Source organism: Aquila chrysaetos, chromosome 11 (assembly GCF_900496995.4).
Source record: "Aquila chrysaetos chrysaetos chromosome 11, bAquChr1.4, whole genome shotgun sequence".
Lineage (NCBI taxonomy): Eukaryota > Metazoa > Chordata > Aves > Accipitriformes > Accipitridae > Aquila > Aquila chrysaetos.
Window position 1 is genome coordinate 43,260,115 of NC_044014.1, and position 134,314 is coordinate 43,394,428.

The following is a 134,314-nucleotide window of genomic DNA, read 5'->3' on the forward strand; positions in this document are numbered from 1 at the left end:
ATAGAAACTAGCCTGGAAAGTGCTGTTTTCAGTGACATTTGAAAAGAAATGGTGAATCAATGAGGCAGAAGAGATAGGAGGAGGATTTTAACTGCCCTTCCAGCAACGAAGATGGGGGGGAAGGGAGAGGGGGAGACATAAATGGTGTATATAAAACACATATCACAAAAAAGAGGGGTTTAGGCTGTGCAGTATTCCACATGACTTTACTTTCTAGTTTTATTTGGAAACAAAAAGCCTTGCCCAGCTACATAGAGGCAGGAACCACGTTGCACTGTGTTTTTTTTTCACTCACAGTTTTGTGTCCTGAACAAGATGCTGCAGAAAAGGGTGTGGTGTTACCTGATTACATGTTCGTTTTCCAAAGCTGCTTAGAAGACTTTAAATATAACTTTATCATTGTATGCAGAGCTGGATGCTGCCAGGTTTATGGGATAGCTTGTTTTTTAATTCATGATCCATAACCTATGGTGTGTCTAGCTTAAATGTGGCAATATCCCTCTTCTCAGTTTGAGAAGACCCCCTGCCTTTTTTTTAAATCACAGTATGAAATTGCCTTTGAAGGTTCATTGCTGGTTTCATCAAGCTTTTTTTTTTTTTTTTTTTTTTTTTTTTTGAGAGGAAATCTCCCTGAAATTAGTGTGTGTGGGTCTTTGGGGGGGGGGGGGGGGGGCGCATGTGTTTTGGGTTTTTTTTTTTTTTTTTTTTTTAGGCATGTGAGATTGTTCTAGGCTTAGGGTGTGTTGGGTGGGAGGAAGGAAGAGACACCTAGGAACTATTTTAAAGGGATCAAATGTGGGACAAGTGAGAACACACAACTTGATCAAAGATAGGCCGTATGGTTCCAGGAATGAGAGGTCATGCCTTGCTGACTGGTTGGAATTCCTTAAGCAAGCTGCTGCCAAAAGTAATATGGATTTTGGTGTGTTTTTTGGGGAGGGTAGCACTGGAGATTAATACTGTAGGGACTGATGGACTCTGAAAGTTTATTTTATTGAAGAAAAAAAAAAAAAAACCAAACCCCAAGAAAACCCCAAACCCAACCTGCAGGAAGGGGAAGGACAGAATAAGGGGGAAAGTGAGATTAATAAGGGGAAGCTGGGTATGGTGGGTTTTTCTTTGGTTTTAAACTGCAGTTTGTCATCTCTCTGACCTACTGAGACACAGAAAATGAAGATCAAAGTTTCTGCTAGACTGTAAGTGTAGCCAATGCAAAAGTTAAGCTTTTTGGAGTCAGTTCTGCTTTTCTAAGTCTTGGGCAATAGTGGAATATGATGACTGAGAGTTTATTTTTAATGTGCAAGGGTGACTGGTGTGACACCTGGGGCCCCTGGTCTGCATGATGGTGGTAGATAGTTTAGGAGCCTACCCATACGTTTGCATTGCGCTCCCCCCGCCGAAGGCCAGCAAGGAGACAGCGAGCACCTAGAAGCTTTTATAGGGCGAGTTCTTCTTGGCTTAGGACAGACATTAGTGCAGTTGTGAAGTGAAGCCTGGTATCTCTCTGCAGTGGATTGGCATGTGTGTAGCCAAGGTAACTGAAGATCACACTGATTGTGTAGTAATTACTTCCCGCGGTATTTCTGTGAAAAGCTTTTCTATAAAAAGCACAATGTTTAGCAGCAGAGGTTGGGTTTCACAAGTCCACGCTCCCACACAATATGTGAGTGTAACTTCTGTGAGCAAAAGTGAGAAGAACCTGTGTCTCATCTCATCTGAAAGCCTGGAGTCCAGCTTCAGATGGACTTTCTGGAAGATGCTGCTTTTCTAACTGGTGGTCTTGACGAGTTGTTGTCCTTACACTGTGACTGTTGCAGAGAATACAGCAGGCACGAGAAGGAAGAGGTAAGGAGGGGCTCTGATTTCCCTGCATTTCCCAGCAGGGAGAATAACTGTTCTTTAGTTGTTTGCACCCATTTCCCGACAAATCTCGCCTCAGTCTCTTCTGTAGTGGTGTCAGAGAGCATTCAGCTGACTTCTGCTTGGCTTACATCTGGAAAGGAGCATTTGGTTGAGTTGCATTGACCCTTTTCATGGGAGAACCAGTCTTGCTCTCCCGGTTTTTCTCTGCTCACTGAAAGCAAGGAATACAAACTAGAAAAAATATGCCCAGGATTTCTCAGATTTTTCGAATGTGCCTGTAGATGTCTCTAAAGCTGCAGTGTCCCCATCACACCCTTGATGTCCCGAGGACTGCAGGGGAAGAAAGTCCAAAGGCAGCAGAATATCTTCCTCCTAAGTTTCATAATCATGGGCTCATCTAGATTTCCGTGCCACCAACCAGGAAGTAAAAGGAGCTTGCACGCTGGATTTTGCTTTGGTGTAGTAATTTTTCATAAAATTATTTATTTGGTGCTTCCCGCCTCTGATTTTTAGCACTTACCACCCACTTTTGTCTTGGTAGGAGTAATGCAGCATGGTATCTGGAGGTACCAATGGCTAACTGACCGCTGTGCTGTATGGTGACAGAGAAACAGAAATGCTTTTGGCACTGCTGCTTTTCTCTTCTTGCTGTCTCCATGCCTTGGGGACCTTCACAGAAGTGGTGCTTGCTGTTGTTTTCTCGCTGGCTGTCAGGGAAATTGCACTTTTTATTACAAATAGTCAGAGATCAAAGATGCATCCTTGTATCTTGATGTTTTCTGGTACGGGCTGTTGTGAGTGTAATGCAGCTTTCAGTGCTAGATCAGTTTTCTTTTACCGTTTCCTTAATCTGGCTGTAAGAAGTGACTTAGCTCACAGCCCAAATCAAAGTAAAACCCATCTGTGTTTGGAAACCCTGACAGATCATGGTGAGTCCAGGAGGCACTTCACAAATATGAAGGCCAAAGCCAGCGCATCCCAGACATGTGTCACCACAGTGCTGCATGTGGTCTGAGGCATGGACCGTGTAGTCATCTTCATCTGCTGTAACAGCGCTTGATGTTCCCGAGGCTGTTGCAGCGGTAGCCAAGGGGTACGTAAGCAACTTGAGGTTGAAGCTGCAGGACATGTGCGTGAATAACCACAAGCACAGGTCAGGAACAGTGTGACTTTGCACATGATGGGACGCAGCTCTCCGGAGCCTAGGGAGATCTCCACAAGTGGTGTTTTGAAATGGTGAGAGTATGATTCTCGTTGGAAGTAGCTCACGAGTGCCCTTACTGGCAGGAAAACCTTGGCAGCTGCTGCGGGGATGAGGGTAGCTGTTGTGCGGTGTGCTGTAGCCTTCGTCCGCCGGGAGGCAATGTAAGCCAAGCTTTTCTTTCACCGTGTTCCCTTGTTCTCTGACTTTTTGTGTCCCCTCCTCCCCTGAGAAGGGGGGATGCACAGGCTCCCATCATCCTATTGGCACTTTTTTGATGGTCTCACTGGCACCTCTCAATGCTCCATGGAGGGGCTGTGCCACCCGTGCTGTCACCAGTATGCGAATCTAGGAGTTGGGTGACGTTAGTTGTGGTGGTGGAGCCTGTTTCCCACAACTTCCCGGTTAGTTTTGGGGCCGAGCAAAGCCTCTGACTGATCTGTGAAACCAAGTTCATAGGTTCTGATTTACAGGACACTGACAGCAAGCAATAGTCACAGATGCAAGAGCAAGGTGAGAGTTTCTGCCCATATGAACAGCGTGCAGGTGTAGTGGGCAGGTATCTTCACGCATGTACGTATAACTTACATGTCTTATGGGCAGAGGCATTGACAAATAAGTCTGTTGGCCCAGGTAAACTCTGAACTACAGCTGCAGAGCATGCAAGCTTCTTGCTGGGGAGATTGTCATTTCTGTGTGCTGCTCTCTTCCCTCGCAAAAGCAGGGATCACCGGTCTAGTGGCTCATCTAATCCCACCACAACACAAGCACTTATTTGAGCTGTAGCTCTTGCTATGGAAATGCCTAGAGATAAGGCATAGACTACAGTGGGCGTGTATCTCCCTGTGAGTTTATGCTCTGTGGGCTTCCGGCTCAGTTTATAACTTGTCAGTTGGCATCTGAAGTCCTGGCTTCAGTTTTAAAATGAACTCTTCCCCCTCACCCCCCTTTTTTTGTGCTGACAGGAGAGAATTCACTTGCTAATTATACCCCAGTCCATTTCCAATCGAAGTGCACAGGGCAATTTATCAGAGAGCTGGAGACAGCTCTCCCCGTTCCCTTGGCTGCATCAGCAAGAACTTTTGCAAGACAATTTAATTTCTTGTCATCTTTTAATCCAGCTCCCTTTCCCCCTATAGTCAGCCTGTGAATGAGAAAAGATGGTTTATTAATCATTTTAGCAAAACGCTGAGAAATACAGCGTTTCTTCAGTGGTGCTTGCTCTGTATCTCATCAGTCAGCATTCCCAGAGCCACAGGGTCATAAACATTCAGCCCTGTGACATGGGAAAATTAGTTCCCTCATTGTGAAAACCTGACAAGTGTGAATGCAGGGAGCCAGGTTTTGCTGCCTTTGGGGTCTTAAAAGGTGTTACTCAGAATTGGATTTGGCCCCAGCATTTTATGCGAGAACCTGCTTCAAATAAAGCCTGAAAAAAAACCCTGTATGTGTGTTCTCAATGTCGCAAAGGTGGGGGGGGGGGGGGCACTGTCTTACTGAGTTGAGTGGGAACTTGTAGCTCCTAAAGCCAAGCATGTGCCTAAATCAAGGTCCCGGATCCATGGTGTTATGTTGGAATGAATGGAAGGTGGCTGGATGCTGCAGAACTTTTCCACTACAAAGTGATGTGCTAGAATCTATCTAAAGCTGCAGTTAAATACCACTGTCATTATCGCTTACCGGTGAGCTAGGATAACAAAGGAGGAGGGGTCGGTTGTTCTGAGCCAAGTCACAATCTCAGGACTCGCAGTGTTTATCTGTTTCCTCTGTCACTGTCATTTTCTTCCCTGCCTCACTCCGTCTCTCTTGTCTTCACCCCCACCCTGCTTCTGCTCCGATGCCTTTCCAAATAAGTTGTCCCTTGCTTAGGACACTTCCTGTATTATTCTACAGGAGTTTTAGCTAAGATTTCTTACCTGAAGTAACAAAGGCAGAACATCTAAACATAGAGGTCTGGAACCAGAATAGATCTTGGTTTTCATTATACATGAATGTTAGAGCTCAATTTGAATTACTCATATTTGGAAATTTTAACAAAGAAGCTGCTGTTTGCTGCCAATCCCCTGATGTGGTAGTAATGGTGGAAAGTATTAGCATGAGCAAAAGTGCTGCTTGGCCATGCAGGCATTGTCCCTATAGAACCAAATCCAGAGAGATGCAAAGCCAGGGTTGCTTGAGCACTGAAGCTTCATGATAATTATAAATGGGACTATATACACACCCATACACACAGAGAGACATATGTATACTTAAAACAGTAAAAAGCTGTTCTGTTTCTGGGCATTAATGCTGCTTCTGGTCCAAACACTACCCAATGATTAAAAAAAAAGGTAAACGTGCCAAGATGAGGTCGATTAAGAGTGTTAGTGTGGTTATTGTGTTCCCCCCTGATTTAAAGCTTTAGTCAGTTCAATCAATAAATGCACTGATACTAAGAGAATGGTAATGCTCTGCCTGGAAACAAGATTTCATGATCTGGGTGGAGCTGAGCAGATTTCTGGGAGCTCGGTACTTACATGTTTGTGTTTACTGATACCAGAAGTTTCTTGGAAATTTTCTAATGTAACAAATTTTTGTCTTTTTTTTTATAAATGCAACAATTAACCCCCCCCCCCCAAGGAATATCAGTAAGCTAAGACTTCTGACCACGACTCTGCATTGATTATGATTGTAGCGGTGCCTGGAAATGTCAGTGGGTTTAAGAGGTACGTGGTGTTATGGGGTAGAGAACAAGCTAAATGGGGGAAGAGGAGGACGTTGCCCTGCTTTGTGTTTGGAAAGGGACCCTCGGCCAGGCTTTGCCAGGTCCCCCAAGGGGCCCTGCTGCCTTCCAGAGTCTTCAGGACTCTGCATGTTACCATAACTGCTGCTTTTAGTAAACTTTTTTCACAAGAACATCAATGTGTTTGCTGCAGAGGAACAGAAAAGGTGTTTTAACTTTGTCAGGGCAGAGCTACTTCAGCCAAGCAATTGCCCATACACTGCACTCACTCTGCTGGGAACATCCCCAGAGGGGAAGCTCTGGGTCAGTTTGCAGCACTTTCATCATTCATCATGTTGTCTAGGAGGGAATGTTTTCTTTACAAAGATTTTGCTGAGCAGCTGGAGAAGCTGACGTGCCTGGCTGACACCGAGACCTGGCCACCAGGTGTCCAAGAGAGGGATCGAACCCGGATTTTGTGTTCTGAAGCGGAAGATGAATGTCATACACCTGCTTTGGAGGATGAATGCAACATTTCATATTTGCAGAATTGATACTGTTATTTTAAACAGCACTAAAACTGCAACACTGAATGTTAAATTACTCTTGCCCATGAGGTGAAGATTCAAGCATTGGACTGGTAGCAATCAGGAGCGTGGAAGATGCTTCTACTTGAAAGGCAGCTGTAAAAGGACGTAAATCCTGTAAGCGTGTTACACTGTTGGAAGGTAAAACGCTGAAAGAGGTGAAGAACAATGATTGATGCAGTCAGCTCTGTGCTTGCACAGAAGCATGGAAATACCTCATCTAAATTCAAGTTTTTCTCCTTTTTTAGCTTCGATTTTTAGGCAACCCTAGGTCTAGCTATAGTGCTATAACTTTAAAGTAGCAGCTTAGGAAGATACCAAAACTTGGCATAAAGCTGCCTGGGTGACCCTCTATGAAGAGTAACTTTTTCTGCACTGCTTTGTACCTGCAAACCTTATTCAGCTGCAAATACATGAGATGTACAGCCGCTTTGCTGTTGAAGCCTCTGCACGCTCAGAGCTGTGCATGGTCACCTTAAAGTGTCTTTCCAAGGTGACAAAGCAATGAGTGAATACGACCTGAGCCCGGGTTGAAGCCTGTGCTGCCTGCTGATGGAAGAAGGGAATTATGGTGCTGTTTGGTACTCGTGGTGTTGGTGTTTCAGAAGATCAGTAGCTTAGCGGTGACCGAGCAGAATAAATCCGTTTAGAGGTGACAGGGTTTCCTCAGGTTACTCAAAAACGTGACCAGTATTAGCAACAAAGAAGAAATATATAGTCTAATTCTTCCTTCAGTTGTGTTTCTTACTAATGAAGCTCCACGAGCACTGATCTGAATGATTCTGCTCTCTTTGAGTCTAAAAAGCGGAGCATCGAGACGAAGTGCTGTGTTTGTTCGATGCTTGGCCCGACATCAGGTACCTGCGAAAACGATGGCGGCTGGGCAAAGAACGGAATCCTTGCACCGCATTTAAATGCGTATTAGCACGTTAAGATTGTTTATTGTCAGCCTAGACAAATTAGAGGTCAATTAGGCGAGGAACCCCAGAGCTTATCTGAATACAGTTTTATGAAATGGCCGATTGCCGCGCTGACGTGACGGCGTGAATTTGATCCCGTCAGCTCCTCGGGAACCTGCGCCGGTAAACGGAGCGGACGGGGCCCCTCGGTCGTGCCCGGGAAACCGCGGGACAGCAACCGGGAAGAGGGCGGGAGGCTCTAGGACCCAGCGCGGGGCTATCGGCGGCTCCGCCCCCAGCGTGCGGGGGCGTGGCCTGGCGGGGGCGGGGCACGTCGCGGGGCGCGGGGCGGGGCGGGCCCGGTGGCGGCGGCGGCGGCGGCGGCGGTGGCGGCGGCGGGGGGGGGCTGCGGGCGCTGGGCCCTGTTGTGTGGGAGCCGCTGGGGCCGCGCCGCTGCCCGTCGGCGGCGAACCGGCCCCGCCGCCCCCCGCCATGGAGGATCCGTCGCGGCTGCTGGCGGCGGCGCACGGCGGCGGGGTGACCCTACCCGGCGGAATCCCACCGCCCCCTCCGTCAGCCGCCGGGGATCCGGCCGCCGCGCCCCCACCGGGGCCGCCGCCTCCGCCACCGCCCGCGCATCACGACACGGGCGACGTCCTACAGCAGATCATGGCTATCACCGACCAGAGCCTGGACGAGGCCCAGGCCAGGTACCGGCGGGCCCGGCCGCCGGGCGGGGAGGGGGCTCGGATCGGCTCGGCGCGGCGGAGCGGGCCGGCGGAGCTGCTCGGTACCGGCCGCCTTCCCGCGCAGCCCGGCGCCGTGACTCAGCTCTGCGCGGCGTTTGGTGGGGAGGGAGGTGGGGGGCTGGGGGGGGGGAGACGAGGAACGACACGCTCTGCCCCGCTGCTCCCGTCGTTACCGGGGCTTGTGGCGGGGGGAGGCGGAGGGCAGCGCTCCCGCGGTGCGACGTGGCCGCGGCTGCGGCGGGGGAAGGGGGGCTCGGTGGGGAAATGGCCCTCGGGAGGCGAAAAGTTCCACGGTGGTTCCCCGGTTGCCGGTGTCGCCGTGCCTTCGTCTCCCGTCAGCTTGGGGAGGGCTTCAATACCGGAGGACGCCCCGGTTCCTCGTAATTAATTTTCCGTCCTTCGTTAAGAAATTGCCCGGGTGATGTAAATAAGAGAAACCGCTGGAAACGGGATCGTCCTGCCTGCCGCCACCGGGAACAGGCAAAGGGAGACGGCGGCTGCCGTCGAGGGCCGGAGTTGGCTGGGGAGGGGAAGCGAGGGGAACTGGGGGGCTGTCGGGCCCCTCACGGCGCGAGGGGCTCGGCCGGTTTTTCACCCCCATCAAGAAGTTTCTCTCGAATCGCATTTAAAGGAGAAAAAAAGAACTAACGTTCCTTCTCTCCCCGCCTTGTTGACTTCATTGGGACGTAAATAATTATATGGCGAAACCAGCCTGGAAATCGTCAGAATTCGGCATCTTCTGGTGCGTTCTCCTTGCCCCGGAGCTGCGTCCGGCCCTGATTGGCGCGGTGTAATTACACGTAATTACACGCTTTGCTTCCTCGGCGTGCGTGAGGTGGGCAGCCCCCGCCATGAGGTGGTTTGGGAGAAGGTGGAGACTCCTAGAGCGGGTTTATAAAAATCAGCAAAATGGTTTTCTGGCCTTTTTTTTTTCCCCCACGGTTAACGCGATGCCACTCCTCCAGCTTGCTCCTTGGTTGAGTGTTGCACACCATTGCCTTTCCCTGCCCGCGCCCCGATTTCCCTATCGCGGCGATTGCCACGGTGCCAATAAAACCGTGCCAGTTTTTGGTTTGGGTTTTTTTTTTTTTTATCTGCCTAAAGTTTAGCCGGTTTTGGGTACGCCTGTTGCTATCGTGTGCTGGCAGCAACTGGCGTGCCGACACAGCGGCGTTACCGAGGGTGGGTCCCAGATTCCTGATGGTGGAGTTGATTATATGAGTGTAAGGAGAAACCATGCACTCTAAGAACATCATAACTTGGGTTTAAAGTCGACTCTTTCAGGTAACTTTCAGCTGAAGCTTGCAGGGCGATGAAATCTGTGAGCGGTGCTTGCTGTGGGTCACGTATAGGACCGTTGCTCCTTCCCAGAACTTGGATGTTTTCCTGCCTGGCGCTGTATCTCAGAAATAACCACCCGCAGCTCCTGTATAGATTCTATAGGCATGGATTTGCCTTGTGTGTTGTGTAAGAGCTGCAGTTTTCTCTCACAACCTCCTATGTAAGATAATTTTGAGCAGAATAAACTTGCCAGGAACTTTAGTTTTCAAGTAAGAGTTGAGGAATGGACTTGGCCGTTGTTTAAAGGAAATTACTTTAACATTGCCTCAGAAATGCTGTCGAAGTCCAGCCAAAGCACAGCAGGCTCTGAAGGCCCCCAAATTTTAAAGCACTTTTGGTGTGTTTTCAGGTATATATGCGTAAAAGAAGCTTTTGCGTTCTGGACAAGAAGTTTGTTGGGTTTACTTAGTTCTCCATAAGAGGACTTGCTGCTGAGAAAGTAAAACTCAGGCCTGGTTAAACCCATCACGCAAGTGATATGGGGACCCGGGACTTCTCACACCTCAGTAACTGCTTTATTCTTTGGGGATTGCTTTTATTCTTTTGTATTAAAAATGGCTGTTGATGTGTTTTGCGTGTATTGTTTTAACACCTAGTGAATGTCAGAGGGTTCTTTCAGTGCACGCAATAAGAATTTTTAAAATCCAAGTTGAAGACTTGGGTGAAAGTTTCATTGAAAGGAAATAAATCTGCCCAGGATGAGTTTAACACTGCTGTTAAACATGTTACGTTATGACCTCAGTCGTCTTTGCAAGAGTTAGTGGCCATATTAATTATGCAATTATCTCTGGCTCTGGTATCTCTACTGCCTTGTACCTAAACACTGCTTTTTCGACCTGGGTGGAGAGTACAGTCTGAAGGCTTGGAATTCATTCTCTCTCTCCCTCTCTCCCCCCGTTTTTTCCCTCATCAGGCAAGGACAATAGACTGCACTAGGCTGTCTTCTCAGCTGCCTTTGTTCTCAGGCTGTTTGTCTTGGGGTCGATGTTATCAAACATCTCCGTAGCTGAATGGGTTTTATACTTCTTGTGGCCGTGTCGTGAAGGAAAGCGGCCCATCGACTTCAGCTTCTGCGATTTTTGTTAAAAGCTTGCGTTCTGATATTCGCTGGCCGTTCACAGCAGTAGCTGTAAGTGTCACGGGTTGCGAGGAAGCCGAGCACCTGTATTCACGCCGTCCCCGATAGCTGGAGTACTGACTGGCGTGCCAGAAGGAAGGCCAATTTGTATTTATGTAAAAAAACCACATTGAAACCTAGCTATGAAGGCGATTTAAATATTATTTCTGAATTATGAAAGGGGTCACAAGAAGCAAAAGAGACTTTCTTGGAGGCGTACGTTGCAGCTAGATACTTCTTTCTGCTGACTTCCACTGGAAGTTGGGCACTGAACTGCTGCCTGCCCTTGAAAACTGGCAATGGCTTGGTAAAACACCGCCCACCCTCCGTGGGGAACCTCAGCTCCCGCTTTTATACGGTGTTCACCACACTCCAAATGTGTTTTCAACTCAGCAAAAGATGTAATTCTCTGTTTTGATTAGACATTAGGATGGGTTCTGTGTTAATGGTGTAATTAACATTGTCTCCTCCTGGAGGGAAGGGGGAAAACAAAGCAGCAAACACTGGAAGAGCTTCAAAAAGGCAAAATGAGCACGTGTGGTAAAACTTGTACTAAAATGCTGTTAAATACAATCTGCATTTCACTGGATCAGGTGGCCGCTCGTTGTGTGAGCTGGGTGAGTCAGTGAGTGGCACTTGGATTCTGTGTTGTTCCTACTGTTCAGGATCTATATGCTCTAAACCCCGTTTTTTTTCTACCTTTTGGTTCGATTCCATTATTAGATTTTATAGAAGCATACTAACTCAAGAAGGAACTTTTTTATCCCTGCATATAAAATACGCTTTTGGTAAAACTGAAGGTGTTTACATTTCCTATAAGCAACGCAGAATTTTGAATTTTAAGGCCTGTGTATTTTTACAACAGTTTGCTCCTAGTGATGACCGAGTGCGGCACTTAAATGAAATGTATCACCAGAACTTGCACATTTTTTTCTTAATCTTAGCACTAACCTGCTATTACTGAAGAGCCATCCAGTCCTCTCTAAGTCTTGGCACCTTTCACTGCCTTTCCTGTTGGCATTCACTCATTCTTTCTTCTTCCGTTTCAGAAAACATGCCTTGAACTGCCACAGAATGAAGCCTGCTCTTTTCAGCGTGCTGTGTGAGATCAAGGAGAAAACAGGTGCGTTGGTGTCTTTTCTGGCCTCAGCTTTCCAAAAAAACCCCCCATTCAGTCATCAGCTCGGCTCTCGTTTAACGTGGCCTGTATTTTCCCTGATAGATTCTACAACTTAAGGCTATTTTTTTCTTTTTTTGGCTTAATCATAGAATCATCTAGGTTGGAAAAGACCTCTAACATCATCTTCTGTAAGCTGGAAATGGCTCTGATGTGCTTTTCATAATGCTGTCTGTGTGCAGGTTTGGAGAAAACAACGCTGCTTATTTGAACGAGTCTTTTGGTTGTGTGTACGTAAAGAGTCTGTAGGTTGGGGTTTTTTGATGTCTGCCTAGGTACCTGGAGAACCCTGAATAATCCTGCTGTGTTGTTATGCTCTTTTTTTCCTCGAATGAATTGGTACCAAAATTGTGGTGGTAGTTAAGAGTTCAAAGTTGGTTGATAACCGTATTATGGAGAAAAAGAGACAGTAAGGCAGAATGCTTGGGGATATTGGAAGACACAGAAGTAGCAGGAAATGGGAGTTGGTGATCACGCAGCTTTCTTTGAGGAGCAGAAGCACCGGGGGCAAATGGATTTCGATTTTGAATTACCCAGGATATGCTCATACATGAACACTTAAGCAATGTTGTTTGCGTATCTAATTTCTATCAACTATAGTGAATTTTGATGGGTTTTTTAGAGAATAACTACTTTCATTATATGTAACTAAAATGGTGGTTTGTTTTCTTTTTTTTTTTTAACTTATAGCTGTATTAACATTTTGCACCCTAAACCTACATTTGTATTATTTTTTCTAAAACACCGAAACTTGCAGTGGTCCTCATTGTATTGCCAGATGAGGGACCGTACAGTTCCGTCCTCTGCGGTGCCCTTGTCATGGAAGGGAGCTTTGAGGCAGACATTACACGTTCGTTTCTGGAGAGTTTGGTTGCATATATTGCATTCTCATGATAGCAGTTTGCTTCTGAAGAAAAACATTGTGGTAGTAAGTGTGTGTGTGCTGTCTGGGTGTGCTTTTATGTCTGTCTGTCCTTCGAGGATTGCTGTCCTTAAAGAGGGTCTTTCATCTGTTTTTCCTTTCTGCACTGAAAGCTGCCTTCTGCGTTTTATTGATTGAAACTGTGACTTCTCTGAGCTAAATACACTTGCAGGAACAGGCTCTGATGTCGCGGTTATGCTGGATTTGTTTTGGTCTCATAGGTTTTTGAATGTCTGATGGTCTGTCTATTCCTTATTTAAATTATGGGGAGCAGATGTTATGGCTTCAAGCAAACAAAAGCCTGGACATACTGTAGCACAAGGTTTTGGGCTTTCTTTGTGACCCAGGCACACAAGCTTCTTTTCTAGCTCGGAAATCAGTTTCAAACATGTTCCTCCCCCCCCCATCTTTCTTTCGTTCTTTGTTGGAGCGCTGGTATCATTCACAATGGCTCAGGATAAGCCGTACGCCTTTGCAATGGGCAGCCAGCTGAAAGGTGCCAAAAAATTCTCCCCAATAGTGTTTATTAATAAAAAAGAAATTACAAATGACTCTTTGTAATTTAAATAGATTTGGCCACATTTAATATTTTGTTCTCGGCCCCCAGCCCCCAGTGATTTTAATTTTTAAAATTTTAAACCAGCTATGGGAGGAACAGGTATTTTATTTTCAGGTCTTAAATACCTGCCTGGAACATAGGTAGCTATTTTGAAGAGGGATCTAATCCAGTAAAGCCCACTTAGTTTTTTGGGGAACTCACAGAAGCATTTGGAGCATTTTATCTATGCAGCAGATAGGGTTTTTGCTGATTGGGTTATACTTCAGATATGATTCAAGCTGTATGAATTCAAACATGGCATAATTCTATCTTAAAATCAGAATTAAATATCTGTAGTGTTAAAGATGCATGCTTTTGGTGCTGAATTTTAAATTTCAGAGTTTTTCTTCTCGGCTGACTATACCATGCTAGGAGGATGCTAGTCTGTGATGGGCTTCAGGCCCCTTGGGGCAGGGAAAGTGTATTTCTACCCACTTTTGTGGAACACGCTGCGCAGCGGGACTCCGATTCTGTATTTCTGGTAGGGAACATGTTTGTTGCAGCATCGTAACATGGAGTGCCATTTTTTATTGTTTCTCATCGCTGCTAGCTGCAGCCCTCTGTCCTTCCTTTCATGTGCTGGCACTTGGCTAGGTTAATTCAATGGGTACCTTTTCATTCGGTTATAAAACTTGGCAAGCGGCGTGGCCGAAGAACACGCTTTCTCTTTGTTGCTGAGTTTGTTGACATTCTTACGTAGCCGAGTCTTGTTCCTCAGTGCTCGGAGCCCCGCTGGCTTTTGTCTTCTGTTTCCATTCGCTTTCCTCTCTCCTCGAATGTGCGAGACTGTCTTGGATTTGGAGAAAGCGCTCTTCTGTGACACTGCTTTGAGACCAGCTGAACCAACAGCGATGTTGTTCTCTGTAGTGGGGTGCTTGGGAGGCTGGTATCCCCACGGAGGACTGCTAACTGAAAAATGGGGTGTCTTGTGTGGGTGAAAAAAATCTGCTTGGTACTGCAGGAGGGGTGTGTGTGGTATTTTGGTAGCATTAAGAAGTAGTTCAGAAGGGGTTCATGATTGCTTTAGGTGACCTATGTTAAAAAAATGCCACCCCTGCCTTCTCACCTAACAGTTTTGATTTGTGGACTGGCTAAATGGAGGAAACCCTTCTGTTGGAATAAAACATCAGGAGTCAGCATTTAGCATGAGTTACAGGATAAATATTTGCAAGTGTAACATAGGGGATAGGATCATCTGGGAAAAACTGAGACATGGCTGAGGAGGGGTGCAGGTCCAGCACCCAACTGCCTGCTTCCTTGCACTCTCCATAGGTATTTTATACTTCATACAGTATGGGCTGTTCCTTTCTGGCCCTAATATGGCAGGTTTGGGGTCTAACTTGGTGTATTCTGTACCAAATAGACAAATTTATCATGCTCTTCTGCATTACTTGCTCTCTGAAGGAAAATCTGGAAAGGAAAGCAAGTCTAAGCAAAGTGTGTATCACTTATTTTGGTACCAGTGATCTTGTACAGTTCATTACAGAACTGCAAATCTTTAATTAATGAGATGTAAATATATTGTAATGATTGCATTTGCATACTGAGTGAGGCTTCAGCACCTTAGGTTGTGATGTATTTTAATTAAAGATTAATTAGAAATGATGGGAATTTCATTTTGCTTAGTATAATTATTTTACATATTTGATGAATATCTGGTAGGTGATGCGCCAGAGAATGCACACTATTATATTGGTACAACTGACAGGAGTGACTCCTCAGGCTTTTTGAGCCAGTGTAAGGTTTTTCTTAAACATCCATAAAAGTGATGGATTATGAAGGATTTAAGTGTGAAGGATTTTACCGTTACGCAAGGACTTTCTAAATCATGCTTAAAGCACTGACTATGCTGTAACTGGTTATACCTTAGCTCCAGTCTCTTAGCGTCTTGACTCAAAGCCTTGCATATTAATAGAGTTGTTACATGTTCTTAAACTATTGTGGGAACTTCAAACATTTGATGGCCAAAAGGCTACTGAGAGGGGTAAGCTTTATAGAGAAGTGTTCTCCTCGAAGTATTGTGAGCCAGTAGGTAATAAGCAGCATGTAAGGACAGGCATATGTAACAAGTCAGTGTTGACCGAGATCCTTTTTTTATTGTGGTAACTTTTTTTTCCCCTTTGGAATCCTTTTTGTTTAACAAAATCTAATTCTTCCAGAAGCCACGCAAACTGCAAACTCCTGCTGGCGTAATTTTCAGGATTGCACACAGAAATGGGTGATGCCTGACCCACAGAGCATGCCGAAAGCTCGCAGGGTAGATGCAGCTACCCTGACAAAACTCTTAGGGGTAAGGCACGTACTTCTGGAATTGTTTTTACCAGACTATCAAAAGAGAGTTGCAGAAGCTGGTGAGAGCACAGCGTTCCTGCCCCTGCAATGGTTTTGCTCTCCCGTTGTGCCATCTTTTGAGATTACCAGCTCTGGAAGGTCGGGAGATGAACAGCTGCAGCTCTTGTACTTGGAATCGGAACTGGCTGCTACTTGCAGCAAACACAGTTATGAATTCACTGAATAGGTAGTTTTGAGCGAATCTGATGTAACTTATGATCTGTACAAATATTATCATTAGGTGATGATACTAGGAGTAAAAATAAAGCTCAAGCAAAAGGTATCCATTCCAGGAGATGATGGCTTTAATTTAAAAATAATATCTGTGGCGATGATTTCTGTAGAACTTGTGTTTTAACCGTCACACCTATTAAGATGGAGTTGCCAAAAGTTTAAAATCAACCTGATGGAGCAGATTGGACGGACTGAGCTTCTTGCACTCATCGATTCTTAGGTCTGCTCACCTTTGAGAGAGTTTATTAAGTAAAAGTTTGAACTACTAGGTTGGAAATGCAGTTTACGATACATTAATGATGGTTAACTCCTTTCTAGTTTCTTGTGACTTACTAGAGCCAACCAACCTGAGTCTTCCCTCGAGACTGGGAAGGTGCTTTATACATGCTTTTCAGCAGTCAACTTGAGATGAGCTTATGTGTAATTGATGATAACTAATGTCTAATTGCCATAATTAGACAAGTGACATAAAATTAAGCTGCAGCTGGGAGCTTGACTTCAACATGAGGTACTCTGATATGCATCGTAATGTGCATAAAAAGATGTTTGGCAGAAGCACATTCAAATAAGAAGGTAACACCAAACTATCTGTTCCACTGAATTTGTGCTCGCCGGTCCAAGTAGTTTAATGTGAGTTTTACCAAAAAGACTTAAAAGCAAATGGCTGCTGGTGAACTATTCTGCTGGGTCTCCCGGAAAAAAGGAGAACTGGCGATTTTTAAAAACAAAAAACCAGCAACAAATAAAAAAAACCCTTTTTTTTCTGTGTCTCTTGCATTTCTTGTAACGTTCGCTCAGTGAAGGGTGTTTGCAGTAGGTGGTCTGCAATGTTTTTTAAAAAGGTATTAATTTTAATTCCATAATGAGTTAGAAAAGCCACTAACTTCTAAAATAGTCAACACTTTTCCTCATTGTTGTCTTAGCTTGAGTTCAACAGTTACCCATGTACTACACTATAGCTATTTTTGCCTTGCCTTTTTCCACTTCCAAAAAGACTGGGGATGTTCTGGAGGAGACCTGGATTGCTGTGACAGAGCAAATTTGGGTCTGCAGCCACTCCGAAGTGCTCTCTTCATCAGAATTGTGCGGTCGTTTCTGTATAGCCTGCAAAATATGAAGTTCAGCAATGTGATTACAAGTTTAGGCTGCTTGTATGTTCAGAACTATCATTGGGTTTTTTTAGATCAGCTATTCTTTTGCCTACAAAATGCTGAAAATTGTCGTAAATGTGTCTGTTTAATGTCTGTGTACATATACATTGTTCTCCTGCCTCACGCTAGAATCTTTGCATAACGAGATCTTTTGTATTTATCTTTGGTACGGAACATAATATCCCATTAACCTGCCAATTGCAATTTGGAAAAGGTCATTTGAATTTGGTAGCTTCACAAGGTTAAGACCAACTGTTCGTCAAACTAAAATTGTCTAGCATGTAAAGTCAAACTAAAAGCCAAAAAGCTGTTGGCATTTTTTGTATTGACTCAATATCTCGTGAGACGTTACGGTTTTTAAAAAAGGAAGTTAATAAAAAATTGTCAAAAAATTTGGGAAATTAAGTTTTTAAAATAAATTTGCTTGGAATCAAACTTGAATAATCTGAGCATACAGACTGCTGCCATCTGGGTTTGTTGAATATAAGCTTAAGGAAACGGGCTTCTGGTGCATTTTTTCATGTTGTTTCAGATTTTGATAGATTTTAATAGATTTTAAAATTCAACACTGTTAAGACTTCAATTTGTAGCCTGCTGCTGTGTAGTGTGGTTGTATCCTTGGCATATAAAGGAGATGAGGTCAAACTCATGCCTTGTGTACAGATTTCGACGGGATCTTATGTTAGTGTGGTGCTCGTTTCCGTCCTGGACGTAGAGGCGTAGCAGTTGTCCCAGCAGCTCAGGCCTTGTGTCTGTCCATTGTAGTCCATCTGCATGAGCTTGTGCTGAACGCTGTTGAGGACCGTGCAAGGAGCCAGGCAGCAGGCTGATATGGGGGGCATCTGCTCTGTAAGAATTTCGTTCTAATTTTTATAGACGGCTAAAATACTTTCTAAATGTGGTATAAACTGGTATGACCTCAAGTAGTCTTATTATCTGCGTGCATTTGAAAACTCGCCTTGCGTTTTGGTGTTTCTCAATGGGAACAACGTCCTGTTTGTTTTGACTTGTTGCCTCGTGGCTTCGTTAAACGCTCCCTTTTCTTTCTTGAGCTCAAGACCTGCTAAAACATCTGAAGGGCGTTTAAATGCTTTGCCGGAACTGAAGTGGATGCTCTTTCCTGTTTCAGAAATAATCTTTTGATTCCCTCTTTATATTTATCTAGTGTTAAGTATTCGCGGTATTCAGGAAGAAGATCCCCCAGATGCTCAACTAATGAGACTAGATAACATGTTGCTGGCAGAGGGTGTCTCCGGGCCCGAGAAAAGAGGAAGAGGAGGACCGATGGCTGTAGCAGCAACATCAGGTGGCTGTCCAAATGACAATAGCATTGAACACTCTGACTACAGGGCCAAGCTGTCACAGATCCGACAGATATACCACTCTGAGCTAGAGAAATATGAACAGGTGATCTTTCTGCATGGAAGAGTTTTTATCATCTCAATTAAACATAACCGTTTTTTCCTTTGGTGTTGGTTTTAAGAACAGAACAGGAAGTATAATGAATTCAGGTGAACGCGAGGATATCCAATTCAGTTGAAAACTTATCTCAGTGTTACAGAAGTAAGGTGAAGATAGAGGGACTGGACATCAAACTAAAGATAATAAATGTCTCGTTTATCTTTGTTGCCGTTTTTTAAGAGTAAATAGAGTAAAGCTGAAACATGGAAGCTCCTCTAAAGTTTTTTGGATATATATATTCTTGCTGGGGTAATGAATTCTAGGGTGTATTATTGTTTGTCGATACAAATGTGTGTATTTTCAGGCCTGCAGTGAGTTCACCACCCACGTTATGAACCTGCTTAGGGAACAGAGTAGAACGAGACCAATTTCGCCAAAAGAAATAGAGCGCATGGTGAACATAATCCACGGCAAATTCAGCACCATCCAGATGCAACTGAAGCAGAGCACGTGCGAGGCAGTAATGATCCTGCGTTCACGCTTTCTTGATGCAAGGTACGAGAAAACACAATCTAGCGATAACAGATGTTTAAGCCTGAACTTCTTTTGTTGCTTGATGCCAGTTGACTGCGTAAGAAGTCTCAAGTCTGTCATTCCCAGTGTCAATCTAGTTTCAACATTTAAGAATTTGCCACCCGTTGTGCCTGCTTTGGCATTGACGTCTATTTAATTCCACTCAATTCTTACATTCTCCTTCAAATCAAATACATTTTAGAGTAAAAAAAGCCAACACTCTGCTCTGTCCGGTCTACTCTATAACACCATTTAAACAGGAATAACTAATGTTTTTATAGGCGTAAACGACGTAACTTCAGCAAACAGGCAACGGAAGTACTGAATGAGTATTTCTATTCACATCTGAGTAATCCTTACCCCAGTGAAGAGGCCAAAGAAGAGCTAGCAAAAAAAGGTGGCATCACGGTTTCACAGGTACGAAGTGATTGATCTGGAATAAAGTGACTTTTTTTTCCTTGAACAATGTTTTTTTTCCCCATACTTAGGAACAGGCTTCAGTTACTGGTGCTTTAAATAGGATTTCAGTTATTCTGAAGGGTTTAGTAGTAGGTATTTTCTGTTTGAAACCTAGTTTAAAATGTCTCCTTTGCTGGTAACTTCTGAATATAGTAGAAAATATAATAGTTTGATCAAAAGCTAACAGTGATATATGTCCGCAGGTTTCCAACTGGTTTGGTAACAAAAGAATTCGATACAAAAAAAACATGGGGAAGTTCCAAGAAGAAGCCAATATTTATGCTGCAAAAACAGCAGTGGATGCAACTAATGTCGTGGCTCAAGGCAACCAGGCAAATTCTCCGTCTACACCAAATTCAGGTGAGTGAGAGCACCAGTGAAGAGTCTGTCCACTCGAAAGTCTCTAATTTATTTCTTGTCACAGTTAGTACCACGGAATACCTGTGTTTGAAACAGTTGCAGGATTTCTTTTTCTTTTAAACTTAAATAATGTAAATAAAAGCCATTTTTGGTGGGTTTTATTTCTCATTAAAACATGTTGTGGTTTTTTTTTTTTTCAGCTTCCTCTGGCTCTTTTAAGATGACAAATTCCGGAGATTCGTTTATAAACTTGCAGTCATTGACTTCCTACCAGAGCTCCCCAGTGGGAGCCAATGTGCAGTCGCAGGTCAGTAAGGAAAAAAAAAAAAAAGGTACTTTCAGCAGTGGGATAAATGTTAAAATCCCATTTCTCTGTCCTTTATACGGTATGAACAGGTTGCTCAGGGAGGTTATGGAGTCTCTATCCTTGGAGATATTTAAAACCCAAACTGCTGTAATCGACCCCGCTTCGAACAGCAGGGTTGGATTAGACAATCTCGTTTTATTTTTTTCAAAGTAGATTCTCTTAATACCAGATAGGGATGGATTTTTCTGTCTCTGGCCAGCGCTGGCTAGGATGCAAGAAACGACTAGAGTCAAATTTCTCAAACAAGTTGAGAAACAAACATGCTCAAGTGTATATTTTCTCTTGGAACTGGAATTTGCTCTTACAGAACTAACTGATACCTAAATTAACCTACTGCTGTTGTTCTCTCCCTTTAAGTTTATATTAATGAATCAGTGTTTTCTCCTTTTAGAGTCAGTCTGTCTCCATATAAGTAGAACTGTGCTTAGGATTTTTAGTTAACAGTATTGTCAAACTCATTTTAAGCTTTCTGTTGAATTTCTAAATGTACCTGAACTGCATAAAATCTGTTCCTGTGTTATAAAAACTATAGGTGATAGGCTCTAATTCTGCTTGATTATGAAGTAGCTATGTATAGCTCTGTTAATAGCAAGAAGCTGTGAAGAAAACTTGTCTTCCTGCAAGAAAACCTGCCCCTTATTTAAAGAATTTTTGGCCCAGTAGATATGTACCATGTACTACTGCATTTCTTTCACTTGACTTTTTATCCTTACCATTCTCATTCTGCGGCATCTTGTTCTAGATGGATTCCTTACACCACGTCATACACCAGACAGGAAGATATGACACAATTGTGGGGAATCCTTTGTATACGACGCAGCGCATAGATGTAAGATGTACTGAGGTATTACTTGCTAGAAACAGAAATTGTGCCCAAGATTGGTTAACGATCTGTGAATAAATGTTGACTTTTTATTCCCCTCAATGTATCTGATGTGGGGATAGGAAGAAGCTGGAAAAGGTGTAGTTTAATACAGCAGCCTTTCCCTCCCGGAGACTTGATTTAGAGTTCTGGCTTTGCTCACCAGAAAATTTGTGCACTTTGGTTAATTCTTGCCATAAGGAGATGGCACTAGGAATAAGAAGTAACACCATAAAATCTTGGAGGGGAGGAGGTTTTACGGGTTATTTGTGGACTGTGCTTTGTCAGAGCCGATATGTAATTATTTCCTTCCAAAAGCACTGTCGCTTGTAAGGTGTAAACGTATAAAGGCATACTTTGTTGTCTGCAAGTAGTTTCTTAAAGATTTAATGAAATGATGTATTTATTCTCCCTTCAGGCTAATGGCAGCTGGCAGGATGCTACCACCCCTTCATCAATCACTTCACCTGCTGGAGACCCTGGAAGTGTTAATTCGGATGCGTCTAATTAAGTTTTTAGGACCTATTGATGAGAGGAAAGAGGTCATTAGTGTAATTTGTCAATGTTGCTCTTTTGCCAATACTATTGTTTATACAACTTGACACACAGCTAATTACCTCAGAAAAAACCCTGGAACCAATAGAAGATTGTGATTACAATGATACCTCTCTACCTCTCAGCCTCACGCAGTTGAGTTCTTTTTACTTATGCCCATTGGGATGTGAAATTGTTTTAAAAGAACTTGCTTCATTTTCCTAACCAAATTCATTTTTTAAAATATGGATTTTATGGTAAGAATCTGAAAGTGTCTCTTCTAGAACTTGGCATTTGTCTCAAGTTTTACAGCTTAAGAAAATTGACTTATTTTAATTTCCATAAAGTTTTTTACTATGAAATTTCTGTTCTAGTTGATAGCTACTAACAGTTAAACCCCCTGTATTGTAATTGTATGCGTTCTCTGTATTGTAATTTTGTATAGGAAAATAAGCTTTTCTTAACTAGAATTCATTCTGAGCTAATTAATCAGAACGTTGCTTTACCAAAACTCTCACTGGACTTTGCTCTCGGGTAGGACCTTCCATCCTGTGTCATTCCACGTAATTCTAATTTAATGTCTAGTGAAAAAAAAAAAAAAAAAACAACCCACAACAAACCAACAACCCCCCCCCCCGACTTCCCCATGGATAATAGGTTTTTGTGCATTTCTGCAGCTGTTAACGCAGAGTCCACCCTTTTCAGTTGAGATTTTATCAAAGATAATAAACTTCCAAAGCCTTTTTTTTTTTTTTTTTTTTTTTTCCTTCCCCTCCTTTTCCTCTCAGCTCTGAGGCGGCGGGGGTCCCTGACGGGATGAGGGCGGGAAACTGAGGGGAGGGGGGAGGCGGCCTCTGCGCATGCGCCTGCCAGCGGGCGGCGCCTTCCCGCCATCCCCCGCGCCCAACGGCCGCTGCGGCCGCGGGACGCCGCCATGGCGGAGCAACCGGCGAAGGGCTGCGGGCCGGCTCCCGCTTTACCGCGGCCGTCTGGCGGGACGGAGGAAGAGGAGGTGAGTGGTGTGTGTGGGGGGGTCCCGTCTGGCTGAGGGGGGCCGCGGGGAGGCCTCGCTATCAGCCTCGTAACCGTTTTTCCCCCTCAGCGTTCCCCCGGCGGAGCCCGCCCGGCGGCTGAAGCTGTAGTGTCAGGTAAGGGAGGCGGCGGGCCCGGGAGCGGGAAGGGATGGGTGGTGCTGAGCATCGTTCCCCGCCCAGTGGGGGGCCCTCCCGGGGCTCGGGAGAAGGATCTCGGTGCTGGAAGGGAGAACCGGGGGCACCGGCAGTTTTGGGAGGCTGTGAAGTGGGGATCCAGCCGTCGTACCTCAGCGCTGGTGTTGCACCGAGCTGGAAAACAAAGCGTAAAGAACAGGTTCAGCGCTTCTGAATCCTTGGGAATAGACCCTTTCCTCTCTTTCTACCCTGCTGATGCGTTGATTATGTCTGTTTTTCTCAGATGTTGACCCTGGAGAGAAGAAGGCGGATCCTGAACAATTCCTAAATCTACCTGATGTAACTGCTGTTAACGAGAAGAACGTTAGTCACAGTGAGACAGCGGGATCGAGGAAAGGACCCCAAGGAGGTCCCAGTCTCAGGAAACACCCCCTCGGACCTAGTCCCAAAAGGCTGTCTCCCTGGAGAAGCAGTGCTAGGAAAGACCATACATCGCGTTCTTTTAACTTGTCCCCGAGACTGCTCATCACCACTCCTCAAGCCAAGCGTCGCTCTTGGTGTCGTTCAAGCCTGAAGGGGACAAAACGCCGAAAATCTCTGCCTCCTGTTCACCAAGATGTCACTGGTCCGTGCTCCCCTTCCTCCCTTTATCAAGCACTCTCAAGAAACTTGTAGGGCAGCCTGCAGCAACTTGAGATTTAATTTCATGGCATGACCTTTAGGGTGATTACAGCATAACTGTGTTATTCCAAACTAGTAGCCACTGACAGCTGTGATGGCAGTGGTCTCGGAGGTCCAGGTACTTGAGGTTAAAAGGAGGTGCTGCATTAGCGGCTTCTGTAGACCAGTGATTTGTTGTCTCTGCCTTTTTATTTCCACGGTTGAGCCTTACGCTGACTTTTCCTTGTTAGGAACTCTGTTTCTCCCTCTTTTCCCTGCTCCTTCCATATCCTGCAAACCGCACTCCTGTACAACAACAGCTTTTAGTGTCTTTCAGGAACATTTCAGCTGTTTGTAGCTTGTTGTGAATGTAATTGTTCTTAAATAATTTTGTTCTGTTTTTTTCAGAATTAAGCAAATCAATTAGCCTGGACCTGCCAGAGGTAGACCGGCTTTCTATGCTGCTGTTGTCCAGTTTCCAGGTAAGATCCTCTCTTTTAAAAGTGAATCATTTTTCTCTTGCCTGCCTTCTGCCACTAAACGTACGTTCTGATTTGTATAACTGAGTTGTGAAATACGGGCTGGGGAAGGAGGGACTCCTTTCTCATTCAGTAACAAATCCTCCCGCAAGCTCTGCCATATATATAGAGCTCAGGAATTGGGTGCTAAGACCTTCTTTTCCATTTTCTCTTAGTTTTCTGCACAGAAGCTCAAACATGCCTTGAAGCAGACTGACAGCTTTAGCCCTGAGGCTTTCAAAGCTAACGGTAAGGTGTGATATATGTATCAGCAAGGGTAATCCTGAAGTTAAAAATACTGGCCCTTCCCTAGCATCCTCTCAAAACACAACCAGCTGTCTCCTAGAAGGGGTGGGTGCAGCCAAAAATATGGGAATGCTGTTTTTAAGATGCTGTGCGTGACCACGGTTTCTGGGAGGGAAGACAAATGGACACACTAATGTAAACCGTGGCCACAGAGATGAGTTATTCCTTTAGAAACAGCATAACTAGAATGCCTTCTGATAAGGAGTCAGAGCAGTGTCTGCAGGTTAGGAAACAGCTTCGTTTCTCAGTATTACTAGTTTTCTAGGCAGTGGGTACGAGTATTGTTTTATCTTGTTTTATTTTGCCATCATCTCCAGTGCACTCTGTTTCCGAAGACCTGAAGCGATACATACAGAAATTGAAACAAGACGGAACGCTGCAGAGCTGTGTAGAAGACCCTAAAGGGTAAGGACTCACCAAATTCATCCCTTGTGGAGTGTAAGTAGTGAGTCGTACTGCTTTGGGGGGGAAGAAGGGGGTAGCCTGAACACAAAATGCATCTGTTGCTGCATACAAGGACCTCGCCCTGCCAGCAGAAACCAGTTGTCAAAATGCTTTGGCTTCATTGAAACACTTTAATTAGCTCGCTTCCCTCATCCAGGCAACTATAACAGAACCAGCAGGGAAAGGCTAACGTGCCAGCAGATTTTAGGGGTGTGTGTGAAACTTTTTAATGGGAAACAAACCACTGTTTTCCCTTTGTAGGCGTGCAGGGTCTGGGGAGGGGAGTGGTTCAGAAGTCAAAGACAGACTAAATAAGATTTTGCCTATTAAATGAATAAATAGGTATAAAAATCACAGGTATATGCACATGAATAATAAGGATCATATATTTGGGGGGGTCATACATAGCTAGGGTTATTCAGCCTGAAGAAGAGAAGGCTCTGGGAAGACTTTAGAGCGGCCTTCCAGTACTTTGCGGGCGGAGGGGGGCCAACAGGAAAGCCGGGGAGGGACTCCTTGTCAGGGAGTGTAACGACAGGACGAGGGGTAACGGGTTTAAACTGAAAGCGGGTAGGTTTAGATCAGAAGTTCTTTATGGTGAGGGTGGTGAGGCACTGGAAGAGGTTGCCCAGAGAGGTGGTAGAAGTGTTAGAGGCTGGGTTGGACGGGGCTTTGAGTGACCTGGTCTGGCGGAAGGTGTCCCTGCCTGTGGTGGGGGGGTTGGAACGAGATGATCTTTAAGGTCCCTGCCAACCTAAACCGTTCTGTGATGCTGTTTTTCTGGTTTTGGCCTGCCCAACTGTCAAAATTTGCAAAGAGTAACCCTGCTGCTGGTGGCTACAAGTTTTTTTTGGGGTGCTGGTATACCTGGACAAACCAGTACAGTGACTATTCCGAGGGGCGTTATCTTTTTTGAGATCAAGACTTTTCTCTCTTGTATTCTGCAATTCTAAGCATTTAGCACCCAAACAGTCACCAGAGCCCTCTGTGGAACGTATACATCTCACTATACATATACATCTCGCTATACGGTGCTGATGATCTGTCTGTGCTTTAGGATTTTACTGGACCCGGCTTTGGATGAGTCAGTGGCCCAAGTTAAGGAGTACATCGCCAGGTAAGATCGACCGTCTGCACGGTCCGAGTCTCTCAACACCAGTATGGGTTCGACCACCACTTCCTCGAGGGTATTCTGGGCATATTTGATCCTTTAAATGGTTCTTTTTTTCGTACGAGCCTGCGCTGCGGTTCGTTTTTCCAGCTGTGGGGTACAGACCTGTTCTCTCCTCTCGCTCTGCAGGTTCGCTGCCGAATGTCAGTCCTGGGATGAGCTCTTACTGCGTCACCAGGAAAGTGCTGAAGAAATATCCAGGTGTGATTGTTACTGTCCATCTTAGAGCTGTTCCGTGTTGGAAAAGAAAACGAAACGCCGCCTGAGGGGTAAATGACTTTTGCTGTGCAGGCAGCTGGAGGAACGCAAGAGGAGCCAAGGGCAGGCTGAGCCTTGCAGTTACCTCCAGACATCTCAGGCCCAAGTCCTCTCCACGAAACCCAACTACCAGAAGATCCTGGATGAGCAGGGGGAGGTCTTGAGCTGCATGGAGCTTGTGGTGAGTTGGGGGGAAAAAATTCTCTTTAATTTTTTTTTTTTTTTAGCTTTTTTTTTTGCCTTTTAACGCTTTGGTTTTGCAGCTCGACGAACTACAGCAAGCGGTGAAGCTGCTGCAGGCCTTCACCGAAGACAGCCGGCAATACCTCCGGCACCTCTCGGAGCAGCTCGGTAAGCGGGAATCCCTCGGTGGCGGGGTGTGGAAGCCTCGGTGGGGCTCGTTAACGGGGGTTAACGAGCATTTCCCCCACCTGTTTCAGCCTCAAGGACTTTCCAGCAGCTGGTGAACTCCCCCGTGCGCAAGCTGATCGCCGCCCCGCCGCTGAGGAAGATGCCGCCGCCGGAGGGCTGAGCCGGGGGTTGGCGGGGGGGCTACGGGCCGCGGTGTCGGTGCTGCTGTCAATAAAGGCGGGGGGAGCCCGGTTCCTTCCCGGTTCCCCCGCGCTTCCGCCTTCGAAGGCGCCCCGAGAGGTCGGTCGTCGCTTAGTGGCTAACTCATTCGTCGCTCAGATGGCGCCAGCCAATCGCCGTAGCCGTAACCTTGCGCCGTCCAATGGTTGTTGAGGAGCTGGGGGAGGGCGGAGCTCCGCCACTCCCGGGGAGGAAGCGGCGGTTATGATGGCGGCGGCGGAGACCCCGCTCACCGGCGTGGCCTGGGCCGCTGCCCCCGAGGCGGCCCCCGCCGGCTGGACCGCGGTAGGGGCGGGCGGAGGCGGGGGGGGACGGGACGACAACGCCGCCGCCCGGTTCCACCGCGGCCTGACGCTCCCTGTACCCGCAGATCACCGTTACCGTGGAGGGCGCGGCGGCCAACCTGGGCAAAGGCTTCGGGCACAAGGGCGGCGGGTACCTCTGCGTCTGCACCGGCGGAGCCCAGGTGCGGGGTGGGGGGGGAGAAACCGGGACCGGGGCGGGGGGTGGTGGAGGCCGGAACCGGGGCCGGTACCGAGGTCCCGTCCCGTCCAGGCGGCTCCCGGGCCCGTAGTGACCGATCTGCAGGTACTGAGCGACCGGAGCCCTCAGCCCCCCGGCTACACCCGGATCCCCGAGTTCCCGGAGCCCCGTAAGTAACCCCTACTCCCTGGCGGGGGGGGGGGGGGGGGGGGGGGGGGGGGGAGGGTGTGTGTCTGGGACAGCGGGGCCCGGTCCCCGGTTCCCACCCTCCCGGTCCTGCCGCCTGCTTTCCTCCCCCTTTTCCACAGGGACCGGCATCTCCCGCAAAAAGCGGGTCTACGTGAAGCTGCTGCCGCTGGACGCTGCTGAAACGGCCGTTTTCGACCTCAAGCTGAGCTCCAAGAGCAAAGCCCTCCCGCACTACATGAAAATAGGGTAGGGGGGCCCTGCCCACCCTGCCACTGCTCATGGCAAAGGGCCCGGTGGTTATTTATTTTTTTTTTTTTTTCCCCACTAGGGAAATAGGTAATTTTGCCATCTGGTGTAAAAAAGGGCCGGTTTTGAAATCCAAGGCGCAGCCCCTCAGCGCAGGTCTGAAGCAGCTCTCGCTCCAATCCCCCGACTCAGACCACAAGTACGTACGCACTCATTTATTCCCCCCCGCCACCCCAAGTCTTACCTGAACCAGTTCAGGACTGGGAATAAATCCTGCAACTGCTGGCGTCACCTCACTGTTTCCGTTCCCCTGGTCTGGGGCTCGTTACCTGCTGCGCGCTGCTAATGCTCCGACTGTTAATTATTCCAATCTGCTACAGGTCACCCGCGGCTCGATGCAGCATCAAACGCGCTTCTCAGCACGAATCTCTGTACGACACCTCCAACATCTACGGCCTCTCGGGTAAACTGGTTCTTCATCTGGAATCAAACGAGGAAGCTGCATAAAGCAAGGATATCCCTGTTTAAAGAGTACTTTAAAATGAAAACATAGGCCGATAGCTGGTTTGCACACAGTTGTTCCCTTTAAAGACTGGAACTGAGCTCAATTTTTAGAAGGTTTTCTTAAAGACTTTTCCCTTCCTGAAAGTTCGTCCTGGCTTGAATTAAAAGATGTCACCGACATCTTGCTCAAACTCTTCTCTGGGTGCTAAGGTGTCCCCTTCCACTCATCGGCTTTATGCGGCAATTAAGTAATTGTATATTTTCAGAGCAGCTCCTGGGATGTTCCTAAAGCATCTCTCACTTATCTTCCCAGCTATGGACGGAGTGCCTTTCACACTACACCCCAAATTCGAAAGCAAGCTGAGTTCTGGCAGTAACGTGAGTCTTCATTTAAGCTGCTGTTCTTAGTCCTACCTCATAACTACTCTTAATTAGAAATATTTTATGTCTTTTTTTTTTTTTTTAGGCTATCCTTGCAGACCTGAATGTTAAGTCACTTGCCGATATCGAGAAAGAGGTAAGCAGGCTGCTTTGGTCATGCACCTCTTTTGAGGTGGATAGCAGTCATATTTGGCATTTCTCAAATACCAGTGTCTTGTCCTGACCACTTGTTGTTTTGTTTTCAGTACAATTACGCTTTTGTAGTTGAAAGGACGGCTGCTGCTAGGCTCCCACCCAGCGTCTGTTAGCACCGGAGTCTACCTCGAGGATGTAAACTGCAGCCAAACATCCCGCTGAGCTGAGCTCCTCCCTCTCTCAGATTAAATTTCAGGATAGCTGAAGAAATGCAATCAATATCTGATTACAGGAATTGCTTAGGGAGGAAAATAAAACATGTTTCTCTTCTCACCTGCCAAAATATTTTTGTAATGGTTTTGAAATACAGGGCTTCAGGGTTGGCATGTACAGCAGCATAATGTATAGAAGTTCTTGGCACTGTTTGTTCTCCTACGCTTTGTCAATGCTACACCTCTTTATTCTGAACATTACCTCTTGCAAGGGTGGTTGTAGTGTTTGTTGTGTAAGAACTCCTACCCCTCAGCCTCACCTCTAGTTTGTTGCCGTTCTTATTCCTGCACTTGATCTCACCGTCTATTAAAAACACCACAAAACTTTCAGCCCCACAAAGGAAGTTCCAAACATGTTTCAAAATACATCGATTCTGATTTTAGTTACCAAATTCTGTAAATGTTTCCTTAAACGTTAGGGCAGTACAAAACTCCCGACAGTTGGTAGTACGTCCTGCAAACATTAAAAAGTCAGGTCTTGTTTCACAGAGGTGGCGTCCACATGATTTGGAAGAAAGCCTCCCCACGCCTGTTTCTGAACAGGATCAGAGTTATTGTCAAAAGAATTACAGATGATTCTTCTCGTGATGGCAAAACACATGGCCCTGGGTGCTGTCCTTCGTATAGCACTGCTGGGGGCGAGGGAGCTCGGAATCTGTTTCAGGAAGGCACTTTAAGTTTTGCGCTCCCCAGCAGAAACTGCAGAATTCGGTCCACTAGCAAGGCGAGGAAGAAATCAGCCAGCAACACTTCTGTGATCACAATCTTGAACTAGGAAAACAAAAACAACCCATTAGTCCCTCTTCAGCTGCCCTGCCCCACAGCCCAGAGCCCCTGCAGCAACTGCTGAACTAGAGCCTGAACTTCTGGCTTTCACAGCACGCTGTAAGTAAGTCACTAAATTGTAAAAAAGCGACAGCATGCTGGAAAAAAATCCCCACTGCTTCAGCAGGATTGCTACCGCATCCTCTCACTTAGAACTATATGGGCAGTTAGTGCGCCTGTGAGCCATTATCTGCTAAAAACCTTAAGATTCCTCCAGAGTTCCTGAAGACAGGCTCAGACCTCTTCTCCCACTGGAAACCGTGCCTAAAATTCAGTAGGCGCAGAGAAACGCTGCCTGCTCACCTCAGTAGGGATTTCTACCAAGCCAAACTGTTCATTGAATTCTGGCGAAGAGCCCGTGAGAAGGCCCACGATGGCAAGCCCTGAAAGGACGATGCTCCACAGTAAAGGCTTGTTCTCCTGTAAACTCTCCATAAAAGGATGGCCCTGAAACACAGCAGGGAGAAACGGTGAGCAGAGGTAAGGCTGTACTCATGCACACTAGGGGATGCGGAGCAATTTGTGACACAGTTTAGGACAGTTGGCTCATTCCAACTTGGTGCAAAAAGAGGGAGTTTTTCCCTGCAGAGCACTGACAAAATGAGAAGAACGTTGTTTTGTATTATTGCACCTGAATTACAAAATCATTTCTCTGGTGCTGCTGGAGATGTAACTTAAACATGGCTTGCCTTGTAGTTGATAGCAAACGTGGCCATCTGCATTGCCATCGACATGATGTAGACAGTGCTGTTCACAAGGCTGGGCTCAAACTCCTTGTACAGATCCACAAACTCCTCCTGTCTAAAAGGGAACAAAGCTGGAGATCAGTAGACCAGACTCAGAATCACCAGTTTATTTAAACTATGGTTTATTTAAACTACGTGCAAGTTTTGTTGGGCAACAACAGTTTGTTTGCAAACTTTGGTGGCTCCCATTAGCAGCAGTCCCACCTCCGACACAAGCATGCTTGCACGGGTGAGAGCAGAGCTGCAGATGCTGCAAGCACAGGTAATCATTGGGTTCTCTTCCACAAAATAAAAATCAAGTGGAAAAAAAATTAGGGGGTGCATGTGTTTTTCTTTCTAAGCTTTCCAGTAATACACTCACTGGTGTATTTCTATTTCCCTTTCCCCGTCCATGTGGGAACAGTAGACATAGGAACTGCAACGTATCACAGACCATATTTACACCAGTTCCATTGCATCCATGCCACGGTGAGCTGCCTGCTGATGCACAACTCAGAAACGCTTTTTCTGGATGCGTCTAACACATGAAACTTGCAGTGCTTGATAAAGCATTCGCAGGAAGAGCACTGTGGTGGGGAAGGCCTCTATCCACCCTCCTGCTTAAGAGTAACTGGAGAAAAAATTCCAGTGTCAGAGGAAGAGACACTTACTTGGAATCGCTGCGTGCCTGGGCACCACGGTACAGGTAAACGAGGCTGAGGAAATGCACAAGGAACTGCAGCAGCACTGTCAGGACCGTGTAAAGGTTAAAGATGTTTGGCAGTGGGCGCTCCTTGGAAAGTGTCTTCAAAGGCTGCGAAAGAAAAGCAAGCAAGGTTGACTGGAACAGTTTTGACCATCTCTAGGCAGTTTTCCAGCAGAATCCAACTAATGATTGTGTTTCTTGGGAAACGCCTGTGAGAATTTCACTTCACACATACACAAGACCCACAGCTTAGTCGGTGCAAGTAACAGCCTCAACTGAACCATTTATCTGCATTACCCTTCCCACCTCTTCCACGAACCTGAACAAAGCTGCCTGCCGGCAATCACAAGATGCTCCCTTAAGCAAGCGCTGGCCTCAGGAGCCTCCCAAACCCAGGGGAGCAAAAAAACCCTATGCCCTCCAGCATTGTGGACTGTTAACTTACTAAAATAAACTGCTTTTTTTGGAGAGAGGCACTCCTTCAGTAATCCTGATATAACTGACATTGGCCCGCCACTGTCCCAAAGCACTTTCCTCCCCTTACCTTCGACCTGGAGATGAAAAGGAAGCAGCCAGCCAACAGCAGACCCTGCAGAGTTGCCTGAAAATCACTGAACTTCACCCCTTCCAAGTAGAGGACACTCTGGCTGTAAGCAAGGATCAGGGCGTTCAGGGCAAGGATCTTGAACATTTGGAGTGTTGTCACTAGCGTGCAACGACCTTGCTTGATCACGTGGCAGACTAAGGAGCAAGAGGAAGCAAGCATTTGGAAACAAAACAAAACAGGTTCTGTGGCTTTGTCCCTCAGTCCTCTCCTTTTCTGAAGCAGTACAGAGGGAAGCTAACCCCTCACTGCTCCCGTCCCCATCCAAGAAACCCCCACAGGGTTGCTCCACACAAAAAGGCGGCAAAGCCATGGGTTTGGGGGCATGTCTCACCACCCCACGCCCTCTGTCTTGGCTTCTTTCAAATCTAGACTTACTCCCCTTGGGGAAATGGGACACACGGAGACGGCCACCAACCGTTCAGCTCCCACTACGCACTTACTGCACTGAATGGAAGAGAGCTTGGAGGTAAAGGGGGCTGCAATGCTGGCATCACCCAACTTCACGACTGGTACACGCTCCTCTTCCAAATCCTTCAGGACCTGACTGATCCGCTCCTGCAGGCGAATAGGAGAAAGACACAAAGGCACACCTCATTATCACAACCCGGATCAAAGATGATCTCGTACTATCCTCTCCCACACCCCTGTTCCAAGGGGAGGAGGCTGAGAAGCCTTCACGCTTGCAGCTTTAGCTTGATGGCTGGCTGGAAAAGCAGCACCTTCTCTGCTCAAATCCATTTTACTATTTCAGGATAAGAAGCAAAAAAGCTGGTCTTTTCCCCAGTACGTCCTGCCATTTCCGGTTCTCATGAATTAGCAGTAAACCAGAGGAGGAACAAAGAACAAGGATAAGTTAACAGGGCTTTTAAACATCTTGTTACCAACCCTCTGAATTGCCAGCTGTTCCTCTCTTTGGGACATGACTCTGTGCTTGGCACCACGGGAGGTGGGCTTCACAGTCCCACTCCCCATCGACGGCAGGGCAGGCCTCCCATCACTGGGTCCATCTCGGGTTCTCTTCTTCCGTTCGGGCAGTCTCTCAGGAGCATTTGCCAGCAGTGCCACTCCTGTAGGAGTGTAAAAACATTAGCTGCAGGGAAAAAGGCCTGTAATCCCTTTCCTGGCAGAGCATTTTCACCAAGTAGGGATCCCAACTGCAATCCACACCTAGAGTCGGGGGGCAGGCTAGTTACACAGGGACTTCAGACACGTTACACTTGCTGAAGTAAAGCTTAGTGGAAAAAAAAAAACCCAAACACATTAGGAAGAATCTTTCTTCCAGGAAAACCTCTTGGCAGCTAATTCATGCTGCCTGCTGGCGCACACACAGTGAGTATTCCACCAGCACAGAGATCCTTCTTCTTTATGTTAGTTTATGCCACCAAATGATGTTGGTCAGATCAATCCCAGCCCTCAAAACACCAGAGAAACACTGGTTCTGTGTTTAGGAACACTAGCCAAACTCAGACAGGGGCACACATGAGAGTCCTGCATGTGGACTCACCCACATCTGCATGTTTCAGAGCTCCGACATCATTGGTCCCATCCCCACACATCAGCGTGACATAGCCCAGGCTTTTCAGAGTAGTGATTACAAACTCCTGCAAAAAGAAAGGCGTAGTGAGAATGGGCAGCCTGTGTGTTCTGATATGCTGCTGTCTGCGCTGGGTTATGCATCTTGGTCAAGTGCTTCTGTTCTGCAGGAACTCGGTGGCCTCACAGCCAGAGTCCAAAAGCTTCACCTTCAGGATCTGTTTCAGGAATGCAGAGCTAGAATGGGCTAACAGGCTCAGGACTCTTCAGGATAACAATGTGGCACATCCTGAGCTCTGGTCCTTGCTGCCTGCTGGCTTGGGTATCAGGAGAGGTTACGCTCGTTTGCTGTAAACATCTTTAGCGTTAATCATGTGCTAGTATCTACGTGGCTCCGAGGCACCACATGAGCCCTGCTGGGAACCCTGCTAAAACTGGGTTTTACCAGCAGCTGAAATCTCTCACCTTCTGCTTTGGCACCACTCTGGCAAACACCTGGATGTGTGGTATGAGTTTCAGCAGCTGCTGTCTGTTCACAGACTGTAGGTGAGAGAGACCTTCCCCAGTTATGCACAGGTCATACCGCTGTGTCAGCTCTCGCAAGGAGTTTGGCAAGACTGGGAGCATGACAGCACCATCGATGGACTGCCACTGCCAGCTGGAGCCTGGAAAGAGAAGCACGAGCTTGACATGAACATGCCTGAGGTGCCTGGCTGTGAGAAATGCTCCCAGCCACTCTACAGATGCTGACCCTCGCATTATGGACGCAAGGACCTCCACTTCTTAGGACAGTGACATGCCCACCTCCCACCTAGCTATGGTCTTTATGTGGACTCCCCTTCCCTGCAGTGACATGGCTCTCAGCTTCCCTGGATGGCCTCTGAACCTGCAGCAAGGAGGCCTTCAAGCTGCCGTTATTTTTGTTATTTTGGTGCTCAGATGGCTTAGTTTTGGAGCTGGCAGAGGAAGGTATGTAGCTTGCATAGTACTCCAAGCCAGAAAAGAGAGGGGCAATGGACAGAGGGTTATCTAGGCTTCTGGAAAGTGAGTCATTTCCATTATCAGCATCAAGCAGCAGTGCTAACAGCACGTGGCTAACTTTGATACAGTGCCCCAGCAGGGCTTTGGCTGTTGTCCTCCAAAACACAGAAGAGTTTCCTGCAAGGGATCGGTTACCTTTGCTCACAGGAGGCTGCAGAATGAGGGTGTGCTCCCTCTGGAGGAAGTGTAGCTCCCGGGCCACATGGCAGGCAGTGAGAGGATTGTCTCCTGTTATCATCACTACCTGAGGGGAAAGCAAGAGAGGTCAAAAATCAGTTCTGGGTAGGCAAGCAGCACTTCACAGGAAGTCTCCTTTACACTTAAGGGTTCTACCTAGCTTGGACCCTTGTGACATTCCCTATGAGGTGTTGCTCTCTGCAGCACCCCGCAGAAATGCTTTCTCTCTGGGCCAGGGCAAATCCCACCGCAAAAGTAACATCATATCCACAAGGTCTCCCTGCCTTCACCATGGGAAAGCCTTTGCCCTCGTTCCACAAAGCCTTCTGGTACTGAAATTCCACATCCCAAACACCATGGCTACTGGTAAGTCTAGGATGCTGCTGACGCTTACGTGGTGTGATGCATTCTGGATCTCCCTGATGACAGATTTGGAGTCCGCTTTGAGAGGACAGGAAACCACAATGAATCCAACAAACCTAAGATCACACTCCAAAGCTTCACGTTTCATCTCTCGCACCTGCCAAAGCAAATCAGCAAGCTGAGTGTTACCTGCTGCTTTGTAGCAGGAATCTTGTTTTCCAACGGGTGCTTCCTTGCAATCTGAGCATCACTAGAAACACAACTGGTGCTCTGAGATGCACAGAGCAACCCTGGACCGTCCCCAGCTGCTCTAGAAGAAAGGCTTCTTTGGCACAAAGCTCCACAGAGACAGCCCTGAAAACAGTTACACGTGCCCATCCCCACATAAAACCAGGTTCACAGCTAAGAAGTTCAGTGCTGAGCCTCCTCAGTTGTTACAAGGAAAGAATTTACCCTGCTTTACGAACAGGGAAACAGAAGTATTGATCAATAATGCACAGGAATTCAATGCTGGGAGCACAACGCAGAGGTTGCAATCTTCCCAGAAGATCCAGATCATAAAAGCAACACGGTTACAGCAGCTCTGGGCAACCACATCCCAAAAGAGACACCCTCTTCCCCAGCCCTGCTCACACCATCTCTGTTTCCTTTGACAGGAGCTCAATTTCAAGGCTTAAACAGACAGATATACCTGCTGGTGAGTGAGGTGCCCCAGTTCTTTGTAGCCAAGGGCCAGCACTCTTGCCCCCTCATGTGAAATTTCCGTGTGGACAGCATGGTAGTTGCTTGGGCACTGAGACAACTAGAGAAGGCATGGGGAAAAGCATCATATGAACACAGTTCCAAACACAATTCTGTAGCCCATTCCAGCACTTCACATTAAATATGCAGACAGGGGAAAAGAGGCACCTTTGGCAGGGTCCCTCACCATCACGGGCAAAAGAGAAGATCCCCCAGATTTAGCCCTCTGCTGTCAGCAAAAACAACAGGGCCAGGAACACATATGGCAAGATACTCAGATCTCACTGGGATTAGACTGAAACTCCCCAGCGGAGTTTATTTTCAGGCACTGGCTCGCTGTGCTCTTTTGCAGGATGAAATCCCTATGTCATTCAGGTTCCCGACTGGGCAGGGACAAGCAGAGATGTACGGGGACGAGCACAGGTGCTAGAGAAGGCCCTTCCTCTCCTAGAGAGATGCGCTCACCATTTTGTGTAGCGTCTCTGGGGCCCCTTTCACAGCTGCAATGTAACAGAGATCAGTCGAGCCGATCTTCTCGTACGACGCCAAGACAGACATTCTTTTCAGGGCACTGGCAAAATGAAAGCGCTGGTGAATTTTCAGTCCCTGAGTTTTAATACTTCTGGGGAAAACTTTCTCATCTGGAAACAAACAGATCAGGAAATCCTGAAAGGTTTCTCGGTATCAAAAGCAACATCCCTCCCTTTGGGTCCCAAAGGAACCCATAGGTCACCGAGATAATATGAATTTCCTCTCTTTAGATGCAAGCATACAGAGCTGGAAATTATCATGCCAACAATTAAGGGATATAACTGATCAGAACGCCTGTGTGCATTAGTACGAACAGCTACACAGCAGGTTGAATGTAATTTGTAGCAGGTAAAAAAACAGAAGCAAAAAAAACCACAACAGCATGGGTTTCAGTGGGATAGGTATATAGTATTTCTGGAAGATTTCTACTTTAGTTACCTGTTTGTGAAAGACAGGAAAGCAGAGTAGAAAGCCTCCAAAGAGACTACCAGCAGACCATGCTAAAACCCACACTGTCATGTTTTCACTACTGCAATCTGCGCTAGTCATACCCTGATTTTAGTGAGTCTGCACAATCAGAACCAAAAGACACCAACCTGAGCATGCCAGCTGCAGAATGCAGTATCTGCAGTCCTGAGAACAGACTCCTACTATTTGTTGTCCCTCAGACACGCAGTGCAAGGATTTCCACTGCCCCAAACCAGTTCCTGGGATCATACCACATGGAATTCACTCTGTGCAGAAAGCTGGCATGAGGCATAGGAAACCTCTATAGACTAGATAATGTCAAGCTCAAAACTGACAAAGTGTTATCATCGTCACCTCCTCCAAAAAACCCCACCCCACAACCCACAGCATATATAAACATGGCTCAGGTATCAACCAGGGAGGAGTTGGAATCAGGTTTTACCTTTGGTCAGGGTCCAGTCCACAGCCATCAACATTGCCTTCTCTAATGGATCTCCCACCAGCGTCCCATCATCCAACTGTACAAGTGAGTGGCAAGTAGCAATCGCTCGGTGGGTTTCTACAGGAATGTCAGATACTGGTGTCACTTCCTTCCCATCCCTGCAGCATAAAAAAGACTGCCCATGTTAACAGACCCATTCACATTATCTCAGACAAATTCTGGAATTTTTCCCAGCCAAAAATTCCTACTCTAATACAGTAAACAGTGGAGCTTCTCATGGCGAGATCAAAGCCATAGAAAATCTGGCGCTGTCTCAACTGCAAACAGTGCCAAAGCCCATAATTTTTGCCAGTCCTCCAAAGCAAACTTGATTCAAGCAGAACACTCAAAGTAGAGGCCTGAACTAACACATTTAAATAACTGCAGATCAAAGAGCCGAGATGTCTCTCTGCTGTGGCATCTAGCCTTCAAGCACAGTTCATTACGACAGTGACATGAGAAGGCAGGATGCTACTGCACAGAGAAGCAGCAAAGATCTCAGTTAAATAAAAACCCTGTGCAAGAAGTCCCCCAAGACGATTAAATTCACAAGTCCTGAGCCCATAAGTGTTGTTGCCAGAGACCAACAACCCTCTCTCCTTCCCGTTCAATCCACTTCTTTCACTCTCTGAATCCCTCTTCTATCTTCTCTTCCTCACTGGAATGTGATCACACAGTGCCCAAAGCCCAGACCACAGCAAATCATATAATGAAAATCACCCAGGACCTACCTGAGCCCAGCTACTCCTCTCACTACGAGGTGATCACTGGTTAATGTGCCGGTTTTGTCAAAACAGCAAACTTGAACTTTGCCTGCAAATGGGATGCGGAAGGGCTCTGTACAGTACACGTCTAGAAGAGAGGAGAGGAAATTCTGTGAGAGATCAGCTACAACAAAGCCAGGACAGGACACTCAGTGGCTTTAATCACAAGACAGGAGCTATCAACACGGTGCTGATAGAGTTAATGAACCCAAAACTCCCCATTCTGAATTTATGTGGCATTTGAAACCAGAACAGACCCCAAGTTGTAGCAATGATGTAGTCCAACACAGAAGTCATTGGCCTCCCTATTCCATATATAGGAGCCTGCTCAGTGCAGAACTGCAGGACTGTTGAGCAAGCGGTTCCCTCCTACACTTGATTTAGGACCCACTTCAAAGCACACAACTCCTAAGTTCTTTGGGGTTTAAACCCCCTCATATACACCAGCTCCAAAACCCATACTGTCACTGGGTAGAAACTGAGGACACTACAGTCATTTCACACTCATTTCCTCACCAACATCCCCACAGTTCCAGACACAAGAAAGCAGTCCTATTTTTGTTTCTGTGTTTAGGCTTGGTACTTACAGAGCTTGGCCAAGGCAATGAGGGAGGTGTTGACAGCCAGAGAGAGCTCAATGGGAAGTTCAGGGGGAACGACCGAAGTCAGTATTAAAGTACACTCCAGGAAGAGCTTGTAACGGTTCCTGCTAGGATCCTTGGTGCCTACGGAATGAGACGGAAGACCTGTATACCTCCTCATCCTCAGGCTGTGTGCCCCACAGAACTAAGATGAGTACCACAAAGAAGCTCACCTACCTAGGAAGGGCTGTGGGAGGGCAAGAAAAGCATCCAGAATGCAGTGTGGGCCCCTACACTGAAACACTGGCGCAGCCCAACCCAGCTATTGTAACTCTCAGAAATTACGTCAACTGTCCTTCCCACAAGCTTTGGTACAAGTCCTGTGTAGAGACCTGGAAAGAGGCAAGAAGAAATCTCACCTTCAATCCAGACGTAAGCTGCAGCAGCAATGGCAAAGACCAGCAGGAACAGGATGAAAATGAAGGTCTCTAAGTTATTGGCTGTCACTCTCTTCACCCCAAAGAGGATTGTACGTAGCAATTTCCCCTGAGAAGAATAGCCTTCAGTGCAAGAAGCTATCTCTGCAGCATGCAGTAGTTTGTTAAAAATATGTATGACTCCCAATTTTAAAATTACATTCTGGTGTTTTGGTGCCAGAGCCTGAAACTTATTCCCATTCCTGTAATTAATCTGTTAAAAACCCTAAACCTGTTCCTACGTCACTTAAGTTGATGATTTCTTTGAAGCAGTCTTCAATTTTCAATTGAAAAAGCTCACGTTCACACCTCCAGTCTCTACAAACACACTCAAATGCACTTTCCTAACAATTATCATTACAGAAACAGGGATAACCAGGAGCTGTAGTATACACATAGTGTGGCCAGTCACAACGGGAACCCTGAATCCTGACTCCCAGGCTTCTGCACCAAACATCAGACTACTTATTTGACACACAGAGAAGAGACCAACCTTATTTATTCCTCTTCCAAACAAAAAAGTAATTTTAATGCCCTGATTTATATTTTCCCACTGCGGTACTTCATAAGGATTTCCTGACAGCAAAGCACTGAACGACACAACCAACGTCATCGACAAGACAGAGGTGAGAAGGCATGTTCACATCTTACCTGAGATGTGTTGAAGCCGGTCCTCAGAGCATACGCCACACACCCATTATCGACAGCTGGAACAGGAGCAGGAATGAAAACAGTAAGCTTATGGAAGTCCTTTATAGGCTTATCACAGGCAGAATACACTCGAAGCTACACCCTCCTCTCACTTACAAGGGGACATAGTCAACTTCAACAGAATATCACAGCCGTCCAATAATCACAGTAAACTGTTAGTGACAGAGCCAAGGAGAATGACTCAATGCCATCCTCCAAAAGTTGCATCAAGCCTTTTAAAACAAATCTGTGAGCGCATGATGTGCCCTCTCCAAGGGAATTTGTGCAGGTACATACGTTTCAGTCCTGTGCTGGCTTTCTGGGGCGGGATGTGCTGCACCACTTTTGTTCCGCCAAATATGATGTGTAACCGGGAATCTGTCTGCATGTCCAAGACGTGCTCTGGACTGAGATCCTCCACAGGCTCCTGCAGAACAACATTCAGGTCTCAGATTCACAGCTATCAACAAGTAAACTTCAAGTGTTCCTTTCTGTCCTTATCCCACAAGATGTTCTTAGCTTCACGTCAGCTGAAGGTGGCCTGAACTGAATCTAGACCTTAACACGCCACTCGACTCCTGATCAGTCTGGGTTTAGAGCCTGCCACCTGCGGAAATTCTGGTTTTGGGGGACTAGTTCACCCTTGGTACACTGAATTCAGCAAGGGAGGCTCTGCAAGCATTACTTTAGCATTTTTAAGTCACCCACTGGCACAAAAAGAAGGAAGATTCAGGGTTTTGAAGTGCTTTACACTTGTTCCTCCTCCCACCTCTACCCAGCCAAAGGAATCCAGACCGGGGAATGTGTAGGAGGGCGATGCCATGCCCACACGACAGAGTTCAGACCCAAAGGCTGGAGACACTGCCAGACAAAACAGACATTTCTGTTTCTCATTTACCAGAGACCATCAATCACTGATAGGGAGCTGACAACAAACAGACCAGGTTGCCTGGGCCAGCATTCACACAAAGAGATTAATTTGCACTCGCAAATGCTGCAGTGGCTTGAGTATTTTTACTCTTCCAGGTTGCAATAAAGGGACAGCACAGGGGACACTTCACACAGACCTTCATCTGTGGCACAGACTCTCCCGTCAGCATAGCTTCATCTACAATACACCTTCCACGTAACAGCAGCACATCGCACGGCACTAGATTTTCATGAGGAGATCGGCCTGCAATTAATACGTTAAAACTGAGAAGAAGCTCAAAGGCAGAAGTGACTATTGTTTGACTATTTGTCCGGCAGGGCACAGCTCTCCTCCAGTTTAGCTGAGATACAGGAGATTCCTAAAGCTTCAAACCTCCCATGGGCTGCCAGGTCTAGCACAGCACGCACCCACTCAGCACTGCTGAGAACCGAAAGGGTTTGAAGGTTATTAAGTCTCTATTGAGACCAGGAAAGTTTAAAATCAAGTCACTTGGTTCTCATTGCCATTCAGGCTTCAAAGACTGGCACCACATCCTGGGGTAATACAACCTTAAAAAGGAGAGCAGAGCTAAGAGAGAGATCTGCCCTTCCCCTTTCCATTCTAGGAAGATATTGTCAGGAGGAAGGGAACTCTTCATCTTCACAATCCTAAGATGAAAAATCTGAGGACGATTTATCTAGGTATTTACCTTTCTTCAAGACAGCTAGCAGGTCCAAGAGATCCAGCCCAAGGATTAATCTCTTGGACCCTTGAATTGTGACACCTATGAATCAAAGTCCTCAAAAGCACCCAACCAAGACTGTTAAGATTTTTATGCCTAATTCAATTCACTGCACAACTTAACAGACCAGAAGAAATCAAAAGCTTATTCAAAATCAGATTACAACCATTGTGCAAGTCATTACCAATGGAAACGATGTCCCCTGGAATAATCTCATCACTGGAAATGGGGCGCCACTTGCGGTTTCTGTAAACCTGTAGAAAAAAACAAACCACTTTGAGAAGCCCTGCACGCGTCAGAAGAGGTTCAGAGGAAAAGGATGGGAAAAAGGAACAGCAAGTCAGCTAAAAGACAGCTACATCAAAAATTTAATGCATAATCCTCTCTGGTTCCAATTACCTGGATCATGTACGGCTTGTTGCCCATTTTTCGAATCTCCGACATGTTCCTCATTTGCTGCTGGACCAGAGAAGCTTCAAACGCAACCAACATGGAGAGGGTGAAAACACTGTAATACCAGTATTCATCCAGGCACCACAAACCCACACAGAACACCTGTGGGGAGGACACGGAAGTTATTCTAATCTCACTCAGAAAACAAAAGCCTTCAAGTTCTAGGAATTTATTTTTTTTTTAAGCTAACTTGGTATAACACTTAATAGTAGCAAGCCAGAAAACCAGAAAGTCACAGTAAGGCATTAGGGAGAAACAGGGTCACTCCCAGCAGTAAAACCAGTATTACAGTGCAAGAACAGCATCTACTCCTGGTTTTAGAAAGCTGCCAGCTGGTTTATGGCTCTCAAGCCAGGATTGTAAGGAATCCTCTCATTTTTTAGCAGGGAGAAGTACTTACAGCTCTTTTTGTTTGTTCATTTTACCTGAAAGACGAAGAATGGAGCTGTAGCTCTTTCTTTAAAGAGTTCCAAGAACTCCGGCACCACCATCTCAGCCCTGGGAAAGAATTGAATCCTTATTAACCTAAACATTCAAGACTCTCAGCAAAAGCCCAACCCAAAAGCCATCTGCAGCCTCTGGCATCAGAGCAGGTTCTACTCCAGAATGTCCACAATCTCCCTGTTTTCAATGACTTTGATTCAGTTAATTTATTATATGCAGTTAATCTGCACCTATAGACCATGCTGGAGAAAACCCCTTGGTCCGATACTGTTCTCTATCCTTAAAGGAATTTAAAGCAAGTGCCGTGAGTAACTGAAATGTAAAAAACAGGACCAGAACTGTGGTTCAAAAACGTTGTTCCTGACACGCTGGGATGCTTTAGCAAAGAGAGGTCTGCGCCTGGAAAACTTACTTGTTTGTACCGTATTTCTTCTCAGCTGCTCGAATATCTTTGTCCTCCTGATAGCCTCGGGCATTCTGGTAGTAACAAAGGGGATGTTCCACAGGGAAAGCTACAGGAAGAAACTGTTTCTTGCCATCTATCTCATACGAGTATTTGATTTTCTGAAATTCAAAGGAAAGAGCCTCCTGCCCATCCTCACCCTGCAGAAAGGGGGAAAAAAACCAACCAGTTGAACACACGCCAAAGGCTTCACTCCCCACATAATCTGGCCTGAAGAAGGAAAGAAACCCCAGTCCCTTACATCTCTAGTTATTGTACGACTCTGCTTGTGGTACACGCACCAGGAAACACCATGCAATCTTTAACATCCCCACTTGTGACCGACCGCAGCTGATTTTTCCCTAATTACTTAAGTTAAAAGCTAACAAACTGCAGGCTGAAGTAGCACGAGGCAGCAGCTCCCTGGCACGTGACAGATGTCAGTTCTGCTCCCGACAGCCGGATCCTTACCTGGTCTCGGTGGAGTGGCACTAGTTCTACTGATCCATTATTTGGGGTTGGCACAACTTTAGCCAATGTGGCTTTCTTAGGACAAGGTTCCTGAAACGCAAACAAGACACGCTTCGTAAAGCGGATCACAGACCCTGAGTTTTAACAAGTCGGGAGGAATCCTTACCAGATTGCATTAAGACACGTGGAGAAAAGAGCTCTTTGCAGCTGGGTGCTTTTGCGGAGCCGTTGCGAGAATCAGGGAAGTTCCCATTATCACAAGCCATTCCCCAAATTGTACCTTACCACCAAAGGAAGGATATTCAGTACCCCACTTGCAGTTAAGACATATACAGCTGCCAGCAAGACGCGGTTACAACAGCAACTGCAAAAATGGGAACCAGCGCGTCCACCATCCAAAGACGGAACAATCGACACTAGCAAAGGCAGTCGGCCCCTGCCCTGAACACTCAACTCCCCCCAGGCTGCCTGTGCACAGATACACTGCTGGACTCCCCGACACCGTGCCAGGGCCTGCCAAAGGCACGAATCTCTCCTTCCCCCCCGCCAGCACACAGCCACCCTGCCCAAGCCCAGCTCAAGGGAGACGCATTTCTGTGCAAAGCGTCTCCTCAAGCCCCTCACCCTCTCTCTCATCGCGCCTGCAAAGCTTCCTTCCTCTGCCACATCACAAGAAACATAGTCTGCACCCCCCCCCAAGAAACTGAACGCCTCCGCGCTCTCAGCCGCCCCCACACGACAGAAGAGCCCGCGGGGAAGGGCAGGAGCCTCCCCGCGCTGCTCGGGAGCAGTCCCGGCGGGTTCTCCAGCACCGGCAGCCCCGGGACTCACCCGGACGCAGGTGAGGGCGCAGTGAGCGTGCACCGACCACAGCCCCGAGAGAGCCGTCAGCAGATGGACGACACCGATGGCGGCGAGCGCCAGCAATGCGGCTTCGGGGGGCGCGGGGCCCGGTCCCGGTTTCGGGCCCTCCTCCTCCACCGCCGCGGCGGCCGTCGCCTCCCCCCATGCCGCCCATACGCGCGGTCCCCACAGCCACAACCAGGCCGGGTAGAGCCCCGCCACGAAGGGCAACACGGTGCCGTGAAGAAGCCTCGGCCGCCGGCGGTAAAGCGTCACCGACGAGACCAGCTCGTCCACGGGACCGGGAGCCGGACCGGCCGCCGCCATCTTCCGAGAAACCGCAAACGACCTACTTCCGCTTCCGGCGGGGGCGCGCACGCGGCATCCGGCGCCTGCGCAGTGGTCAGTTTGAGCTCCGCACCGCCCCCCCCCCCCGCCGCCGCCGCAGCTGCGCAGGCGTCGAGCCGGCCGCCCGCCCCTCCGCGGCTCGACGCATGCGCAGCGGCGGTAGAGCGGTGGCCGCGCATGCGCACAGCCGTAGAACGGTGGCCGCGCATGCGCACAGCGGTAGGAGCGCCCGGTGCTCGGCGGCATGTGAGTAGCGGGCGGCGGTGGGGACCGGGCCGGTCTAGGCCGCGTTGCCACTACCGTATTAATTTTACCGTTTCCCCGCAGGCAGGCGGCTTTGGAGATTACGGCACGTTACTGCCGTAACGAGATGGAGCAGTACGGGCGGTGCGTGGCCGCTAGCCCGGCCTCTTGGCAACGTGACTGTCACCGTCTCCGCCTCAGTATGTCCCGCTGTGCCGCCGCTCAGTGAGTGCGGGAGGGGTGGGATGGGGTCAGGGATGGGGCTGAGACCGGGTTAGGCCTCTCGGGTTGGATCTCAGAGCGGGAGCTGAGGGTCCGGTGTTGTTTTCGCAGCCCCATCGTGCAGCAGATTCGCCAGGACTGCGCGGAGCCGTTCGCTGCCTTCGAGCAGTGCCTGAAGGAAAACCAAGCCTCCGTCATGAACTGCAGTGACCACGTCAATGCCTTCCTGCTCTGCGCTGACCAGGTGAAGCTCTCCACGTGAGGTAAGCGTCAGGCTGCGGAGCAGGGTTGCTTTCCCTCTAGACCTGTGGTCCAGAGCCCTCCTGCTGACAGCTACTCGCCACATCTGCTTGGGAGCTGCTCATTTAAGCAGCTGGAGCGGAATAGTACAGCCCAGCGTACACGTAGACCCGCTTTTTTTCTCTCACCCACCTTCCCTTCCTGTCTCAGAAAAATATAGAGCACAGCCAGGAAGTTTACCTAGGCTAGAAGTGTGGTAATTCATCGGTGGGGATTGCCAGGGGCTGTAAGTGATGTGTGTGTGGCCATTATGGGCATGAATGCAACGGTGTATTTCTCCAAATGGGTTGGTCATTCTCAGTGTCGGACTAAGCCGATACCCTGTGGGAGGAAAGCAATCTTGCTGAGGTGAAGTCATGATTTTCATCCACATCTGGTCATCGGTTTTGTACAGTAATACATACAGAATGGTGGTGTTGGGGTAGGTCAGCTTGCAGTGCTCTGCAAAAGATCTTGTAAACTTCTATGGAGCGATGTTAAAGTAAATAAGATGTTGTTAAGCATGTAGAAATCACCTGAATGTGACATACTCCCATGACCTGACGTGGTAGCCTGCTGTACCTCATAACTAGGGTGCTGCGTACGCACGGAACCTACCTGATGCTTTTATTTGTGCTGTTTTTTCATAGGGGAGCCTTGGAATTAAAATTCCTCTTCAGGAGCGAATGACAAGTCTTCCTGTACTCTGGAGTATCGTTCCAATGCTTCGTTGGGTTGGTTTTTCCCCTCTGAAAAACGAAGCGCAGCCCTGCGATGTGGTTTTCTTGGTTCTGGTCATGCTATGCTTGTCTCCAGCAGAGCGCTGGACTCTGACTGGGATGTCAGAGCGTTCCTGATCCATCGGCACTCGTGTGCTGATAATGCTGGGTTTTGTCTGCTGAGTTGCCTCTAAAAACTTTATAAGTAAATTACAGAACTGTGTTGAAGCGACACCAAAGGATCAGCAGCGGCCTCCAGATGTGCTTGAACAGGAACCGAAAACTAAAATCAGCCCTTACCTCTTTTTCTGCGGTCTGTATTCTTCAACAGTTCCTTTGATAATTAAGCACAATATTTTCCTTCGTCCCAATAAAAAACCCCACTTTTCAAGATCCAAAGCCATTTCTGGCTTTTCCCACTGATGATGGAAGCTGTTCTCTGAGCTGGACTGACTACAGGAACATTTCTGTGACCGTAAATGTTCCAGCGTGACCCACTTGAAAACATCCTATGTGGCTCCCAGTTTTGGGGGTGGTATGAGGGGTTGTAGCCCCAGGCCTTCTGCTGGTTTAGAACAGCAGAGGGAGTCTTCCCGCCGGCGGAGACGGCAGAAAAACTGCAGATTTCAGAGCACTGACTGCTCTATCGACAGCGCAGCAGAGATCTTCCAGTGCAGGGGGGGGGGGGGGGCTCCTCCGTAGTTCTTATACGGGGGAACAAAGAGCCCAGCTCTAAGGAGAGGTGGTTTCTGGGCTGTCACTAGTGGAAAAAAAAATTTTTAAACAATAAAAGAAACAGTAGATGGTCTAACGAGGAGTGGATTAAGACCCAGGGCTTAAGACCTGCGATCGCATCTGCGGAGGGAGAGTTTTGGGGTGCTACGAGCTTGGGCCGTTGGGTGTACTCCAGTGTGCCATGCCTGAGTCTGTTTAATGTGCTGTCTGTTAAGTGGGACTGCGAATCTCTCCCAGCAAAAGTTTAAACCTTGGGAAGTCTTCTGGGGTACTCGAGACCAGGTTCAAGGAAGGAGAAATGAGCTTCTACGACCTAGTTATACAAATGCAGCCTCGGAGGAACAGCTTTGCAGCTGTACGGAGTAGGAACTTGGTCTTCTGGAAGAGTTACCGGGAACCATAAACCAAAATTTTCCAGAAGTGTGCAGGGAGCAGATGACACACAGAAACTATTGTGTACAGCACCAGCAGAGTCTTTGTTTGAAAGCGCAACACAGCTTTGCTGTGTTTGTGTGAGGTTTTTTTGTACCTCTAAGAGAGGGTGAGGCATGGACCGGGAAACTTGGCTTTGACCTGGTTCCCAGGGGTTCATACCCCCTTCCTGGGACACATAAATCCTTCATGTTTCAGCCAGGCGTAAGTCCAAGCGTTTGCCTTTGAGCCTGTGGTGGTTGGCAAACATCGCTTGGCATTTTCCAGTTGGGCGGAATTTAACTCCTTTGGTGAGAGGGATGGCAGATTTAAGTTGATCTGTTCCAGCCTCTAGCAGAGACGAATCACAAAGCTGGCTGTTGGCGTTGCTGTTGTCTGTCTCGCAGAGGTGGCTGCATTTCAGCAGTGATGGGAACTTATGAAGATGCTGGGGTCATGTCTAAAAACATGTGCACGCTTGCAGAAAACTTTTTGTTTCCCTTTATCAAGTGCCATGCATTTGAAACGTAAAGAGCCGTTTTGTCTTCTGGCAGAAAAGTTGGGAGAAAAACGTGACGGTAGCTTTGCTTCAAGATGAATTTAGAGAGGGGGCAAGTGCTACCAGAAAAGTATTTTTAGTGAGTCTTTTGAGTTTTATTTATACCAGGCAGCACCCCATTAGTCATAAATGTCTGTGGTGTGAATAACTTTATTAAGGATGCCGTTATACAGGAGCAAAGGTGCTTTACATGTTGTTGACATTGTATTGAAATGTCAGCCTGTCAGCAGAAAAGCCATTTTTCATTATGTTTAAGGTGCACGGGGCCCCCTCTTAAGCCCAGTTATGCCTCCTCCTTCTCAGGAGCCTGAGCCACTCTATTATTACTTGCTCTAACACATTAACCACTGAGCTGCCAGGCACTTGCTGTTGTCATCGATGAGCCAAACTCTCACAGGGTTCAGTTCACTTGTTACTACGGAGAGGGGGAAGAGGAAGATGCTGCTCCATCCTGTTTCTGTGTGCAATCGAGGAGAGAAATGCTTTCTGAGAAAATACTAGTGAAGGAATACTGCAAGTTTTATTCTGAATAAAGAATGCACATCTTGCACTACACATGTAATGTAAATGTAAAATAACTTCATGTAGCAGAGAATCACAGAACCTTCCCGTGGAGGGAAGTATTGTGGTGGTGGTTGCTACCTGTAGTTGTTGCCTTCCTCAGTTTACCAGCTCCCTTGGAAAAGTTTCTAGGTTAAATCAACTTGTAGCCCTGGCAAATTTGGCAAATTCCTTTGTGAAAAGTGAAAGGAATACCAGTGATTTTCTTTCCTTCAACTGGATGTGCTAGAAGAAACCAGGGAGTATTCTCTTGCTTTCCTCTTAGCCTTGAAGGAATCTGTAGCTATATGTGCAGTACTGCATGATTAATCAGTTTAATTCTCACTTAGGCAGAGGAGCCTAAGAGCTCTTTAAGTGAAGCATGGAGCAGGAGTTTTGCAGTTTTCGAACTGCATGGGCTACCTGCTCTTGCTGGTTGCTGGAATAAAATTGGAATGGCAATTACAGCTATTTATGGCATTGACAAACATAAGGGAAGGGCTGCTGTGGATTGGACTTGCTTGGATGCGTGATAGCAGCTGGAAATAAGGCAAAGCATATACACGGGGCGAGCAGGCATCCCTGTGAGTGTCAGGAAAAGCTGTTACTTCCAAATCCAGTTGTTGTTTTTTTTGGTCCTGTCACTGGAAACATATTTAGCAATTAAAGCTAAAAGGAGCCTCAGTTGCTCCAGTATCTTTCACAAGGTGTAAACTGGCAAGGGAGACGTCTGAAAACCTGAAAATGAAACGAGGATTGGGAACCCAGGAAGCCGCCTCTTAATTTCTTGTACCACAGGATTACGATACCGTCTCATACCTCTTAGTTTGATTAGGGCAGGCTTACGGAAGGAAGTGCAGGAAGCCATTAGAAGTAGGACAGTTACTGGCATAAAGCTGAACAGGGGGAAGAAGTCCTCAGGCAGTCAATCAAACTGGTAGGTTCAGCTTTATCTCCAAAGGCTGCAAAGAGATTCAGCTAAATTAATGCCAAGTGGCTGAAATCAATAAGTGAATAAGCCTGTATTTCCCAGAGTGGGAGACTCGGGGCAGGGGGAAAAAAAAAAAAAAAAAGATTTAGAGCAGGATTCGGATAGATTGGTCCTCTCACATCCTCCCAAACACAAAGCAGACCCAAAATAAACACTAAAGCCCTGCAGTACCAAGGAAAAAGAACCCAAAGGAGCAAGTTCTGAGGTGGTCGAGAACTGTTAAGAAAGCAGTGTCAGACTTGTGGAGGCGTTCTCGCTTGGGGGTTACTTCTTGTAAAGGATCCTTCATTCACACAAGTCTTCTTGTGTCACTGTAGTCCTGTTTCTAGTCTTCTGGCATGGGCTTTGCCATTCTCTGCTTGGTTTCCATCTCCTGGTTCTGTGTTTTCTCCACTTTTAATTTTTCTTGATTTCAGGTAGATGTGCATTTTGGCTGGTAGTTAAGCAAACTGGATGTCAGTTTTTTTCTGTTTTAACTTACCCCCTGTCTTCCTGTGTGGCCTCAGAAGCTAGTCGTGACATGTTCTGTGTCTCTGTTTGTTTACTCACCTCTGAAATAAATAACACCTACTGGGCTGGGGAGTAATGAGGGATAATTAATTAATGCATGCAAGGAGTTCTGAGGTCCTTAACTAAGAGAAAGCTAAGGATCATTAGGTTAGTTAATTCTCTGCTTTGTTTTTCCTCCATTTCTTCTTGGTTTAGATCTCTCAGAATGTGAAATTAAGTGTGTCAGGACTTTTTTCAGCCTGTTGCTTTAACTCCTGTTGATGTCACTTTTCCTTTCAAGTGGAACTTTAAAACCAGTAAGGTAAATTACACATGATCCTAGAATGAGGAACTAACAAACCCATCTCTTTAATTTTTCATCCAGAAAATATTCTCGTTTTACACTCTGCTTCTCTTACTTAAAGGAACCATAAATCAGTGTGTTCCTTTGGTGTTTGCAGTCACAGGGAGAGATTTAGTGCTGCTGGCAGGCCCGGGTCTGAAATGGGCAACTGTCGAGGGCAGAGAGCTGTACAGAGCCACATTCCATTCACACACACATTTGCTTTACTTGGCTGTTGTCCAGATGATTTTTTGAGTCACTTGTGAGCACGAGGGAAATTGTGTGGGCAGAGGGGAGCGTTTTTCATCTCGTGGTCAGTCTGTCACCTCGACTCGCTTTTATTCACCTTTATTCTCCTGTCTGCAAAGATGGAGAAACACATCTGGGCATTTCAAAGAGCAGTGGGCATTCCCAAACCCTCCTTCTCAGCAGATACGCTGGCGTGTCACAGCCAAGGACCTGCACCTCCCTGCTTGACGAAAGCAATTGTTTTGTCTCTTGGCCATGCAGAGCAAAAAGCCAAAAAGCATGGGTGTTGCCCAAGGTGTGTGTGATTCTATTCTTCACTGCTGCAGAGTAAGCTTAGCCTCTTTCTGCTCTTTCCTTTCAAGTACACATTCCTCAAGTCCTATGGTAGCCGTGAGACTGAATTCAGTGATGTCCATAGGTGCTTTGGGATGCACGTCGATACCCCGCGGTTGCCAAAGGGTCAGATCCCTTCCGCGTATGTACACGAAGCTACTTCTGCCTCTTCCCAGTTCATGCTTACTGTCGCTGTTTCCCCAAGTCTCCTGTCACTACAAGAAGACTTCCAGCTGCAAGATACAATTGGGAGTAGCTTCACCTGCAGTCACTGAACTCTGATACCTGGCTGTTGATGCTAAAAGCAGCTCTGTCCTTTAGTGAGAGCAGCAGCAGGACTTGCTTGGCAAGTCTGATAGCTTTTGGGCTCTGCCAGCTGTGATGCTGGTGTCCACCTTTCTGATTTCTGCTTGTTCCAGGCAGAATCTGGACTCAAAAATTGGAGACCACCTGCAACCTAACAGGTGGGCGTTTCTTTCCTTAGCTATAGGGTACGAATTTCATCGCTGGCTCTTGTACTTGAACTCTCTTGTCACCATCAGACTCCTTTGCATCAGTAGCTCCAGGTCTAGCATAGCTCTTTGCCATATTTATTTATTCACGTAGGGATTCTGGTTCCTCTTGCAACTAACTGGCTCCTGCTATCGAGTTTGCTGACTCTATTAAGGTATGAACAGCCGCCAACACAAGTTGCTCCTTTGCTCCAGGATACCTAGATCCTGGGAAAGGTAACGGATGGGCCGTGCTCCCGAGGAGCCCAGCCCAGCCTTTGAGGGACTGCAGGGAGCCAGCTGACTGCTTGTGCATGCAGTTTGGCTGACTGTGCTGAGGCAAGCTCCAGATTTCCACTTACAGTTTGCTTTTTTTTTTTTTTATTTTCAAATGTACATGCAAAAAAAAACATTGGCACATCACAGCACTAGATCACAAGAAAGGGGTGGGTTTCAGTGGGTGAAGGTGGCTCTGGTATTTGGGAGAAACATCAATTTGCACATAGTTCACTGTAACATTCTCTTAAAACTTCATCTAAACTGAGACTGTCCCTAGTGCAAGAGCCTCTAAAAGTAATATACAGCTTTAGGAGTTTTTCCGTTTTTGTTTCTTAGGGGTGGGTGACCACACAACAAAGGTGGAACTCACCCAGATGCAGCAGCTTGGTCTAGAACTTGCCTGTCTGGGCAAACATGCATCATAAATAGCTGTTTCTGCAAAAGGCTCCCCCTTCCCTCATAAAAAGAAATGTCAAAGTGTCTGTAAACTATGTACACGACTGCCTTCTGGGGAGAGACATTGTCTGATACTGAGAGCAAAGGCAAGTCCCACTACAGAACCTGGCACTGTAAACACAACGGGAAGTGACTGCACATCAGCACGTGTCACGTTCACACAGCTTTATTAAAGGTGAAGCAACGGTGGAGTGATCTTTGTAAGGGCTGTGGTTCTGCTACACGTCATTCTTTCTGTCAGTTCTCTGTAAGTAGTTGAGAAGGTGAAAAATTCCTGATAAAAAGCAGAATGCGCCAGGAGTGCATCTCCTTTCATCCCCAAATCCAGGATTTTTTAGTTCCTGGGAATCTTCCTCCATAACTGCAGACAACAAAAATTAGCCATTTCTTTGGGTTTTTTTTCCTTTTTCTTTTTTTTTTTTCTCCCCTCATTTGAGAGGCTACACACCTTTAAAATCAGACTGACAAGCCTGTGGAGGCTTAGAAGTAAAACACCACATACAGAAACATCAGTCAGCCAGGTTCTCGGGTTGCACTGCTAGACTCACAACTCTGGAGATGCAAGATTTAAAAATAAGTCATTATTTCCTTTTGGAGTTGTCTGCCAGTTGTTCAGTTCAAATAGGCAAGGGAAGGTTAGTTCTGGAGGACCGTATTCCTTCAGCTGGCATGCTGTAAGCAGGCTCATGGGAAAACCTGACCTTTCCAGGAATACCGGCTATCCTTCACGTATATAAAGAACAAAATCCCAGACTTGGGTCCTAGGCAGGAGAATAAAGAATTTCCCTTTGGTAATAATTCAGACTTCCATTCTCTGCTCTCTCTTTCTTGCCCTTTTTGTGGGTACACACATTGGTGCCCACCTGCTTCTCCTAACTCGCCTGCCTCGTGGCACGATGATGGATGGAGAAAATGGATTATTCCCCTGTATCCACAGCGGAGACATGCTTTTCTTTTGGCCGAGTCCTGATGTCACCCCTGGGTTGCCCTCGAAGTGAAAACCAAACGTAGCCTCTGGAAGTTAAGTGACTTGGCAGGGGAACATGCCAGAGGATCAATATTCTGTTCTTTCTTGAAGCAGATAGAGAGCATAGCCGTTTCAATCAGGGGCCAAACTGCTGTGTGTTTCTGAAATGTCAAACGTTAAAAAACTGGGCCAACTGATCGACAACCACACAGAAAATCTCTGAAGCAGCAGTGGCATCCTTTAGAGATGCCTCAGGACGTTGGCTTTTACTGTTGAAAATTAATCTTGTCCCATGAAGTCTGCATCCGGATTGGGAAATGAGGCAAAACAGCACAGCGAGCAGCTGAGCTGCAACCAAGACTTAAATAAACTGAGTTCTTGTGGGAAGGGCATCTCCTACTTCTAGGGACAGCTCTGGTTAGCTCGGCCAGTCTTTGTTTGCAGGACATAATGCTCAAAAGCTTAAACACTGGACAAACTGCTAAAGTTACAGCTAAACAACATCATACCATCGATCTACTCGTGGCTAGAAAAAAGGAGAGAGGCGATCGAAAGTCCTTCAGGCTGTGAAAGGTCTCCATGAATTAGTGCTTATATGTGTGGCGGACCGAGTTGCCTCCTCCGTTGTGCAGTGCTCAAGGAATGTCTCTGAAGGTCTCAGTCTTGTTTCTTCTCCCTCACCCCTGTTCTGAATTTGAAGCAGCATCCATCCGAGATACTCGTGAAGAATTGGGAGCTTTTCTATGGTCAGGACGTGAAGTAGGAGCTCTGCATGGAGTAGAGTCGGTCAATGGGGTTGCCCACGCGGGCTTGGAGGAGGTTGGCTTCGGCCGTTGACAGCAGGCAGTCTCCCAGGTGGCTGATGCTGTCACTGTCCATATCGTGAAAAACTCCTTCTGAGTCTAGAAGAGGAAGGAAAAGGGAATGAGTGTGAATGTGGCATGAGTGTGTCTCGTGGGGAGCTGCATGCAGCACAGAGAAAGGGTGACAGCAGGACCACGTTACACCTGGAGCAATGGTCAGCAGGGCTGGTAGGAGGTGAGCCCCCCCCCACCCCCAGGACCAGCTTTAGGGGTAACTCTTTCCTCCCTCACCCAAATATTTCACACTGGATGGAGGGAAGACCCCCAGCCTCGCTCCCTGGCCCCTAGCAGAGCTCAGCCTGAGGCTCTGCCCTCACCAAACTTCTGAGAAAGGCTCAGCACGAAGCCCAAGCCCTGTGGAGCACTCGCTGCCGCTGGCTTCTTCAGCAGTCGCGGCGGAGTTGGCTTTTCGTGACTCGGACTGCTACGTGCAGCTCTGATGCGGAGACGGGACAATCTCCACGCCATTCTCCTACCGTAGGGGTGCAGATGGTCTCCTGGCAGCTGGGGCGGCGTCAGCCCTTGTCTGTACAAATCTGTGCTGTAGCCGTTCTGGTCCAAGGGCAGCAGCTGCTGCTGGGGGATCCTGGGGTAGGGGACCATGAGCCCATCCAGGCCGTGAACACTCGCGCCGTCTAAAGACACAACCAGCGGGATGGGTTGAAGCCAAGGGTGCGCAGCACGCGGTGGGGCAGAGCACCGTCGCAATAACGTTATTTACGTTGCCGCGGCGGTATTTGGTGGCCTGACTCTGGACCCGCCACCGCACGGTACTCGGCTCTGTGCGTACGTGCGCAGAAAAAAACCCGTCGTCTTCTCAAAAAAGAGGAGATACGTGCTGTGTCACGGGTACCCGCGAGTCTTGCTGAACATCACCTAGTTATTCCAGCTTGTACACAGCAATTCAGTTAACAATCTGCGTGCTTTCTGCTAATCTCTTCCTGTGCGCGTTCTCTCTCAAATACATCCAAGTCAATCCCCTCCATCCCAGCCTGCAGCCCCCAGAGCTGTCACCGTGCGCAGCGGCTCCTCACCTTCGCTGTCGTCGTTGCTCTGCCTGCTGTTGCGACCGGTCCCTCTCCCGGTCCCTAAGCGAGGGTTGCCCAACTGGTCTTGCTCCTGCTGTTGCTGCTGCTGTTGTTGTTGCCTGCGAGCAATCTTCTTCATCTGCAAGGAGGCAAGAGACCCCGGATTTGAGGTTCTGACTGAGAGAGGAGGGGAGTGGGTTGCGTTTAACACGGCAGTGGACAACTGCTGCCTGCCTTTCACAGAGAGCGAGCGCTGCCATGATACAACCCTGCTCGGACTCCTGTGGGTGACTCCTCTGCAGTCAATGTTCTCTGCAGTCGTCCCTGTGTGAGAAACGGGGCTGACAGAAAAGGCTGTATTATCTTTGTGGGAGATGCCATTTGCAGTTTAAAAACCAAAAGGGCTTTGTTTTACTATAAAGTGAGGTTTTCAAAGCCATGTATTTTCTGTTTTCACTCTTTAAATTCTGAAAAATTAGAAATGCTTCCACTTCTAGAAGAAAGAAGTGGGAAATCCTTCTAGTCTTTCTATAGTGAGGGGTAAAAAGCAAGTGGAAAAAGAGTAATCAAAAATACCCCCAACGTGAAAAATGCTAAGCCCTGCAAACACCTATAATTAATCGATGTTTGTATTTCTCTTCAAGCTTTTGCTACTATCAGATACATGTTGTAGGACTAGCTGGACCTGTGGTTTGGTCCTGCGTAGCTGTTCTTCTGTCCTTCTAACCGTTTTTTCTTTTTCTAGGCTATTCTTCGTTTCCTTTTAATTGAACGAGCGTGTGTGATATCCCACCGGTATGCAGAACCCAGCTGTGGCACGGGAACCGCCACTCACCTTGGCTCTTTGGTTCTGGAACCAGACCTGTACCACCCGCACAGTCAAGCCCGTCTCAGCTGCCAGGGTCTCTCTCACCTGTCCACAAAACCCAGAGAGCTGAATCAGAACTTAAGTTGCACTTAAAAGGATCCCAGCCAGCAGTAGTACTGAGTGGCCTCCTTATACCTTTCTGCAAGGCTTTGAGGAAACCTCAAACGAAGCCTTGAACGCCCGTCGCTGCTGCGTGGTAAGGATGGTGCGCGGGCGCTTGGAGCGCTTGTGGTCTTTGCTCTCCTCGCTGCCTTTGCTGTGCGAGTGGCTGCCGTCTTCGTCCTCGCTTTTCACTGCAACGCAAGATCAGTAACGGTGATTCAGCAGAGAGTGGCCTTTCCGGACCATCTCCCAGGGGAAGGATTCAGAGAAACTTGTCAGAGTTTTGCCCCTTTCAAGGTGCGATTTAGAGCAGAAGCACAGGGTGAAGCCAGGAAAGCTCATGGACTGAGCTGTGGCTCAGGGAAACACTGTCAATTCAGAGACGGTGCTGATGGGCCAGCCTGGCCCCGTATCGTCCATTCCGTAATGTCTCAGATCAGCCCACCCAAACCTCTCCAGATCAGCCGAGTAGATCTCGACAGCCTGGTACACCCTTGGCTGCCTATCACCAAGGGGAAAAGATGCTGCAACCTCCTCCTACCTACATCTCCTCTCTCTGAAGCTTTCCCCACAGTTAATTAGGGACTAAGCGGTACCTGCCCTCTACAAGGTTCACCCTGGTTCCCCACCCTCAGCACGGTTCCAGCCCCGGCCCCTCACCGGACTCGGTGGGTGCCGGGCTGATAGCGCTCAGCATCTCCTTCTCCTTCTCATAGTCACTGCGGCACAGCAGCTGTCCTTCTTTGAGCACAAACTCGTCTCCCCGCTGCAGGCGCCGCTCGCACTCGCAGCAGTAGAAGCAGTGAACGTGGTAGACGTTCTCCAGCACCCGCATGATGAGCTCGGAGGGGGCGATCGCCTTCAAGCAGCTGCTGCACTTGGTCTGGAACAGCCTGCAAAGAAGGTCCCAGTGGTTAGACACTTGGGCAGGGAAGGTCAGCCCTGGGTTGAGGCTCAGGAAGCCAAGGGAAGAAGGGGGATGGATGTTTGGAGCTGTGCTAGCACATCCCAGCAAGAAGCGTACATCCCAGCTGGGTTTTGGGACTTTCTGACCTTCCGTAGCCCCAGGGAGGAACACGAACTTGCCTGGCCCAACAGGACAGAGCTCTGTGTCCCCTCTTCCTCTCTAGGGCTGTTCACTGCCTGGCTTTGTTAGGTTGCTCCTAACGAGAGGACTTTATGGACCCCTCCAGGACTGTCCCCAGGCCCTGGAGGAGCCTTACGAGAGGGGGTCCCACGGGGGAGGCTGTTTGTGCCCCACACCATGTCCAGAGAGAGAAATAAACAACTGCTGAGCACCCCACGTACAGAGCAGATGGTTCTGATGAAGTAATTTGGGATCTAAACAAATGTGAGCGGCGGTGGCTGCCGGCTGACAGCTTCTATTTAGCCACTTGACAAGAGAAAGTAATAAAATAGGGATTAATTAGGCTGTTGTTTAAACACACAGGATCTTCCCCACCAGCAGGGAACTCATAAACTGGGATTGAGAACAAGACTGGGTTAATCCTCCTGGCAAACTCTGTGGAGCAGGATGAAGAGGCTTACAGGGGTGGGCTCATCCCTTCCAAATACCACCATGGATTTGTGCTGTGCGGTGGCTTTCGGCTGAAGTGTCTGGGACATTCCAACTGGAATGGTGTGGGATTTCTCTCTCCTTTGTGTGAGTGTGTTTGCATGCATGTTCCTCTCTCCCTCCCTGTCTCTCTTTCTCTCCCCTCTTCCTCTTTGTCTTTCTGTAATTCACACTTGAAAAATAATAATCGAATTTTAGTTGAAAAAGCTGGGAGTGAAGAGTAGCCTTTTAACCACAACCTCTCACTGTCTTAACAAAGGAGCAAACTGGGAGCGTGTTCCAGGCACAATCCCAGTCCGAATCTGGGCTGAGTCCAAATCTGTCCCTTTCTAACACCAACATCCTTCTGTTACAGCAGAAGTGAAATAGTAAAAGAATAAAAAACAACCAACAGTAGACCCAGTCCAAGATCACGGCGATCTGCAATCAGTCGGAACGTATGACGTATTACTAAACATTAAGTTATTAATGTTCCTGGACTTTCAGCCCAGCCGGAAGATAATGGTGATGTAGTCTGACCCCATGTTCATTGCAACGCAGAGAATCTTGCCCAGGGATTCCCACCTCAAGCCTGTTTGCTGGTGCTGGATGTACAGTGAAGGCCAGCCAGTCGCAGCCTGGAGGCTCCAGGTGAAGGAGGATCTGTCCGCATCCATTCGGAAGAGGTTCCAGAGGCTAACTAGCTCCTCATTCCTTTTTTCCAATTTGAATCTTACTTTATTCCATGCTCAGCAACTAAACTTTGTCATGTCTTTATCTTCTTGAGAACCAGTTAGGAGTAGTTACGCCAATTCAGGTAGTCAAACTATTCTTTCCAGGTTTCTGTCCCTTATCATTTAAGCAACTCGTTTAAAAGTGAGTACCGACTTTTTTTTGCACCTTGGCTGGGAGAATTACTGTCCCCAAAGAAAGATCTGCCTGGCTTCGCTATATGCTGTCGTGTAGCTGAATCTAGTGACACAAATATAATTTGACTGGGAGACAAGCTAGTCCCAAGCTCCCATCTGGTCTTGCCGTTTCTTTCAGAGACTGGTTTTCTCCTGTAACACACCCCGGCCAAGCTGGTTCCACCCCTGAGCCCCAAATCCAGGGGCAGACACATTGAGAACATAGACCTGTCAAACAGAAGCTTTACTTCAATATCCCGACCTGACTCCAATTATGGAACAGGATAGTTTAGGAAAACCCTGATGGAAAACTCCCTATCTTGTTTCACACTTGTGTTTTCGTAATTATTTTTATCCATATAGATACTGGAGCATTCCCTGGGTCCTTTTACATTTCTAACCTCAGTGATATCACTGGTTGCTTGAGGAAAACATCCAGAATATTGCTTAGCCAAGGCAGGTAGAGGAAAGCTTTGAGCGTGATGTGCTTCTAACTGCGGGCAGGCTGATAGCGAGAGGGATGGAGCAGAAAAAGGAAACGTGGAAACAGATGTCAGAGCTGGGAAAGGAGACCTATTCACCTGCAAGGCACCGAGCCGATTCCTCCCGCTGCTGTTGGGACGAGGCAGTTAGCAAGCCTTATTTAAAGATGCTGTCATGTGCCAGATTTCCATGAAAAGGGCTTTTTTGCAGCTATCAGGTGAGGGAAGCGCTGTTGCTGCAGCGTAACTCAATAACGCTTTTGGCATCGCAAGGCCCGCACCCTCCCATCTCCCCGCTAAGCCCCGAAAACAAATCCGCTCTGCTTTGTACTAATTGAAGAAAACATTCAGCAAGCAGCTCATAAACACGGTGTCAGCTCGCATTACACAAAATTAAAATTCTCAGCCCCTCCAACACCAGGAATTCCTAAAGAGGCTGGTTTTAATATTGCCTGAATCCGTTTAAGTCAAGGTAATATTGTTTGGGTTGCCATAGGAACAAAATACATCTCCGTTGCTGGCAGTGGGTTACAAGGAGGCTTGGGAGCCTGAGCTGCGGACGCGGCTACACCATGTCTGGAAGTGGCTGCCTGCAGAAACTACGCTGAGGGACAGTCTGAAAAATAAGCGGGTTCCCAGGTTCATAATGAAAAGTACATTTAGAAACCGCAGTGACACGAGCGAGATCTCTGCGTGCTCCTGGAGAAGAGAAGAGCCTTGGCGGCAGCATCAGGACCATTTCTAAGTGCCTGTAACTCACGACGACTATATCCCACATCTTTTGGAAAGACCCTTATGCTGCCTAAGCCTCCTAGTCCACGTGCCTCCACTTGTATTTTGACCAAGTCTCTCCATGTCCTTACCCAACGCCCTTGTCTCCCCAGAATCCCAGCTGAGTTTGATTTCTGTTTAAGATTTCCCTACGCGAGGTGTGTTAAGGCTATCAACTTTTATTCCCGGGAAAGTTCAGAAACCATCCAGCAAGCAGAGGCAGGTGCATTCACACAGGTACATATCCCACGTCCTTCCTACCAGCTTGCCTCAAATTAATTGCCTTTGCAAATGATGGAATTTGATTTGCCTGCCAGGGGAGGGCTCACCTTGGTGGAGAAAGCGTCAGTAGCAGGAGGGCAGATGGGCTTATAAGTGGGAACGTCTTTGGGAATTGCAAAGAAGGCAGCTCTGGAGCAAGCGGAACGGTTACTCACAAGTCAGCATGGTGAGAGGGGCTTGGGGCTACAGGGACGGTTTTTGGCAGCCAGTTCTTCATCCTGACGGACACTCAAGGCGAGAGAAGCGGCGTTGCGGGCAGAAGAACTGATAGAGGGCAAGCGCATCTGTACCATTTGCCAACTCGGAGACAGCACGCGTCACCCGAGCGAGGATGAAGATACGCGGTATCTTAAGAGAGCTTTGATGCTGGGCTGGAGGCCAAATTCTCCGGCTGCCCACACTCTTCCTGCCGGGAGGTATTTGAGGCCAGCTCTGGGGCCGCACCGCTGGCACATCTGCAGAAAAGGCTGAGCTATAGAAAGGAGCACGGGCAGCAATGCCCCGAAAGTCCCAACGCTATTTCTCTATTTCTCTTTTATGCCTGGAAACTAGGGTAATGCCCAACATCTTCTTGATGCTTGCTGAAATCTTGGTCCCTGTAGCAAGGAGTTACATCCTCGGTGAAAAACAATTCCTTTATTTGATACCCTCACCCTACTTACAGCTCGACTGTCTCTTTTTTACCATTAACAATTTGCTTTTCTTTTAATAAAAAGAAATATTTTTATTTTAATAATATTTATTTTAATAATAAAACAGTCAGGGAGGGCCCAGCATGTGATTAATTTCCACCCAAGAAGTTCAGTAAAGTTTCAAAGTGTGGAGCAGCGGGAAGAGGCATCACAGCCAAGCGACCACGTGCATCTGCCCGGCTTTTGCACACAACTGAGGAGCTCTGAGATCTTTCTACATCTTTTCAGGCATTTTGTGGACTTCATTTGTCAGACTTTAGTCCTGGTAAAACACCCCGACGCCTAACTCTCTGTCAATCCTTGCAGAGCACCCCTTGTCACTGCCGATGGCTCTGGAGGAGAAGCGGCAGCCCAGCTCCCGGCTCTTCGGATGGGGATGAACTGAGCAGCAAGTTATTTGAGAACCTCTCTGACCCATCATGGCACAGAGAAGATGCTGACCCAGGCCTGGGAAGGGTAATTTGGGGGGCATACGATTGTCTCGATGGGATTAAAAGGTGTTAATGAAGCAAGGAATAAGCTGGGAGGCCTGTGCTTCATGGAACGAGCTTATTTAGTTAGGGTTTAGTCAAAATGAAGCAGTCCAGGCTTAAGCAAGGTCTGTTTACTTAACATTGAGCTGCAAAATCCATTGTAGCCGTCTGAAATATTGAAGTGGAACTTGCAAAGCCTCTTTCCAGATTTCGGGCTGGGGGCTAAGGGCGTGATGGGGAAGGGGACGCACAAGGGAAACGAGGAGGCAGCGCCAGCACAATATGCTCTTTCATTCCCTACCGCAACAGCCATTTCCCCCAATTCAGCGATACAGAGTGGCACCAGGGGATTAAGGGGAAAAAAATTTCCTTCTGCTTAGTTTCTGACTTCTTCTAGCACCGTTTGGGTCAGAGAGAGGAGGAGTAATTCGGGGGCAACAGTTACCTTTGCTCTCCATTCCCTGCAAAGCCCTTTGTGGCTTACATGAATAGATTTACCCCCAGAAAGGAACTTTGTAATTGTGTAATTATGTAATTGTGCCTCTTGTCAGAAATGGCCAAGACTCAAACATACTCAAACCTCCTCTAATGTGAGCGTGTACACCAGAAAATAAGTCTTCCGAAATCAAAGCTTTCCAAAGCCAAACTGCATGCAAAGTTCACCCCCGAGGAGCGGAAAAAACAAATTTAAAATAACAGGTCTTAGTCATCTCACTTAAATGTTTCATTAAAAGGCAGAAGGATGGGGTAGGAGTCGAAGAGCCACCGTGGCACTATTGCTGTTGCATCTTCACAGTTGCACAGAGGGAATGACCCGACCTTCTCTATCCATCGCTGGAAATACAAGGGTGAGGGCAGCACCACGGTTGTGTAGAACAGATGGATTTTGGGACAGAGCATGCAGCAAAGAGATCTCCCCAGAGTTTTGCATCTAGCACCAGGAGCAGCATTTAATGTAATTGCGCTCGGTTATAAAAAGTAACCAAAAAACCTGCATCTCCTAAGTGTGGTCCTGCTTGGCTGGACCCTGTAAATGCCCTTGGCATCCACCCAGAAGGTAAGAGGTGTTACAAGCTCTGCTCCCCGGGCTTGATTCTGCTCATGTCAGCGATGAAAACTGATGCTGAAAAAAAAAAAACAAACAACAAAACCCAACCACTACCGCTGCCGAAAACCTAAACCACAAGCAAAACAGAAAAGCAAAACAACACCAAAGAGGTTCCCAAAGCCAGAGAGATTCATAAATATTAAAGTGACACGAGTGAAATGCTACTGAAAGATTTAATACAGTACTGCTGCTCTGTCCCTCAAGGGGTTAAACCCCCCACTGCGAGGATATTACTGCCAGCACGGTGGCACTGAGCCATCACCATATAATCTGATGAACTCTTTTATTAAATTTCACAGGCCTGTCTTCTTTATTAAAATCTCCCAGAATTCATAGGGTGCCTGTCATATCACTGCTGAATGCTAACAAAAAATGTGGGTTGTGTTTTTTTTTTTTTTGCCCCCCCCCCCTTGCCTCCTTTTTCCTGACTATTGCCAGGGAGGGATTGTGTCTCTGTCAGGTGAAGGAGAGGTGGGAGGGACGGTGCTACTGGCTAAAGCACAGTGGGAAAAGGGGGGCCGTTTGCTTTTGCAAGCACGTCTCCCCCTTTCCCAAAACCGTCCCCCTCTGCACCCCACAGCCGTTCCCTGCAGACAGAGCTCAGCGGCTGGGAAAACGGGTCCCAAAAATTGGTTTTACCAGTCTCTGTATTGCAGGTGCTTTCTTTTCTGGAGGGGCAGCTCGCAGCGTGCAGCCCTTCCCAAACCTGGGCAGGGGACTTCTGCGGTGATGGAAAGAGCATGGCAGGACCACGCTTGTCAGGTATCGTGACTCTCGACGGGAGCCAGCATGAACCGCTGCTTCCGAGGAGGAAAATGAGCAGGCTCCTTCCAAACACACCCAGAACAGAGGGATGACAGCAGTACGTGTACCTTGAGCGGTTCCCTCCTGCCCTTCACTTCGAGCTGCTAACACCCCATTTAACATCCGAGCTGCCTCGCGCTCGCAGCCCTGCAAGGGCTCACCTACGCCGAAAATACTCTCTGTCGCTGGGGCAGTGCGGCGGAGGGGGATTCAGCTTCTGCAATCACCCTCACCTCTGCAAAGCAGAGGCAAAAATGTGCCTGCTCCGCTTTAATCCCACATTAGGCTGTCTCTGAGCTGTAGGAAGGTGGGATTCAGCTGTTGAATCTCTACAGACCTGCCCTGGACTGGAACTAGTTTGGTTTTACGCTCTTTAGAGTATACTCTAAATGCTTTTTTGAATATTTCCAACAGGAGACGGTGGGAATCCTACCCTGAGCTGAGCGGGGACGGGCCCAGCAGACCGCGGGACGCGCAGAGCTGCAGTGAGCAGGTGCAGCATTTATTTCTCTGGATCCCATGCGAAGTTCCCGCTGTAATTCGGAAGCACTTGTGGGGTCCTGCACTTGGTGCTTTTTAAAGGATATCCTGCAAACTGTCAGGAACAACAGAGCAAAGCCTCTTGCTAGGGACGGAGGAGGTGGGTCCTGCCCCAAGCCAGCCACCTCTGCCCACCTGCCCAGAGAACGGCATTGCCCTCGTCTTTTTGAAACGATTTTCTCTTCCAAGTGCAGAGAGCTGCTGGGGTGCTTTGGCGAGCTGCCCCACTTTCGGAATCCAGCTGGCTCTTACTCCACGCCGAGCTCTTAGGAAGCTCCAGTCCCTGGTTCAAAAAAAATGGGAACCGCATCTCTATGGGGATTCCTCCTCTTTGGGAAGGAATAAAGTTTCTGGTCCCTGTATCACCGCGACAGCACCTTCCCGCTGTCCCCTGAGAAGGGAACCCTCAGCTCCTTTCTCTCTCCTCTTGCTTTCCCCCCTCTCCACTCAACAACCCAAAAACTCGCTCCGGGTCCGCGGGTTTAAAGTTGGGAGTTATCAATTCATATTGATTTTGTCCTGCCTTATTGCATGGCTCCGGGAAGCCTCCGCATCTCCATTAGTATGCCTGGCAGGAGAAGGGTTCCTTCGCTTAGTAGCTAGGGGTGATATTACCGATCCAGATAGTATCCAAACTCAATATCCTGTTTCTCCTTTTCTCATTTCCTGTTTGCAGGTCTGAATGCTGGCGTTGTCACAGCGAGAGGGGGGAAGGCAGGGAAAAAGAGAGACAGCAGGACAGTGTGTGCACGGGAGAGGGAGGGCTGGCGGTGGGGGTATTAATGGGGGAAGTGAGGGGGAGGGAGGTAGAAGGGCTGCAGACACTTTTATTACAGATTTAATAATGACAAAAGAACATCATTAAACATTCATTAGAATTATTTAATTAAATTTTACTTTGGAGGGGGGGGGAAGAGATTAGATATGATGTAAAAAGCAATATTGATTGAGAAAAGAACAAGCTTGGGAGATGTGATTTAAATTAAACTCTGCGCTCTCTCCCTCTTCTCTCTGTTTTAAATGAGGAAGGGGGCGTGCGGTGGCACGGGGGACGGTTCGGTAGCACGCAGCGGTAATGGGGCACCGTGGCTGGGCAGGGCTGCTGCCTGCACCAGGAGTGACACTTAGCTCCATCCCATCCTAACGTGGCGACTGGAGCCAACTTTCCCGGCAAAATGCCTCCGGTACCTTCCGAAGGGTTGCAGAGCTCCGCGCCCTGGGGCTGAATTGGGCAGGTGACAAGCTGGAGAAAGGCACTTGGCAATTAGAAACTGTAGTCCCTGTCCGTGCCCTGCTAGACTTTTTGGATAGCTCTGGGCATATCCTTTCTGTGCCGTGGTTCCCAGTGTGGCTTACGAATAACAGAGCATCCTCACTGCAAGGGTTGAGAATAAGTCCTCCTTTAGAGTCCTTTCAAGCAGGAATCATTTTAGAAAGAATTAAAATGCTCCCACAAAACAGCCGTGGCCCAAGAGGTGGCCAGGACAATATTTCAGCAAAAAACTAAGCCTGCGTTAAGGATTCAGAAGAGAAAAGGTACCCTTCTGCTAACAGCGACCTTAGGGAAAAAAACCTGAATGTAAAGTTGCTTTCATGAGTGATCTACTACAGAGAGCACGCCACGCTAACGCAGTCAGCTTCTGAATCCCTCTGTGTGGATGCTCTTAAGGCAGATACCAGTTAAACATAATCCAGATTTTAAAAATCTAAAGAGAGTTTTTAAACGGTGAAAGCTGTTAAGCTGTCGCTTAATAGGAGCCCACCTGTTTAACTCAAGAAACTGGCTGACTTAACAGTGAGGGAGATGTCTATGTACAGACCAGCCTGACTTGTGATGGAGGCGGTAGGAATAAAGAGAAGGGAAGTTAAAATTTGTGAGAAGAAAGAAAAGAAGAGCCAAAAAAAGCAAGCCAAAGCCTCAAGGACCAGGTCACAAACTGCAGCGTAGACTCTCCTAGTCCACAAAGCCACTAGAAAGTTGTACGTGAGCGGACTGTGATCCAAAGGTAGCGTGGTAGCTTTACTGCACTTCCAAGACTAACTGGGATTATTGGTTTAAACCCAAGTCTAGATTAATGAGGTAGCTTCCATTTTGGCAGTAGCCTAGCAAAGGCTGCGTCGTCACGCCGAAGCTCATGAAACGGGTGCAGTGCTGCGTGGCTGCTCATTTCTCTGCTTAAACTGTGGCCCTAAATTTACCATAGCACTGAAAGTGAATTACACTGCTTTTGGGGATTAATGTAACCAGTTTAAAAGCACATTGTTAATTAAACTTGTGCATCTTTTTTTTTTTACAGGCCAAGCTTCTTTCTAGTTTCACCTTTCTCCTGGCACCAGCAAAACCACATCCAGGAATCAGGAACGGGATTTGGGATGCTGCTTCTCCGTGCAAGGCTGACCAGCTCCAATATTACAGCGGCTGTATCAGCAAGACCCCAATAATGGGAAAAAACTGTGCGAGCAGTCAAAGATGTGTGAAGCTGCCACCAAGATACTTAGGATAAACTGTAATTAACCATATTTAAGCTTAATTGCATTAAGGGGGAGAGGGAAATGAAAGCTGGAAGCAGATTATGGATCTGGCTTATAATTCAATTTGTGCAACAGCTAGGAAAGAAGGGGCCACATTCTCCAGCAGCGTGTTAGCAACGCAGGAGGCATGGAGCTACTGGGACTCTAGAGACGATCGGTGAGCAGAAACAGCAGAGGGAAAGAGAAGGAGGATTGGGAAGCAGAAGGTAGGAAAATACCTTGGGAGAAACAAGAGAGAAAGAGCAACTTAACCCCTCCCACATGACTGGGAGGACAGGTCGGAGGATCTCATTTTCAGGGTAGTGTGTGACACCAACAAGACTCGTTCAACATTGCCAGCTGTCACCCTTGTTTCTTTAGCGTCTGGTTTCACACAGACTTCTGAAAGAAGGAAATAGAGAATGAAGAAACTGGGTGATAGACTGTAAGTGCTGCACTTGCAGTGTTAGCCAAGTTCAGAAATAAAAGAAACGTGATAATACAGGGACAGTAGCACCTTTGTTTCATAAATATTTCACTTTCCCTTAAATCCTTGCGATCACTCACACCAGCCATAGGCTCTACATGTTAGTGCAGAGACCGAGTGCCTGTAAATACCTTCTGGCGGATCCTCTCTAAACCACCCCTGTTTATAAGAGAGAAGAACAGGGTCTGCGCTCCCCTTGCCACGCTCCAGGAATCTCCTAGCCCGGGAGAAAACTGGTTTCTTAAAGAATTAACAGTTCAGGGCTCCCCTTTACTTGTCAGGATGCTTGTGCTGCATGGGAACAGCTCCTGCCCGCCTGCCTGCCTGCCTGCCTGCCTCTTCCCAGCATTGCAGCCCCTGGCACTGCTGGAAACTGGCTCTCAGGAGTTTATTTCTGGCACCTTTGCCTTCGCGGCTGCCCTCTTGTGGTCCCTGGTCCTGGACTGAGAGAGATGCTGCGTCCAGAAGCAGGAGCATGGTACAGTCTCCAACCCTTCAGCGCCTTCCAAACCGTAAGTCTCTGTCCCAGAACCCTTCCCGGTGTTCTGCTTTAGGAGGTGGCACTGGGAAAGTGGACGGAGCGGAGCGTCGGCTTTCCTGCTGCAGTGCTCAGTGCGTGCAGGTAACATCCAGACCCCGCTGCTGCAAAGGGCAAGCGGTCCTCCGGGCACTGAGAGGGAAACAGAGGTGCCGGGATGAGAACAGCATCAGCACCCAGAGCTCTAACCCTGCTCCTTGCCTGCCAGCCCAGCCTTGCCGCAATCGCCGCTCACGCGCCCAGACACCAGTTCTTTCAGGGTGGGAACCCCCAAGCCCAGCTGGAGTTGTGCTGCGTCTAAACTTGAATTAATCCTGGGGAAATACTGACAGCCACACTGTCAGAACAGAGCCTGGTGCTGTCTCCAGCGCAAACCCTCGCCCTTCCAGCCACCGCTGACCTGAGCGAAACTTGCCTCCTCCTTCCCCAGCCCAGCAACCCACCGCCAACCCTAGACCTGGCTTGGGGAGCTCTGCGAGCGATTCTGCAAGGCTGTGAGCACGGGGAAGTAGAGCTGTAGCACGTCTATCAGCGCCACGTTAATAAGCTCAGCCCTGAAGGGCAGGCTGTCGAACCCTCTGCTGCTCTGAGACGGCTTGCCCGCTGGACCATGTCCACCTCCCCAACCCCAGGTACCAGCATCCTCGATATCCGCTTCGTGCCCGTAAAGTCACCTGCAGCCTGAAAGGGATGAGAAACGTCTTTCACTGCAAGTGCCGAGGATCCAAAACATTTACAACTGCTCGATTGTTAAGGTACATCTGTGTCCTCTGCTTGGGGGGAGATGTTACCTTGAATTATGGTTGTTTACTTTGATATCTAAGTCTTTGGGGGTTCATATTTTCCTTTTCCTGATCAGAAGAGAAAGCAAATTCTTTTTACAGGCAGGCACAGCTGATATTAGACTATGGTCACAGGGCTCCAGGAGCTGGGTGCTTAAGAAAACTCTGGCCAGTAATAGCGTGAAAGTTGGTGACATGGGGTCCAGGAGAGGTTCAAAGCCATGGGATGCAAAACATGGAAGCAAAAAAACAGCCCAAAAGAGAAAGAGTATCTATCAAAGTAAATTACATTTAATTAAACTAGGAAAATAATGTGCCGCCCACGAAAAAAAGTTCTTCCTCCCCCATGTATTCCCCCCGTTAGAAAAACAATCCAACAGCGATGGGGAACAGACAGCACGTGGTGGCTGGTTTCTTAATCACGCTCAAGGCGCATCTGCATATTTCTTTCATTTTGCAGCGATTATAGAGTTAGTGTTTAATTTCCTGGGCCCTGTGAACAAACCAATGCAAGGGAACAGTGAGAACTGGGGTAGGAATAGCTTTGTGTAATTAACGTCATTAATCATCAGACGGGCTTCGCTCTCAGTGGGAGACAGGGCTCAACCACCCACCCAACGAGGAAGGAGGAAATATTTGGGATGGGGAAAAAAGCACGAGCTTTTGCGAATGGGTTGTTCACCGAAGCTTTGGGGGACCCGTCCTGCTCCCCGGCAGCGGTCACGCCGTGTCCAACAGAGATATAAAGCCGCAAACCCACCGGGGCTGTCCTAAAAACAGGACATCAGGGTCTTTCCCAGGTTCAAGCTGCCCAATTTCTGCACTACTGAGGTGTCCCACTGGTCCTCACCAGTGGAGCAGGGATGGCTGCAGTGACCTCCCCAGCTTGGAGGAGCAAAGGATCTCAGGATAAGAGCTGTGGATGCTCCTCGGAGGACCAGCAATGGGTGCTATCAAAGGGTGTCCGGACTCGGTCCCATCACCCAGCCCAGAGGAGCTGGAAGGAGTTGCAGTTCCTTCCCACCTCCTTCGTCCCCTCGTCTCCCATTGTGCTACTCGTGGAGGGACCCGCAGGGTCGGTTAGCCGGGCACGCGGGCTCCATTCATCACTGCCTTGTCAAGGGTGCTCATTATCTCATTTATTTGCTCACTTTTCAGAGCACCGTCACTTTTCATTACCTCCCGACAGCCTGACGGAGAGGGAGGGCCAGGAGAAGACTTGGGGGGGGGACGGACCCCGTTGCTCAGCAGAGGGACAAGCTGCCCGTGGCCGAGCGGGGCGGGAGGACGGGTCCCTGCCCGCTGCCTTCAGAGCAAGAGGATTGGGATGCCCAGCACAGCCAGGAGCGGCCACGCTTGGTAAAGCAGGGCTGGGCGGGCTTTAAGAGTAGTAGCTATCACCAGCTCTTGCAAACCGTCATGTTTTGGCGCTGTTTTGTCCTCGAGTGCCTGTTTTTTGGGTTATAAATACATCTAAAGCACCGTTTTTTGATGTCCTCATGCCTAGGAAGCGCTCTGATAATTTCTGAGCTGACTATGAATGTCCCAAGTGCAGCAAGGGGGAAGGAGAAGCTTTTGTACTTAAAAGCCAAAAAAAACACCCCACCACAAGAAAAAAAACCAAAGCAAATCCTTCCGGTTCCAACACCAATTTCATCATTTTTAGGGCCTGACTCCTGCTCCTGGAATGCAATAGGGTTTGCACACAGTGCCTGGGCTCACTCTTGTCCAACTCTTGTCCCGGCTTCTCCTACCCAGGAGATCTTTCCTCGCAGGGGAGCCCTCCCACATGGTTTTAAACATTAACCAGCTTGCTCAGAACAGTTGCCAAGGTGCTCGGTCTGGGTCAGGCCCCGATATTCAGGCAGGGAGGGTCACTGCCTCGCTCCCTGCCTCTTCCCCAGGGAGGAGCAGGGCTGCTGGCTACTCCTTGGCTGCACCGCGCTGCTTCTCTGGACGCACAACAGACTTTCGGAACCTTCTACCCTTCCTCCGCATCCCAGCCGTCACCTGAGCCCGCATCTTTAACCTGCTTACTCCACCCGATGAAAAAAGTCAGCCCCTATTTCCCATTTCTCAGGCAACTCCATTTGTATCACAGCACTCGCCTCTCTCCTGGGCTTTTCCTAATCTGCACAGCCCAGAAAATTGGCCAAAGTGGTTAAAGGTCCCAAAAGAACGATGCTGGATGTCACTCCAAGGTACCAAAATACCAATTTGGCAGCCATGCGCTCAACACCCTGGGCTCGGAGCCCAAGTTTCCTCTCTCTGCTCTCTGAACATCCCTGCTTGACACGCAGGGGTAGCTGAAGTTATCCGTGGTGGGTTTCAAAAGGCAAATGAGCTGCTCTTGGTTCAGAAGGATCTCCCTAAACCTCAGCCACCCTTTCGTGGGCTTTCAAAACCATGATGGCTAGGAATATTATCTCGGCTTTAAGTGCAGCGCTAGGTTCTGCACATCTCACCCAGCAAGGATGAGAATAGCTCCGAGAGGACCCCAAAATGGATGCAGGCAGAGCCGATGGCTGGGATGTGCTGGTCAAGCCCTCCTCAACCCTCTCGCTTCTACAACCAGGTGGAGAAACCATGGTGATTCGGGCAAAGACCGGGGACCGTGAGGGCACTCGGAGGACTCGGTCTGTGCTCAGCTGTGCCGGTCACGTGCCGGCAGCCGCTCGGCAATGGAGAAGCTGCAAGTCAGGTTCGAGCCGAGTTCACCCCGTATCTCTACAGAGGACGAGCAAATCATCTCCACATGGGCAAAAGGAGAGTGTGGAGGAGAGGGGGAAGGCTGCCAGCGCAAGGCTGCGGTTCAGATCCCTCTTGACAGCTCCCCGGCAGCCCCCACATCGCCTGTCATTCCGCAAAACAAACTTCAAAGTAAACAAGGCGCCCAGGACCCGGCCGTTGCAGCCACTCTATCATCGTTCAGGAGTATTTTTCCTTCCTCCCCCTGCTTCTCCTGAGCCATTGCATTTACACGAGCTGCCCGGAGCTGGATTTACAGGGCAGGTGCCTGAGCAAAGCACAGGAGAGCTGGCTGGGCCCCAGGCAAAAGGGGAAGAGGAGAGTTTCACAAAAGCCTTCAGATTGTGGTTTTATATGATAGGGACTGCAGAACAACATCCATCTTCAGGCTTAACATTTCATCTCTAGATCAACAGTCCGTTCCTTCCCCCACGTTCAGCTGCAGCTGCTGGCTTATCTCTCCATTAAAGCATTTTCCTCTTATTGCGCAGTTTCACATGAGAAGGAATAAATGCCAGATGGGTCTCCCCTCCAGGTCACCACGCTGCAAGCCTCGGTCTACGCCGCAGCCCAGGGCGACACTGGATTCTGCAGTCTGGGATTCATCGCTGGCCAAAACCACGAACTTTGGAAAGTCAAGGCCAAGAATGAATACTCTGGGGGACAAGATTTCCAAACAGGAGGACTGAGAGTTTGCCTCCCTGGAAATTCCCATGCTGGAAGCACAAAGGTGCTGAGCGGAGATGCCTTCAAAAGTGCCTGAAGCACCAACTTTCGAAAGCATTTAAGGAGCTGGAGGCCCTAAGGGGTGTTTTTGAAGCTGGCCGAGATACTTTGGAGCACAGAAGCGGGATGGAGCAGACCGTGCCAGGGGTCTGCAGCCCTGCAGCTGCAGCTGCCTGCAGCACGGCGCTAGGAAAAACAGCGTGGCCATGCTACCCTGCCCAAAATTCAATAGCAAAAAAGCAATGTTGGAGGCTGAGGTCTTTCCACGTGGAAATGCCGTCATTGGCCTCGGGGTCAGGCACCCGATTGCCTGGAGGAGGAGATGGTGCTCCTTACAGACTAGTTTTGCAAACGCGTTTTTATCTGGTTACTCTTAACCACAGTGGTCAAACCCACTCCAGCACCTGGCTCCTGTCTACCTGCACAGCAGCCGAAGCCAAGACCTTACGGCCGTCCACCTCCATTGCTTCAAAGCGTCCCGGGACCCTCGCCCTTTGCCGGGACGGTGTGGGTGCCGCCTTGCTCATGAAGCCTGTCCTGCCCTTCCACGTCAAGCTGTGGCTGCGCCTGCCCAGCTCCTTGTCCCTGCCTCTCCCAGCCTCCATGGGGAAGTGGGCAAGCCCTGGTATTTTTATTACCATTCCCATCACTGCCAAGCGCTTGCGTCAGTGGCCGGGAGGAGGCTGCGCTCTGCTTTATGAAGCGCAGGGAAGATAAGATTGGACCGTTAAGTCTTTAGAGGATGCTGCCAAACTTCAGGGAATTGATGGAGCATCTTCCCGGCATCCTTGGATGTCTGCGTGTCACCAGCTCTTCCCAGCGGCACCAGCCTCGGGAAGTCACAGCCAGACACGGGCTTTCTGGGCAGCAGCACTGTTTCCCCCCTAATATTTCAGTGGAATTCTTGGCACGGGAGGGATGAGCTGGGAGGGAGCGTGTGGAAGCAGTTTGTGTTGTGCCCACAGGAGATGCTTATTCGGCAGAAGAGGAGAACTGACAAAGCATCACTGTCGGCATGAGCCACCGACTGAGCCCAGACCGTCTTCTCGGTGCCTGGTGCCATGGCATTAATGGCATTGCCAGCAGCTGCAGTGACCAGCAGCGATGGCAGGGAGCTGCTGAGCTCTGAGGAGCTCCCTATCCCAGGGAGGGAGAAGCTCACGGCGTTTTCCGATGTATCTGAAGTTTGCTGGAGTGTCTCTGTGGTTATTTAGCTCTCTTGCCAGAGGCAAAAGGAAAAGCAGCAGCCTTTGAGCCATCCCCTGCCTTCGAGCCATCCCCTGCCCTGCTGCAAGGTGGACGGAGCCAGCAACCAGCGTGGAAGCAGCTCCATTTTTTTACAGCCATGATCAAAGCGCTCCGTGCTGAGAGATAACCTCCGGCAGGATCGACCCTGCCCCGGCTCTATGGAGCGATGCCACTTGCTCAGTGCATCCAGACAGGAGGCAACGGTGCTGGTTCATCATTTGCGGTCCTGCTCGGAGGGGCAGATCCTGCACTCCCTTCAGGCTCTTGAAGCTTATCTCTTGTTCCTGAGATGCTGAAGGAAAGGGGGTGGCCAGCAGACGGGCTCTTGCCGGTCCGGCTCAGAGCTGTCAGGGTCAGGGATCAGCCTTAGGGGATACGAGTGGCTTCTTGTGCCACATCACCCCCCTAAAAAATGCCACGTGGGGCTCACGGTGTCTGCCAGGGGAAGGCAGAATTGGGAACGCAAGGCTGTAATTAAAGGGCGGCCCCTTTCCCTGTCCTCCCAGACTCGTTTCCAGTGGCTGCTCTGCTTCAAAACACTTCCAGACTGCAAAAAATGGGGACGCACAGGCTCCCTGGGCTTCCCGATGCCCCTTCGAAAAGGACATCACCAGCGTTTGAAGGAAAGCAAAGGGTGAAGGCTCCAGTTTTCAATTGGAGAGGGTCAGAGTGAAGGGGAAAGGATTTGCCTGTGGCCACAGAGCCAAGCAGTGGCAGAGAGAGATTTTCCATCCCATGTTCACCTCCCAATGCTAACAGAAGCACGTGAGCGGCTTTGTTAATAAAAGTGCATTTATGACCACTAAAGGCAAAAAAACCCTTCACTGCTTTAGTGCTGGGGCAAGGTGCGACCACGCCGCCAGCTCGGGCTCTGCCAAGATTCAGGGAGGTATCTCCAGTGCTGTGGGAGATGCTGCTCTTTGAGTTTTGCAGACAAGGTTGTTTGGGATAACCCTAAAAACCTGATTTTTCCGAGGATTTCACACACACCAATGGCTATATTTTATCAAATCACGCAGCCCAGAGTGATACGCAGGGCAGCTGCTCCCCAGCTGTCCTACAGCCCCTCCAGGTACCTGCCACGCTTTCATTTTAGGGATGTCTCCTTCCATATCGCACCACCGCAAGCCAGCTTTCCACTTACAAAATGCCTTCAGCCCCTCCAGCTCCATGGGCCGCTTCCCTCTCTTCAGCTCTGTCTGGATTCACTAACGCTCAAAACACCTCATCTGATACGCAATTAAACTTACACAACAAGCAGAGGAGCGCGACAGCCCCGTCTTCTCCTGGAAGCCCTAGCGAGGTGTTCAAAAGCAAATGAAGTGGAACTAGATGATCATTGTAGGTCCCTTCCAGCTGAAATATTCTATTCTATTCTATTCTATTCTATTCTATTCTATTCTATTCTATTCTATCTATTCTGTTCCTGTTCTTGTTCCATTCTATTCCTATTCCATTCCATTCCATTCCATTCTATTCTAAATATTTGGTGGTGCTGACCCTCCTGAAGGCACAGGATTGCCACCCTGAGCAGAGCAGAGCCCAGCACCCTGCCCGTGGCAAAGACAGGCTCAGCCACGCGGCGTAACCACAGCCATGGGCTCCCTCGCACCAAAGAGCACTTGCTAGCAGCTCCCAGCATCATGGTTAGGGGACAGCGTGCCCGCTCCTGTCCTCGTCTGATCTGTTCTTCACCCCATGAGTCGGACCTTCGGTGCAAAGCAAAGCTCCTCAGGTTAAATCTGCTGGCCCGCACATCCCAGAAGGACAAGGCATGGAGCTGGGGGTTGTCATCTCCTGGGCGATTCTCATTTCTTGAAAAAGCATCCCAACAGCCAACAGCTCATCCTTTCTGCCTCTTCAACCAACAGCTCATCCCTTCTTCCTCTTCATCCCTGCCACGTCGCCACATTAAATCAAAGCTAAACACTTCTGTCCCTCTATTTGGACAGCATCGCTTTGCAGGACACCTCTGTGGTCCTTATCATCTCACCTAGTCCTCTCCAGCCTACACGACACCGACACCACGGTGCCCTTTCCCAACCCACCCTTCCAGAAGCCCACCTCCTGATTGAACCCACCCTGCCTCCGACACAATCAAAACAGAGCCGAGAGGGAAGGAAAAATCAGAGAAAATAACCGGAGGGCACTTACTTCTCGTAGTCGTGTTTGCAGTAGAGCTGCCGGTTGCGACAGTAGCAGGTCCCAGAGAGCGGCTGCAGGCAGACGGCGCATTTCACGCAGCCTTCGTGCCAGGAACGCTCGTTGACTCGCAAGAGGAACCGGTCAGAGATGGGGGTGTCGCAGCCGGCGCACACCTCCCGCATTTTGGAGTCTGAACCTGGGTAACAGGGAAAAGATGGTGTGAGAAGGAGTTTTCCCTTGCGGGGGGGGGAGGATCATGTACTGCAGTAATAGTGTCTGCTTTTTTTTGGGGGGATGCTTAGCCTCGCATAACTCCTTACAATCATCTACCATTGTTTTTTGCTTTTTGTTCTTTAAAGCCACATGGTGTTACTGTAGGAGAGGGAGAAGGGAGGCTCGGCATGGAGGTTTTTGTGACAACCTTGAAAATAAATGTCAAAGTTGGGTCTGCGAAAGCAGCAGGTTCTGGGTTTCGCTGCAGGTGGTAAATTCCTGGTGAACCCCAAGCCCGCAGCTCTGGCACTGTATAAATCACAGAGGACGTGGAGAACACACATTTAGGAACCAGAGAGCAAATGTATGTGTGTCTTGACAGGAGGCTGTGGGTGCTGAGCTTGTTGGAAACCTTGGTCCAGGTCAGAGACAGACCTGCGTCTGAATTTCGTCCAGTTTCACGCCAGATTTGGTGCTATGAGCTGCTTAAAAAGGCTCCAGAGCTTTTCAGTTTTTTTCCTCCTGAGTGTTATCAACATGTAAATCTATGGCCGCTCTTCAAACGCTTTGTCATGATAACTTCAAGGTAAAGGAGTCAGTAATAAATACATTATCTGGTGCGCTGGGTCTGGGTTGCAGGCTGAGCCAGGCAGCGGCACCCTCTCCAGTGTCCACAACCTCCACCCCACCAAGCTCTTTGGGTTTTACGAGCACTTATCTCTGTCCTCTCCAGCTTCTCAATGCTTTTATCTTCCTGTAAGCCTGTAGGTCCTGGGGTAACATGCCCAAGCCCCGTCAAAGGCTCAGAGGGATGATAGCATCCCATGGATGAAGCTTACGGCTCTTTTAAAAGGCAGCGAGCTGCCGAGGGCAACCAAGGTCTTCTGCTGCACCTTGGAGGAACGGGGGTTTGAGGGGAAACACTAAGTCCAGCCCTATTTTGGGCACCATCCCAGGGCAAGGAGTCCAAGCCAACAAGTAGCCATGGCAAACGGCAGGAGACACATTCCGGTGGAGACCCGTGTGCCTCTGCGCAAGGCTGGGAGACGCAGAGGAGCCCTGACCCAGCAGCATCTCCAGCAAAAGGGGATTTTCTGCTTCTCCAGGAACATGCAGAGACTTTCCCAGCCCTGCAGATCTTATTTCGCAGGCTCTGGGAAGCAGCCCTTACACCTGACCACGGTCCTCCACTGATCATCCTGGCCAGGACCCTGAATCAGCCCGTCAGCAACTTGATTTCTGGCTCCTTGGACTCAGCAGGCTCAAATTGGTGGTAGGGAGATGGAGGAATGGAGCATGGAGCAGGCTGGACCGCCATGGTGGAGGCAAAATGCGGGCAGTCAGAAAGTATCCACCAGCAGGAACACTTTTTCTGTCCAATTTTAGCTACAGGTGCTTTCCCAAAGTCCTGAAACCATTTGAAACCATGGCAAACGCTCTCTGCCTTGAAGGGTGCTGCTGTCATTACACCAACACAGGAGGGACTGTTTGCGGGGAGTAAATTTGGATAATTTGGGCTTTCTGTGCAGCCGAAAATGGAGGTGTCTCGTGTGAAAGCAGCTTCTGCCCCACTTCATTGCGATGCTTGGCTTTGGGTCCTGCATCTCCAGCATCCCAGTCGGCATCGCAGCCAGCTGAGCCTGCAGCCACGTGCCTGGGCAATGCTGGATGTTGCGGCAAGCCGAGTCCCGGCACAGCTCATTAATTAAATGCTGGGACCTGGAAATCGCGTGGCAGCATCAGCTGGAGGTGACCAGACCCTGAGAGCCCTCCTGCAGATTGGGATCCAGCAGATCAGAGTGGAAATGAGGATTTTTAGCCCAAGAAGAGGAAAAATGAATGTCTGCCATGCTGCTGGTGGTGTCGGAGCAGCAGCACAGGAGCTATAATGGTGCAGCTCTGTAATGCCAGGAGGGCAGCGTGGGTGGCCAAGGCAATAAACAACCACATCCCAGGGGCTGCGGGCACGTGCTGAGGTTCTCCGTGGATATTTATCCCACGTTGAGCCTCCACGTCTCACTTTTTCCTTCGTTATTAACTTCTGGAGTCAAATATTTTCACCCTTCTTGACTTTGACCCCATGGGCTGCATGTCACCGTGGGACCAGCCAAACCTCCAGTGGGTTAGAGGCATCTGGGACTGAAAAACTCCAACTCCTCTTTAACTGGGGGGAAAAAAACAGGGAATAACCTAATAGGAAATTAGTCTGAGAGCAGATAGTTAAATCGCCAGGGAGCTCCAGGAATGTGGGATCAGTCTAGAAGGGAGAGACACAAAACTTCAGCCCCAGGGATGTTTGTCCCTCCGTCTCACTCAGCGAGCAGGCAGGAGGATGCCAGGGATTCGGGGTGGTGGGAAGCAGCAGAATCCTGCCTGCTGCCTGCCCGTGTCGTGGTGCGGGATGTACGGGCAGGGCCCGGAGCAGAGGTTACTGCCCGGCAATAAGTTAGAGCTGGATCTTGCTCGGCACAAGGCCACGAACATGGTGATGCCATAACACTATGGGAGAAGAGCGAGTGATCCCGAGCTCCAGGGGGAAGAGGGGATGAGAAAAATCTAGGGAAAACTCAGCTTGCGTGAATCCCCCCGCAGCCAGTCTGGGAGAAAGGGGCAAAACTGAAAGTAAAGGAGATTTCTGCCTTACGCTGCCCTAAAGACAATCAGACTGATAAAAATGCAACAGTTTGGACCCGCAAATATGTTAACGAAGGAGAATCCCAACCCACCGTGTTGTGGCTCTCTGAGACGGGGAAAAGGGACACCGAGGGGGACACGACCGGGCGAGCCCAGCATCCATGCAGAGAGGAGGCAGCTTGGGTGCCTCATCTCGGTATTATCCCAAATTAACCCCCCCGCATCCAGGCCCTCCCAAGGCACGTGAACCCCCCACCGGGTCTCGGGGGCAGATATCCTCACTGTAATTGAAAATTCGGGTCAGCGAAGCCAGCTATCGCGCGTGGCTGGGATGATTGAGGGCCACGCGATCGCAGCCTGGCCCTGCACGGGATGCTCCCTAAAATCAGCAAAGGACCGGGATAAACCGAGGCTCCGAAGGGGCTTATCCAGGAGGTCGGGGCAGACAAGGGATGGATGCTTGTCGTGTTCCTGTCCCTTCTGGGCTCCGTGCCTTGTGCCTTGCTACACGCCGGTGCCGTCTGCCGTTACGGACAACCTCAGCCCACGGAGCCGCAGCTGCTTTGGGGTTGCAAGATGGCATTTAGCGGCTTGCCAACATCTTGCCGTGGTTTTTGCTGCCTCCAAATTGGCAAACCACAAAGCCAGGCTGAGCGAGGGGGGGGGGGGGGGGGGGGGGGTGCTCCCTCTCCCCTGGTCACCCCGACAATCCGGAGGAGGAAGGATTCTCCTTCCCGAGCGGGGAATAAACACTGCAGAGAAGCTGGGAATGCCGCTGATGCCAGATGGGATCATACGGTTGGGGGAAAACGGGCAGCGCGGGCAGGGCCGGCTGGTCCCGCTGCAACTTGGGGACACACCGAGACCCCCGGAACAGCCCAGGGAGGATGAGGATGGAACAGCCAGCCACGGATGCTGCCTGAGCAGCCCGGGCTGGGGGGGCTGAGGGTCTCCCCGGTCCCCACTCCCCGGTGCGTGGTACCCGTTCCCGGTCTCTCCGGCACTCACCGAAGCCCAGGACCGGCGTTGCCTGCTGCAGGCAGGACGGAGCCTCTTCGGTCTTCATGCCGGCGGCCAGCGTGGGGGCTGCGGGTGGGGAGGAGTGATAAGGACCGGGACCGGTGTGTCCCCCCACCCCCCCCCCCCCCCCGCTTCCCCGGTGGTTCGGAGCTTCCCGGTGCCTCCCGGTCGTTTTCTGCGCCCCGGAGCTCCGGTTAACGAACGGCAACGAAATCACGGCGGTGGCGGCGTCCACCCTCCCCGCTCCCCCCGGTCCCGTTGGGGTTAAGCCCGACCTTACCCCCGGCATCCCCGGAGCCCACACCGGAGCCCACACCGGGGGCTGCGGCCCCGGTGCTTCCCCCCCCCCCCAAAACCCCGTCCCGTCCTGTCGGGACAAGGCAGCCCGACGGGTCCCTGCGCTGCCGGTACCGGTGCCGGTGTCTCCGTTCACATCCATGAGTGTCCGTCCGTCCACCCCCCCGTTACAAGTCACCCCCACACACACCGCTCAGTTACCGGCACCTCATCCCCGCCCGCCCCGTCCATTCACGGACACTTACCGGGACAACGATACCGGTAACGATACCGGTAACGATACCGGCAGGGAGGGGAAGGGAGAGGAGCGGAACGGGACGCGATCGTGCGCGGGGCAGAGCTCGCAGCCCCCGCCCGTGTCCGCGCCCCCGCCCGTGAGCGCCGCCGCCCCCCCCCCCGCCTCCCCCGGGAGCGCGCCTGAGCCGGGAGCGCGTCGGGGGCCCCATCAAGGCGGGGGGGGGGGGACCCCCCCACACCCACCCACCCACCCACCCCCCCAGTCCCGACCCCCCACCCAACCACCCACCCCAGTCCGGACCCCCCACCCACCCCCAGACTCCGGTGCGGACCCTCCCCACCCCGGTCCGGACCCCCCCTCCCTCTCGTTTCCCCCCGCCGGTAGAGCCCGGTGCGCCCAAAAGGCGATACCGACGGCTCCCCCGGCAAAAGGGTGTCGCGACAGAGGCAGCTCTTGTCACGACAGGGGCTGTCGCAGGCACGGCGGGGGCCCCACCGTCGCGGAGGGGCTGGGGGAGGCTCCGAGCCGCCGGTCTCGTTAATGCTTCGCCGCTCACCGAAGGGCTGCCGGGCTCCGTCGCGACAGCTGTGTCGCCGACAGAGCGGGCGGAGGCTCGTCCTCCCGCCGTCGGGGCAGCCGTGGTCCGGGGTGGGGGGGTGAAGGGGGGGTCGGGGCTCCTGCCGGGTCGGTGACCGCGACCCTCCCGCGATCCACCGCGGGCATCGTCCGGGGAACCGGGGGGGGACCGGGGGGGGAACCGGGGGGGGGGGAACCGGGGAGGACCGGGGGAGACCGGGGGGAGCCGGGCCGGGGGCTGCCCGCTGCCGAGAGGGACCGAGCGACGGGGCCGGAGCTGCGGACCGGCCCCGGGCACCGGGCACCGGGCGGGACCTCGGGGCTGCAGCCGGTAGGTGGCCCGGAGGGGGGGGCGGCGGGGGCTCTGGGTGCTGCCACCCCCCTCCGGGTCCCGGTCGCGAGCTGCCCTCGGGCAGTCCCGGTACCGGGTGGCTGAGAGCGGCTCCCACTCGTTCCCTGCAGCGCACACACGCACCTTGTAGTGCGCACACGCACCTTGCAGTGTGCACACACGTGTGTGCGCACACACACACCCTGCAGTGCGCACACGCACCTTGCAGTGCGCACACACGTGTGTGCGCACACACACACCCTGCAGTGCGCACACGCACCTTGCAGTGCGCACACACGTGTGTGCGCACACGCACACCCTGCAGTGCGCACACGCACCTTGCAGTGTGCACACACGTGTGCGCACACACGCACACCCACCTTGCAGTCCACGCACACACCTTGCAGCGTGCACACACACACACACACCTTGCAGCGCGCGCACACTCACGCGCATCGCACGCACACCTTGCAGCGTGCACGCACGCCCGCGTGCACACCCATGCCCTGCAGTGCGCGCACACGCCTGGTCGTGCACCCACACGCGTGTGCACACCCGCTCCCCGCAACGCTCGCGCACGCGCGTGCACACCCACCCGCTGACACCGTGCAAGAAGAGGGTGCCATCAGCGCCTCGTCGCACCGGGGGTGAGCGGTGGGAGCAGCCTCCTGCCTGCAACCGGGGTGGGAGCTCGAAGTTTCCCAATCTGGCCCCAAATGAGCTTTTTTTTGATGGAAAATATGGGAGGGAGCCCGATCCCTGCCGAGTCCCAGGGCCCAAGGACCCCGTCGGTGACCGAAGTGACGCAGAGCTGAACCATGATCGAGTTTCGTGTTATAACAAACAAGTACCAGGCAATTTTATCATGTGGAATCCAAATTGAAACAGCAAGAAAAAAAAAAAAAAGGAAAAGTTATGAAAATGATGGGTTTTTCCCTCAGTAGGAAAACCAAACCTCATTTCCACCTCTGAAACCGTGTTTACTGGTGTTCCAGGGTTGCTTGACCCAGATCCTCTGCTCGGTGGCCGGGACCCGAGCCGGGGGGAGTGGGTACAGGCAGCCCCGACTGCAGGCAGGTGCCAGCAGGCAGCGGGGCTGCTCTTAGAGATGCCGACCCATCGGTAGCACCAAACCCTTTTAGGAGCAGGAAGGCTCACGGCCGAGGCACCAAATCCTTTCGGACGCGGCTCAGCTCTGCTCTAGTCCATCCAAACCTCGCCTCCCTGATGCTACTGTGGGAGATGCCCCCGTCCCACTCCTGGGATGCTGAGTTGGGTCGCAAATCCCATATTCTGTCCCATTTATCGCCAGCCTGCTCCCAGCATTGCTGCTGACCTGCACGCCGTCCATCTGCAGCCCCAGCTCACCCCCCACCCCTTCACATGCACGCCTAGAAAGAGAGAAGCTTCGTTAACCAGAGCAATAATTGTCCTTTATTAGGCTGAGCTCCCCACGGAGAACCCAGATTCCTGCGCATATTGCTTAGGACCATCAAAATGCATCCCCGCTCTTCCTCGGGACAGCCCGGTGGAGAGGAAGAGCGGGGAGCAGGCACTCGGATAGTATAAGTTAAGAAGAAAAAGGAACATTCGTGGTGCCAGAGCATCAGCCGTTGCCTCCACACGTGGTTTTGCTCAGTTGGGCAGAGGCTTTTCGCAGATGTAGTAGCACTCATAGGTGCAGTAGACATCGTTCCACTTCCCAGAGATCCAGACGTGGGCACAGTCTTCGTTGTTGTTGCTGTTGTTGGGCTCGCCCTCCTTCCAAAATCTGGGCAGAGAAGGATCAAACTGAGAGAGGGCAGCAGGGGCAGGCAGCTGAGCGGAGCAGCTTTCCCTGGGGCTGGGAGAAGGGCAGGGACTAGCTAAATCTGTCCAGTTTCAGATGGTTTTAGATGCTAATTCTTGCCTCTGCTGCTGTGTTAGACCTCATGTGAGCGCCCATCCCAGGGCAGGGTGAAGAAAAACCGGTCTGCTGGCTGAAACAGGGGTGTGCGGGCAGGGAAGCTGCCTGCTGTTTTGGGGTGCCGGGCACAAAACCGCAGGGCAGGCCAGCACTCACGTGAACGTGGTTTTATAGTCGGTCCCGTCGATCCATTCCCATTCCCCTTCCGAATTCTCGTCCGTGAGCCCGATCCAGAAACGTTCATTCCTTGTCCTGAACATGACAAAATTCTGCAGCGGGGAGAGGGATCAGGAGGGAAAAGCACCAGGAAACGGTTCCTCGAGCCGGCAAGCTCGGAGCAACCTCAGCTCCGCGTTTGCACCGTGGAGGAGCCGGAGAGGTACGACTCTGCGCTTGGCTATTGATTTACAAGGTGGAGGTGCAGGATAGGTGCCGGTGCTGCGTCTAAGCATCCCGTACATATAGAAGGGAAGCGCTGGATGCAGGCAGCGGGCAGGCAGAGCAGGTTCTGCCTGCTCTCTGCTGGTTGATGCAAAGGATAACAGCACCAGCTCTCAGCTGCCCAGCGAGGTTGGGGCGTGCAGGATGGCAGCAGGGAACCAGGGAGGTACTGGGGGGGCGGGAGGGGTCTGCAGAAACCTGGGACTATGGGCAGGATTTGGGCAAGCCTGGGCTTTCCTGCCTCAAGCGGAGGTCTTTACCTGCTTGGCGTAGCTGTTAATGATAACCAACTGCGAGTGCATCTCTTCGCACTGAGCCTTTGCCTTGTACCAGCTCATTCTGGTTAGGGAGAAGTAGTAACATTTTCCATTAAAGTATTCCCATTCCCTGGAGCCGGGTCCGCAGGGAAACACTGGTGAAAGAAGGATGGCGGGGGGGAAGTCAGGCAGTTGAGCCGGTCTTCGCCGGGCTCGTCCCAGCAAGGGGGTTTTCCCAGCAGCACCCCAGTGCCAAACTGGTACGGGCACAACGGCACGGCCCCGAAGCTTGCTGTATATTGGATTGCCGCGAAGGTGGCAACTAGCACCCAAAAAGGCCTTTATTACAGGGGAAAAATTGTTCTTTCTAAAATATAAAAGTGTTTGCTGCTGGCAGAGCAGCAAACCCAGAAGGGGACGGATGCCCTGCACTGCCTTAGCGAAGCGATCCAGAGCAGGAACACTTTGGGGACAATTTAGGGAAACTTCAGAGGGGGAGAAAAGCTGGTGGGTTTGGGCAGCAGCCAGGACTTACGGAGAAAATCCCTGTCAGAAAAATTCTGTTTCCGTTCCGGCTGCACCTCGTTGAGTTTAGAAGAAATGGCTGAAACTATTAGAGAGAGAGACGGAGAGATGGTGGGTTATCAGTTGTGTTGCTATCCAGGAGCTGACTGCCTGCAAGGCTAAAGACATGTTTTAATTTTCCAGCAGCCTACGGGGCAAAGAAATCCCAGGAAATTTAAAATATTGGCTTATAGCTTGGATTAGCCAGAGACGGTGGCGTGGACATCAGGGGTCACTACGTGGGACAGTCCGGGAGCTCCTCTGGTCACTCTGTCCTGTGAAATTAGGAACTACAGACTCTAAGCGCATGAGTGTGCACTTAGACCTCAGGTATCTCTCGGTCCTACCTGCCTAATTAATTAGTTCAAAGATGTCCCAGTACCTCTAGAGAGCGACACAGCAAACAGGGTGATGATCAGCACAAAGAAGAGGCCCAGTAGCAAGTATACCGTGAAAAAAGATCTCAGCCTCAGCTGGAAGAAGTTTCTGTCTTTAAAACAAAACAAAAGAGATGTAAAAATATTCCCCTCGGATCACCGGGACTTTTTCATAGCTTTTCTGGTTCCATTTATAGAAGGGTTAATAAATAGCCCGGAATAGTTAACTATTTGCTACAGAAGCCAAAATTTTGGTGATAATTCCTGTTCCGACCCACCTGGGGGGCTGAAAGGACCCCAAAAGTGATGGCTGTCACACAGTGCATTGTGTTAGCACTGGAGTGGCCTTGCTAAAGGTCAGGGCAGGTGATCTCAGGTACCACATAAGCAAAATAAAAAGAAATTACAAGCTTACACCATGTATTTTGGGCTGCGACATGTTTCTAGACCCTCCTGGCTGTCTAGTAACCCTTTTCCAAAGGGCAACTGTTCCCCAAGTGACAGTCCGTGGTCTGGGGGGGCTCTTTGCTGTCCCTAGTTGGCATCGGGTGGCCTTTTCGGAGGAGTTCAACCTTAGAAACGCCCTTGGGTTCCAAGATTCAACTTTGGGAGGTTTGCAAGGGTGCTGGGCCACTCAGTTTGGGGAGCTCGACTTAGGAAAGCTCCAGGAAAAGCCAAATTTTGCACTGGTCCAGGACGCTTCCAAGGCTGAACCCTCTCAGGTGTTGTTGGTTGGGCACCACCACCTTCACACCACCAAGAGATCTTCATCTCAGGGACGGCCCACACCTGCAGCAATGTCCCTTTCCCTCATCTTCCTCCCGAACCGCCATCCCAGGGACAAGCTCGTCAGGGTGGGGGTCCCCATCCCAACCAATCAACCCCGTTAGAGCTGATGAGCCAAGTTGCCTAAGCAGAGGAGGAAGGAGGGCACGGAGCTTCCTCTCCCTCCAAACCCACGCACGTTGGTGAAGAAAGACCACGCTACGAGATATGGTCTCGTTACCCTCTTTGCTCGCACCCAGCTCCTCGAGGTGGTGGGTTGAAGGGCTGGCGTAGCTGAATTTTACCTTTAAAAACGCGCAGATCATCGTGAAGGTGTTCCTCGTCCATCCTGGTAAGCTGTGGCTGGGAGGGGAGGGGGGGAATGAAGCTCGGGACCAAGGAAGCAGAAGCTTTTTCACCAGGCTTTCTGGAGTAGAGAACCTGCAATACTTCCAGGGATGTTCAGTCCAATGGTTGTAATTTAACCTTCCAGGCTGCGTCCGATCTGTTTGTCCTCTCAAAATAGCAGCTTGGATTGTGTCCACTTCCAATAATTCAGCTGTCTGGAGGTTTTTCCTCCAGCCAAGCTGGGTGCCCTTTTTATTTGTAACTCTCTGCATCCCTTTGGAGTTAAAAAAAGGGGAAATTCTCAAGTTTCTGAAGGCGTTTCCTCCAAGCGTAAGTGAATGAACAGACTGCTTTGGAAACAAGCGGGTCTGGAAAATAGAAAATGGTCTTTGGTTTAGAAACTAAAGCTGAAGGCACAAGCAATGCCCCAACAGATGCCCTCGCCTGAGAAAATAAAACTGATTTGGGTCTGATAAAGCAGCTGGATGAATGTGCCGTATAAATCTATGTGTGATGGGAGCAGCTTGCTCCTCGCAGCCCTGAGAGGACACGGAGAGCTGTTTCATGCGCTGGCTTCGCCGAGGATTTAGCTGACTCTCTGTTAAGTCTTTTATTCTGTATTTTTAAAACAGTTGGGCATTGTGCATAAAGACAGCTGTTAAGGTGGGGTTGGGGGAAGAACTGTTCAAGTTAAAGGTTGGCGAAAGATGAAATGGAGATAAACAGTAGAAACCCCCTGAATTTGGAAATTAGAAGCAGTAAGGGTCTAGAACAGCCCTCCAAGAGCTTCAGTACATGTGCAAGGAGGCCGAGCTGCTCTTCTACTGGGGCAGAAACAGAACTGATGATTCAAAAAGACCCTTTCAGTCCTTTATTCCTATAATTTGCCTGTGGTCATCTGATATTTACAGCTCCCCTCCCGCTTCCAAACCTGAAAAGCCCGCTTTGCGCCACATAAACTTGTAATTGCTGTTCCGTGCTATTCCATGTTTAGCAATTATGCGCTCTGCGGAGATGATGGAAAACTGGCAAGTTGGGACCATCGGATATTAAATTACGTTGTTCAGAGCGCTGTGCCGTCAGGCTTGCAAACATCCCACTGCAAACATTGAGAGAACATTTAGGTTCTCGCCGCATCAAGCTGTGCCTTGAGTGACTGACGGATTTTTTACTGGTTTTAATTTTCCCTTTTGCTGTTTTACCTTCGTGCTCCAAGCCCAGAGAGGGCTGGGACAGAGAGTGCTTGAAGTTTTAATAACGCTAATTGCTCCAGCGTCAATCTCTGGGCCTGCGATAAACATGTAGCAGTAGTTATTAAGCCAGCAGCCTTGGGATGCTTTCCAAAGCAGAGCTGGGGCATTTAGCTGTTGTTTATTTGCCCCAAAGCTACACTGAGATTGTGTATAGAAACAAAAAGCAGGCCAGGGCACAAAGACTGGTTGTTAACGAGACACACAGCAACGAGGATTTCATCACGGGGAGCAGGGGGGGTCACTGCCATGCAGGTCTGTCTGAAAGCGAACTGCTTATTGCGTAAACTGAACGGAGGGCAGGTGTTGTGTGGGGTGAAGAGAGCTGTATCTCGAGGCAGAGCCCAGAAAAGGCTCCGCTGAGACACTAATCCTCCTACTGTGCTTCCTAGGGGAATTCTCTTGTCCTACGGGAGGTAAAAAAACCCTCAATAAGCAACTGTGGGGAAACATCAGTTCACATCCCGGTCAGTCTGGCTCAGGGAGGATGTGAACAACGTAGGAGAATCTCTTGGGAAGGGGATTGGGGTGTTAAGAGGATCCAGGACTCGGGTGTTGGTTTGAGCTCTTTGTAATTCCACGTGTTTCCCTGCCATAAGGGGAAAAAAAAAGCTTTGCTAGGACTGAAGGGCTGACTAAGTCAGGAGACAAATCGGTGGGTCTCCCTGAGGGACTCCTGTGCCAAGCTCTGGGTGGCCGCAGCCTGGCTAATGTCCTGACTTGATGACCCCGGCTTGTACCTTCGTCCCAGGACAGCAGCTCTTCAGCTGTTAACGCCCAAGGACACCGCTCAGTGTCAAAAGTACCCGACTTCTTTATTTTAACAAAGACATTAAAACACTGTAGCATGAGAAAACATAATACAAAAGCATTTTTATTTAATAAATACGGTATTTGATTTAAAAACATCCTTGGCTGACTCAACAACCTAAGAATAGCAACGTCACAAGGCTCGGTGTCAGTTATCTGGAGTTACGACATCGCGGGGAGGAGGAGAACGCGGATAATAAAAGGGGATGAGGAAACGTGGCTGCTCCCAGCAAAACCCAGAGGTAACGGCAGCCCCTGGCGATGCCCAAGAGGACGTGCCAGCCCGATCGCTGCGCAAATGGGACGTGTGGCTCTTGGGACCAGGCATTCAGGAAGCCCCGCAACCAAGGAGGAGTAACTCGAACTGAATTTGAAGAAAAGTAGAAGCAAGACGATATCGTGGGCTGAAAACACTCGCCGTCTGGGCAGATGGCCTGAGCTCTTCTAAGAAAGCTCCAGCAGCTCTGGCACACATCGCTGAGGTATTTCTTCCCCCGGCAGAGTTTGGAGTGCATGTGCAGGGCGGTTAAGCAATCCGGAGTTAGATATTAACTGGAAGTCTGGGGTTTGGGCTGCCAGCTTGTTTTTCAGTGGCAGGAGGGCGCCTCACTTTGCTCCTTGAATTCTGTGCTCGTTAAGCTGCTGCCTGATGTTTAGCAGTGGGGGAAGAGGAGCAGACAGAGGTTAAACTTGTAACCTCAGTCAGTCTTTGGTCAGCTCATCAGTCGGGTTCCCAAAAGCTGGGTGCTCCCCAGCTTTCCTATTCCCCCGATTCACGGAAAAGTGTGGGATCCTACCAAAACCAAATTCCTGACAAACCATTTTACACGACACACTTTCCGTTTTGGCCCCAGTGTAAATTCTGTCCCAAAAATACATCCAGCAGCTCCCAGGCAAACAGGCTTTTCCCAAAAAGGAGCACTTCGGGCATAGTGACAAATGGCAAAAACCCTGCTGCTTCAGGCCGTGCATCAAGGAGTAAGTGAGAAGCTACAGTGGGGCAAACTCGCCTGAATTTTATCAATTACTTCATCTTCAAAGCGAGCCCCGCCTAATTTGAGGTTCCTCAGCTGGGGCAGTGCTTGGCACAAAGCAATAACAGCACCCGGGGAAATCTTATCGCAGACGTCAAGGCAGAGCGTCTCCAGGCGCTGCAGGCTTGCTAAACAAGCCAGACCCGTGTTCGTCAGGGAGTAAGCATCGCTGATCTCCAGAAACCGGAGATGTTTCATGTGGCGCCCGATGAAGCCCACGGCGGAGTCGCCGATGACGCAGTGACGCAGCACGAGGCGTTCCAGCTCCTCCAGGTGCGGAGCCGCTCTCTGAATCCCCGTATCTGTTACGCGGTAGGTGCCACAAAGGCTCAGAGCCTTCAGGCTGCTCTGGGAGGAGACATTCAGCAGATGACGATCGGAAAAGGCAGGGACATTGTGGATAATGAGATGCTGCAGCTGGGGCAGGGCCCTCGCGGCGGAGCCGCAGAACCAGGCAGCAGGGATTTCGCAGTGACTCAGCTCCAGCGCCGTAAGGGAAGGGGGGACGTTCTCGTAGGGGATGGGGCGGAGGTCCGTCTCTGTCAGACACAGCCGGTAGAGCTGGGGACACCGCTTCCCGAGGGCGGCCAGCAGTGCCGGGGAGAGGATCCGCCTCTTGCTGCCGGAGTGGAGCGCGCCCCGTACCCGCAGCGTCCGCAGGCTGTCGCGGAGACGCTGCCGGACCAGGTGCCACAGGGTCTGGGAGCTGATCTAGGGGCGAGAACGAAAAGGGCCTGTTCCCAGGGGGTGGGGGGACCCCTGCCTGTAGTGAGGCGGTTTCCCCCCCAGTCTCAGCCCCCTGCCCACAGCGGGGGGATTCCTCCCCCGTTATTTCAGCCCCCTGCCTGCCCGCAGTGGGGCGATTCCTGCTCCCCCCCAGCCCCTGCCCATAGTGGGGTTATTCCCCGCCCCCCAATCTCAGTCCCCTGCCCACAGTGGGGGGATTCCTCCCCCGTTATTTCAGCCCCCTGCCTGCAATGGGGCAATTCCTGCTCCCCACCAGCCCCTGCCTGTAGTGGGGTGATTCCCCCCCCAATCTCAGTCCCCTGCCCACAGTGGGATAATCCCTTCCCCCCCATTTCAGCCCCCTGCCTGGAGTGGGGCGATTCCTAAGCCCTCCCAGCCCCCTGCCCGTAGCGGGGTGATCCCCCCCGCCGCCGCCCGGTGCGGGAAGGCGGCCAGGCGTTCCGTACCCGGTGCGGACTCAAATCCACATGTCTCCAGACCGTCCGGTCCAGCGCCAGCCTCTGCCACCGCCGGCAGACCCTGAGGAGAGGCGGGAAGCGATCGAAACCGGGAACCGGGAGGGTCCCGGTACCGCTCCGGTTGAGGGGGGTGTTGGGGGGGGGGGGCGTCCCTACCTGGCTGCCTGCAGCCTCTCCCGTAACGGCAGCAACGCCAGAACCTGCAGTAACACCGAATCGGGTAACACCGGCAATTCCGGATTAGCCGCCGCCGCCGCCATCTTGACCGCTTCCCGACACTTAAGGCGGGTGTTGAGGGCGTCACTTCCGCTTCCGGATTTAAGCTTCCGGATCCGGAGCGGTAAAGACTGTGGCGGAGTGACGCAGAGCTCGGTGGGTACCGGGGGGGGGGGGCTCGGGGGGCTCCGGTGGGGTTAGAACCTCCCTGTTTAATCCTTTTCTTTACCGACAACTCCTTCCCGGTACCTCTCCGCTCCTCCCCGTTAACCCCCGGTTTGTTTTCTGTTTTGTGTGTCCCCCCCCGCCGTTAACCCCCTTTCATCCCTCAGGCAGCCATGATCGAAGTCGTCTGCAACGACCGTCTGGGCAAGAAAGTACGAGTAAAATGCAAGTATCCTCGGGAACCGGGATGAAGGGGGGGGGGGGGGGTTGGGGATGGGGACGGGCTTTTCCCGGTTTCCCTCCGCTTTTTCCTTAACGGTTCCGCCAGCACCGAGGATTCCATCCGCGACCTGAAGAAGCTGATCGCGGCACAGACCGGGACTCGCTGGGACAAAATTGTGCTGAAGAAATGGTGAGTAGAACCGGCGGGGGGGTAGAAGAAGCCCCTGAACCGGGATGGGGGGGGCCCGAGTCCGTCCGGTCCCCCCCCATCCCGGGCCGGTGGAGACGGTACCGGCCGCCTGATATCTGTGTTTTCCGTCCCCGCAGGTACACCATCTTTAAGGATCACGTCACGCTGGGCGACTGTATCCTTCTCTGGGCAGGTGTTTTATGTGGGCGGGGTGGGAAACTTGAGGCTGGATGCCCCCTCTCTCCTTTTTTTCTTCCTTAACTCCATCCTCCAGATGAGATCCACGATGGCATGAACCTGGAGCTCTACTACCAGTAACAGCTGCCGTTCCTTCCTGCTTCCTCCCGGTGTTTTCTGTGGGATTCCCCCCGTCCCCCATCTCTGCCCCGGTATGGCTGAGCTGGAGCCCTGTTTTGAGACTTTAAACGTGCTGTAGCTGCCCTGGAGTGTTTAAGTGGTTTATAATAAATGTGTTTCTCTGAGTTTTTGGTTGTTGTGTGGTTACGGCGCGGGGGTACCGGAGACCGGTACCGGAGACCGGCACCGGAGACCGGCACCGGCCCGTGGGTTGCTGTACGCGTTCGTGCTTCTTTTGTCCGCCCGCGGCCACCGTCCGGCTCCCGCGTCACGTGGCCGGGAGCGCTTCCGCCTTCAATGCGGCCTCCCGCCCGCAGCCAACGAAAGCTAGAAGGGCGGGTTTTCTTTTTTTTTCCACCAATGGCAGCGCGGAGAGATTGGGCGCTGCCTTCCTTCGGACCAATGGGAACAGGGGGAAAAAAAAAGTGGGTTCGCCCCGCCTCTCCCCGCGCCAATGAGGCCGGGCCGGGTGCGGGAGGCGTAGCCGAGGGAAGATGGCGGAGGAGGAGAAGCTGCCTGCGGGCTGGGAGAAGCGCATGAGCCGCAGCTCCGGTACGGGCCAGCGAGTACCGGGAGCGACAAGGGGTCTGGGTGGTGCCTGCTCCCGGGGAGACCCGGTGGGCTTCTCGGGGCGTCGAAGGGCCCGGCTTTTAGGCCCAGGCTGGGGTACGGCCCGGTGGGCCCGAGCTGGGCCTCGGTGGGGTCTGAAGGGGGCCGTCAGCGGTGCCCGGGGCTTGGGGGAGGTTGGATGTGGAGAATTGGGCTTGGGGTAGGCCTGAGAGCCAGGGTGGGGGTCTACGGGGTGCCTGGCTCCGGGGCTGCCGTGCCCGAGGAGTGTCGTGCCCCCCCTTTTATTTTTTTTTTTTTGGGGGGTGGGCGAAGCGGTCTCTGGGATCGTGGTCTGCCAGGGGAGGGATGCCTGGGTCGTGCGGATATATTGGGGAGAGGGGTTTGTCTCTGTTTCGGGTAACCAGTGGAGAGAAGCGGGGCAGGGTGGCAGAGCCGAGGGAATTTTCTTTATAAAAGGCCGGGTTAGAGCGTGGCAGGACGCTTTGTCCTCGGTGGGGCTGCGGTGGGTCGGGGAGGGGAAGTTGTGGGTCAGGACGACGCTTTCTGCAGGGTTTCGTCCTTCGTGGCGCGAGCTTTCCGCGCTTAGCGGGTCAAAAGCAGTTCCTAGGAGGTTGTGTTCTTCAGCTCGGCTGCTTGTTTGAGGTGGAGGCGATGAGGCTGAGAGAAAAGAGGGGCCCATGTGAGCTTTTCCTTGCCAGAACTACCGCTGTTGAAGCATCCTGGAGGGAAGGAGCTTCGTGGCTGTCTGGAGTTAGCAGGTCTAGGCTGTTGGTTGGGATTGCAACCGGGAAGTTGGGCCCTTTGCTACCAGGTCGTAGCTTCCCGCCGCACAGCTCTGCTGTTGCAATCCCTCACCTTGGTTTGCTTGGCTTTTTTTCTTGGGTCTAGTCTGCTGTTAGCTTCAGTGGAGAGCTTTGGGAGGAATGGTTCGCTAGAAGAAAACAGAAATCATCTCGATCGATGGTGTGAGTTATCGCAGGTAAACACACGCGTGGCTCTGAGCGCTGGAAGGCCTTTAGCAGCAGAATTACCTGACTAATGCTGAATGTGTCAAGAGACGACTTCACAGGAGCTTTGTTTTTTGTTACCTGGGGAAACCATGGATATCTTGTGCAGGAAGGTCTTATTTTCTGGTAGAAAAAAGGTGATTTTCGGCAGGAAAAGTCTGTTCAATGCAAAGATGTGGTCTTTGGTGACGGTAACTCACCACGTTTGCTGCAGGGTGTGCTTAACGGAGAGACTTTACGCTGCTTCACCCTTGTAAACAGGGCTAGAGTGAAACACAGTCTTATCCCCAGGCCAGAAACCTGGCAGTGTCTGCCTTCCTGGCAGTGGCAGGGTGTTGCCTGGGGGTGTTTGTGGTTCTGACTGTGTCAGTGGGTGTTTTGTCACTGATCTGTGGGAGCGACGTGAATTGGAAAGGCAGCTGGAGCCTGCTTCTGCGTGGGGCTGTTGCTTTGACTGAAGGCTCTTCCCGACGGAAACACTTGCGTAGGAAATGATGTGGAGTTGTAAAGTCTTGTTTTCTACCTCGTGGGGCTGACCTGATCGCATGGACGTGGCCGAGCACTCGCAGAAATCCAGTCTTCTGTGCCTACAGGGTCAAGAAGCTGATTCCTGGGGTCAGAAACTGATTCCTGGGGTCAAGAAGCTGATTCTTGGGGTCTGCCAGGAGCTTTTTTTAACCCCAGCCCCCTCTCTCTGTCCACAGGCCGTGTGTATTACTTCAATCACATCACAAATGCCAGCCAGTGGGAGCGGCCCAGCGGCAGCGGGAAGAACGGCCAAGGGGAGCCTAGCAAAGTGCGATGTTCACATCTCTTGGTGAAACACAACCAGTCCAGAAGACCCTCGTCATGGAGGCAGGAAAAGATCACGCGGACCAAAGATGAGGCACTGGAGCTTATAAATGGCAAGTAAATGCAGGAGGGAGAGAGAGAATATGATACTGTCGAAGGGGAAAAGTAATTTTAAGGCTAGAATTGGACCCCAAGATGAGTGGTTCAGTGTGTCGTGAACTTGCTAAAGCAAAGTTTTTTAAGCCAAGTGTTTTGAACATGGACTTTTCGTGTGGCCCAGCCACTCGGAGAAACAGTTTTGCTGTACGATTAAATGATGTAAAGATAGGTCCCAGCCCATGTGTCTTCCCCTTTGTGGTTTTTTTTTGTTATGTTATTTCAGAGGTTTGTTTGTATTTTCTTTGTAAATGTGTATTTTTATATTAAAAATAAAATTATTTAAAGCTAAAACAAATGTTCTTTAAACATTTCTTTTTATTTAATGTCACTTGACTCCTTGCCCTAATAGCAACTTAGAGTAAGTTCTCATTAACCTCTGCTTGAAATCAAGTTGCTTGTAGGAGGCAGTCGACCTTACATGAGGCTGTATGGATGATCTGCTTGGGTTTTTCCCCAAAATGTTCTGGCTTGTGATCAGGTCTAGAAGCGAGGGCGCTGCGTGTCTTCGCGATAGGTGGTGTTGATCTTTGCAGCCTAGATTTTTCCTTGCAGCTTTGGCAGTGGAATTGAATTGAAGTCATGTTTCTTCAGCATCGAGGTTTTTGATCTTATGGAAGCAAGTTCAAAGTCCAGCTGTTACTACTGGCTTTTATTTCTCAGGATAAAGAATTTGAGGGCTTGGGGTGAGGCTTAAATCAGTCCCACTGATTAATTGATGAAACCGAGACCGTGCTCTTTAGTGGGCAGCTTTGTCTTTTCTGGCAGTGAGGTTGCAAAGGCTAGCTGACGCACTGTGAGCTGTGAGCGCGCAGATATGTACCGCAGTACTGAGCCTGTGTTATCTTTTATGGCTTCAGCAACGAGGGAGGGAAGATAGGGAGGGTGTTTTGACTATTGCCTCGGTCCTAACCAGCAATAAATCTAAGGACTTTCTTGTTTGGAAGGCCTGGGAGGGGAGATTTCTTTGCTAAATAACTTGAAGCACTGAGGCGGTGACCAGCAGGTGGTATCCGCTCACCACCTTTTGGAAGGGGAGGTTAAATTAACTGGCACAGATGGGAATTTTTTTAGGGAATTGTCTCCTTCAGGTTAGGGTGGCTGAGAAAGCGTGATTGGAGGTGATAAAGTGGGATGCATGCCGAGTGTGGAGATCTGTGCCAAGGGAGTTGAGACTGTTGCAGAGATAGATTGAAATATTTCAGCCAAGCTGCAAATTCTCTCTCTGTCTCTCTCCTCTTCTTTTTCTTTTTTTTTTCTTTTTAAAAACAATAAAACTATTCTAGAGCCATCTCTTGGAGTGATGTTCATCAAAAGGCCAGCGTAGAGCTTTCTGCAGATCAGAGGTTAAATGACGCATGATGCTGGCGTGTTTTAAGCAGGCATTGATGAACTTGGATCTTTGTAAGGGGGAATCGCTTACATTTTAGAAGGGAAAGTTGTCTCATTATCTCTAAAGAGGTATTTCAGGAGCTTGTGACCAGGTAGACTTTTTGATACATAGATGTTCTGTAAACTGGTTGTCTTTAGAAGCTGGAATAACGTTATTTGGACTCAACAATTGTCATCATTCATTGTTTGGGTGCTTTTCTTTGAGATACCGCAGTTCTTTGCTACCTGGTAAGGTGAGGGAAAGAAACAGCTTAAACTTTCCTTGGCTTGAAAGAATGAGATTAAGCTTGACAGCTTCAGAGTCTTCTTGCTGTCAGATAACTCTTTCGTTTCATAATCTCTCTGTGGTGTCTGAAGAGGAAAGAGTCGTGATTAAAACTTGACTTCATGTAAATACCCTGCTTGTGTTCTTGGTAAAGGCTATTAGGGAATTAATTCCTGTCGTGAAAATACCATTGTCAAAAAAAAAAACCCAACCCAACCACCTTTCTGTCCACATTTGTCCCCGATAAACACTATTTCTGGGAAGATCATAGGGAACATCAGTTTAGGATTAATTATTTTGTGGTGGCTTCTTGAAAATGACTGTAAGTTGGTTTTCTAGAACAGCTGAAACTTACTGGGAGGATGCACAGCTTAGCTCCGCTACGGCTCCTGACAACCAGGCATCAATGAACTTCCCTGAACAGATGTACTGTACCTGCTGAATGTAATTATAGCGTAGAATTGTCTAAGTAGGTCTCTAGGGAGGAATTTGTTTGACAGGCACAGTACCACACATTTTCATGTTTTGTTTGGAGATCGGTTATGTCTGAGAGATCTCCCTCCAAACCTAGCTCTGGTGTTAATGCTTTATGCAATAAAAATCCGAGAAAGAAATTTGATTTGGGAGTTCTTTGTTCCCACAGGAGAGGGGACGATACTAAAGATAAATGTTTTTGGTAGGTGAACTTGACTGATGTCAAATATTCCATTTGATGGCTTTTCTCTGATAATAAGGGAGGAGAGTGGAGAGAGCTGGAGGGGTGCGTCGTCTGTGGATGATTTTTAATCCATTAAGAAAGTTGCAGTGGAGGATTAAATGTAGGTTAGCTCTCCCGTTGTGTGACAGCAGGAGTTGGAGGACTTGGCTCACCAGGTGCTTTTCTGATAGGTGATAACATCACAGGGAATGTGGGACGAGAAAGAAACTTCAAATTTGAGCCTGACCCTGGTATTAAAGGTAGTGAAACCTCTTAGTCCCCTCTGCAAGCTTTACCAAGCACTGTTTAAGGAGCAGTTAGGGTTCTGGCTGAATTTGAAGGTTATTCCAGACCATCTCTGCTCTGATGTGTAGAAACCCGGTTTCCAGCTAAATACTGCTTATGATCAGTTTCTGTCCGGTGTTTCTTGCAGTGGTGTTGCTTAATTACTTAATTAAATTTAATTTCTTCCTGATGTTGACCTCTCAGTGGATTTAGAGAGCCCTGCTCTTTACCAGCCTGTTTTCGCACGCTGAGCCAACCGGGCTTTTAGTTTCTGGTAATGTAGGTCATCCCTTCTGCTGTTTCTACTCTTAGCCCTCCTTTGCACTTCAGTTTCGATTAATCTTTCTTGAGCATGGGTTCATCGTGGTATGCAATATTCTAGATTAGCTGTTGGCTGTGCCTTCTACTGTGGCATTTACTACTGCCCTTCTCCCTGCTGAGGATACCATGACTTCAGTGCTGTGTTCGTCACTTTTAAAGTCATATTGCCTGTTTTGCAGTTGCTTGTAATTCCGCATTTATGCCCTCCTCTTTCTGACCAAGCTCTCTGCGTATAGCAGATGATTTTTTGTTGTTGCGTTTGTAAATGCGTGTGTGAGTTTGCTTGGTGGTGTTGGATCTTGCTTGGTCATTCAGGTCACGTTTAATATTCTGATCCTCCTTTCTGCTGACAGTGCTTACCCACCCTCCAGCTTGTTATTTGCATGTTTCGTTAGCTTACCCCTGTTCCTTGTTGCAGAATCAGCTAGGATTCATCCCAAAGTTCATACCCCGAAAGCTTCTCTTCCCCAATAACTCCCCATTTCAGCACAATCCATTGCCATTCTTCATCCTGCTCTTTTGGCACTAATCTCCCATTATTCAATTTCACTTATGCCTGGAGATTTTTAGGGGTAGTTTATTAAAACCTGGACAGTACCTAATCTGCATAATTTGCTCTAAATGGCTGAGATCATTTGGGGAAAAGGCTCATTAATCCCACTTCACAGAGCCAAAGTTTAGACACGAGGTGCAGGTGTCTGGTTCTGGTAGAGGTGGCTTGAAACGGCTACCTTAGCTTTAAAAAAGCCTTACGCTTTACCCAGGACAACCCTCATCTAGTTGACAGGCAGATTTTGCTCTCAGGCTGGTCACTGGCATAAAATTAGGAGGTTTTAATAAGTAAATTCTGTTTCTGCATGTAGTTGACTGGTTTGCTCTGCACGCTTATGAAACTCTTTAGCACTAGCAACCTGGTGATGTGACCAGGGCAGACAGCTTGAGGATCAGAGTGTTTACATTTATATCCTAATTTGGATGCTTTATTCCTTTAACATCACCATATATCTTAAAGCTGTAATTCCTGACATTTCTGGTTGTGGTGTGTGATGGGTACTTGCTGGGGATTGGCAGCTATATGCAATTAGATATGTATTTATGGTAGTGCAGACATGGATTTTTAGGATAAACTCTGTTTTGTCAGCAAGTAGACTGTTTACGCTCAAGCAGAGTAGTTTAACAGGATGAACAAGTATCAGTTTCTTTCCTAAAACGTATGAATGCTGTGAACTGTCTTCCACCCAGATAAATAATCCTTTTTCTCTTTTTAATGGAGGATAAGTAGCTGCTGTCTTAAGTTTTGTAGAGTTTCAGACTTTCATGTTAGAATTTCTCTACCTGTATGTGTGCACTCTAAGCAGCGGATAGGATAAATGTGTATAATCGCACTTAAGTAACAAGTGCTGGTGTTTTCTGTTAAAGCAGTTTATGTGCTTTAGGAATAAAAGATAACTTTCTATGGCTTTTGAATTATAATCAGGACACCTGTTAAAAAAAAAAATAAAAAAATTCCAGAACAAGAGGTAATCAATTTCCTATTCCCTTTTTTTTTTGGTAGCTTTTCTTCCTGGCCTGTCCAGCTGGAAAAGCAAACCTAGCTCTCTTGAACACCTTGCTGAATTCCAAAGATTAGACTGGTGGCAGTTGATTTAAAGAGATGACTGATTTGGGGAGGAGAAATGGGCCGTAGGGTAGAAGACTAATCTGAAGACTTACAATCCCTTCGTTTTGGTCTTGCTGGCATTAAACTGCAATAAAAGTATTCATTCAAAAATTGATAACCTGCTTTTTCAGTTGCTGCTGGATATGTCATGGGCTGTAGGGTAGAAGAGTAATCTGAAGACTTAAAATCCCTTCATTTTGGTCTTGCTGGCATTAAACTGCAATAAAAGTATTCATTCAAAAATTGATAACCTGCTTTTTCAGTTGCTGCTGGATATGTCATCTCCTAAGAGGCCATTCTCCATTCTCTCATTAAGGAATATTTTCTTACCTGCCCCCAGCCCTCACAGATATTTCCTCAGGTGTATGAAAGTATATAGGATTAAAGCGAGCTGGAAAATACTTATTTCCTCATCCTTTTGCATCATAAACCGCCCTCTTACTTTTGTGAGAGCATCCTTCCAAATAATAAAGCCTAGCTCTTGAATTACGTGTATGACACTTTTTCAGGTAGGGATCTTGCACTGCTTGCGGCTGGAATAAACTATGCTCAGCCCAATTTATTTTTTTTTTTTAGAGGTTTATCTAGCGAAGTGCAGACTCCTTATACATGCAGGCTACAGGGCTTAAATGGGAGTGACCTGAAATAGGAAGTTTGGTTATCGAAACCAGGAGACTTAATAGCTTTGAGGGGAAACAACATTTCTTTTCTCTTGTTTTTTCTGTTAAAGAAAATCAGTTGCTTCTTCGTATTTCTTTTTGAAGGTGGAAGACTGCTTAGGTCTAAAATGGAAGACAGTCAGGCTTTGCCGATTCTTTCGAAAGCTGACAGGAGGTTTCTGGAAAGAGGGATTTAAAAATTAAACAAATCTCTAGCGAGAAATAAGTTTAGCTGGATTTCACCTGGTATGGAGAGTTGCTTCGGGTTGGAAGCCGCAGCACCAGTTTAGGGGGCTGTTCCTCTGTGCTCTGGGGCACGCGTAGTTGAATTCCTCTGGGAGATGCTCCGTTGCTTGAAATACATGGATGAATGACTTTTGCAGTGTAATTTAGTCTTAATTTATCACTTGTGGTCCAAAGTGCAGAAGGCAAGCCCCTCTGGCAGGAGCAGGCTGCTTTGGGAAGGTGGAGGGTTAACTGGCAGCCAGACCTACAGCAGATACAGCTGCTGGTTGCAGGCTTTGAGTCCAGCTTACACGGCTGTCCTCGTCCAAAAACATTTCTTCCAACTGGTACTAAATTGCATTTTGGTAGGGGGGTGGCTGCAGGTCAGACCGGTGATGGCTTGGGGTTTTAATTAGTGGTTACGCTCCTTTTAATGAAAGAGCTGAAGCTGGTTGAATTGCATGAAGCTGCGTAGGATTTTCTCCTCGTCTTGAGAATCCATGAAAAGCTGCCTCACGCGGTGTTAAGGGATGTGTCAGTGGCACTTGTGCTTTGCTCATCTCCGAGAGCAGTCAGTATCTGTAATTAGGGGCTCCACAGTTGTGTTATCAAGCTGTTGACTGGAAAATATGATCTATCTCCTAGGTTTTCTTGTTATGAGCTAGCAGGGGGGGTTCCGCTGGGCCAGAAAGATTCAGAACAGTGAGGCAGAGCTCTCGGGTAAGGCTACGAATATTTCTTAACTGACCTTTTAAAAAGCTGTCTTGACAAATAATTCACTCCTCAGGGATTCTTCATGCTTGGTCTTCTACCGAGGTGAGCCCTGCTGAAATCAAAAGCTCATCTATTTTCAAGCCCAATAATAAATTCCCGTGCTTCAGGGGTAGTAGGAGGTGGAATCAACTTTTTTATTTAATAGAAGCTTAAATAGAAATGGACCACAGTGCAAAGATGGAAACGTGCTTGGAAAAAAACAACCCTGAGATGAGTGCTTTTGGGGTGTAACGAAAGTTTAGTTCTGGCTCTGTCTTCATTCAGGAGGTTTGAAAGCCTCACTTGGTGCGCGTGGTGTGTGTATGTGGCTGTTTGTGCCCTTCTTGCTGAGGATGTAAAGCTTAAGGTCAGGTTTGGGTTGGGTTTTTTTTTCCCCATTTTTCCTTCCCCTGACTGAATTATTCCCTGTACTTACAGGCTACATCCAGAAGATAAAATCGGGAGAAGAGGATTTTGAATCTCTCGCTTCCCAGTTTAGCGACTGCAGCTCGGCAAAAGCGGGAGGCGATCTGGGTGCGTTTGGAAGAGGTAAGTTGAGCTCAGCCTGGCAACATGAATGCCAGATCAAGATGACAGGGTTGATGCTGATCTTCTTGGCAGGGGGTTGGGTTTAATAATGCACCCTGCTGCTGGGGGAATGAACGTGAAAATGGATTTATATGCTAGGCGGCCTGCTGTGCAGGAAATGTAGTTTGATGCCTAGAAGTTAAACCAATTAGGAATGCAACCGTAATATTATTCTAGGCAGAGAGGAGATGATGTACAAACGCCCTTCATGAAATTGGCTTTTCCCTCTGGAAAAGGATTTTCCAGCTACACTGAATGGAAATCCAGTTGCACAGCGTAATGAGCCATGAATGAGGAAGAAGTGGATAAGTCTTACTAACGGCACACCAGATAAATGATTTGGCATTCTAATCTTCAATGAGAAAGCTATTAACAAATTGTGGAAATAAGAGCAATTCACAGCCCACTGAAATAATGTTGCTGGTGAGAGATTTTTGTTACAGGATTATTGATCAGTGCAGTGAGGGAGCGACAACAAAAAGCTCGTGGCTGCTTCCTCATTAATGAGATTTGCTGGTGTGGGAGGAAGAATCTTTGGGATGGGAAAGTGTAACATTGAAACCTCTTTTGCTTTATCTTACGAATGCTTTTTGCAGTAATTTCCACTAGGAGGAAAATATAAAGCAATGATGTCATGAGTACAGCTACAACATTCAAAGAACAAACCAAAATCTTTTTATAGTGAGGGTGTCCATGCATATTTTATTTGAAGAAGGTCAAAAAAGGTTCTTGCCAGGGAGAGAGAATGCTATATTTACTGTTATAATCCGTGCTCCAAAGTCATAGGGACTTGCAGCAATCCCTGAGGAAGATCTGTAGTAAGAGCTGCCCATGTCTGAAATGGCGAGCAGCAGTCCGGCGTGTCATTTTAATGGAAGTGTTTTTCCTAAGCTCACGCTCGGGGTTCGTGGACTGAAGCATTCAGAAGCTCGTCTCGGGCTTGTGCCCTGCAGCAAGTATACAGATTTTGCAGGAGGTTTTGCACAGCTGCCTCGCCATGCCAGGCTGTTACCCCACTTAGGATGTCCCAGGAATATTTAAAATGCCAGTGGGCTCGCTGCTGCTGCAGATGCAACCATGGAAGGGGCCCCTGAGTCACTCTTTCAGCCCCTGCTAGCTGAAGGCCACCTGGCTTTGGCAGGTGAAACTGTGTTCAGGAATGTAGTTTGGTTGTTTGGGTTTTTTTCCCTGCCACTAAAATACTGGTTTTAATCACTGTTCCTTTTTAGGGTGCAGTGTTGCTACAGTTCAGCAACAGTTGCTTCCTCAAACAGATCCTTTGAGACAGGACTGAACAGTGATACTTTATGGATTCGTATATAATGAAGCATTAATCCTAGGGTGCTGTGTCTGCTCGTTTGGGTTCAGTGGGAACCCAGCTCATTGTGCTCTTTGGAGATGTACGGAAAGAGATTTTTTTTCTTTCTGGCTGCACCAAAATATAAAGAAATGTTGCAAGAGCCAGTTTCCACTAGATGGCATTGGAACCATGCATGGTGGCCAAACCCCTGAGCTGTCACTCCACCCCCCTCTCTGCCTTTTTTTTTTTTTTTTTTTTTTTTTTTTTTTACTGGGCTGAAAATGTAATTTGCTAGAACTTGGAGCACTGGTTACTTCGGAGGTGAAGTTATTAAAACATTTCAATTTGTATTCCTGAAACCCTTCAAGTAAGTCATGTTTCTGCTCAAGGAAGACCACTGTGGTGTAGCAAGGAGGCTGTTACCTCATCTGAAGTAAAGATTTCAGGTCCTAGTGGAAAATAACCAAAAAATTCAGGTGACAAGGCAGGTTTGCCTGACAGTGAATGACACTGGCTTTGTAACTGGAGCTTGTGAGCTAGGCAAGCTGCTTGCCTCTCCTAGCAATTAATCTAAATGTGGAAATGAGAGAAGCGAAACTCTGGAAAGCTATATGCATCAGGTCACTTCAGTAATAAAACATGTTTTTTGGAAGGGGAAAATACCAAGCTGAAGCTATTACTAACCCTGAAAGGGAGGAATTGAGCATCTTGTGTAGCATCTAACTGCCTTGCTAGAGAAAGGGGGGTATGGATAGATGGAGGTCCTGAAATGAAACATAAATTCTGAAGATTCTGCTGGGCTAGATGCGATGCATCTGCAATGTGTGGTCTTTCAAGGGGTTGGGAAGGTTTAGTTTGCAAAGAGATTAGTATATCGCTGCAATGTGTGCTGATGATCCAGCTGTCAGGCTGCCTAGAAGCTTTCTGCAGCCCTCTGCTAATGTGCTGCGGAGTGCAAAGCTACAGCACTGCCTTGAAGCTTGGAGACAAGGGTCATAAACTTACAGGAGATTTATGTTGCATTTTTGGCAAGATGCTGGTCGGTACATCTCCTCAGGCATATCGAGGCAAGCTTTGCAAGCGTGGTCAGTGCAAAGAGCAGAGAGTAAGGGTTTCCTCTGTGCCTGGGGGACTGTCACCTCCTGGTCTTCCCTCGCAGGCATCTTGTCCTTCCACTGAAGCTTTTGCTGAGAGTCCCCCGGTGAGACTTTGACCTGTTGGTAACAGTAAAACCTCATTATTTCAGCTGGGGTGGGCAGTTTCTCTGCTCTGACTTCTGTCACGGGAAACGGGGCAAAAATACTGTCCCCCTTGAACCCCCCTGCAGCAGGCTGGTGTCTCTCCTCTTGGCTTGAATTACTCTGGCTGAGCCCTTGTGCTGCTTTTTCCTTTTCCGCCCCTGCAGAGCTGCAGTAGTTGCACTCCTGAATCCCTGTGCGGGGTCCTTCCTCTGGGCACCTCTGCCTTTCCTGAGCCTGGATCACTAAACCGCCTGAAACTCAGCGACTTGGAGACCAGAGCCTTAAGAGCAGTTCTTATCTAGGTCATGACATTATCCACGTGTGCCTTGTAAATTATTTAGTGCAGCTTGTAATACACACCGCATGCATTCCCCCTGCGTACCTGGAGGGCACATGAGACTGGAAGACGAACATCCACTTGTGCCAGTGAGTCTGCAGAACAGATTTCCTCTGCCTTTTGGGTCCGCAGCTCTCTGAGTTTCTTTCCTTGCTGCAGTCATGTCTGTAGGATCTGAACAAACCCCCTGTTTAAAAAAGAAAATGTCTGTGTACGTGCATGTGTGAATGAGTTGTTTTGAATCATCTTCTGGGAGCAGATGAAAACAAACACCCCCTGCAAGTTATTAATTGGTGACTTTGTTGTTTGCCTGGAAGCTGCCTTCATTTGAGGCTTGCTTGCTCAGAAAGATCTTCCATTCATTGCTGAGCTTAATTGAACTTTCTGGTGTCTGCTCTCTGCAGGTCAGATGCAGAAACCTTTTGAAGATGCCTCATTTGCGCTGAGAGCTGGTGAGATGAGCGGACCAGTTTTCACAGAATCAGGGATCCACATCATCCTACGCACAGAGTGAAGTGCCTTGGTGACATGTAGAAAGGAAAGGGCGAGGGGAAGAAAGGAAAAAAAACAAAACCTACTCCAACCCTGCACTCTCCCAAATGAACTTCATATCCAGTTTAAAAAAAAAAAAAAGCTCATTTCATATCTCAATATCTTCTGTGGCACCTGACACAATGTTTTTCACCTGCAGAGATGCATGGTTAGCCAAGGGTGAGAACACAATCAAAATAAGACAGTAGCATCTTTCATAAGCAGAGAGAATGTTAAAAACAACATTTCTGGCATGCCACAGCTGCTTGAGTTATATTGACATGTCTCCTAAGCTGAGGAACTGTCAATGCTAAAGGTCACACTTCAGTGCTTCCCACATCCACCCTGTTAGAGACACAGAGTATTTAATGCAGCGCAGCACTGCTGATGGCGAAGCTGACTTGTGAACTCTGGTGCTATGACGGAATGAACTCCCCAACCCTCTGCATGTTCGTTTAAACACATTTTAACCTGAATGAACGGTATTTGCTCTGCAGTCCAGTCTGTTGGTTTGTAGAACTGATTTACTAAAGCCATTCATAAATTGACCGTAAGATACCAAACGATGAGCCGGCTTAGCATGGGGCACCCCTCCCTCGGTGTCCGTCCGTAGCTTCCCTTAATGCAGCTGTCTCGGCGAGGATCGTCCCTCTGTCCCGTCACGCAGTGGCACCGGGAGCTCTCTCCGCTCCTGCCATTGCTTTGACTCTAAAACTTGAAGATGCCTTTTGGTTCTGATTACAAACGAGAGAGGCTAACGGCCAGTAGTTCCCACTGCAGGAAGATCAGTAGCCAGCCTGAGCTGTGTAGCGGTACGTAGGATGCTGTGTGCTTCCCATTCCAGCCTGGAGTCACTCCATTATTTAGACACGACAGTGCCATTCTGTAGGGCGGACTGTATTGTGGATTTTCAGTTTTAGCTAGAAGGCTGTTTTTTTTCTCAAGCTCCTCTCGATCCACTTGTGGTTTAAACACTGTAAGTCATTGTTTTCCAGTTACACTGCATTGCTTATGTTTAGCGAAATAAAAACGAAAAAAAAAAAATAAATCCCAGCTTTGGTCCAATGCAAACCAGCTGTATAGTTCCAGTTCTCTTAAGCAGAAAATAAAGCCCTCTCCAATTAAACATTTCAAGAGCTCTGGTATTGATTATTTCTCTTCCTTTGCCTGTAGAGATCTTGTTGCTTCTATTAGAACAAACAAAAACCTCTGCAGTATGTGCTGAGTTGGCTCTTGCTGTTGGTTGTTTTTTTTTAAATCCTGAAATGGAAATGTGGCTTGCGTGGTATTAAGAAAAACTTCTCCAAATTTGTCTTAAGCTATAAGCTAATATTCTTTATTTTCTTCTGTCGTTGGGTTCTCCTGCTTTGCGTTGAGTCACAATTTCATAAGAATTGTTTAAATCCTGGTATGAGGTGTTACTTCAGATAAGGTGAAACCGGTACTTCTAGTGCAATTTAATAACTAATTCCTACCTCTTCTCAGTTCTGCAAATGTAGATGTTGGTGTTCCATTTGTGGTATGAAATCAGCCATTACAGAGAGTGGCTCCTTGGTGTGTTGTGTGGGGTTTTTTTTCCTAAAAACTCCCATCTTAGAGCTGGGGAAAGGCAACATCTCCTATGTACTCTCTCCAGTTGCTGTGACCACCAAAACCAAACATCTGAATATCACTTGCGGTTCTGCTTTTTGCTGGTTATGCTGGGGAGATGGAAGGCTCTTGCGCATCGGATAAAAGTTGGTTTCCATAGCTACACATTGATTTCAAAAAGAAAAAAAAAGAAGAAAAATACCCAGCTCAGGGTGACAAGCAGGTGAGAGCTTCAAAAAGAAAAATTACCTCAAATAACTGCGTGGTATCATGAAAGCAGGATCAAAGGTAAATAAAGGCAAGCAGAGATGTCATCTCTGTCTGGAAATGCGGTAATATAATAAAAGCAGCAGCAGCCAAGTGTCTTTCTGTGCCTGCAGTGGTTTTGCTTTCCAGCCGTCATTCCTGCTGCAGCGAGATGATCCCCGTACCGGGTTCAGATCTTCATCAGAAGGTGGGAAGCACGGTGGGGATCGCCTCTGACCACAAGTAAAAGGTTGATGAGGTAGCCGTGAGAGAAAAAGAAGGTGGAGAATTTTGGGATGGGGGTTAAGATGCTACCAGGGGTTTTCTGGTATTGTCATAGGCAGCGGGTTTGTAATGGGTGAAGACCTCACAGCAGCAAGCTGTGGGGCTGCGTGAAAAGGTGCTGGTTTCTAAAAACTGCTTGCTGACAGTTGGGGTTGATGTTTAGGATATTTACTACAGCTGAAAGCATCCTAAAGCATGACATTTCTGGAGCTCTGTGCTGTATGGTGGGGTCCGAGCAGCCACCCAGGGAAGAATAAATGCCCTTGGGACATCCTGCTGGTGTTGCTCAAGGACACGATTTCAAAACAAAATAAACTTCCACCAAAGTAAACTGGGGAGAGTTAGTTCTGTAACAGGGAGGATCTGTTGATCTGATGTTTTAAGACTCAGTTGCGTGTTTTAAAAACAAACATTTTTCTACTATTTTTTATAGAGGAATGTTGTTATGAGCAGATAAAGTCCCAGCCTCAAAGGCCGGTTAACCAACTACAGCTATCTTTAATTTTAAAACCATGTAGTAAGTAGGCTTAATGGCCCTCGGGTCTCAGCGTTGTTGTGAATCGGCCATATCCAGCCCTGCGCTGTGCCGAGGAGGGCTATTCCGTGGTGCTGGGCAGCGGCACATCGTTAGCAGCGATGCTCTTGTGGCTTAGCCCATATGTTTCCCGGCAGCGAGACCTTGCCGAAACACTCAGCAGAGCAAGCGCGGGGAGGATGGGAGCTTCTCCCGAGGCTTCCACTCGCAGCTTTAGTGTCGGTCGCCCCGGGATTTGGGTTCGGCTCCGCTCAGAAACCAGCGCGCAGGGGTGCTGGGTCCTGTTTCTCTCTTTGCCGAGGTCGTAAACTATGGGCTGCTTTGGTCTCCTGCCGTTTCCCTGGGGAAGAGGCGCTTGTTGCTGCGCTCAGCGAGCATCTGTGATATAGTAACCCGATTTGGCATGCCGTTACGGCCTGGATTCAGGTCCCTTCCTGGTACCATTCCTGGGTGAGATACGGAGCGGCACGGCTCCATCCAGCCCCATTCCTGCAGGGAACCTTGGCTCGGCGCTCCGAGCGAGTGTCAGTCTTTGGACTCCGTCGCCGGAGCAGCGACACTAACGGTAACCGCTTCTGACTGTATCGTGTTTGAAGCCTTCACTTCTCCAGAAGGATCATTTAAGGGATTTCTTCTGGTTTCTCTCCAGGGCCTGAGGAAGAGGCTGTCACATCCCAGGAGATCAGGAGCCGGGTTGGAGGCAGGTCTGGGGCTGTCGCAAGAGAGGGATGCTTTTCTCCAGCTCGCTCAGCCCGGAGTTGTGCTCTCTCAGCCCGGAGAGGCAGGCAGGCAGGGAAGGGGTAGCCCCCCTGCCCGTGCTCCTACCCCAAGACCAGGCTCAAGACTTATTTTTCTGCCTGCCAAATCTGCGGTACATTATGCACGCCCCGCGGAGAGGGCAGCCTGTGCTGGCTGGCTATCGTCGTGCTGCAGGAGATTGCATCCATCTCTGTCAAGCGCCGTTATTAAGGCAGGGCTGCGAGACTCCGGACTCCTGTCCTGAGGCTGGTGACGCAGCAGCTTCCCACTTCCAGCCCTGGAAAGGAGCCTGGGGAGGGAATTGGAGCCATGTCAGGGTCCCGTTTAAAAATGCATCTCTCTCACCTATGGGGAGGTATATATATGCTGGTGTGTATGGACAGGGAAGCTCGTATGCACAGCCTGCTCTTTAGGGGCTGTGGCGAAGGTGCTGGGGCCCCATGTGGAAAAATGAGCAGTTCTTGTGCTCAGGACACACAGAATGCTCACGGTTGGCATTTCTGCCCCAAAAGAAATCACAAGATTTTTTTTTGGGGGGGGGGGGGGGGAAGCTTCCTGGGTGCACTGTGGAGCGGGGAGCGATATTTTGGTTAACAGACCGAAGTCCTGATGAGGTTAAATTGAACGGTGGAGTTGGGACGAGGTTCTGGTGGTGTTCGTGTGAGGGGAGAGGAGGTTGAAGTGGTGTTTGTTGGGAGTGTTCCCGAGTGGTTCAATCCCGGCATGTTAGTTTTACAAAGGCTTTGCAGAAATTGTGTTTTCTGGAAAATACAACAGAAATTGTCCACGGTCTGCCCAAGGAAGTGTCTTTGTGAGACCCAGAGTAGAGTAGATGGAGAAGCAGCAGTTGCATGGCTGAGGGTCCGTCCCTGCTCCTGGAAAGAGTGGGGTCTCCGTGAACCAAAGCAGCAGCACCCAAGTCAGGACCCTTGGGTCCCATCCGTGCCTTGGGGGCTTTGCAGTGGTCTCTTTCCCTTCGGTCCGGGTGAATCGCTGCCAGTCCCTTGCCCATGGATGTGCTCTGGGGATTGCTTTGGTGGCTCCGTGCCAAACAGCAGCCAGCCAGCACCATCCTGGCAGCATCTGTGAGTTTTCTTTTCCACAGCCAGGCTATGCTGCTGTTTGCTTGCAGGTGTAGCCTCTCTGCCTTCCATGGGATACGTGAGAGTTCTCCTCCAGGCATTAGGAACTGGGATCCAGAAGGGCACACGGACACACCAGAGTGGGTTTATTTAACGCTCCCATTTCTACCTGTCAAAAAGCAAAGGAGCGCTTGGTGGCTCTGCTGGGGAATGCAATTATTTTTTGGGGCTCCATCTAATCCCTGTTACTAAATTTCTTGATCCTTCAGATCCTTCTCTGCAGGGAACTCACAACTGCAGCAAAATCCCATTTGCGCAGCCCTATCTTTGCATCGGTGGAAGCCCGCTCCGCCCCTCTGTCACGCCACCCCGATGTCACTTTGCATTCAATTAACATTCAAGCTAAGTTTCCTAACTAATCCCTTATTTTAAGATTGCTGCTTACTCTCTCCTGGCATCAAACGCTTTTATCGCTTACCCTGACAGAGGTGATGGCACAGAAGGACTTTTGGGGGAGGCAAAGGTTGGCTCGGAGAGCCCAGCCAAGGCTGGAGCCTGCATCTCCGGGACTTGCTCGTACTTGCGCCAGGACAATTGCTGGTGGGACAGACGCCTGCGTAAAAACGTGTATCTACGCTGTTAGGTGAGCCGTAGCTGTCACAGATGAAGGAACATGTTGCTCAGATTGCAAATATTCCAGGAAGGAGCAATATCCCTCGTGAAGACGTTTGCTGTTGTGGGTTTGGAGGGTGCCTGGACCTCTAGATGTAGCTCTTGAGCTGTTGTACAAAGATGAAACTAGACGCATCTCCCCATCCCGCCCCCCCACGCTCCCTGCAGGGCCATTTTGTGCGAGCTGCCTCTCAGCGTGGCATCTGCCCAGGGACTGTCTTTTGCGTCCAATAGTTCTGCAAACATAACCTTAATTGGATCATCAACTGGATCTAATTTGCCGAGTTTTCCCCTCTCCCCACCCCCTGCTTCATTACGGGTCTGGGCAAGCGAGCGGCGTGCACGGCACTGCCAGCTGCGGGAGAGCTGCTGGCAGCTTCCAAGGACGGCGCTGGAGCATTTAGCTCTGCTGTAATGAACTTTCCTGCTAATTATTTTTAGGCACTCCCAGCTTAAGTAAGAGCCATCGTTCCCTGCCGTGGCCTGGCTGGAAGGGGCTGGGCTGCTGCGTCTCTGCGGTGCAGGACCGAGCTTGCCTCGGTGCAGCCGGGAGGGTTTGGGGAAGGAAACGATGGTTTGTGTGAGGTTCTTCCTCAGGAGAGAACAGGGATGGATTATTTCTTTTTTTTTTTTTTTTTTTTTCCCCTGTATTTTAGCACAAAGTCCGTTTACTGAGCCTGGATGGGCTTGGAGGGTGCTAACGTGTTTGCAAACTCCCGCTGCAGGGTCAGGAGCCGTGCTTGCAAGGGAAGGGTGCTGCTGGAAAGCCCCGTGCACAGCAAAGAGGCATTAGGGTGCCGGGTTTGCCTTGAACCAGGCTCTTTGTGGGTGCTGCACCCATGAGGGCACGAGCCCAGCAGCACCTTGCAGTTCCTCTTTGCTGCAGCACCCAGCAGCGTGGCAAGCTCGGGAGGCTTTCCAGCCACAGGGCAAGCGCAGGCGGAATTGGGCCAGTTTACTTTCCTGAGATAGCTCTGAAATGCAGATGGACCTCGTGGTCGGGGTCCCAGGACACGGAGGGTCCCTTCCCAGCTGGGCTTGTGACTTTGCTTCTCTTTTTTCCCCAGTTCTCCGCTGCTTTCAGCAGGATACCTATACCTTAGGGAGCTGCCCCGTGTGTCGGGGATGTTTTTCTTCAGGATGTTTGTCTCGATGCTGCAGCTTTACCCCCATAAGAAAATATCCACGGTGAGGATGGGCTGTGCCGGGTGCTTTCCATTCTTCTGCGATGGTGAATTATTAGAGAGCAAGCCGGTTGTAGGAGCTCCCGTGTGCTTGGAGACCAAAGCAGGGAAGAGAAATTTTGGCTTGGCAGTACAGCTGAGGCTGAATTCCTCCGGGCATCTGCCACCTCTGATCTTTGCCCACGGGAGCAGCGGGGACGGCACCTGAGCGGGGACCCTGGGGTGCTGTGTGCCTCCCAGCTGCTCTATAATAGATGGGGGAGCATGATTTATTCATGTTCACCAGCACTGGCTAGTATTTAGGTCGTTATTTCCATGAAAGGTCTCAAAGAACATTTAAATGTGACAAAGACTCCGATGGCCTTCGCTTCAGCTGAGCGAGGTCTCCTTGTCCCCCCGTCGCTGCTCCTGCCTTTCCCTCTTCATCTGGAAACTCGGGCATGTCTGGCTCGTGGGTTGGCAGTCCTTGTCCTGACAACAGCCCCCATGGGTGATTATAAAGTGCCTTTTGTTCTTGCTAGGTCACAAAACTTGCCAACTTTGCTTTTAAATGTTGGTTTATTATTAGTATTAGTATTATTTTAAAGCAGCTGCCTTTCTGTATGTAGTTCTGCTTCCAATGGGACATGAGCGGGGAAATACTGATGAGTGATCATTACCCTAATTCTTCTGATCCAACCCCTGGTTGCTTTAGTGGTGGAAAAAGGAAGGGCAGCAGGCGTACACCCCTCACGGGCTCTGTGCTGCCTTCAGCCAGGCTTGAATCTCACCTGCTGGGGATGGCTTCCATCTCCAGCCCTTTTCCTGCCATCAAGCCCCAACTCCACACTGGTGGAGGCTGTTACCGAATGGGAGAGGTGCTGGGACAGGCCTGTCTGGCTATGGTGCTGGTAAATCCCGTGGCAGTGCCGAGGTAAAGCCTGCTGCTGCCAGGCAGCTCTGGCTGCCCATCCGAGGGAATTTCCTTTCCTGGTGTTGGAAACTTGGCTCCCAGGTACGGCAGGACCCAGTGCTTGTGCTGGGAGGTAGGGGCAAGGAACTGGGATGGAGGAGGAAGGCACTGGGATGGAGGAGGAAGGTACTGGGATGGAGGGGGAAGGTGCTGGGATGGAGGGGAAAGGCACTGGAATGGAGAGGGAAGGCGCTGGGATGGAGAGGGAAGGCGCTGGGATGGAGGAGGAAGGCACTGGGATGGAGTGGGAAGGCAGCACTGGAATGGAGGGGGAAGGCGCTGGGATGGAGGAGGAAGGCACTGGGATGGAGTGGGAAGGCAGCACTGGAATGGAGGGGGAAGGCACTGGGATGGAGTGGGAAGGCACTGGGATGGAGGAGGAAGGTGCTGGGATGGAGGAGAAAGGCACTGGGATGGAGTGGGAAGGTGCTGGGATGGAGGAGAAAGGCACTGGGATGGAGTGGGAAGGCACTGGGATGGAGGAGGAAGGTGCTGAGATGGAGAGGGAAGGTGCTGGGATGGAGGAGAAAGGCACTGGGATGGAGGAGGAAGGCGCTGGGATGGAGGGGAGGCCAGGGAAGAAGGGCATGTGGTGCCTGGCTCCCGTGCTGGGTTCTTGCGGAGCAGAGCCGGCGCGCCAGGCTGCTCGTGCCGGAGCGAAGGAAGGGCTCGGCTGCCTGAATTAAACCTCCTTCTTACGAAAGGTGGATGCTGTCCTGAAGGTCTGGCTTCCGTACGGTTCGGGCACAGGCACCAGCTGGGCTCTGCTGGTCCCTGTCCCCGTGTCCTATCCCTGACGGGAGCTGCTCCGAGTTCCCTCCTGGAAGCGAGCCAGCTGCGGCAGGCGAAGCATCAGCAGGGAAACAGCTCTGGGATGCGGGACCAGCTTGGAGGTGTCCAGGAAAGGAGCTGCCTGCTGCTCTTCCCCTCTGCAGCGCGGAACAACACGGTCCTCTTCGTGACGGATAAGTTATAAATTTTTCCAGCTTCCAGCAGATTTTTCCTGGTGGGTTGTTTGCTTATTTTTCCTTACACTTAAAGCACCGGCTGTAGTGATTAATCACCGCTTGCTCTGCACATTACACTTCCTCATCGGCCCCAGCGACTTGACAAGAGTGATGGGAGCTGCAGAACGTCCAGAGTCGGAGCTCAGCCTGTTTCGCTTTTCACTGAGCCAATTAGTGCCTGGTTTTATGGTTTTCAGTTGGCCCATTAAACCTGCTACCTTCAAACAAATATTTCAAAATCTACAGCAATGAAAAAACACACTGAGAAGGAACTTTCTCTTTTTTGGGGGGGTTGGAGACTCCTCCTGCCTCTCTGCCTGGTGTGAAATCCTTCTGTGAGGAGTCCCCACGTCTCTTGAGTCCAGTAGAGAAAAGCCAGGGTGAGAAGGAAGGACTGGAAGCTTAAGCAAGAGAAATGCGATGTAGAGATGGTTTGCATGGGGTGCTGGACCAGTTAATAAGGGATGTGCCCCCCAGTCTGATGTTAGACAAACTGAGACCAGAAGTAAGGGGTGAATATTTTTTAATTTTTAATTATTTTTTTAGATCATAGGAGTAATGAACCATAGAAATAGCTGACCAAAGGGCAAGGTGGGTCTTCCATGCCTTAGCAGCTGCGTGTTTCCTTCTCAAATATCCATCCTAGCTCAGCCGGTGGCTGTTGATGAGACTGGCTGGGTAATTGCGCTGGGTCTGTGCTGGAGCAGGGACATGTGACGGTATCCGCTGGCTTTGAAGTCCGTGAAACCGCCTGGAGGTTTGCACCTTGCTGGCCTTTGGGGAGATAAATAAGGAGCCGTTTAAACCCTCTGCTTCTCATCTTTCAGAGATGAGCAGCGGGAACTTTCCCTCAGCTGCTTTTGCTCCAGCAAACCCGGTGTGGCAGGGCTGGCTTTTTCCTTGCTTGGATTAATAGCGGCTGGGTGATGAACGGGGCTGTTGGAGCAGGGCTTTCTGCCTAGATGTGCTTCGTGGCTCTCGGATGCAGGCATCATCCGGGGTTGTTCGCATCCACTGCTGCTTCTCTGGTTGGCAATCCACTTCTCCTCTGTTTCCGTCCCCAAAATGAATCGCAAGTGATGCTTTAGCTAGCTCAGGCTTGCATCAATGCTGTTGGGATGGGTTGATACACTAGCTGTATCTGACACGTGGGGGATGCTCAGCTGCTCGAGATCTTTGGGTCGTGTTGCCGGTCCCAGCCCCACGCCACCCCATGTCTCCGTGGGTGTTCAGCCCTCCCGTTGCTCTCTTCTGCTCTCCTTCCCTTCTGTCCTGACAGCAGAGCTGCCTTGCCATAATGTACTTATGTGCTTTAGTCACCGAGACCTTGTTTGCCTCCACTCAGCCAGTAGAGCTTGAAAATCCTATTACTTCTTTCTGCGTGCGTGTGTCCCCGTGTCCCCCCCCCAATGCCTTGCTGTGGGTTTCTGCCCTATGGGTCCCCCCACCCTCGGGGCTCGTAACCCGGTCTGGCACCGTCAGCATTTTTACGGCGACCTGGCACAGCTTCCCAGGGATGCGGAGGTGTTATTAAGACGCAAATCCCACAAAATTAGCGCAGGGCGTTTCAGCCCCCTTAACAAGCGAGGAGTAAATAAACCCCCGGGGCGGGGGTGAGGGTGGGCGAGGAGGGGAATGGTTTTCCCCCAACTGGCTGGGAGCAAAGGTGCCAGGGTCCCTCTTGAGCAGAGGGACGCAGCCCTCCGAACCCCCTTACCACCCAGCCCAGCCTGGCAGGGAGCTGCCTACACCTGCCTGCACCATCCCGCCCCGGTTGTAACCCTTGCTGATGCTCAGCTGCATCCCAAGACTCTGAGGTTTCCATGGCAACTCCCCGAGCATCCATGCTGCTGCTGATGCTGCGGAGAGCTGGGGGGCCCTGCGCAGCCGTTGCCTCCTCTGCCTGCCCTGCCTGTGCTCAGGGAGGGCTCAGCAGCTTGCCAACATGCTCAAACGTTTGGGCACTATTTCTCTATTTTTTATTTATTATGTATATTTATCTATATTTACATACATAAATATATACTTGTATATATTATACATATTTTATATATATTATTTATCTATTCTGTGCAATACAGGAAGGTGATGGGGATTTTGGTTGCAACGCTTGGGTATCACGAGGATGCGATGCTCAAGGATATCCAAAGGTCCACAGCCGGAGGATCCAGGGCTTCGACATGGCGGGGTGCCGTGCCTTTTGCATGAGTTGGCCCGGGTACTTCTGCGTGTTCAGGCGTGTGAGGATGGGTGCGCGGCTCCGGCAAACCGCGTGTGGGGTGATTTTGTGCACGTCTCGTTCCTCTCTGCCACTCGGATCTCTAAACCCACCAGTCCCGTTAGGATGCTGGGCCCATCTCTGCTTCCTACCAGCTCTTCTGCCCCTTGTTGGAGATGATAAATAAGAAAGAGCTCGCAGCGAGCCTGCGGCGAGGCACCCGAGCCCTTTATTTGGAGCTGCGTGTGCGAACAGGACTCTGTTTGGCGCAAAAACTTGAAACCAGCCACCTGGCTTCGCAGGCAGAGCCGAGGCCCTCTCCTGCTGAATGGCACTCAAAGGCAGATGATGACCATTATCCCAATCCATAGCAGCAAATGATGCATTTCCAGCCCTCCAAGTGCAGCCGCAATTAATCAGAGTCTATTTATGGCAGGCTATTCATCAAAAGGGAAGAAATCATCAACATTGTAATGGGAGGCTTTAATGTCCACACATTCAGAAGCAAATCTCGGCAAGCTGCTTCCAATCTGCGCAAACATCTCGCTGCCGTGGAGCAGGAATACATTTCCATATTAATGACCTGAGGGGCTTTTATTACTTCCAGGGAATGTGCTGCTAATGCAGAATGAGTGCGCTCGCTCCGTCAGGATGAGGCCCTGGCTGGGCAAAAGCAGCGTGGCTTTGAATTTAGGCAGGTGTCTTGGTGTCTTTGCCTGTCCCCTGCTGTTGTGTGAATTTAATGACTTTTCAGGAATGCCAGAGGCGTGTTTTCAACTTGGGCCATTGGTCTGGTTCACGATCTGATGACATTGACAACAACAAATGCGTAGATGGGGTTAAAAAAGTCATGATCTTCCTTCTCCATTAATCCAGCAGCTCCCTCAGTTGAGTTGGTAGATGGATTTACCCGTTGGCTGGATCTGGGCAGGAGTAACGTTGCTTATGAGGCTTCTGCTTCCTCACATCTCCTCTTGGGAGGGAGAGCTGTTGTGCAAGGGGATGGTTTATCTTAGAATCATAGAAGAGTTTGGGTTGGAAGGGACCTTTAAAGGTCATCTAGTCCAACCCCCCTGCAATAAGCAGGGACGTCTTCAACTAGATCAAGTTGCTTTTGGTGCTTTGGTTGTAGATCCTGATGTTCGAGGCAGGGGTGGAGAACCATGTTGCTTTCAGAGAAGACGCCGGTAGGATTTGTAATCCCCAGGCTGTTTTGGGAGTAATAGTCCATTCCTCCCTACCCAGCTTCTCTAGTGGGTTATTTGGTAGGGAATCCCCTTCCCTCCTTGCTTTGTGCTGTTCAGTGGAGGCATCTGAGTCTCAGTAGTTTTCGACTCAATGAAGGGGGTAAAAATTCTTTCCTTCTTTCTGCTTATTTATTATGCAGAGTGCTGAAAGAGCCAGAGCAGAAGGAAGGGGCCCCTCGTGCATGGATAACAAAATTACCCAGACATCAAGGCTTCCCACCAAGAGCACTTGCTGGCAAAAAAGGATCTTTTTTTTATCCTTCTCCAGCAGTTCTAAATTTGCAAAGCAGAAGCCAGGTTGTGGCCCTTGGCGAAATCTTAATTTGAACAAAGCAGCTCTGATGATTTCTGGGGATGGACAGGGAAACCTGGGAATTACTTGAAAGCTTCAGGGCCAGGTGGGGTTTACATCTTCTGTGACACACAAGGCTAAGAACTGAACGTGCAGTGGAGAAATGGGGGGGGGGTCAGGCAGTGTCGTGATCGTTGGGATGAAATAGTTCGCTCCTCTTCCTCTCCAACTTCCTCTCTTCTGGAGCATCCTTGCTGCTGGGACGTCTTTCCTAGGACCGTGTCTGTCTGCTCTTGCTACCTTTTATCTTCACGGAAGCTTCTGCTCCTCTTTGCCAGGAGCTTGTGGCGAAGGAGAACACTTTCAGGCCAAGCAGACACATCTGCCACCGATCGGGTCCCGCTCAAGGATGCGGCTTTGCATATTGGTTGTTTGGGGGCTGCTCGCCGGATGAGCGTTATCCAGAGACACCAGAGACCATCCGAGGAGCAGACGGAGACACTCTTCCAGCCGGGGTTTGTCTCACTGTGCTGCGTTGGAGCTGCCTGCGCATCAGTGGAGAGAAACCGGCACTTCCAGACGATCCGCCGAGCTTATGTGAGTGTCCTCAAGAGGACCTGGGACCTTACTCCTTCCTTAAACAAGCCTGTGGTCTCCTTTTGGACGGGCTACGCCTCGAGCAGGTCCTTGCGCAGTCCTGGTTTAACAGGACTTGATGTAGAAGCTAGCAGATGATTTACAGTCCTCACTGTCAATGATCCTATCCGGCCTCCGCAGAGATCTTGTGTGGTGCTGGCTTCAAACTTTTTAATCAAGAGGCCAAGGTTTGGTGTGCGGTGAAGGGGGTCCCCACGGATGTGAAGGACGCTGAGGGTGAGACCGATGGCGTCTGCAGGGCTGAGGGGTTCAGGCAAAGCGAGGGATAAACCCGATGGAGGTTTGCAGCCAGAGAAACGTCCTTCCCCTCTGCTGCCAGCTTTGTCCTCCTCGTATTGCCCGGCCGGGCAGCAGGACAGCTTGAGCTGTCCTCCAGGTCCTCCTCCACGGTGCTACGGGTGGGTGCAGAGCGGAGGGATGGACGGACAAAGCCGGATCTCAGGGCAGCTCAACGCAAGCCTAGCCTCTTCTCATTCCTCCTCCCTGACTCCTTCCCATGCTGTCCCCATCTACCCTTCTCCGCGGTCATCGTTCTCAACTGTCCTTGCTTCCAACCTGCTTCCCACTGCTCGTTTCCACTCTTTTCTGCTGGGATTGCTCCGTGGCCCCATCCCAGGCTCAATGATATCGCGAAGGCTTTGGCACTCTCTGAATCCTCCTTAATCGGCTGCGGTTCGCTGCCTGGGATTGCAGATTGAAAGAGCAATTCTTTAATTTTATTTTTTTTTGGCTGCTGTTGCGCCGAACAGCAGGAACGCAATTAGCAGCAGCGTTAACGGAGCAATATGGAGCTGGTCCCCCTCTGCTACGCCCTCCTGTGCTGCAGCTTACTTTCTCACCTCTCTCTCATTTCTCACTTTTAGCAGCAAAATAACCAGTGAGTTGAGAGGGTGCATCCCCCCCCCTCACCCCCAAATCACATCTAAAGCCTTTATTTTGAAAGGCAGCCTGCTGTTAGTCATTAATAAACCAGCCAGAGATGATGCTGGATTCCTAGAAGGCTTTTATTCATAACGAGCGTCGATTAGGAAACTTCATCTGATGAACGGATTGCACCGACAGCTCTTGGACACCATCTCTCTGCCGATCAGCGGAGCTCGACGTAGGCACCGAGATGCTTTTGGAGGAGCTGATATCTTCAGCTGGGTCTCTCGTCTGCTCCGGCCACTGTTAGTCCCGCTCCTCCCTGGAGCCGAGGGATGATGCTGGGAGTGCGCGTGGGTCCTGCTGGCTCCTGGGCACCCAGCTCCGTTCATCCCGGCACTGTCCGTCCAGATAATTAAGCTCTGTTTTAAAAATAACCTATGATGTGGCCGGCATTAGTGCTTTATTTCCATGATCTCTTTAAATATGTATCTTACCTCTGCCCGGTGAGAGACAGGAGAGCTCATTAGCTGCAAATCTGGTGCTAATTGCCTGATAGGGAAGGTGAGTCATTCCCAAGCTGTTCCTTACTCATTCGACCAGGGAACCAGCACCAGCCAAAACAAAATCCTGCCTTTTCAGTGCTGCAGGGATGCGGTTGCAGGGTGGGCAAGCCTGGGTGGGTGGGTAGGGGGGTCCTGGGGATATGTGGGTGCACGCAAGTGCCTGTGCTTGCTCCGAGACCCTCAGGGTTTAAAGGCAAGTCCCTTTCCAGCAATGGTGCTCACCTGGCTGGACTCTCCTGGGGGGGATGCTCTGGGGCATGGTGATCCCAGACCCGCCTGGTCCTGGTGCAGGCTCAGGCAGAGCAGCCCATCTGGAGTCAGAGCCTCCGAGTACCTGTTCTGCTATAAAAATATTCCCTCTTGTGGGTTATAAATAGTGTGAGATGTGACTGCAAGTGAAATCACTTTTAATATCAAGTAATGAGAAGAGGAGGAATGCAGGCACTGCTGCTGGGTCAACCTGGATTTAGCTCTGAAATTAAACAGCCTTGGGGGATCCCACGATAAATAACGGGTGAACAAATGGCTCTGAAGAGGAGAAAACATCAAGGCTGGGCTCATAGACCAAGGCAAAGGGGCTCTGCTGGTCTGGCTGCCGTTTATGGAAATAGTTGGACCCTTTGAAGGGCAGCAGCTGGGTACCTGCCCCTAAACGGCTTAAAAATACGCCTTTATTAGCTGTGTCATGCTGCAAGGTGGCACGTGGGCTTGACCTGCGTGCCTTCCTCAGCATCGCTGGCCGGCGGGCTGATGCTCGTAGCACCCGACTGGGCTCAGTGAGGGCAAAGCGTGGGCTGTCTCCTGCCTGGGGATGCTGGGGGTAAAGTCCTGCTGCCTGCATCGCCTGGGCTTGGGCTCCGTTGACGTCCAAGAACTCCTGAACTTGCAAGCTCAGGAAGCACCTTGAGCAAGCCAACGTCTTGTTTGCCATTTGGGGCTATTTTAATGCACCGACCAGGACTGCCCAAACCCCAACTCTAGCAACAAGGTGCAGAAAAACCATTGCAATGGCAGGGGAAGGTTTTGAGGGAGATGGATAGCATAAGAGCACCTCACGAAGGACCTGACACCAGGAAGGAAAGAGTTGAAACCGTTTAGGTACCTTCTTCATCATCACATAGGATCCAAGTGATAGTCGTGAAGCCTGCAGGTGCAGGAGAAGCAAAACCAGAACAAAATAAAAGCCGGACACTTCATGTGACAAGCCACAAAATTTCGTCTGGGGACAAAAAGCAGCCAGAGGAAGTGAGGGCTTAATCACCTCAATCTGGAGATGACTTCATTATTATGGCTTTCATGGAAAACATCTATTCAAGGGCTAGACAAAAGGAACTGAGTATAATCAGGAGCCAGTGTGTTGAGCAGTGTTTCCCACACAAACAGCATCTTCAGAAATGAAAGAACAATTTAAAAAACAAAGGCATGGCAATTCTTCCAACTGATAAAGAGTCCAACAATAGCTATTTACCCACTAATGAACACACAAAACGGCTGTGAAGGGAATCTTAATGAGGAGCGAGGAGGTGAAATCCTGTCCAGCAGTGCACGTCAGGAAATCTCAGTGCTCTGCAGCATCTGGAAAGAAGACGACTTCTGCGCCTGCTTCCGCACGTTGGCTGGTCCCCTTTGGTGCCTCTAGAGAGTAAAGGAGCAACATTGCACAGTGTGTTAAAGAAACGGGGGAGGAAAGTGCTCAGAATTACAGCTGTCTCCTTTACACCCAAATATTGCAAGCCCCTGCTGAGAAAATTAGTTGCTGTATAATTAACTCAGAATTATATTGGCAATAAATATGTAATTATATTTGTACTAGTATAGGCTGCTTGCGATTACAAATGGCATTTAGCAAAATAAATGAACCAGCAAAAAGTCCATCGGCATCCCGTAAAATGCCGGCTGGCATTTATTTTATTTTTAACTGATTTAGAGGAAGAAATGAAACACGTGAAGACCATCCTTCGGCATCCCCGCATCTGGATGGGGGGGAGAGAGATGCTCCCAGTCTGTCAAGCCCAGGGAATGTGTGGTTCTGCGGCACGTTCTGTTCATCGAGCAGTAATTCAGCATCTGGGCATGATCTTCATGTTGGCTGGGCAGCAGCAGAGCCCTGGTTACTGGTGTCACAGAGCACCGTGCTGGTACCTGGACCAAGCTGCAAGGAGTTTATGATCCAGGGGACAAGGCAGGACTGGTCTTGCTTTGCAAAAGTGGGATCCTGAGGATGATAGACCCAAGTTCTCCAGCAATCTGCACTGATGTGCCCTGCCTGGCTGCAGGATGCAGCAGCAAAGGCTCCTGCCAGCATCCCCACACCCCCCCCAATCCACGGGGCAGCTCGGCTGCTGTCTCTCACTGTCCCTAAAAATACATTTTTCCTGGGAAAACCTGCCCAGGGGAGAAGGGCTTTGAGGGCACCTTCCCCCAGCCGCTTCTGCAGGGGGATTTGGGGTGGGGAAAAAGCCAAGTCTCACATTCCCTAAGCTAGCTTCATCCCTCCCAGGAGCCTGGTGCATTTTTACTTTTGCCCGGCTTTGCTGAAGATTCCAAGTCTTCAGAATTGGTTCAGCAACGACGCTGGAAGGCAGCAGGACCCTTTGCGGGCTTCGGCAAAGCTCGGCAAAAGCCCAGCTGCCTTCCAGAGCACCTCAGGGCTTTCACCGGGCTTTGCCGATGCCCACATGGGTCCTTGGCCCCTCTGTTCTGGGCTGGGTGATGGGAAACCCTCCAGCTTCGTGCTTGAGTGCAGCCTTCCCCATCGGCTTCACCTTCATGGAGGAAACTCTGATGTCTGCAAGGAAACAGCTTTTTGGGCTTCCCCTCCTTCCCTGTGATGAGGGGAAGTGGGAAAAGGGCAGGAAAGCGGATTGGGAGAAAAGGTGAGGAAAAAAAAAAAAAGGTGAGAAAAGCTCTTTACCACCAGAGATCAGGGCTTTCCTGGGCTGCACTTCCCCCTTTTTAACCCCTCTCTGCTCCAGACCCCTTTGTTTCACAGGTTATTTCTCACTGCCAGCTAATGAAGGAGTTGAACCTCCTCTGAACCCATAAGGTGCCACATCTTACACCTCTGGGAGCCTTCAGCATTAATTCAACCTGTAATTGAGATATTTTTTTTTTTCCGGCAGGACAAGCCACTCCATCCTTCTCCAGGTTGCACGCGTCTGGTGCAGAGGTGATGCTCTGAGCCGTGAAAGCTTTCAGGGGGAGCATGGCTGCAAGCCTAGTCAGGCTCTCCTTGCTTTCAGCCCCCTCCTTTTGAATGCAGAAGCTTTCTGGGAAGCAATTCTCCAGTGCTAGTGAAAAATACGCTTTCATCTAACAAATACCAGCCCCATCCATCCTGCTCTGACATGAGCTTTGGCCAGGAGAGGATGGATTGAGGGAGGTCTCCCCCAGCCCCCTCCGTACAACGCATGTTGCTTCTCTGTTTTGCTTGTAGCCTGAGGGCTTCCAGGCAGTTTTCAGGTATCCGAGGGATGCTCATGGAAAAATAATGTATGCACACATGCATGCATAAAGGCAATTCAGCATGGAAGGGGATTGAACATCCAGGCTGCTCAGAGCCAGCTCTATGGACTGCAGGGACCCTAATAAATAATATACACACATAAAACAGAGTCCTTGCCCCACAGAGCTCACGGTTTTAATTACAGGATGCCTAGAGGTAGTACGAGCGTGGAGGCTGCGTGTGTGTGTGTGCAAACACTGTGAGGCGTGCCAGCCCCTTCCCTATTCAACAGGGAGAGAGATGAGTTTAGGTATAAGCGGATCAGCTGCAAACTGACAAGTTAAATATACGTTTGTTAAAAAAAACCCACAACCCCAAGCAGGAAGGTGTCTGTTCGGGGAAATGAGCGCTGCCTCCAAACATCTGCCTGGGAAGCTCCAGCAGTTGCAGAGGTAAACGCTGTGGTTGGGATAAGACGGGGAAAAAAGCTGGAGGTGATGGAGCCCGGGTGAAGGGGATGGGGCAAGCAGCAGCACTCTCCCCCCTCCATGGGCACAGACATCCCCTGCAGCACAGTAAATACTTTTTTTGAGCTCCTTTCCTTGGGGAAATCAGGCCTGCGGATCCTCTACGCTCTGTCCCAGCCCTGCTCTGCTCTTTGCTTTAAGGGTTGCAGCTTCGTGCCAGGCAGCTACGAGTATTTCCAGCTGCTCCCCGTGCTCCTGCCTGGTCCAGGCAGGGACAGCTCTGCCTGGTTTTTCCCCTGCCAGCAGCCCAAAGCCACATCAGCCACCACAAGCCCCCCCAAAATGCCAAGCCAGGCTCCTCCATCGCTACGGCTCACCCCTTACCTCCAGCTACCGACTGGCACGGAGCTGTCATCCCCCCCCCCCCCAAAAAATACCTCTGGCACCCCAGCTTAGCCTTGAGCCAGCCTGAAGCCTCAGGAAGAAACCTGCTGCTGCACAGTTTGGGGGTGCAGCCAGTCGGGGTGGGGGGCACAGTATAGACCCCCGCTCCCCAGTTTCATCCCAGTACAGGAGAGGGACTCATCCCAACTCCCCCCCCCCCAGCAGCGCATCAAGGACCCAGCTCCTGCTGTCGTGGCAGCTAATTTTAGAGCTTATTTATTAACATTTTAACATGAAACGTGCATGAAATATTCACCCAGTGTGACAATGCATTTTATGGCAAGGGAAGCCTTAAATATTTAAGAGGTGTTTTGCAGTATCAGTGGCAGGAAGCATTTATGTCTGACTCACAGCACAGCACTACAATTTGAGCTCAGCTAATCCCTGCTGCGGGTTTTAGCTACGTGCCCCGTCCTTAGGGTGCTGGTTTGAGGTGGAGGGGATCAAACCCCCCCTTATTCCGCAGAGGGGAGCGAGATGGGGAGCTGCTTTTCTGCAGGAGGGTCTCTCCCAGGCTGCTTTTGCAATGGGGGGAGCAAAGTCCTTTCCCCTCTTCGCTCTCGCTCCCCCAGCTCAGCTACTGGCAGCCCAGCAAAGCCAGGGACAAAGCCCCGAGTTTAAGGCTGGCTTCACAGCCGAGGGACGAGCTGCAGTTTGGATGACCAGAAGCACCAGTCCAATTTTCTTTATTCCACATCTCAAGAGCACAGACGCTCGAGCGGCAGCTAGAATGGACACGCAGCTTAACAAAAACCTGCACAAACCGTGAAACTCCCCATACCCGATCCTATTAGGAGAGGCATTTAGAAGGAGCCTAAGTTTTCTGAACAGGGATGACAGGTTGTAAAGCCCTTCAGAAGAGCCAGTTAGAAAAATAACCTTCCTGTGGATCAGAGTAAACCAGCACCATCTTCTGCTGTGGCAGGAGAATCATTTGTATTTAAAGCCACAAGATTAAGGAGGCATCGAGTGGAGTTTTTAAGACCATTACAAGGCTGAGCCTGTCAAACTGCAGCCAGAGAGAAGGCAAGGTTTGGTCCAGCCACAATTTGGGGCTCCCCACCGATTTTAAGCCAAGTTTGGAGAGATACATCCCCGATCTCACCAGCGTTGGGAGCCCCGAGACGAGCAGCCACGAGGACACGGTGGTGGCAGGTGGTTTGGGGTCAAGCAGCCGCTGGCTTGCCGGAGGAAGAGCTGCCGAACATCTCCTGCGAGGCGTAGGTCAGGTAGAGAAAGCCATCCTCATCCTTGTTGTCCCGGTACAGCTCCTGCATGGTGACGGCCATGTTCGGCAACCCTTTGTTGTTCACCAGCAGGTAGAAGGTCTGGGAGGAGGTCAGGCAGAGCCGCGTCCTGCCGAGAGGAAGACGAAGGCAGCGTGCAAGCAACGTGGCATTCGGGGAGGCTCCGTTTGTGGGAACACTGTGCTGGCTCAGATATTTAGTGGTTCCTCCTAAAGGGTCCAAGCTTCACCATCACCTCCCCTGGGTGCCAGCCACCCACCAGCACCCACAGGTACAAAGGTGGGGGCTAGGGCACGGCCAGCTGCTCCCCAAAACATCTGTAAGGGCTGAACCCCAGCCACAAGCTCTCACCTCCATCCATCCTGAACTGTGCTGCCAGGAGATGTTGGTCCTCGGGAGGGATTTTGAGCAGAGCCCAGAGCACAAAGGTTTCAAATCAGCTGCAACAGTGCTGCTTGTTTGCAGGGCTGCTAATCACCTACCCCCAATTAGTGACTCACCTGTGCTGCAGGTCCCCAGGAAAAGAGCTAATTGTCACCTTTTATCCCAGCAAGGGTGGAGGAATCCTGCCGTGAGGCACCCCATGCATTGGCAATCAAATCCTCTTTGCTAATTACAAAGGCTAATTGTGTTAGGCTAAATCTAAACAGTTGCCCAGTTGAGCAGCCAAAAAGCTGTTTCCCAGGACTAGCTGCATCTAGACTGGGCTTTTGCCCTGGTCTGGGGCTGCAGACCCCCCCACCGCTTGCCCCAAGCAAGCCTGGGGACCCTCTGTATCATTAGCCACTTACCGCAGGGTGACAGCAAACTGGGACAGGGGCAGGTCCTGGGACACCAGAAACTTGGTCCTGTTCAAGGGGGGCAAGGTCTTCTCCTTCTGGTAGCGTTCCACAACCACCTGCAGCGGGGAGAAGACGCTGGAGCAGGGAGGCAGGGACTGGGAGGCTTTGGGACCGCTCTGGCAGGGGTACCCAGAAAAGCAAAAAATGGAGCCGTAAAGCCTTTAGCAAAGACTCTCACAGCTCGCCTTTCAGCATCAGTGGCCACAAAGAAAGCGGGGTGCAGCCCTTACCGGGATCTTGTTGGGATATTTTATCCGTATCTCTGTCACTTCGTGCATCCTGGTAGCTGCGGAAGAGAAAAGAAAGAGCAACAAGCGCAGTGCAGCCCATCACCGCGTCCCTGCTCCGCTGCTCCCCTTATCCCCAGTAACGTACCGAGGCTTTTCCTCTGCTTGAACGGGCGAGAGCTGCTGTCGCCTGGCTGCATCTTCTGGAAGGAGGAGATGGATTGAGGCACGGGCAGGAATCGTTTGCCCCTGAGCCCTACCACGGGCAGCTGCTGCTGGCAGAGCTCCTAATATAGGCTCATCCTGCCCCACCTGGGCTGGGGTGCTCAGCAGGGTGCTGGGCTCTGCTGGGATGGATGGATGGATGGATGGATGGATGGATGGATGGAGCGAGTGGAGCTGGGGATTTGCTCCCCACGGATATTTTAGGGAGCAGCTGGCCATGCCCTAGCACCCAACCTCACGCCTGCGGGTGCCGTTGGGTGACCAGCACCGGAGGGCGGTGATGCTGAAGCCTGGTCCCATCAGAAGGGACGAATGATTTAAAGTCCTTAATTTCCCCCCAGGACCCGTGCTTTGATTAACGAACGGGATTTGTCTTCCCTGGGAGAGGACTCGGCATGAAGCACGGCAGAACCGGTGCCAGCCCAGCATCCCCTCCGCGTGCCCCGGCAGGCTGCAGACGCGCTTTTATTTTCTCCGTGAGCTGGGAATTATCACTTCCCCCGCTTCATCCGAAGGGCCCCGGACCCTGGGGGCCCTCCCTACACCCCCATGGGACCCCCAAGAACCCCTATGTCCCCCACATGTCCCAGGGGCAGAAGCCGGGCGAACGAAGGATTAGATAATGTGGATTAGGTAATAAGTGATGGTCCGAGGCGGTTATCGCAGCCAGCAGTAATTCTCCGCTCAGCAAGCGGCTGCGGATGGAGTTGCTGATGGAAAAGGGAGTCTGGGGGCATTTACCCCCCCGCCCCGTCCCTCTCTGCCCCGGGAGGGTGGGAGGTGAGGGATAACACCCTGCCCCAGCACATCAATCCCACCCGGAGCAGGACCCGGTTGCGGGCGCTGCCGCTACCCGGCAAATATCGGCATGCGTTATCCTGACAGTTTAATTCTTGCGCTATCTCTGTTTTGATTTAACGAGGGGCTTGTGTCAGGTGGGATCCATAAAGCTGCCGAGAAGCCGGCTCATTCGCATGCTGCAGGTATTTTTCATGCAATGCCAATTCCCTGGGTCAGGAGAGAGGCGGCTTTTGAAAACAAATTAGACCCCATTATGCCAATTAGACCCCATTTGTCTTTTTATATTTTTTTTTTTTTTCCCCCTTCATTTTTCTTCCAGAGCCGCTCATGCGTGCTCCACAGGCTCCCACCCCCCCGGAGGAGGCAAAAGCAGCCCAGCTCATTTAGACACACCAGAGCCTTCAATTACCCTCGTTTAAATAAGCTCTTTGGCATAACGGGTCCTTTTGGGCTGCAGCTGCTGGAGGAGGGAGGTGGCTTAGGAAGGAGGTGCTGCCTTTGGGAGCAGATGCACCTTGCTGAGCATCCCAGGCACATCCCGGTCTCCGGCCGCTGGCGTTATCCTCCGAACAAGGTGAAATCCCGGTTGGGTTTGTCCCCACCTTGCACCGAGCACCTCAGCCACTGCCCCGGGGTGTAACAGAGCACGGGCCGATCATCACCCTATTTTTTTTTTCCTGACGTTTCATATACATATTTAATATATTTTGCCATTGTGCGATGTACTAGTCTGTATTACTTTGCCATTAAAAAAAAAAATAAATCTCTCAGACGCACTCATCACTGGTTTGGAAAATTACATTAGCAATATATATTCCATCTGTGTAGCGAGTTAAGCCATTATAAATTTATAGCCCTAATAAATTTAATTCTGGAAAGTTTGCGTGGGATTTGAAGTGGAGTTTTGCGGGGGGGGGGGGCATTTTCCTCCCAGGTGATTTCTTAACAATAAACTGATAAATATTAAAGTGCCTCTCAATTTGCTAATAAAAGGAATCGATTACTGTTCACTGACTTAATTCTGCTTCCAGGCAAGTGCTAATAGCTTTGCTGTGAGCAGAAAAAGTTGTGAATTAAAAAAAAAAAAAAAAATTAAAATCCCCATTTTAAATTAGTTCATTAATGGTGAGCATCTATTATTTATCGGTTTAATTTCCAACTATTGCTGCGGTACTGGGCTGGGCTCTGGAATCCCAGGTCGTCATGGAAATGTGATGCTTTCATTAGCATGAACTAATTAATTAAAGATGAAGGGAAATTGGTTTTCCTGATTTGGGGAGGGCGGGAGTTTTTTACATCCATGCTTTGTCCCTGGCATCATCCCCTCTGCTGAAATGGGGTTTGTATTTGCCAAATCGGAGCCGGGAGCCTCACATGGAGCGTGAGCATCTGCGAGGAGCCCCCGAAGATTAATTTCCTTGGAGAGTAAATATCGCCGGAATAATCCAAATAAGATAAAATAAATTTAAAAAAAAAAGAAATGCAGGCACAGACCTGGGATATGGGAGGTAAAATTTATACCTCCAGCTTCCCCAGCTGCCGGCTTCGCCTGCGGGAAGCGGGATCTCATCTGTATTCCTGCCTGCCTGCTCCGGGCCCTCGCGGAGCAAATTTCAGCTGAAACTCATAAATAAATCCTCTTCTGCACAAGTTAAGTTTTATTCATAGCTCATTTTGTGATACACTGGAATAAAATAAAATTAAAAAAAAAAAAAATCCCCCTAGATTTATCTTTAATCTCACATTAAATATTAAAGTGGGAATCTCAGCCCCAGCCCGGGGCCAGGCTGCCCCAGGGCTGTGGGTAGAGGAGCCCCAGCTGGCGGGGGGGGGGGCTGACAGGAGATTTTGGGGGGGGTCTCTCACCCCCCCCAGATTCTCAGAGGTCCCTGTTATCTTTGCTACGCAGCTGGGGGGGTGTTCAGCCATACCCCCAGCACCCCTCAAACCTGCCCTGGGGTTTCAGCGTTTCACTGGGTATGTATAGCTGTAAGATATATAATGTATCTCTCTATATTACAGGAATCTATATATATTATAGCTAATATGTATATATTATGGCTAAGATTTCTCTATATTATAGCTAATATGTATATATTATAGCTAAGATTTCTCTATATTATAGCTAATATGTATATATTATAGCTAAGATTTCTATATTTTATAGCTAGTATGTATATATTATAGCTAGGATTTCTCTATCTTACAGTTAATATGTATATATTATAGCTAAGATTTCTATATTTTATAGCTAACATATATATTATAGCTAAGATTTCTCTATACGTTATAGATACCTAAATATATTATAGAGCAGATATCTCTAAGGAGGGTTGTGCCCTGCTGCCTGCTGCTGGTCCTCACCCGGCGAGGAACAGAGGATGCTACGAGCAAGCTAATAGACAGGTTCTTCCAACAGCAGCAATTTGGCCCCGGGGAAGACCCCCAACCCATCAATTATCTCTGGCGAGGGGCCGACAAACGCGTCCAGCACAGCATCGCCGGTTGCCGGTGGATAATAAAGCCTGGGGAGCAGGCGGAGGGTCCCGGGGGCAGCGGGACGAGGGATTGAAGCCCAGCTTTTCGCTTTTCCGCGGCCTATTTTAGCAACGACAGCTCTACGCTCCCGCTGCTAACCGCTTCCCTTCCATAAATAAGCCTCAATTATTGAGCGCCCGCTGGTTTTTTCGTTAGGGGGAAAGTCCCTGGCGGGCCGTGACGGGCGCAGCGGCTGCAAACACAACACTACGGCTCTGCAGTAAACATGATTAGTGCCGTATCCCCGGCTCGGGCAGGCGCGGGGGTGGATTTGCTGATGCTTTAATGACGAAGCGAGTTATTAACGGGAGGGCTGGTGCTTGGCGAGCCGGCAGACGGTTACCCAGGCTCGGACGAGGGGTCCCACTGGGGTCCCACCGAGCCCACGCCGCTGGGGACACGGCACCGGGGTCTGTCGTAGCCCCTTTGGGGGGTTTCTCAGGAACCTGGGCACCCCGGGCGTTGGGAACATCCGAAATATTTTGGAAACCCTTTTTTTAACACCATCCAGAGGAACCGCAGCCACCAGCACCCTCCGGCTTGGGCGCTGCGTCCCCCCCCCCCCCCCCCCCCAGCTCCATCCCCAGCCGGGATCAGAGCTGAATAACCAATTCACCTCCTGTTAGGGCTGAGCCTTCGCAAGAATTACAATAAGCTGGAAAAACCCAGCCTGCAGGATGAGTGATTTTGGGCAGGGAGACAGGCTGTTTTCCAGAAGAGTTTCTACATGTGTAAGGTTATTAAGTGCCCTGGGTTATTTTTTTTTTTCCCACCTCCCCCCTTCCTTTTGTAGCCTAATAAATAGCAGCACAAAGGAAAAACACGTTGGTTTGTGTGGTTTTTTTTTTTCCCCCCCAGCTGTAGGCACCAACCTAACGTTCCTTGAACAGCAGCTGCACTGCAGCACTCGCTGCATCGCCTCGGCGGGGACGGGGCTCCGGTCCCATCCCCGTCCCCACGCAGGGTCCCCCTCTAAGGACACCCGAGGTTGAGGGGTGCAGGGAAGGTGACCAAGGTCCCTGCGTGGCAGTCAGTGGCATTGCCCTCGTCCCGATGTTCCCCTCCCCGGTGAGCCTTTCCCCAAAGCTTTATCTCATCCCCATCAATCTTCATTACCGAGCCCGCTGGCTCGAGCGCTGCGGTGGCATTTTTGGGAGCTCAATCCAGCCTGGGTTTGAAGGTGGGGGACAAGCGCCAGCACCAGGAGAGGGGAAGAAGTGGGAAGAGTCTCGGAGAGATGCTGCGGGGCAGGGCTCGAGGAGCGGGGGGGTTGGCTGGGGATGACCACCCCTGCGGTTCCGTGTCGGCCGTGGGGCTGTCCCTGCGGTGAGGGACGCAGCATCTCTGGCACTGGGAATGACTAACCCGTGGCATGAGGAGGCCGAGGTCCGGAGACCCTCTGTGGTGCCCATTCCTGTGTCCCGGCACAGCTTCGTGCCGAGGGTTCGCTGCATGGGTGGGACGCTTGTCTGGGATGGGGATAGGGATGGGATGGGGAAGGGATTGGGATGGGATGGGGAGATAGGGATGGGATGGGGAAGGGATTGGGATGGGGATGGAATTGGGATGGGGAAGGGATGGGGAAGGGATTGGGATGGGGATGGAATTGGGATGGGGAAGGGATGGGGATGGGGATGGGAGGGGGAAGGGATTGGGATGGGGATGGAATTGGGATGGGGAAGGGATGGGGAAGGGATTGGGATGGGGATGGAATTGGGGATGGGGAAGGGACGGGGATGGGATGGGGATGGGATGCCTGCACTTTGGCTCCCAACCCCTTGCTGTTCCCTGCTCCCTTTGCACCGCAGCAGCCAGCACCCCTCTGCGTGCCTCCTGCCTTAGTCACCTACTGTCAGGGGAAAAAAACAAAAAACACCCACCCCTCGCTTTGCTGGAAGCCACGGCGTGAGAAATGAGCGCTCCTCGCAGGCGAGCAGCAGCCGTGCTGCGGGCTGAGCCTGGATTAATATCTCAGTCCACAGGTCGCTTGGATACAGCCTCTGCCGAGATGGGGAGGCTTGCTCAGGCACTAATTGCTAAATAATCGCTGCAGGGGGTTTGCCAGCCACTGCCCGGAACCGTCAGGCGTGTGGCTGCACATTGCACACCCCTCGCACGATGCAAAGACCTCCATCCTCCTCCTCCTCACCTGGCTTTGCTCAATAACCGGCCTCGCCGTGCCAAGCCGGGCGCCGGAGCAGTGCCTGCTCTTGGCCGCTGGCCCACGCGTCCTTCCCATCGCAAATTAAACTCCCTGCATGAGCGAGTCTCAAGCCACGGCGTGAAAAGTGGCCGGCGGGGTCTTGGCCGAGCAGCCCTTCACGTCCCGCTCGCTGGGGCTGGGGCAGAGCCGCTTCGGTCGGAGCTCGCAGCGTGGAGTTAATCGTCTTCCCATGGTCACAGCCCGGCTGGGATGCAGGAACGGAGCTGGAAAACCAGGGATGTGCTTCAGCGGGTGCAGCCTGAGCAGGGTGGGAGCCCAGCACCCAAATCCAGCAGCACCCTGATGTTCCTCCATCACCCAGCCGGCGCCGGGGCCAAGGTGTTTCCCCGAGTGCCTGGATGATGCTCTGCAGAAGGGGCAGATCTTTCCCTCCCCCGGGACCTATGGATGCCCCCCCCAACCCAACAAGCCCATCGGCACGGTCAGGGGCGAGCCGAGCTTCCCAGCACCCCAAAACACGCTGCCACGGCGGGGGGGGCTGCCGAGATCCAGCATCACCGCAGCCCTCCGAACCCGCTCCTCTCGCACATAAGCAGCTGATGGGATTAGCAGGGATTATCCTCTTGTTCCCCACTCCTCTCTCGAGAGGAGAATAAACGTGACAAGGTGCTTCCAGCTTCGATTTGATGCTCTCGACCCAGGCACCGGCTCCGTGATGCTGTCTCCGGGGCAGGGGTGGGCTCCAGAGCTGGACCAGACCCCCCCCACCCCACCTTTCCCCTGCCCAAATCCTGCGAAGGTCCCGGAGCTGCGATGGGGAATCAGAAGGACTGATGTGTGGGCTTTAACGCACCCTGTCTCCATCCCCATCCTTGTCCCCATCCTGCCAGCATCCCCACGCAGATCTCTACCCAGGTTTGGGGTGTGGGGGGGTCTCTGCTTGCAGTGTGTCATCACCCCCACCACCTCAATTTGCAAAGCATCTCGCAGGGTGCAAGCTGACACGTAGCCCTGGGAAGTGCAGCTCTGCAACTTGATTTTTACAGGACCATTTTAAGCTTTATTACGCCTGATCATGCCCACGGGAGGTTTGCCTGAGCGGCGAGGCTGCCTGCCGAGCCCTGTGTCCCCTCCGCCTCCTCCAGCCCCGTGTCCCTCCATCCCTTTGTCCCCTTCCACCCCGTCTCCTCCATCCCTTCCGCACCTCCTCCATCCCTTCCATCTCCCCCACATCTCCTCCATCCATCCCATCTCCCCCACATCTCCTCCATCCATCCCATCTCCCCCACATCTCCTCCATCCATCCCATCTCCCCCACATCTCCTCCATCCCTTCCATCTCCCCCACATCTCCTCCATCCCTTCCATCTCCCCCACATCTCCTCCATCCCTTCCATCTCCCCCACATCTCCTCCATCCCTTCCATCTCCCCCACATCTCCTCCATCCCTTCCATCTCCCCCACATCTCCTCCATCCCTTCCATCTCCCCCACATCTCCTCCATCCATCCCATCTCCCCCACATCTCCTCCATCCCTTCCATCTCCCCCACATCTCCTCCATCCCTTCCATCTCCCCCACATCTCCTCCATCCCTTCCATCTCCCCCACATCTCCTCCATCCCTCCTCACCCCTGGGCAGAAGGATCCCGCTCTCCCCCAGGGCCAGGATCCTGCTGCCCCGGCCTCGTTGGGTGCTCATTTTGGGGCAAGCCACCCATGCAGGGTCCGCTCCCCACCTTGCAGGGTCTGCTCCCCCCTCGCTCGCCGCAGCTGCGCTATAATTTCCCTTCCTTTCCTTCTCGCCTTGCCCAGCTCTGCTGTAATTTCCCCAGCGCCCGCACCCGCATGCATTAAACATGCCCATAAACAACATCGCTGGCTGCCGGCGCACATCTGGAGGAGAGGGCTGGAGATTACAGCCGGCTCCTGGCATCCGCCGGCAGAGGGGATGCAGGAAAAGGCGGGGGGGAAACCAAGCCATTGAGCGACAAATAATAATTTTTTAAAAATTTGGGGGAAAAAAAAGATCAGCGCAAGCCCCATCAAACGTCAAAGAGACTGTTTTTATTTGCCATCAAAATAAAGATGTAAATTGAAAAAAAAAATAACCCAAAAAAAACAACCGAGGTCAGCTCAAATGAAGGCAGAAGAGATCCATGCGCCATGAACCGCGGGAAGAAACCAAAGAAATTTTAAAAAGTAATCAAAGAGCAGGAGGAGGAAGGCTCCATCCCCTCGAGAGAATGGCCGAGGCTGAAGTGTAGAAAAATAAAGAGCTGGGGAAGGGAGAGCAGAGGAGTCCGGCACAGGGTCACAGCTCGCCCGACGTCTTTATGACGTGGAAGAGCGTGACGTTGTAGATGACCTGGTGGCCGTTGTTCCAGGTGTAGAGCACCCTCTCCCGCGGGTTGTAGTCCAGCATGGATATGTGGGAATACTGGTTGTGGAAGGGAATATCCGTGTATTCGTAGCTGGAAGTGTTTGTGTAGTAGGCAAAATAGATCTTGGCGCCGGCAAGGTGGGAGTTGGTGACGTAGAGCGTGCCACAGATCATGAAGGACTCTCCGGCGCTTCGTTTGGGGTAACCTGTGTCCCAGCTATGCAGGACTTCCAGCGTCTGGGGGTCCACCCGGCTCACCACGATGTTGCCGGCGTTTTGGTTGGTGGTGTAGACGGCCCACAGCCCGCTCTCGTCCACCATGAAGTCGATGTCGGAGAAACCACCCCAAGAATAAGGGAAGGTGTTGTTGTAGCCGGCGCCGGCGAGGCTGCGCTGCACCAGGACGCTGCGGGAGCGAAAGTGGTACTTCACCGCGATGTTACTCTGGTATTTGTTGTAGTAGAGGGACCCGTTGAAGACCACGTGGCCGGTGCCGGCCCAGGGATGCGGCAGGAGATGCTGCACGAAGTTCTGTCCCGTCACGAAGTCGTTCAAGGTCCGAAACTCCAAGACGCGGCGGCCCTTGTAGTAACCGTCCATGTACCACACCTGCAGCGGGCTCAGGTTAGGGATGCCCGGCCGAAACGGGGACCCCCCCACCCCCATCTTGAGATGGGCTCCCAGGACAGACGGACGCGACCCACGTCCTGCGCGACCCCCCCGCCGCGCATCCAGCCATTTACACTGCCGCCACACGCCGGCACGCATTTTTCTGGCTTCCCCCCCCTTTACACGTGTTTTTCTGCTCTTTCTGCAGATCAAATGCTTGGCTAATTTTTAATAAGAGGGCGTGCTTCGTTAGGAACACCCAGCCTGATTGAGTTCCCAGCCTGCAGAGACTCCAGGGAAGCTCCTGCCCAGCCTCCCACCACGGCATCCCGGTTTCCTTCATCGGCGCTTGGCAGAGCTCCGCGGAGGCAGCCACGCGCCCCTCGCGCGACGGAGCAGAGGGTTTGCACGCTGGCGAGCGTGCACCAGGGCACGGGCACCCCAGGCGGCGTGTACCCCGGGCGCACGGGCACCGTGCAACCCAGGGAGCTTGCACCAAGACGCACGGACCCCCGGCAGCGTGCATCCCCGGGGACATGCCCCCGTGCAGGCACAGCCAGGAGGGATGCGGCAGCATGAGCCAGGCAGGTTGCAGGGGACACGGTGCCCGAGGAGTGCTGAGGTTTTGCAAAAAAAATTCAGAGCCAGACCGGCCAAGAGAGGAGCTGCCCACCTGCAAAATTCACCTCTGCTTGGGCCTGGGAGGGTTTTGGGGAAAGACACCCACAAAAGAGCCGCGCAGGAGCCGTGGGAAGCCCGAGCAGGGCTGTGCCCCGACCCCATCCGCGTGGGTGCCCGTGCCACTCACCCGGCTGTCAGCGCTGGGTGTCATCGTGTCGGTCATCCACGACCCGAAGCGGGATCCCGATGCTCGGATGGTGATGGGATTGCTGACGCCCGTCAGCTTCCCACAACCTGGGAGGAAAAATAGTTCGGAGTTCGGGGTGGGTATCCGGGACCATGATGCTGCCCAGATCCCTTCGTGGGAGGGAGCATCACGCACCGAGCGGGGAGGAACCAGGGCTCTTCTTCACCCCAGGGACCCCCAGGAGGGGACAGGGCAGCAGGCTGGGGGATGCTTAAGGAAAAACCACTGCTGGGCTCCAGCAGCTCTTCCTGACCAAGGAAAAGTTGCTCCTGCGTGAGTCCCGGGGCCCGGCCACACCAGCAAACTCCCCGTCGGCACATAGTGGAGGATGCTGGGTTGCCGGTATTATTATTATTATTCGGAAGATATCAGCAGTGCAGCAAAACAGGAGGCCCAGCACGTGGGCAGAGCAGCGGGCAGCGACAGCGGCTTGGGTTTTCTGAAATGGGAAGCTGGCAGCATCGGCTGCCTGCCCGGGAAGGGATCCCAGCCTTCCCTGCATGTACAGGGATGCTGCTGCGAGCAGGAGGGACCTGGGTGCCCACCCAAACCAGAGCCGAGGTGGTGAGGAGCGGGGGGGGGGGGGGGGGGCAGCGTACCCAGTTTTTGCATGCAGGCGTGCAGCCGTGCCTCCAGCATCAGCACCCGCTGCTGCAGTTCCTCGTAGTCGTAGGCACCCATCTCCTCCTGGATGGCCAGCAAGCTCCCGGAGAGGTTCCTCACCTCCTCCTTCAGGTGCACGATCAGCCTCGTGTCCGACTTGTACTGATCCAGGACGGGCATCAGAGGCAGCAGCTCCGTCATCTTGTCCTTGAGCTCCTGTTTAAAGGGTACAAGGGGAAAAAAAAAAAAAAAACAACACACACACACGCCTTAAATTAAGCCTGTGCCTGGAGCCTGGTGGTGCTTGTCCCCATGCCTGCTGTCCCTCTGTCCTTCCCTCTGGGGATCGCAGAGGTTTTCGCTAACACACCAGAGACGAGCCCTGTTTCCTGGGTCGGTAATTAATAACAATTACAAGGCTTTGCATTTTCCAAGCGCTCGGGGAGCGATAGCTAATGAATCACCCACAGCCGATGCTATCGCCTCGCTCTGCTGAGTGGGAACCAGGCAGGATCCGGTCCCAGTGTGGGGGCAAGGGGTGACATCCCCCCTCCCCGGCCAGCCTGGAGCAGCGGGGTGGCTGGACATGGAGCGATGCTCTACACAGGAGGGATGCAGGAAGACGCAGTGATGGCGCTGGGGGAATGACAGCAACGGGCAGAGTTATATGCCAGGTCCAGGGTTTAAAAATCTCCGCTTATTTTAGCACAAGGAGAAGGTTAAGAGGTGTTTTGACCTTGGCCTGGAATGACCCAAGCGAAGGCTTCAGCTATCCGGCCGGCAAAGTCGGAGCAGGTCCCCGACAGCCGACGTGGGAATGGGGTGCAAGTATGGAGTGGGAAGAACGTGCCAGGGATGGGTGACAGCTCCAGGCAAAGCGTGCCCGTGCACCCAGCACCCTGCATGCCGCAGGGACGCTCCGCTCTGGGATCGCCGCAGGGATGCTCGGGAGCCGTGCATGATCCTGCCAGGCTTGTGCCAGCCGCCGCACCGGCGTAGCCGGGAAGCGGTGGCGGGGGA

The 134,314-nt window shown here is 50.2% G+C and overlaps 12 protein-coding genes across 24 annotated transcripts in view; 6 read left to right on the plus strand and 6 right to left on the minus strand.

The window, feature by feature from the left end:
- The first annotated feature begins 5,713 nt into the window (after window positions 1-5,713).
- Window positions 5,714-22,170, plus strand: PBX4 (PBX homeobox 4). 4 transcript variants are annotated; one of them, XM_041127379.1, is made up of 10 exons: window positions 5,714-5,769; window positions 11,508-11,581; window positions 11,728-11,766; window positions 18,037-18,278; window positions 18,637-18,827; window positions 19,127-19,262; window positions 19,508-19,664; window positions 19,865-19,971; window positions 20,774-20,875; window positions 21,312-22,170. In XM_041127379.1, exons 1-10 carry the CDS (start codon window positions 5,729-5,731, stop codon window positions 21,402-21,404), a joined length of 1,182 nt encoding a protein of 393 aa, XP_040983313.1. In that variant the 5' UTR covers window positions 5,714-5,728; the 3' UTR covers window positions 21,405-22,170. The 4 variants fall into 4 exon arrangements, with proteins under 4 accessions (XP_040983313.1, XP_029885446.1, XP_029885447.1 ...); XM_030029586.2 differs by lacking the exon at window positions 5,714-5,769 and adding an exon at window positions 7,613-7,961 and having other exon boundaries at window positions 20,774-20,860; XM_030029587.2 differs by lacking the exons at window positions 5,714-5,769; window positions 11,728-11,766 and adding an exon at window positions 7,613-7,961.
- A 131-nt stretch (window positions 22,171-22,301) lies between these two features.
- On the plus strand, window positions 22,302-26,603 carry DSN1 (DSN1 component of MIS12 kinetochore complex). Its single transcript, XM_030029589.2, has 11 exons — window positions 22,302-22,439; window positions 22,530-22,575; window positions 22,880-23,221; window positions 23,665-23,738; window positions 23,951-24,023; window positions 24,398-24,485; window positions 25,582-25,641; window positions 25,825-25,896; window positions 25,987-26,134; window positions 26,217-26,304; window positions 26,394-26,603. Exons 1-11 carry the CDS (start codon window positions 22,362-22,364, stop codon window positions 26,483-26,485), a joined length of 1,161 nt encoding a protein of 386 aa, XP_029885449.1. The 5' UTR covers window positions 22,302-22,361; the 3' UTR covers window positions 26,486-26,603.
- MVB12A (multivesicular body subunit 12A) lies at window positions 26,551-28,815 on the plus strand. Of its 2 annotated transcripts, XM_030029591.2 has the most exons (10): window positions 26,551-26,658; window positions 26,689-26,829; window positions 26,915-27,010; window positions 27,100-27,196; window positions 27,336-27,462; window positions 27,545-27,661; window positions 27,843-27,925; window positions 28,280-28,344; window positions 28,433-28,483; window positions 28,593-28,815. In XM_030029591.2, the coding sequence occupies exons 2-10, from the start codon at window positions 26,749-26,751 to the stop codon at window positions 28,653-28,655; spliced, it is 780 nt and encodes a 259-aa protein (XP_029885451.1). In that variant the 5' UTR covers window positions 26,551-26,658; window positions 26,689-26,748; the 3' UTR covers window positions 28,656-28,815. The 2 variants fall into 2 exon arrangements, with proteins under 2 accessions (XP_029885451.1, XP_040983315.1); XM_041127381.1 differs by having other exon boundaries at window positions 26,636-26,829.
- Window positions 27,517-44,124, minus strand: ATP13A1 (ATPase 13A1). Of its 3 annotated transcripts, none has more exons than XR_003925682.2 (27): window positions 43,757-44,124; window positions 42,926-43,015; window positions 42,425-42,615; window positions 41,994-42,066; window positions 41,515-41,670; window positions 41,300-41,369; window positions 40,531-40,637; window positions 39,761-39,890; window positions 39,425-39,480; window positions 38,717-38,843; window positions 38,304-38,441; window positions 37,684-37,804; window positions 36,914-37,071; window positions 35,938-36,113; window positions 35,423-35,533; window positions 34,763-34,888; window positions 34,327-34,435; window positions 33,616-33,815; window positions 33,122-33,218; window positions 32,503-32,684; window positions 32,058-32,172; window positions 31,555-31,751; window positions 30,976-31,118; window positions 30,269-30,380; window positions 29,883-30,026; window positions 29,143-29,525; window positions 27,517-27,942 (listed from the first exon to the last, which is right to left on the minus strand). XR_003925682.2 is itself a non-coding variant. In XM_030029585.2 (26 exons), the coding sequence occupies exons 1-26, from the start codon at window positions 44,093-44,095 to the stop codon at window positions 29,415-29,417; spliced, it is 3,579 nt and encodes a 1,192-aa protein (XP_029885445.1). In that variant the 5' UTR covers window positions 44,096-44,124; the 3' UTR covers window positions 29,111-29,414. The 3 variants fall into 3 exon arrangements, 1 of the variants encoding a protein (XP_029885445.1); XR_003925683.2 differs by having other exon boundaries at window positions 27,517-27,961; XM_030029585.2 differs by lacking the exon at window positions 27,517-27,942 and having other exon boundaries at window positions 29,111-29,525.
- Window positions 44,125-44,293: 169 nt separating this feature from the next.
- Window positions 44,294-55,335, plus strand: CHCHD5 (coiled-coil-helix-coiled-coil-helix domain containing 5). 2 transcript variants are annotated; one of them, XM_030030423.2, is made up of 4 exons: window positions 44,294-44,362; window positions 44,444-44,584; window positions 44,693-44,844; window positions 55,059-55,335. In XM_030030423.2, coding segments are annotated over exons 1-3 (294 nt in total). In that variant the 5' UTR covers window positions 44,294-44,360; the 3' UTR covers window position 44,844; window positions 55,059-55,335. The 2 variants fall into 2 exon arrangements, with proteins under 2 accessions (XP_029886283.1, XP_029886282.1); XM_030030422.2 differs by lacking the exon at window positions 55,059-55,335 and adding an exon at window positions 45,511-46,390.
- LOC115348170 (LIM homeobox transcription factor 1-alpha-like) lies at window positions 51,567-78,584 on the minus strand. 2 transcript variants are annotated; one of them, XM_030030417.1, is made up of 9 exons: window positions 78,493-78,584; window positions 77,939-78,016; window positions 74,093-74,279; window positions 55,944-56,176; window positions 55,317-55,474; window positions 55,149-55,226; window positions 54,320-54,452; window positions 53,762-53,920; window positions 51,567-53,324 (listed from the first exon to the last, which is right to left on the minus strand). In XM_030030417.1, the coding sequence occupies exons 2-9, from the start codon at window positions 77,994-77,996 to the stop codon at window positions 53,170-53,172; spliced, it is 1,161 nt and encodes a 386-aa protein (XP_029886277.1). In that variant the 5' UTR covers window positions 77,997-78,016; window positions 78,493-78,584; the 3' UTR covers window positions 51,567-53,169. The 2 variants fall into 2 exon arrangements, with proteins under 2 accessions (XP_029886277.1, XP_029886275.1); XM_030030415.1 differs by lacking the exons at window positions 74,093-74,279; window positions 77,939-78,016; window positions 78,493-78,584 and adding an exon at window positions 57,424-58,048.
- A 2,219-nt stretch (window positions 78,585-80,803) lies between these two features.
- LOC115348172 (hepatic lectin-like) lies at window positions 80,804-84,175 on the minus strand. Of its 2 annotated transcripts, XM_030030420.1 has the most exons (6): window positions 84,008-84,175; window positions 82,943-83,050; window positions 82,532-82,606; window positions 82,000-82,151; window positions 81,455-81,567; window positions 80,804-81,163 (listed from the first exon to the last, which is right to left on the minus strand). In XM_030030420.1, the coding sequence occupies exons 1-6, from the start codon at window positions 84,048-84,050 to the stop codon at window positions 81,028-81,030; spliced, it is 627 nt and encodes a 208-aa protein (XP_029886280.1). In that variant the 5' UTR covers window positions 84,051-84,175; the 3' UTR covers window positions 80,804-81,027. The 2 variants fall into 2 exon arrangements, with proteins under 2 accessions (XP_029886280.1, XP_029886281.1); XM_030030421.2 differs by lacking the exon at window positions 82,943-83,050 and having other exon boundaries at window positions 84,008-84,174.
- A 1,983-nt stretch (window positions 84,176-86,158) lies between these two features.
- On the minus strand, window positions 86,159-88,670 carry FBXL12 (F-box and leucine rich repeat protein 12). Of its 2 annotated transcripts, none has more exons than XM_030030418.2 (3): window positions 88,506-88,665; window positions 88,338-88,410; window positions 86,159-87,855 (listed from the first exon to the last, which is right to left on the minus strand). In XM_030030418.2, exons 1-3 carry the CDS (start codon window positions 88,607-88,609, stop codon window positions 87,082-87,084), a joined length of 951 nt encoding a protein of 316 aa, XP_029886278.1. In that variant the 5' UTR covers window positions 88,610-88,665; the 3' UTR covers window positions 86,159-87,081. The 2 variants fall into 2 exon arrangements, with proteins under 2 accessions (XP_029886278.1, XP_029886279.1); XM_030030419.2 differs by having other exon boundaries at window positions 87,113-87,850; window positions 88,506-88,670.
- Window positions 88,640-89,624, plus strand: UBL5 (ubiquitin like 5). Its single transcript, XM_030030424.1, has 5 exons — window positions 88,640-88,721; window positions 88,898-88,959; window positions 89,059-89,142; window positions 89,280-89,317; window positions 89,417-89,624. Exons 2-5 carry the CDS (start codon window positions 88,904-88,906, stop codon window positions 89,458-89,460), a joined length of 222 nt encoding a protein of 73 aa, XP_029886284.1. The 5' UTR covers window positions 88,640-88,721; window positions 88,898-88,903; the 3' UTR covers window positions 89,461-89,624.
- Window positions 89,625-89,916: 292 nt separating this feature from the next.
- PIN1 (peptidylprolyl cis/trans isomerase, NIMA-interacting 1) lies at window positions 89,917-103,404 on the plus strand. The gene is made up of 4 exons (XM_030031047.2): window positions 89,917-90,051; window positions 91,781-91,981; window positions 98,720-98,830; window positions 102,152-103,404. The coding sequence occupies exons 1-4, from the start codon at window positions 89,994-89,996 to the stop codon at window positions 102,259-102,261; spliced, it is 480 nt and encodes a 159-aa protein (XP_029886907.1). The 5' UTR covers window positions 89,917-89,993; the 3' UTR covers window positions 102,262-103,404.
- Window positions 103,405-120,728: 17,324 nt separating this feature from the next.
- Window positions 120,729-130,663, minus strand: LOC115348412 (microtubule-associated proteins 1A/1B light chain 3C-like). Of its 2 annotated transcripts, none has more exons than XM_030031055.2 (7): window positions 130,571-130,663; window positions 128,820-129,097; window positions 128,551-128,670; window positions 123,255-123,309; window positions 123,110-123,165; window positions 122,829-122,935; window positions 120,729-122,146 (listed from the first exon to the last, which is right to left on the minus strand). In XM_030031055.2, exons 2-7 carry the CDS (start codon window positions 128,907-128,909, stop codon window positions 121,957-121,959), a joined length of 618 nt encoding a protein of 205 aa, XP_029886915.1. In that variant the 5' UTR covers window positions 128,910-129,097; window positions 130,571-130,663; the 3' UTR covers window positions 120,729-121,956. The 2 variants fall into 2 exon arrangements, with proteins under 2 accessions (XP_029886915.1, XP_029886916.1); XM_030031056.2 differs by lacking the exon at window positions 130,571-130,663 and adding an exon at window positions 130,464-130,535.
- A 215-nt stretch (window positions 130,664-130,878) lies between these two features.
- Window positions 130,879-134,314, minus strand: part of OLFM2 (olfactomedin 2) — a 15,284-nt gene continuing 11,848 nt past the window's right edge. For both annotated transcript variants that reach the window (XM_030031054.2, XM_030031051.2), the window contains exons 4-6: window positions 133,291-133,510; window positions 132,632-132,738; window positions 130,879-131,823 (exon numbers count right to left, since the gene is read on the minus strand). In XM_030031054.2, coding sequence (XP_029886914.1) covers window positions 131,146-131,823; window positions 132,632-132,738; window positions 133,291-133,510 — 1,005 coding nt within the window. In that variant the 3' untranslated portion in view covers window positions 130,879-131,145. The remainder of the gene's footprint in view (window positions 131,824-132,631; window positions 132,739-133,290; window positions 133,511-134,314) is intronic.

Bases quoted from the DNA above. Each gene is read 5' to 3' on its own strand.
- ATP13A1 (XM_030029585.2), bottom strand. From the start codon at position 44,095: ATGGCGGCGGCCGGTCCGGCTCCCGGTCCCGTGGACGAGCTGGTCTCG. The intron at 31,119-31,554 runs GTAAGGGGAGGA...TTTCTTTCGCAG, and splicing joins TTTTCATCTCCAGGTCGAAG to CCTTTGAAGACACTTTCCAA. The intron at 30,381-30,975 runs GTAAGTGTCTCT...GTTCCCTTTTAG, and splicing joins CAGGCACGCAGCGATTCCAA to ACAGGAGGAGTTTGTGGATC.
- DSN1 (XM_030029589.2), top strand. From the start codon at position 22,362: ATGGCGGAGCAACCGGCGAAGGGCTGCGGGCCGGCTCCCGCTTTACCG. The intron at 23,739-23,950 runs GTAAGATCCTCT...ATTTTCTCTTAG, and splicing joins TGCTGTTGTCCAGTTTCCAG to TTTTCTGCACAGAAGCTCAA. The intron at 25,642-25,824 runs GTAAGATCGACC...CTCGCTCTGCAG, and splicing joins GTTAAGGAGTACATCGCCAG to GTTCGCTGCCGAATGTCAGT.
- PIN1 (XM_030031047.2), top strand. From the start codon at position 89,994: ATGGCGGAGGAGGAGAAGCTGCCTGCGGGCTGGGAGAAGCGCATGAGC. The intron at 90,052-91,780 runs GTACGGGCCAGC...CTCTGTCCACAG, and splicing joins GCGCATGAGCCGCAGCTCCG to GCCGTGTGTATTACTTCAAT. The intron at 91,982-98,719 runs GCAAGTAAATGC...CTGTACTTACAG, and splicing joins GGCACTGGAGCTTATAAATG to GCTACATCCAGAAGATAAAA.
- LOC115348412 (XM_030031055.2), bottom strand. From the start codon at position 128,909: ATGGGAAGGACGCGTGGGCCAGCGGCCAAGAGCAGGCACTGCTCCGGC. The intron at 122,936-123,109 runs GTAAGGGCTGCA...TCCCCGCTGCAG, and splicing joins AATATCCCAACAAGATCCCG to GTGGTTGTGGAACGCTACCA. The intron at 122,147-122,828 runs GTAAGTGGCTAA...TCCTCTCGGCAG, and splicing joins CAGTTTGCTGTCACCCTGCG to GACGCGGCTCTGCCTGACCT.
- LOC115348172 (XM_030030420.1), bottom strand. From the start codon at position 84,050: ATGGACGAGGAACACCTTCACGATGATCTGCGCGTTTTTAAAG. The intron at 82,607-82,942 runs GTACTGGGACAT...TCTCTCTAATAG, and splicing joins TGCTGTGTCGCTCTCTAGAG to TTTCAGCCATTTCTTCTAAA. The intron at 81,568-81,999 runs GTAAAGACCTCC...TCCCCGCTGCAG, and splicing joins TTAACAGCTACGCCAAGCAG to AATTTTGTCATGTTCAGGAC.
- LOC115348170 (XM_030030417.1), bottom strand. From the start codon at position 77,996: ATGAAGACCGAAGAGGCTCCGTCCTGCCTGCAGCAGGCAACGCCGGTC. The intron at 74,280-77,938 runs GTGAGTGCCGGA...CCTGTTACCCAG, and splicing joins AACGCCGGTCCTGGGCTTCG to GTTCAGACTCCAAAATGCGG. The intron at 53,325-53,761 runs GTAGGAGAATGG...TTCCTCTTCTAG, and splicing joins AGACCATCTGCACCCCTACG to ACTCAGAAGGAGTTTTTCAC.
- UBL5 (XM_030030424.1), top strand. From the start codon at position 88,904: ATGATCGAAGTCGTCTGCAACGACCGTCTGGGCAAGAAAGTACGAGTA. The intron at 88,960-89,058 runs GTATCCTCGGGA...CGGTTCCGCCAG, and splicing joins AAAGTACGAGTAAAATGCAA to CACCGAGGATTCCATCCGCG. The intron at 89,318-89,416 runs GTATCCTTCTCT...TCCATCCTCCAG, and splicing joins TCACGTCACGCTGGGCGACT to ATGAGATCCACGATGGCATG.
- FBXL12 (XM_030030418.2), bottom strand. From the start codon at position 88,609: ATGGCGGCGGCGGCGGCTAATCCGGAATTGCCGGTGTTACCCGATTCG. The intron at 88,411-88,505 runs GTAGGGACGCCC...GCCTCTCCTCAG, and splicing joins GAGAGGCTGCAGGCAGCCAG to GGTCTGCCGGCGGTGGCAGA. The intron at 87,856-88,337 runs GTACGGAACGCC...TCTCGCCCCTAG, and splicing joins TGGATTTGAGTCCGCACCGG to ATCAGCTCCCAGACCCTGTG.
- MVB12A (XM_030029591.2), top strand. From the start codon at position 26,749: ATGATGGCGGCGGCGGAGACCCCGCTCACCGGCGTGGCCTGGGCCGCT. The intron at 26,830-26,914 runs GTAGGGGCGGGC...CTGTACCCGCAG, and splicing joins CCCCCGCCGGCTGGACCGCG to ATCACCGTTACCGTGGAGGG. The intron at 27,011-27,099 runs GTGCGGGGTGGG...CGTCCCGTCCAG, and splicing joins TCTGCACCGGCGGAGCCCAG to GCGGCTCCCGGGCCCGTAGT.
- CHCHD5 (XM_030030423.2), top strand. The intron at 44,585-44,692 runs GTGAGTGCGGGA...TTGTTTTCGCAG, and splicing joins TCCCGCTGTGCCGCCGCTCA to CCCCATCGTGCAGCAGATTC.
- PBX4 (XM_030029586.2), top strand. From the start codon at position 7,744: ATGGAGGATCCGTCGCGGCTGCTGGCGGCGGCGCACGGCGGCGGGGTG. The intron at 19,263-19,507 runs GTACGAAGTGAT...ATATGTCCGCAG, and splicing joins GTGGCATCACGGTTTCACAG to GTTTCCAACTGGTTTGGTAA. The intron at 19,972-20,773 runs GTCAGTAAGGAA...ATCTTGTTCTAG, and splicing joins GAGCCAATGTGCAGTCGCAG to ATGGATTCCTTACACCACGT.